Source organism: Cryptomeria japonica, chromosome 9, assembly GCF_030272615.1.
Source record: "Cryptomeria japonica chromosome 9, Sugi_1.0, whole genome shotgun sequence".
Classification (NCBI taxonomy): domain Eukaryota; kingdom Viridiplantae; phylum Streptophyta; class Pinopsida; order Cupressales; family Cupressaceae; genus Cryptomeria; species Cryptomeria japonica.
The window spans coordinates 465995225-466139403 of NC_081413.1; the positions used below are offsets into that span (position 1 = coordinate 465995225).

A 144179-nucleotide genomic window follows, 5' to 3' on the forward strand; every position below is an offset into this window, starting at 1 on the left:
CATGAGCTGATACATGAGTCATGAACCAAGAAACACCAGTGAAGTCGATCCTCGCATGAAGGTATGAACAAAAATATCCGATGGGAAGTGGCACTACCACCCGACCATGTGATCCCAAAGTGGAACCACCCCACCATGCTGGGAGATAGCAGAAGACCCTCAAGCAAGAAAAACAAGACAAGTACAATAGTATAACATGACTCCACAAATCCCATGTGACTCAACTCATAAATACTAGTGACTCTAAGGAGAGAGTGTCATTGCATGGCTTAAGGTGGTTACCCTGGGTAGGCCTCCATAGGTCTCAGCCCCCATCCTGGGTTATCCTGAGTTATCCTGGTAACCTCTTCCGAACCCCCAGCTCCATCTAAGCATCATGTGGACCCTACCAATCCCTTCGTGAAGACAAGGTGGTAGGTTTGCCATTCCAGGCCTTCTCACCACATCCTGAGCCTATACAAGCGCTCAACCATCTACAAGGCACATTATCTTAGTTTAATATTTTAGCTACCCACCCCCTAATCAATTATTAGGTTATTACTTCTTAATTGACTTTTGAGGGGTTATCTTGCCATCCACTTTGGGTGCGGCCCCCGCTCAAAAGCCACTCTCTCTCATAGGACACTAACATGAATGGTCTCTCTACGAGAACTCTATGGCGAAAATGACAACCATGTCTAATCCTGACAACCTACAGGTGAAGGAATCAAGGATACACAAATCATAAACCCAAGATTGACCATTTGGAATAAAACACAAAATGGCTCACATCAATAGGTTTACACAACAACACCTGACCAAGGGGTATAAACAACCTTTACAACATGACAACCACTCGAAAACCAATTTACAACAAAACATGCTTTTACCAGAACATACCATTTATTGTAAAGATCCTATAACAGACAATCTTTTTAAAATAGTAAAAGCATTTATTACTTGCAAATACGGATATTTTAGACAAATAGAAAATACATTTTTATTGATAAAAGAATAGCAGAGTTGTCATTTGCTCAATAAGGCTAAATTTAAACACATAAAAATTAATCCCCTAACATATTTCCATGATTTAATAAAGAACCTAAATGTATGTTTTTTCGAAAATAACTAAATTCTGAATTAATTATATAAATATAATAATATAATATATGTATATGAAAATATATATTCACTAAATATACATCATAACATTCTCCTATTAATTAAATAAATTATTCAATTTATTTTAATTAATTCATTAAACCAAATTCACAATCAATTAAATGAATAAATCCTATTTATTCAATTTAATCCTCTTTCATCTTTTAAATAAATTAAATAAAACATTTATTTAAATCATTAAATCCCCCCACTTGCATTCTCCTAAAAATGCAACTTGCACTTATTTGTTGAAATAAATGAATTTCGTTTTAATAAAAATCTTATTTTCCCTCACCCACCAAACCCACTTGCAATCCTAATCCCCTTCTAGATTCTTCTAAACCCCTTCCTAATTAGCATAATCCATCCCCTAATTATTGTCACATTCCTAAGCAACTTGGAGTCACTTCTCAAAGACTCTAAATGCTTTATGTGTCCAACAAGCTAACCTCTAAAGTCTTCCAAACCACTAATGGCTCTTACATGACCATTTATGGTTAAATCCACTTGCACCCATGGTTAGAGACTTTGACCCCTAACTCAACCCTCACGTGACCCATGTGTCTTCTCAAGCATTTATTGTTTTGACCATGGTTATCCTCACTAACTCTTGCACAAGAGTTTATCCATTGGATAAAAACATTAATCTTTGAATAGTGAATTTATTCACTCAACTCAACATTAACCTTACCTCCCAAGTTAACCCTCAGGTCATGTCAAGCATTTAATGCTTCTTCCCTCTCCTCTCAACCCATCTCATGTTGACATTTGTCATCCTGAGATTGGGTTGAAAGTCCTCACATGGATCTTAAACCCTTCAATCCTGACCCTTGTTAAGATTACTCAATCTCAACCATCCATTGCTCCATTTTTCCTATAAATAGAGCTCACATTCCTCATTTTCAAATCCTCAAGCATCCTCAAGCATCCTCAAGCATTCTCAAGCATTCTCAAGCATCTAGCCTTTTTAGCTATCATCCTGAAAACTTGTATGCATTTACATTATAGTCATTTTCAGAGAAAGCATTTAGTATAAATGAATCATATTCACTTTTTTGGTTTAAAATCAACACTAGCTAATTAGATAATCTCTTATTTTAGCTTTTGTTCACATTTGCATAGCATTTAGTTAATCATCTTTATCTTGAACCTCCATAAGGCATCCATAGTGCAAAAAGCTGCTGAGAGCTACACTAATTTGGAACTTGGAGAGGAGAGGAACAAGGGAGGAGGAGCTACAAGCATGGTGGAAGGCATTTGGAGATGCCTTCTTGCATTTATTTTCATAGTTAAATGCTTCATTATGTTTTTAGTGTCTCTCTTGGTATGTCTGCTTAGATTAGTCTTTGGTTGATTAACACTAGCATTTCTCTTTGTTTCTTGTGCTTCTTATGTGTTATACGACCACAAGTTTTGTCTAACAAGATCTCCCATTTTGCAGAGCATCATATATATATATAAACATAAAATAATAAAATCCGAATTCAACATTAATACTGAGCATGAAACTCGAAACTCATAATATACTGGAAACACACAAAAAACCCAGGGAAGACAAAATATATATATATATATATATTTCCTTGGCAGCCTTTTCTACCCTATGGTAGCATGCTACCCTACGATAGCATTGCTACCTTACGGTAGCATGCTACCCTACCCTACGATAGCATTGCTACCTTACGGTAGCAGGTACTACCACAGGTAGTACTGCTACCTTACAGTAGCAGGTACTACCACAGGTAGTACTGCTACCTTACAGTAGCAGGTACTACCACAGGTAGTACTGCTACCTTACGGTAGCACTACTACCTTACGGTAGCAGCTGCTACCGCCGGTAGTATTGCTACCATTCAGTATCTTTGCTACCATCGGTAGCAATCTACCTACCCCCTCCCCATTGTTATTTATTTATTTTTACATTTTTTTTTTAAATTTAAATTTGCACAGAAAATAAAACTTCTATACTCCTTCCCCCCCCCCTCTTTTTTTTAAATAGAAAGAAAGAAACGAAAATATCAACAAGAGATTTTAAAATCTCCACATCCCAGACAATGGAGTCAAAACCCAGCATAATAATAATTTTTTTTTTAAAGAATAAAACTAAATTTACACAATATAATTTATTGGTAAAGAACTTCATAAAAACACTCAAACTTTGTGACAAAATAGAGAGGCATAACCCCATTTCTTTACAAAAATTTCCCCATAGGCCCAAATTTTTCTTTTAACCCAAAAATTATAAAGATTTTCCTCAACCAGGATGAAATACAAAATCGCATAACACACAAAGAAAATCTATTTGGAACAAAGGAGGGTAAATCTGACAAAATTTTGCCAGTATAACCCCCTATAATTTCACAATATCAAACTAAATAATATAGAATATTTAAACATAAACAACAACAAGACTCAACCAGAAATATTTTTCTTTTACAATACACACCAGAAAACTACAGAGAAAGGGAAATACTTGAGCTAATATATATAAAAAAAAATTAATCCAGGCAGAAGCTATCCAACCTTGGAAAGCTTTCCTGGTGATCTTGAGGAAGAGCTCATGCAATCAGATATCCATGCCAATCCTCACTTCTCCAACATGCATCCAAGAAAATTTTAAATTTCTTCCCATAGACTCCCGCCTTCTTCCCGTGAACTCCCAAAAATCCTTTTTCAAAAATATGTTTAACCTAAACCTTTCTAGGTTGAAAATATTTTCCTTTCCAAAATATAATATTCCATTTTGAAAACTAAAAGATTTTATTTTATTTCCTAATTCCCACAAAAAGTAAATGGAATTGCAATTTCCCAAAAATCATTACTTTCTCTCTTTTTTTTTTTTCTTTTCTCATTCCCATTTAATTAACTTTCTAAAAAAATGACTAAGGAAAGTAAATCTACTTGATTTTATTTATTTCTAATTTATTTTCAAAATCTAGAGAACAACAAATGTATTTAATTTTATTTATTTTCCCACTAAGGTTTAAATAAAATTATATTTCTACAATCATGAAATTTGCAAACTAATAAAGGAAGGAAATTTTATTTTTAAATTCTAGAGAATAATAAATGCAACCAATTTATTTCCTACTAATTTTTAAATAAAATTATATTTCTAATATAATGCAATTTGCAACTAAATTTAATCACTTCACTTAATTAATTAAATTCATAATCACTAAAGCATTAATTCATAAATTAAATATGCTAACTATAAAGTGATGCCATAAACTCAATTATTTAATTCAATCTACTAGGACACACAAACTGAGAAAACCCAAACAAAGATTCTGAAAAAGTCAAACAAACTGACTTGACGACTGAACAAAACCAAAAGGGATGACCGAGTGACAACACTCACAAGAGTGTAACTGAGGTACAATTAGGGTCAACCACTATCTCCTCCACTCCCATCGGACAAGTAAGGCACGCTCATACCTGTGGAGCCAGGTGGAGGCCATACCCCGTACCTACTCGGTACTTGTACCCGTAATGACCTGCATCATCAAACCACATATGCATATATACAAATATAGAATACACGACACACACACCGATAAAGGAGAATCACGGCGTTCCCTATCTCACCGGAGTGAGTGAAGGAAAATCATCCCCTCACATCCAATATACTCGTAGACACGCAACATGTAATTACACATTGCATAGATAAAGTGAAGTGTCAGTACATAATACTAATCCATAAAATACCACAAATCACAAGTACTGAAATACTATAAATAAATTATGCATCTCATATCTAGATAAAGCATGAAATAATGTCATATATGTCTGAATAACACATAATGGTAATGTATCCATAGAAAGTAACAATAGTAAAATATGATTCTAATAAGTTCAACCAAGGAGGCGTACTACATTCTCCCCCCCCCAAACTAGGCTTACTCCTAGAAGCCTAAAACAGATAAGAATAAAGCTCTCCCATCTTTGCTGCATCCTCCCAAGTCGCCGAGGTCTCATCATTTGGGTCCCATAGGACCCTTACCTGGTCAATGGTACGACCCGTGAGGATCAAATCCTGATGTTGAAGAATGTGCACGGGCACCATGGAAAGCTTCCCGTCCTTGACCTGCAAAGAGTTCCAATCAAGAACATGTGTCACATCAGGATGATAAGGTCGAAGAACTGAAACTTGAAAGACATCGTGGATGTGGGATAGACTCAGTGGCAAGGCAAGACGGTAGGCAACAAGTCCTATCCTCTCAAGGATCTCAAAAGGGACAACAAACCGAGGTGCCAACTTAGAACCCTTTCCATAATGGATCGGACTCTTCCACGGACACACTCTCAAGAACACACGGTTGCCAACAGAAAACTAATGATCTATCCTATGAGCATTTGCATACTTTTTTCTGCATATCCTGTGCAACTACCAAATGCTCACGAATCTGCTCAACCCGTTGCTCCATCTCTCGAAGAATATCCGGTCCTATAAGCACCATGTCCTCTAGCCGATCCCAACTCAAAGGAGTACGGAAAGGATGACCATACAATGCCTAGAAGGGGGACATACCTATGGAGCTATGATATCCATTGTTATAAGAAAACTCCACTAGATAAATATAATCCTCCCAATGCGATTGTTGGTCCATAACATACATGCGAAGCATGTCCTCCAAAACCCAATTCACTCGCTCGGTCTGACCATCTGTCTCTAGGTGATAAGTTGAACTAAAGTTCAATTGAGTCCCCAAAGCATGTTGAAGTGAGGTCCACAATGCTGAGGTAAAGACAAGATCTCTATCAGAGATGATCCACCTTAGAATCCCATGCAATCTCACCACATCTTCCAAGAAGACTCTTGCCACCATTGCTGTTGTATAAGAAGCTTGAATAGGAACAAAGTGAGCAACCTTTGTCAATCTGTCAATAATGACCATGATGGAATCATGACGACATGAAAAGATAGGAAAACCAACAATAAAATCCATGGAAATGATATCCCATTTCCAATCCGGTACCAAATTAGGCTGTAAAAGCCCTGTCGGGTGCTGATGCTCTGCCTTCACCTGCTGACACTCTAAACACTTCGACACAAAATAAAAAATGTTGCATTTCATACCTGCCCAATGATAAATCTGTCTAAGATTTGCGTGCATCTTCTTGACACCTGGATGTGTCGAATAAGGTGTACGATGGGCCTCAGCCATGATCAAAACGTGAAGACCCTCTAAAGGAGGTACATAGATCCGTCCAAGGTGATGAAGAAGTCCATTTGCCTCAAGGTTATATCCAGAAAATCTACCCTCTAAAGGTCTTATGGACTCCATCACGACTCTAACATCTTGATACCAAGAATCCTGAGGAAGAACTCCAAGAATTCTCCCTCTCAAGTCTACTCCAAGGGACAATGCTGAAACTTCATGTCTCCTATGACTCAAAGCATCTGCCACCACGTTCTCTTTCCCCTGAATATAATGAACTTCAAAATCATACTCATAGAGGAATTCCATCCATCTTTGCTATTGAGCATTCAAGTTTGGCTGCGTGAAGATATACTACAAACTGCAGTGATCACTATGCAGCTCAAACCGATGCACTAACAAAAAATGTCACCATCTAACCAAAGCATGCACTACAGCTGCCAACTCCAAATCATGAACTGGATAGTTCAACTCATGGTTCTTGAGTTTGCGAGACTCATAGGCAACCACATGTCCATCCTGCATAAGCACTGTACCCATACCTTCTAAAGAGGCATCGGTGCATACCATAAAATCTCTAGAGGATCAGAAACTGCCAAAATCGGAGCACTGACAAAGAGTTCCTTCAAGGTATGAAACTCTGACTCACACTGCTCTGACCAAAAAAACTTCTTCCGTTTCCTCTGAAGAGAAGTAATCGGGTGACCTATCCGGGAAAAGCCCTAAACAAAATGATGGTAATATCCAGCCAAACCCATAAAACTCCGAACTTCTAAAACATTGGTCGGTGCTGGCCAATCAACAATGGCTTGGATCTTTGAAGGATCCATGGATACACCCTCTCCCAAAACCACATGACCAAGATAGTTCACCTTTGACTGGAAGAAGTCACACTTCGCCAAGTTGGCATAAAGCTGATTTTCTCTCAAGCATTGTAACACCTGATGCAAGTGATCCTCATGATCTTCCACAGATCTAGAATAAATCAGAATCTCATCCAAGAACACAAGGATAAAATGATCAAGGTAGGTGCGAAAAACCCCATTCATGAGGCTCATGAAAACTGAAGGCGCGTTCGTCAACCCAAATGGCACCACTGTGAACTCATAGTGTCCATAATGAGTATGAAACGATGTCTTATGAATATCTGCATCCTGAATGCGCAACTGATGGTACCTAGATTTCAGATCAATCTTAGAGAACACCTTGGCTCCCTTTATGTGATCAAAGAGATCATCTATACAAGGCAATGGATATCGATTCTGGATGGTTACCTTATTTAGCTGTCGGTAATCAATGCATAACTGAAGAGAACCATCCTTCTTCTTAATGAAGATAACAAGCGCACCCCAAGGGGAAACACTAGGATGAATGAACCCCTGGGCCAACAATTCTTCTATCTGCAACTTCAACTCACTCAACTCCTGAGTATTCATCCAATATGGAGCTCTCGAAATAGGTTCTGCACCAGGAATCAAGTCAATGCGAAAGTCTATGTCTCGCTTTGGAGGCATACCAAAGAATATCCAACGGAAACACATCAGCATATTCTTGAAGAATAGGGTGACCATCAAGAGTGATTTCTTGACTCTCTTTTTCATCCACATCCTCAAGAGTAACTGCAAAAAGCTGACACATCTACGCATGCATCGCTTAAGTTGCATAGCAGAAATCATACGTAGGGATATCGGTCTCTGAACTCCAACAATCTCCACTTCCCTGCCAAGGTCATCTAAACACTCCACTGTCTTCTTGCGGAAGTCTACACAAGCACTGTGAGATGAAAGACAATCCATACCCAACACAACTCCATAAGAACCCAAAGGAATGGCCCGAAGGTCAACTGAGGTAACTACGGTTCCTAGGTCCAACTCACAACTGGGAATAAAGGCATCTACAGAAACATGCACACCTGTAGCCAACTCTAGTTTCCACCTATCCGCCTGCTTAGCAAATGTGAGTCCACACTGCTCCACAATGGATGAAGAAATGAAAGAATCTGAAGCATCGGAATCAAAGAGTACAGAGATAGGAATTCCACACAACACACCTACTGCCTCAATAACTATACCCTAATGATCAGCCTGGCGGTCATCAACCGCTGCAAACACTCTATGTGATCTACCTGCATCCCCTACTGTAGGTTTTGATGTTGCTGGCCTCTGACTACCTGTCTGGTGAGAACGCTAAGGGAACTATGTGATTATGTGACCAAACTTCCCACAAGAGAAGCAAGCTCCCCTACCTAGTCCTCTACTTCTTGTCATCCCACTGGACTGCTGGAAGCTTCCCCTATTAGGGGCGTGAGATGCACTCTATGAGGACTTCCCTGAAGGACCCTATCTACTCCTCTCCCAATTCATGTTCTTCCTATACTGAGAATTGCCACCCTGCTGGCCCTGGAATTGTTTCGGTCTCGGCAGCTAATGTTGTTGTTGTTATTGTCCACCCTTAGTGGGTGCCTGATTTTGCCATGGCTACCTCAACTGAAGCTGGCTCAAACACTCTCACTCCTCCACTGATGCGGTCATTTAGACCCCTCAAGAAGTGTTGAACAAGCATTGCATCATCATTACCAATCCTAACATACTATTTAAGCTCATAGAACCTATGCTCAAACTGGTCTACTGACAACCCATACTGACACAGAGCGTAGAACTCATCTGCCCGAGTCTGCCTCCACTGGGGTGAGAGAAATCATGCCCTGAATCTCTCCAAAAATATCTCCCATGATATGGTGTTAATGCACACACCGATCCTCTCCTCCTCTAATCTCGACCAGATCAAAGCAAAACTATCGAGGTGCATAATAACACATCTCGCCTTGGTGTTGCAACTGTATTAGAACATAGCGAAACATCGACCCAGGCTGATAAGCCAGGTCTCTAACTCGAGACCGGTACCCTTACCATCAAAGAAGGGAGGGTTGGACCTCATCAAGTCCTTTATGTGACCCAAGGAATCTGGATCTCGGTTAGCTGGGATCTCCCTCCTCCTGGGTGATCTCTCTCTATCTTTCTCTCTCATCTGGAACCTGCTGATGTGACTCCTCAACCTGAGCATGAATATGCTGATCAACCTCAAGCCTGGGGCCTAACCTAGCTAGAACCTCTTGAAACATCTATCTCAGCTTTTCCCTTTCGAGAACCTGCTCTTCTGCATACTATGAATCCTGATGAACAGACTATTTTGGCTCAACACTCACATGAGTGGGTGGTGGTGAAGGACTGTGATGGTTAGAACCACGGCCCCATCCTCCACCTCTGCCTCTATTGCGACCACCCGTACGGCCACCTCCCTTGGCTTTCCTAGCCATGACCTAGCACTACAAAAGAGAAAATGGTTCAGGTCTATGGCAAGGATAAAACAAGGGAAACACAAACATTAAGACCTAAGCAAAAAGGTCAAGTTGAATGGGCTCACTACAAACCCAGAGTACCCAGTGTTGAAACATGGGCTATGATACCAAATGTAATGCTCCACCAGGAACCCTATAGGGAAACAACATATCTAGGCAACTAAAAGGTGAAATAAATTTTTTTTTAAAGATTAAGTGCATTAATTATAACATTGCACGTTTATTAACACAACGGAAGTCTAACGCATGCTATCCTAAAGGGTTACCAACGAAGATTACTTCGAAACTAAACAACTACAAAAAGGTTAATCCAATTATCTATCTAATTAGGAAATTCAATTGCAATTAATAAAACCATTCTTATAAAACTGAATTCCATGTTGAAAAATGTAAAGTGTAACAATACATTTATTTTCAATGATTCATTTACACATAAGAAGAAAGATAACTGAAATAACATACATTCCAATGAATTAAGATTACAATATTCAATAATTATATGACTTCCAAAAATACAAATGAAATACATAGGTTACAATGCCAAGGTTACATAGATTACTGATACAATGACCACATGGTCTCAAATATACAATAATCTCGAACATGAGCTGATATATGAGTCACGAACCAAGAAACACTAGCAGAGCCAATCCTCGCATGAAGGTATGAACAAAAATATCCAATAGGAAGTGGCACTACCACCTGACCATGTGATCCCAAAGTGGAACCACCCCACCGTGCTGGGAGATAGCAGAAGACCCTCAAGCAAGCAAAACAAGACAAGTACAATAGTATAACATGACTCCACAAATCCATGTGACTCAACTCCTAAACACTTGTGATTCTAAGGAGAGAGTGTCATCGCATGGCTTAAGGTGGTTACCCTAGGTAGGCCTCCATAGGTCCCGACCCCCATCCTAGGTTATCCTGGTAACCTCTCCTGAAACCCCGGCTCCATCTAAGAATCATGTGGACCCTACCAATCCCTTCGTGAAGATAAGGTGGTAGGTTTGCCATTCCAGGCCTTCTCACCACATCGTGAGCCTATACAAGCACTCAACCATGTGTGAGGCACATTATCTTAGTTTAATATTTTAAGCACCCACCCCCTAATCAATTATTAGGTTATCACTTCTTAACTGACTTTCGAGGGGTTATCCTGCCATCCACTTTGGGCATGGCCCCTGCTCGAAAGCCACTCTCTCTCATAGGACACTAACAAGAATGGTCTCTCTACGAGAACTCTATGGCAAAACTGACAGCCATATCTAATCCAGACAACCTATGGGTGAAGGATACACAAATCATAAACCCAAGATTGACCATTTGGAATAAAACACACAATGGCTCACATCAACAGGTTTACACAACAACACCTAACCAAGGGGTATAAACAACCTTTACAACATGACAACCACTCGAAAATCTATTTACAACGAAACATGCTTTTACTAGAACATACCATTTATTTTAAAGATTCTATGTCAGGCAATCTTTTTAAAATAGTAAAAAGCATTAATTACTTGCAAATACGGATATTTCAGACAAATAGAAAATACATCTTTATTGATAAAAGAATAGCAGAGTTGTCATTTGCTCAATAAGGCTAAATTTAAACACATAAAAATTAATCCCCTAACATATTTCCATGATTTAATAAAGAACCTAAATATATGCTTTTCTGAAAATAACTAAATTCTGAATTAATTATATAAATACAATAATATAATATATGTATATGAAAATATATATTCACCAAATATACATCATACACATATATTCATATTAAACTATATATATATATATATATATATATATATATATATATATATATATATATATATATATATATATATATATATATATATATATATATATATATATATATATATATATATATATATATATATATATATATATATATATATATATTAAACGTAAAATAATAAAATCCGAATTCAACATTAATACTGAGCACGAAATCCGAAACTCATCATATATTGAAAACACACAAAAAACCCAAGGAAGATGAAATATATATATATATATATATATATATATATATATATATATATATATATATATATTCCTTGGCAGCCTTTTTCTACCCTACGGTAGCACTGCTACTGCCGGTAGTATTGCTACCTTTAAAATCTCCACATCCCAGACAATGGAGTCAAAACCTAGCATAATAATAATTGTTTTTTTAAAGAATAAAACTAAATTTACACAATATAATTTACTGGTAAAGAGCTTCATAAAAACACTCAAACTTTGTGACAAAATAGAGAGGCATAACCCCATTTCTTTACAAAAATTTCCCCATAAGCCCAAATTTTTCTTTTAACCCAAAAATTATAAAGATTTTCCTCAACCAAGAAGAAATACAAAATCCCATAACACAGAGAAAATATATTTGGAACAAAGGAGGGTAAATATGGCAAAATTTTGCCAGCATAACCCCCTATAATTTATCAATATCAAACTAAATAATACAGAATATTTAAACATAAACAACAACAAGACTCAACCAGAAATATTTTTCTTTTACAATACACACCAGAAAACTACAGAGAAAGGGAAATACTTGAGCTAATATATATATATAAATAATTAATCCAGACATAAGCTATCCAACCTTGGAAAGCTTTCCTGGTGATCTTGAGGAAGAGCTCCTGCAATCAGATATCCACGCCAATCCTCACTTCTCCAACATGCATCCACGAAAATTTGAAATTTCTTCCCACAGACTCCTGCCTTCTTCCCTTGAACTCCCAAAAATCATTTTTCAAAAATATGTTTAACCTAAACCTTTCTAGGTTGAAAATATTTTCCTTTCCAAAATATAATATTCTATTTTAAAAACTAAAAGATTTTATTTTATTTCCTAATTCCCACAAAAAGTAAATGGAATTGCAATTTCTCAAAAATCATTACTTTCCCTTTTTTTTTTTTTCTCATTCCCATTTAATTAACTTTCTAAAAAAATGATTAAGGAAAGTAAATATACTTGATTTTATTTATTTCTAATTTATTTTCAAACTCTAGAGAACAACAAATGTATTTAATTTTATTTATTTTCCCACTAAAGTTTAAATAAAGTTATATTTCTACAATCATGAAATTTGCAAACTAATAAAGGAAGGAAATTTTATTTTTAAAATCTAGAGAACAATAAATGCAACTAATTTATTTTCTACTAAATTTAAATAAAATTATATTTCTAATATAATGCAATTTGTAACTAAATTTAATCACTTCACTTAATTAATTAAATTCATAATCACTAAAGCATTATAATTCATAAATTAAATATGCTAACTATAAAGTGATGTCATAAACTCAATTATTTAATTCAATCTACTAGGGAACACAAACTGAGAAGACCCAAACAAAGATTCTGAAAAAGTCAAGCAAACTGACTCGACGGTCGAACAAAACCAAAAGGGACGACCGACTGACGACACTCACAAGAGTGTAACTAAGGTACAATTAGGGTCAACCACTATCTCCTCCACTCCCATCGGACAAGGCATGCTTAGATCTATGGAGCCAAGTGGAGACGATACCCCGTACCTACCTAGTACTTGTACCTGTAATGACCTACATCATCAAACCACATATGCATATATACAAATATAGAATACACGACACACACACACACCGATGAAGGAGAATCGCGACGTTCCCTGTCTCACTGGAGTGAGTGAAGGAAAAATGTCCCCTCACATCCAATACACTCGCTGACACATAACATATAATTACACATTGCATAGATAATGTAAAGTGTCAATACATAACACTAATCCATAAAATACCACAAATCACAAGTACTAAAATATTGTAAATAAATTGTGCATCTCATATCCAGATAAAGCATGAAATAATGTCATATAAGTCTGAATAACACATAATGGTAATGTATCCACTGAAAGTAACAATAGTAAAATATGAGTCTAATAAGTTCAACTGAGGAGGGGTACTACACGCCTCCTTAAGTCTCTCAAGTGTTTATAGTTTGCTTTCGACCTAGAATAGTCAATAATTTTTGAGACATATGACTGTTAAGGAAGATATTTTACTCTGAACTATAGTTCTGCTTCTTTGTCCTTTATCTGGATCATTCCTTCATAAGTCGGACTTAGTATTTTGAAAATGTTTATGATTAAGTTTATCATTTTTACTCTGGCAGTATTTACTTATCCTGGATGAATTGTTGGCTCTTAATGTCTAATAGCTCGTTTCAGCTCGTTCCAAGCTTTTAATCAGTTGATAAATTTAAATTGATTTTGATATATGTATATGTGTGTGTGTGTGTGTACACATATATATATGTATATATATACATATGTATATGTATATGTATATATATACATATATCTATATATATGTGTGTGTGTGTGTGTGTGTGTGTGTGTGTGTGTAAAGTGGAAAAATCGCGATTGAACCCTAGTTGTTCTCCCCTCTTCCAACTCCGAGGAGAGAGAAGGGAGGTTTGCTAGGATTCGATGGTTTTTCACTTAGGGGAGAGCCTTTACATTCAAAAGAGGGGTTGAAACTCATAAGATCCAATCCCACGCAATGCAAGATTGGATGCTAAATGAATTTCAAGGGTTAGGAAAGCAAGGCTACCCTCTTTTGTAAAGAATGTTGTTAAGGAAATTAAGCTAAGCATGCATAGAAAGTCATAAAGATTTGCTTATAAAATGAGTTCGGGTTATAGGATGAAGCTGCGGACCTGGAATTAGCAGTAAAATGTCGATACGGTGCTGTCCTGCAAATTTGAGCAAAAGTTGTCGGGACGATGGCGCCCGGCGCCACGGTCCTCCGAAAAATCCGCGAAACGAAGGGGGATCTGTTCGTCTCTGCACAAGGATTCCAGATCTTCAATTTCAGCCGCGTACCTGCAACCTAAACACAGAAAAGCGAAGACGATTGGGGGGTTAGGGATTGGGGGTTTGCCTTTAGGTCAAACCCCGGTTTTGGAATTAACCAAGAAATGAGCAAGAGCTGTAAATGTAAATGACTGTAAAACAAGTACTAATACCTTGTTCTAAGGATGTTTGTATCCTTATGTGCGAAGGTTTAGATGTTGTATGTTGTAGCATGTAGTATGTGATCTCCTCTTCAATGGTTGAATCCTTGTCTTGAATGCAACACTTAGCCTTGAATGGAGACTTGAAATGATCAATTGCTTGAAGGAATGCTTGAATGCTTGAATGCTTGAGTATGATTTCCACGCCTTTTCCCTCATGTATGTGTTATCTCCAAATGAGAGAGAAAAATGTAGTTTATATACTTGTCATTTAGGGCTGATAGACTAATTTTCCTGACCTTAGGCCGACCAGGGAAAGTTCATTTCCAAATTTTAAACAAAAAGACCCGAGCCCCTTAGGAGACCGGGCCCAAAATAGGACCCAGGGACCAGGGCGCTGGGCGCCCTGGTCCTAAGGGACCAGGGCGCTGGGTGCTCTGGTCCCACCTCCCGGGACAGCAGGGTGCAAGGAGGTTCAGGCCAGGGTGCTTGAAAAATGCAGTTTTCAGTGTCGTGAGCAAGTTTCAGGGTCTCCATTCAGGTTGCGTGTTGCATCGCCATCGTGAAGACCAAAATGCAGTCGAAATTGCAAGTGTCGCAATTTTAGGACGCTACATTTAGCCCCCACTTTAGCGGGAGTATGTATGCTCATACTTCCGGTAAAGTACAAGGAAACAACATTGAAAGACTTTCACCACGTCAAGGAGGCAAGATACACCAAGCCCCCAGTGGACTAAGGATCTTACGACTTCGATTGACAAAGTAAAAGGGAAGATCACGAGGGAGAACCATGACTGTCAGTAGTAAGGTTCCCTCACTATGAGTCATGCAAGAAAGATATCAAAAATTTTCAAGGCAAGGCTAAATTTACCAAGAAATTTTCAAGTATCTTGAAAAGATATGAACGGGATGTATGCCCCCCTACGTTAAAGCGATCGCACACGCCTCACCGGGGGTGATTGTTTTAACGTAGTGATACACATAAGAAATGAGAAAGGAAAGGAGCACGTTATCGCAAGGATTTAGCCCCCAAGTGTGAGATAAAACCAAGGATAATAGACACAAAACACAAAGCACGAGGTGACTTCGCTTTCCTCGGGGTCAGTATGCTGTATGATAATTCATGTATATATATCATATGTATGTATGCATAATTGTTCTTCATTCCCCAATCAAGGAAGGTCACCTAGAAGAAGGGAACACACGTGTCTTTTGAGTCAACATGAGAGAGATCGAGAGATCTCAATGCTTTGCATCGTCCTCAAGTAGACAACACCAAGGACAACAAATAGAAGAATGAGAATAACATATAGAAAAAGTAACAAAAGAGAGGGGGAGAGAGTCTACTATGCTAATGTAACTAGTCTAGCACGTCATCTACCCCCCGATCTTGCTGATCAATGTTTCGGGAAGGCAGGGAACACGCTAGAGGAGGAACATCCAACACAGCAGATGGAGCTATCACAAGATCCAAACAAGGGCTATGTTCATGTTCCGAGCCACATTGTTCTTGTCTAGGAGCTAGGATAAGTGCTTTAGAAAATTCGTTAGATAAATGGTTATCAACATCAACAAGTTCATATTCACTATCAGAAGCAAGAGGAGTAACATTTTCATCTATATCATCATCAAGATTTATAAAAATAGGATCTTTAACTCGCACAGGATCAAGATCATCATGCATCTTATGTTTAGGAGATTTAGGCTCAATGTCTGGCTGAGGAGAAAATGGAATAATGCTTGTTGAAGGTGTTTTTGGAGATTGCAAAGTTTGAGAAACAGCTGCCTGAGCTCTAAGACGACGCTTTCATCGGCGTTCACATGCAGAACGATTTCATCTAGTCTTAGTAGGAAGTTGCGAAGACTGAGGAGGAGGAATGTTCTCATCCTTAGCACTTGGGTGTTTAGGTTGTGGTCTCTTAGGCTGGATAATAGGAGAAGAAGAAGGTCTCTTCTCTCTATAAAAAGAAGGAGGAGGAACTGCTCCATACAAAGGAGGAATTTTTGGTTTAGGGAGAAGACCAAGTCCATCATGATGAGGAGGTATAGGTCTACTCTTAGGAAGTTTATTAGGTATAGACATAGTCACATCCATAGGGATGGGTTGGGAATCTTCTTGAGGAAAGACATTAGTTTTATCTTTCAAAGGAAGAACTTCCTTCTCAAGAATGATAGGAATGTCAAGTTTAGGTGTTCTAGGTTCACTTAGAGATAGGATCATATCTGTTTTCCACTTTTGATAAGATTTGAAAAGATGATCACTTCGTGGAGGAAGAGATTGGAATTGTTTAGGCCAAAAGTAATCAAGAGGAACACTAGAGGTTCTTTCAGCTGGTTTAAAGAGACTATGATTGACAGTAACAACTTCACCATTGTGGGGAAATTTCAAACACTTATGAATAGGAGAAGCAATAGCTTTCATGGAAGATAGCCAAGGATAGCCAAGCTTCACACGAAATTGTTCGGAAGATGGAATAATAGCAAAGTTCACATCAAGAGATTTGTTATGGACCTCAATAGGCAATGTAATAGAACCAATTGCAGGAGAAGAAAATGCATCAAATAATTTCACAATCACATCTGTTTTGTCATAGATCACTTGATTCAATTGCAAAGTAAAAAGAAATTCTTCAGTAATAACATTAATCATGCACGAAGGATCAATAAGCACTCCACGACAAGGTGTATTCTTAACTTTTGCAACTATGTATAAAGGACCATCAAGTGCCCTAATGGTTTCGCTAGAATCAAATGTGATGGAAGGTTCTTCAGGGATTTCTTGCTGCTCTACAAAGTTAATCACATTCGGGGTCATAGACACAAGACCATCAGATGAGAGAGAGGAATCATTAGTCTCAATCGCATTAGAGGTATGAGAAGGCAATGGATCAGTGAAAATCTGAAGATTTTGGTTAGGAGGAGCTACAGATGTGTTGCCTTTATCATTCACTCCAGAAACAGAAATAGTATTATTATCAATCAAATCTTGAATTTTACCCTTTAAAGAAAAACATTTTTCAGTATCATGCCCAGGCTGACGATGAAATTGACAAAAGGCTTTGTTATCAAAATAAGGTGAAGTAATCTTTGCAGGATCAATTTGTCTTATAGGAGGAAGAGTAAGCACATTTTGTTCCAATAACTTATTCATAATACTATGCAATGATTCATTCAAAGGAGTATACTTTCTTTCTTTCTTGAAAAATTTAGAAATAGGAGGCACACCTGATGCTGCATTCACATTGTTGTTGATGATGTTTTCATTGAATTTGATGGAATCTCTGTTCGGTTTAAACTTTCCAAATGGTTGTTGACTGCTATCACCCTTATCACTCGGAGCCATAGGATGTGATTGTTCCATTTGACTCACAGTCAGTTGATAATTGTGAAGAGTGGCGCACAACTGTTGGAAAGAAGTAAACTCAGAAAACAGAAGTTTGTCTCAAATATCTTTTTGTAAATTAGAAATAAAGATTCTTTGAATATCATTGTCAGGCACTGGAAAAGAAATTTGAGCATACAAATGCTTGTATCTACCAATGAAATCAGTCACTTTTTCTTTAACACCTTGTTTACAATGCATTAAATCAGTCAAAGTAACTTTAGGACTTATATTGTTTTGAAATTGTTGAATGAAAGCATTTGCAAGTTGTTCGAAAGAAGTAATAGAATAAGAAGGCAACCAGCAATACCATTGTAGGGCTTTGTCTCTTAATGTTCTAGTAAACAGTTTTGCAAGCAACCTTTGGTCATAAGCAAAATCAGTACAAATTGTTTGAAAAGTCTTAACATGTGTTAGAGGATCTCCTTTACCATTATAAAGCTCCAAATGCGGGATTTCAACATGTTTAGGAGGGATAGCTCAAACAATGTCAAGAGAAAGTGGGCTCGCAACATCAAATGTGGGCACACTAAACTTAGATTGATTCATAGAGGCAATTTGTTGCTGTAAAGAAGAGACAGTTTGTGCTAGATTGTTAATGGTCGCTTCAGTCGAAGAGTTCATATTGGATGTGTTAGATTGAGATGGAGGTGTTATGTTATTGAAAGAAGGTAGAGAGTAAGGTGGTGGGACCCTATGATAATTAGTCATAGGAGATGATTGGACAGGAGGAACACTACAAGGAGGAATGGATTGGTTAAACGAATTGCCCCCTTGCATCATGTTCATTTGCGGAGATGTAATAGGAACACTCATTGAAGGAACGAATGAAGAAATCGGATTGAATGAAGGAATAGGGTTAATTGAAGAAGAGGGATTGCCCCCATGACTGGTGATCACAGGAGGAATGTCTTGTATAGAGGTAGCCATGATGTTTGATGTAAAAGTAGGTATGCTAGCAATAGAAGTCGTCAAAGGAATAGAATGATTGTCTTGAGTAGGAGGTTGTGTATAACCTACGGTTTCGGCACAACTCTTCATAGGAATCACATTTGAATCCACAATGTGTGCAATACCACGCAAAATATCAATTCCATTCTTATCACTTTGAAGCATACGTTTTAGACCCTCAATTAAAGGAAGAGCTTGACTATCAGGGTATTCTTGAGACATCCATTGTCGAAAATCATCAAATTGGTTATCCAATTTTGAAAGTTGTTCTACAGAAACCTCATGGAGAGCTTCTTCATCATTAGGAGGATTAGAGGAATTACCCATGTCCTCGTTAAAAAGGCCATTCAAATTAGGTTCCATCTCCTCAGTAGTTAAACCTCGGAAAGACTTAATTCTACGGCTTAGTCTAACGGGAATAGTGTAAGTAGGGCTTATTGTTGTAAAACTCATGCACTAGAGAAGGAGAGAAAATTTTGAATTTAGAGGTAGCAATTTTCAGTAAGATCAACCAATTTTCTGGATTTAAGCTGTTAAATGCAATCACAACAGTCTCCCGAAATTTCGGAAAAAAAAGTCCAGGACCGTGGCGCCCGGAGTGCAACACGGTCCCTGCAACTTTTTTCGAAATTTGCAGGGATGAAAGGTATGATGATTTTAGAGCTAATCTGAAAAAATTGAGTGATTTTACGATCTGTAGATAGGCCAAATTAAAGTTGTAATCTCAAAATTGAACCCTATCAAGATTGTCAAAAAATGCAAAATTTGAATTTTGAAAAAGAGAGGGAAACTGAAATTTTGAATTTTATGATTTTAGAGGGAATGTCAAAAGCAATGCAAATTTTGAAATTCAAAAATTGACTCAATTTCACGCAAAATTCAATTTTGAAAGCGGAAATCAAAGTTGTTGTAATTAAGCACTTAATTTCAAAAGTCACAAAATGCAAGAATTTGAATAAAGCACTGAAATTTCGAATGACTGCAAACACAATTTTTAGATTTATGATAATAAAAATGCAATTTTGACACAAAATTTTAATTTCAATGACTTTTGAATGATTAGAAGCCTTAGACCAAGCAATCGCAAGACCAACTTTGACTGTAATTTTGAAAGTGTTATAATTGACAAAATCAGCCAAAATTCTGGATTTTAGCAGGAAAATACAGCAAGATCTCGCTCCTGAAATTTTGGAAAAAATGTCGGGGACGATGGCGCTCGGAGTGCAACACGTTCCTCGCAACTTTTTTCCAAATTTTCAGGGATGAAAGATATTGTGATTTTATTGCGGAATCCAAAGTTACAACTGATTTGGAGATGTTTTGATTGGTCAAATTGTCGGACAAAGGTTGAATTAAGAGGGTTTCAAAAATTAGGGTTTTGACATTTAACCACTTAATTTTCAGAATTAAAGCACAAATATGAATTGAAAATTTGTAATAGAAAGGCAGATCTGAAACAGGCATTAACATTTAGACATTTCGCAAGTTCAATTACCAAAAAGAAAATTTAGGGTTTTTATGCAATCACCTCTAAAATTTTGCAAAAGATCAAACATGGAAATGTAATCAATTTTTTCAGATCTAAGCATGAAAAATCAGAAAGGATGTTCACGTCGGGTTCACCAAAATGTAAAGCGGAAAAATCGCGATCGAACCCTAGTTGTTCTCCCCTCTTCCAACTCCGAGGAGAGAGAAGGGAGGTTTGCTAGGATTCGATGGTTTTTCACTTAGGGGAGAGACTTTACATTCAAAAGAGGGGTTGAAACTCATAAGATCCAATCCCACGCAATGCAAGATTGGATGCTAAATGAATTTCAAGGGTTAGGAAAGCAAGGCTACCCTCTTTTGTAAAGAATGTTGTTAAGGAAATTAAGCTAAGCATGCATAGAAAGTCATAAAGATTTGCTTATAAACTGAGTTTGGGTTATAGGATGAAGCTGCGGACCTGGAATTAGCAGTAAAATGTCGATACGGCGCTGTCCTGCAAATTTGAGCAAAAGTTGTCGGGACGATGGTGCCCGGCGCCACGGTCCTCCGAAAAATCCGCGAAACGAAGGGGGATCTGTTCGCCTCTGCACAAGGATTCCAGATCTTCAATTTCAGCCGCGTACCTGCAACCTACACACAGAAAAGCGAAGACGATTGGGGGGTTAGTGATTGGGGGTTTGCCTTTAGGTCAAACCCCGGTTTTGGAATTAACCAAGAAATGAGCAAGAGCTGTAAATGTAAATGACTGTAAAACAAGTACTAATACCTTTTTCTAAGGATGTTTGTATCCTTATGTGCGAAGGTTTAGATGTTGTATGTTGTAGCATGTAGTATGTGATCTCCTCTTCAATGGTTGAATCCTTGTCTTGAATGCAACACTTAGCCTTGAATGGAGACTTGAAATGATCAATTGCTTGAAGGAATGCTTGAATGCTTGAATGCTTGAGTATGATTTCCACGCCTTTTCCCTCATGTATGTGTTATCTCCAAATGAGAGAGAAAAATGTAGTTTATATACTTGTCATTTAGGGCTGATAGACTGATTTTCCCGACCTTAGGCCGACCAGGGAAAGTTAATTTCCAAATTGCAAACAAAAAGACCCGAGCCCCTTAGGAGACCGGGCCCAAAATAGGACCCAGGGACCAGGGCGCTGGGCACCCTGGTCCTGAGGGACCAGGGCGCTGGGCACTCTGGTCCCACCTCCCGGGACAGCAGGGTGCAAGGAGGTTCAGGCCAGGGTGCTTGAAAAATGCAGTTTTCAGTGTCGTGAGCAAGTTTCAGGGTCTCCATTCAGGTTGCGTGTTGCGTCGCCATCGTGAAGACCGAAATGCAGTCGAAATTGCAAGTGTCGCAATTTTAGGATCCTACAATATGTATATATATGTATGTATGTATGTATATATATATATTAGTATTTCTGAAGATGGGTTTATATAAGTAAAATTTCTTATATAAATGTAAAGAGGTTTTTGTTTGGTTTTGTTTCAATAGTGGTTGGCGTTTGCTTTCTTTTAAAAGTTACATAATGATTCAGTAAGGTGATTGTCCTTATCTGCCATTGTAAACTTCTATGGTGATTATGTGAGCTTCTTCCTGTAACTCGAATTAGGGTATTTCGCTTTTTATGACATGAGCTTTATTCTTAACATCTCCTATAGTCTCTGAGGATGTTGCAGATTAATTGTGAATGTTTGGCACCACTAGTTGTGTGGTTTTTCTGGGCTAACATCTCATTAAGTGCTTGTTGTAGGATTAGTCTGGAGGTTTTTATGCAGGTTTGGTCGTGATAAGCCTTGCAGGGCCTTCCCCTTGAGGTTTGGGGTGCTTCACTACTCATTCAGGGAGTTTCTTGACATTTGCTCTCTTATTTAAGCTCTGTAGTGTTTTCTCTGACTCTGATCTTGGCTGAAAGATCTTTTGCAGATCATTTGTAACCTACTTCTGAGGATTTGATCCAGGCTATCACGGGCAAAGCAGTTATCATTTTTTAGGCTGGAGCAGCTTTTTTAAAACTTCTAAATTTCTTGAATGATATCTCTCTGTCATATTACTTTGTCGGATGGGATTTTCCTAGGGGCTATTGTATCTGGTTCTCTTTCTTGTTTATGGGTATCATTAGATTCTGATCCTCTAAGGGATCTGGGTGAGACCGAAGGTTTTCTTCCTCCATTCTTTCCCACCAGTGCCCACACTGAATGGAGTTTGTAATCATTTTCTTTAATTAATAAAAATTTTCAAGCTTCGGCCTTTTACCGATAAAAATAAATAAATAAATAAATAATAAAAATATCAATATTATTATTTTAAAAAGTTATTCACATAGTAAAATTTTTCAGGCTTCGGACTTTGAAAGCACTTAATACATGCTTCATCCAAATTGTTTGAGTACAGCTCATAAATGCTGCTACATATTCTACTTCTGTTGTAGACTGGGAGATACAACTCTGTTTCTTGCTCATCCATGAGACTAGTCTGCCACCGAGAAAGAATGCACCACCAGTTGTGCTCTTCCGGTCGTCCACTTTACTAGCCCAATCGGCATCTATAAACACTTTGAGATTGAATTCATTACTGTATGGATACCACAATCCATAATCTATAGTTCCCTTCAGATATCTAAGAATCCACTTGACTGCTACCAAGTGGGATTCTCTTGGACTTTTCTAGAAACATGCAACAATGCCCACTGCATGTGCAATGTCTGGTCTACTCTGTACTACATAGTGCAACTTACCAATCATTGACCGGTATTCCTTCTCATTCACCAATGCTGAGTCATCTTCTTTTGACAATTTACAACCGATCATCATCGGTGTACCAACCGGTTTGCTGTCTTCCATGCCAGAGGTCTTCAAAACCTCTTTGACATACTTGGACTGAGTGATAAACATACCATCTTTCATTTGTTGAATTTGTAGTCCAATGAAGAACTTAATCTCTCTGATCAGTGACATCTTGAATTCCTTCTTCATTTCATCTGCAAATGCATGGCTCATCTTGTCATCTCCACCAAAAATTATGTCATCAACAAACACTTCACAGATCAGAATCTGATCTCCTTCTGACTTTAGATAGATATTTCTATCTTCACTTGTTCTTTAAAATCCAATCTTCACAAGATGGGAGTGTAAACGTTCATACCATGCTCTAGGTGCTTGCTTCAATCCATACAAGGCTTTATGTAGCCTACACACCATATCACTGTCTTCTGATAGGGAAAACCCATCTGGTTGCTCTATATACACTTCCTCTTCAAGTATTCCATTCAGGAATACAGATTTCACATCCATCTGATACACTTCGAATCCCTTGAAGGCTGCATATGCAAGTAGCATTTGAACTCCTTCCAATCTAGCTACTAGAGAAAAGGTTTCTCCATAGTCTTCTCCTTCTTCTTGAGCATATCCCTTACATACCAATATTGCTTTGTTTCTTACCACTGTGTCATCTTCATTCAGCTTGTTTCTAAAAACCCATTTGGTGCCAATAACATTTTTGTGCTCAGGTCTAGGTACCAAAGACCATATACCATTCTTTTCTATCTAGTCAAGTTCCTCTTCCATAGTCTTAATCCAGTCTTCATCTTTATGTGCCTCTTTAAATGTTTCAAATTCAAAAATCATGCAAGAATTCTCTTTGACCTTTCTTCTTGTAAGTATTCCTGCATCCCTATCCCCTATGATTTTCTTTGGATCATGATGTAGCTTTACATACCTAGGAATGATCTTAACTATTTCCTCTTGCTTTCCCTCTTCATCCTCATCTTCATCAGCATCTACTGGTGTAGAAGTACTATTATTTGTAATTTGTTGTTTTGCAACCGGTTCCCAGAAGGTTACATTTGGTTCATCTACCACTTTCTCTCTGTTGGTTTCCTCAGGTTTCTCAAAGGTTTCATCAACTCTAACATTGATACTTTCAACAATTCTCTGAGTCCTATTGTTAAAACACTTGAGAGCTTTGCTCTTGGTGGAATACCCTAGAAATATTCCCTCATCACATTTTGCATCAAACTTGCTCTGGTATTCACTTCTCTTGATATAACACTTGCTACCAAACACTCTAAAGTAGCTTACTATAGGAGTCTTACCGGTCCAATACTCATAAGGAGTTTTATCCTTACCTTTCTTGATGACTCGATTCATAGTGTAGACTGTAGTGCTCACCGCTTCTCTCCAAAAAGTGTAAGCAACCTTCCCTTGAATCAACATCATTCTGGTTGCTTCAACTACATTCCAGTTCTTCCTTTCTTCTAGGCCATTCTGTTGTGGAGTCTGGGGGGTAGACAGTTGCCCCTTGATGCCATTCTCTTCACAGTACTTATTGAATTCTCTAGAAGTGAACTCACCTCCTTGGTCGGTTCTAAGGCATTTGATTCTCTTATCGCTTTCCTTTTCAACTAGTGCTCTAAAGACTTTAAACTTTCCAAAAGCTTTAGACTTGTCTCTCAAGAATGTGACCCACATCATTCTTGAGAAATCATCAGTAAGAATCATAAAGTACCTATCTCCCTGAATACTCTTAGTTTTCATAGGACCACACAAATTAGTATGCACAAGATCAAGTAAATTATTTTCTATGAAAGATTTACCTTTGAAGGTTGAGGAAGACATTTTCCCTAGTTGACATTCTCTACACAAAGGATTCTCCAGTTTGTTCAACACAAACAATCCTCTAACTGCCTTGATCTTACTAGCCTTCACATTATTATCAAAATTTACATGGCAGAGTCTCCTATGCCATATCCAATTGTCATCAAACTTATCCATTAGACATTGACTGATATTTGTATTTAACTGAAATAAGTTACCTCTGGTCTGCATACCGGTGGCCATTAGTTCACCACTCTTTCCTTTTATTTTGCATACTCCATCTTTGAATTCCAGAGTGAGTCCTTTATCATTCAGCTGGGCAACACTTAGAAGGTTATGCCTAAGACCTTCTACCCAATACACATTATCAGCACTACTTTTTCCATTTAGAGAGATGGAACCTTTTCATTTTACCATAAATGGTGCATCATTACCAAATCGGACTACACCTCCATTATACTCTTCCAGAGACAGAAACTTTCTCCGGTCACTAGTCATGTGGTGAGAACAACCACTATCAATAATCCACTCATTAGAATTATCAAAATGGGAGACAAGAGCCTTCTTGTCTGACACATCTTCCTTAATGGCTACAAACACTATGTCTTCACTTTCTTCATCTTCTAATTCATCATCAGTGACACCTTCATCAACTGCAACAAGACAGTTTCTCCTATTTCCTCCTTTGAACTTTTTGAACTTCTCTGGTTTGTCCTTATTATCACTATTGAGACAGTTTACAGCAATTTGCCCTATCCTATTAAAAGAAAAATATTTCAAAGGGAGCTTACCTCTATATTTTCCAGTTCCCTTAGGAAGTCTCTTGGCCAGAAGAGCTTCAAATTCCATCAGAATCTCCTCATCATCCATATCTCTGCTTTGTCTAGGCTCACAACTGGTACCAACTTCTTTTCCCTTTGTAGATAGTGCAACAGATGCTCTAAAGGCTGATTCAGTCTTCTGAATACTGCCATCATAACTGTTTAGCTCATATGCAGTTAACTTAGCAATGATAGAATCTACGGATACCTTTGTCTTGTCAATAGATCTCAACTCCTGAATAGCGGCAACCCTTATTGCATAGACCGGTAATAAGGATCTTCTAACAATGGTGGAATCATCCATTGTACCTCTTGCACTCTTGATGTCTCCAACAGTAGTTTTAATCCTTATCCCATATTGTTGAATGGTCTCTCCTTCAACCATATGCATGTCTTCAAATTTTCCTCTAAGTCTTTTTTCCTTATCTTGCTTCACATGCTCATCACTGCCATAGATAGACTCCAGAGTATCCCATACATCTTTGGGATTGTCTTTATCCTGAACATCTATAAACTCAATATCAAATAGACTACTGATAAGAGCTTCCATGACTTGCCCATTCTCCTGAATTTCTCTTCTTTGATCATTGGTGAGAGTACCGATAGGGACAACATAAGTATTCTCAACATAGTTCCAGTGTTGAGCACCCATGCTTTTAATGTATATCTTCATTTTGTCCTTCCATATCTTAAAGTTATCTCTATTGAACTTAGGACCTTCCCTCTTCATCATTAGAATAGGATATTTTCCTCAAGCGGTTAAGCTTACAACATAGAGGACTTGGAGGACGCTCTGATACCAATTGATGAATAATGATGAACAATAAATACCCAACAGATACTGAGAGGGGGGGTGAATCAGTATAAACAAAAACTTCTTTAACAACTTAAACTACAAAGACTGCACTAACTGGTAAACAACATCATCGATCTAAATCAAGGTAATACTGGTAAAACACAGTGATTGTAAAAGGAAATACTGGTAAAACATAGTGATTGTAAAAGTCATAAACTGGTAACACTTAGATCTTCACAAAACCTAATATCTCATTTCCACTTCACCCATATGCTTAAGCAAGTAAAACATCAGAAATATAATGACCATTGCATCAACATGCTTTTACTGCTTAACAGAAAACACTAAATCATCACATGAAAATGCATCACACATAACACACTGATTTTTCACATGGAAACCCAACTGGGAAAAACCACAGTGGGGATAAATACCCACAAGTTTTTCTTGAACTCTTCTAAAGTTCGCTCTGTTAGGAGCCTAGTTTGGTTAAAGAGTTTACAACAGGTTCTGCTAGGAACCGATCCTAATAGGGATCACTAGATTAAGGGATGGCTAGATGCCCAGTTAGAGGTTAAAACCCTATTAAAGGTTACCTTGTCAGAGGATTTAAAGAACTCAAAGATTTTGAGTCACCTTGTTAAAGGATTTACAAAAATCCTGTTAAAGCTACCCGGTAAAGGGATTTTCCATCTATTGAAATGGTTAGAAGTCAACAGGTAATACACTAATTTGATAACAACACTTAATGCCAAGGTAGATCCGCTTCAGTTCCTTTACATCTACAATCACACTCTCCAGATCTCTACTCACTGCTCCGATCTAGCAAGAATCACTTCACACACATTCATTTGCCAACAACTTCAAATGAGAATCATCATCGACTTTATAGACAACAATTAGGTCGGTGGCAAAAACCTAAAACCCTAAGCATCTAGGTTAACAATACAGGTGTTCCAATCCTGACCATTTAAACACATTACATAGGGTAAAAAAATCTTGAACAAATCTCAAGACATTTTGCATTGTTCATTCTTTGCCGCTTCTGGAAGCTAATAACCCATCACACGCTCTCCACCATTTACTAGTATTTTGCACATTCCCAATGTAGATAGAATCAATCTTCTTCATGCAAGATCCTCAAGGAGATTCTTCACGTGCACAAAGCTGACGTGGTAACGAGATCTAATCTTCATCTCAATGCTAACTCATCACAAGATGTCGTCGGTCGAATCACACATACTTGGAATGCATCAACCAGAAACCCTGAAGCCAAGACTACCAGCCAGTAGTCATATCAAATGAAACCCCGATACAAGCTTTGCATATATTGGTTCACGTTCCAACATACTGGTTCACTTTTTTGCATATACAGGTTCACATCATCATATAGGTTATCTTGCTAGTTTGCTTTCTTCAATATACCGGTTCATACTTTAGCATATTGACATTAATGAAAACATACAATCCCATCATGTCATAAAACTTTGCACATATGCCAACACTACCCAAGTGAGAGAAATCTTGATAAATAGGGTACCTAGGCTCTGATACCAATTGTTAGACACAATGCACCAAAGAGAGGGGGGGGGGCATGAATCAATTGTTCTCAAAATTTTCCCTTTAACTACCCCTATGAAAGTATATCGATTAACAGATCTAGCTGAATGCAGACTTACCGATTCATGGGGAGACTAGACACAAATGCATTCACACAAAGGGAAATCACATAACACCAGTATGTACGAGGAAAACCCAAGATGGGAAAAACCTCCATGAGAAATGCTACTGGAGACTACTACTCCAATCCTGCCTCACAATGAAACTTTGTTACAATGTTTAGGGCACCAACCCCTAACTGATTTATGGGCTAAAACCCCTTCTAGTTTATGGGCAACAACCCAAAGGAGCTACAACCCATGCACTGAGCTACAACTCAGTGATCACAATGAAAACTTCAAATACAAAATTAGTCATATTGTTACAAGTGAATCTTGTAACCATTTCATATACCTCACTCTCCTGATGAGACACATTCTCTGCTGCACTGGTTCACTCTTCTGTTGCTTTCAACTAATGTTGCATTGCTGGTAAACTCTATAGGTTCACCTCTACTGTCCTTCTACTCTATTGGATCTCCTCCTCACTGTTCTTCTCTTCAATCCTCTCAACTATCTTCCTGCCGATACATGCACTTACTAGTTATCTCCTCATATGCACTCTAGCTTCTCTATCGGTTCCTCAAACCATACCAGTTAACCCTCTGTTAAACCCTATCACCAGTTCAACCTTCACTCCCTCAGCCACTGTTATCTTCATCTATTTTCACTCTGACTATTCTAACTCTCTCATGCAGCACTCAATCACTTCACATCAACTCTATCTTTTTTCATTCAACAACAACCTTCAATTATTTTGCTTCCTCATTTATAACTTGGTTTTCTCGCCAAAAGCCAATTCAAATCAAAGACGGTTAGGTTTTCCTCATCAACCTCGAGGCAAACCACATCCAATCAGATCTTATTCGATCTGATCTCCCAGATAGCTATTTTCACATCAGCTCCATTAACGTGCCTTCCAATACACATTTTCTAAATATAGAAAACATGACCTTGTATCTCGATCTTCATCTGTCAAAATGCCATTAATATCTATGATGTTTCCTTATCGAGGTCTTCTCACAATCTGATTTTCTTGCTTCGATTCAGGTGCCAACAACTCCCTGATTTTTCTCTGTCATTCATTCTTCCTCGAGTCGCACTCCTCTGATCTGATCCACAAATCATGGGATCCATATTAAATGTATTGTTATTTTGGATATGTTGATATGGTTTTGTCATTGATCTCAACACTTGGAGAGTCTTTATTATGATCACTGACAAGTCAGTGACTTATGCATAGTCACTGGTATTTGGTTCACCAGCAGGTTATATTGTTCACCAGCACTTGGAATGACTTGGAGACTACTTGGTTATGTTGAAGACATTGTTTGGACACTTTGTTATGGTGATTTGTTCATTGGTCTATTCGGGTTTGCATATTTGTTGTTACCGGCAAATAGGTCCAGGTTATGCACCGGCAAGCATATCTATTCCAGATTAGCATGACACGTTATGAATATGATTTGTTATTATTGTAAATGCATTGAGCCGACATGATGCATCAGATATTGATTCATTTGTAAATGATTCTATTGTAATATCTTTAGTGAGCTGACCTACTCAATTGGTCTTAGGTTATGGTATAAATATAATATCTCATTTGTGAGATTGATACATGGGATTGGAAAAAGGATTATAATAAGGTATATGTGGATATAAGCAGAGCTATACACGTAGACATCATTCAAGATTGAAGGAAGGTTTGAAGAAGGCATATCAGAGCTAAATCGGTACTGAATCCAACATATGAAGATGCTATTTTGAGAAGTACATTATCATTGGATTTAACCATCCAGTTGTAGTCAGTGTGACTCCCATTTTTTGATTGAGCAGTGAGCTCTAGGCAGCTGGCCTTTCTGCATGTGTAGACTCCATATTGTACACACATACTATCTGTAGTAGTATCATCTGATTGTGGGTAAGGCTTCCCGCCATGGTTTTCCCCTTACAGGGTTTCCACGTACAAATATCTATGTTATTTGTTGTGGATGCTATTGTCTTTCTATTTCATGCATTAATCTTTACCGGTACTGTAGTTAACTGATAAAACTGTCTACTGACATAAAGTTTGGTTTACCGGTATTAAGCATTAAGTTTTGGTTAAGTTAATTTTGGTTTGAATTTATTGGACAACTAATTCACCCCCCCTCTCAGTTGTCTCTAGGACCTAACAATTGGTATCAGAGCCTAGTCCTCTTTTTGCAGAAGTTTAATAGCTTGAGGAGATCCAATGTATTTCAAGAAAGACTCCTAAACTTGATGGAACCAACTATGGCATATGGAAGATCAGGATGGAGACACATTTGAATTGCATTGGAAAGGACATATGGGATGTTACAAAGAATAGTTATATTGATCCTACTCAAGGTCAACCTAATCCACCAACCTTGGCTAAAGATGAGGAAAATGATTGCAAAGCAAGAGAAGCACTTTTGAGCGCATTGTCAAATCAAGAAATCATGGGATTATCAGATAGATATATTGCTAAAGCCATTTGGGACAAATTGGAAACATTGAATGAAGGAGATTCCACAGTCAAAATTGCAAAACTTGAATACTTCTAGGTTAGGTATGAAAATTTGAAAATAAAAGATGAAAGGATTTCTGCTTTTATGGAAAGAGTAAATGAAATTGTTTTGGGTATACAATATTGTGGAGGAACCTTAAGTGAAGATGAAATTGTTTCTAAAGTTTTAAGAGCATTTCCACCAGCATATAAAATGAAAGGTACTGCTATAAATGAATTGAGAACAATGCCTAATAAATTAGTATCTAGAGACACTCTGGTTGGAAAACTTTCAGCTTTTGAACTTGAGGAATTTGGTCCTATTACTACAATAAAGACAGATCTTGTAATAACCCATCTAGCTTAACCCAACAAAATTTGACCACTTTTTTTTTGTTTACTTTAATCATTTGTGTCTAATTCAATCGCATACTCTGGGCATTCATCCATTAGGATTAGGAATTCATCCATCGGGGATGATTATCTAATCATACGAGTTAGGCATCTGTCCATACAAAGTAGGAGGTTTCATCTATCCAATACGGGATAGGCATCTACCCATACGGGGTAGGCATCTATCCAATTGGGATAGGAGGTGCTCTAGCTAGAGACTTAGACTCGTCGGGACCATTCGGGTCCTGAGTCACTCACTAAGTGTTGGCATATGGACACTCCAATGAGACATTATGTGTGATTGAAGGTTTTGTCATTGATGGCAACCTTGCAATCCTATGGCACCGACAAGACATTATACCAGCAAAGCATTACACATGCAACCTTGCAATCCTATGGCACCGGCAAGACATTATATCGGCAAAGCATTACACAGGCAACCTTGCAATCCTATGGCACCGGCAAGACATTCTACCGGCAAAGCATCATTCAAACAAGATAGTGCACCAGCATCAACAAGATCACTCTACACCGGCACCGGCACAGAAGAAAAGATGTATACCGGCACAGAGGCCGACAGGATTTTTGATATGTAATATTTTGTTTATTATTGTAAGCCGACTTGGAAAATTGTAAAATGACTCTTGTATATAAAAGAGATCATTGTAGACATTTGTAGGATATGGATAGGAAGCATAACGAAAATTATTAGGCAGACCTAATGTGCAAATTGTAGGTCAAGGGTATATGTAAAGAACAGAGCAAGAACTGGTACTAAATCTGGCATTGAAGATGCTATTGTAAAGCAGTACAGAATATTGGATTAACTTAATCCTTATTGTAAGTCAGTGTGACTTCTTATTGAGCAGTGTGCTCTAGGTAGTTGGCCTTCCTACATGTGCAGGCCCCTATTGTAAGTAATATTCTCTTATTGGCCAGTGAGTGAATATTGTGGGTCACAAATCCCACCGAGGTTTTTCCCACACCGGCTTTCCTCGTTAAACATCTTGTGTTATGGTGTTCTTTTCATGTGGATGTTTTTGGTTCTGTTAATCACATTAATTCTTGCATACTGGTATACTGTTACTTTATGTTTTGCATGTTCTGTTTTAAGAAAATCACATTACCAGTTAGATACTGATTCACCCCCCCCTCTCAGTATCTGTGGGAACCCTAACAATTGGTATCAGAGCCTGGTCCTCTATTTTCAGAAGCCTAACAACTTGAGGAAGATCTTGACACCGGTAAAGATGTAAAATCTGATGAAGCAACTTGAAGGAGCTCTTACTGACTATGACGCAGAGAAGTTGAAAAATATCAAATTAGAAGATGATTTAAAAGCAGCTCAGGATATTATTCAAGCACTTCAAGAAAATCTTACTGTTACAAGAAATAAGAGAAGAAAACTTTGTGAAAAATTGCAAAATGAGAATGATGAAAAGGAATCACTTAATGATATGATAAGCAAGTTGAAACAAGAGATCATGACAACAAAAAATGAAATGCAGGATATGACTATGAGATTTTGCAAAGAGATTGAGGACAGAAAGAAGAATGAAGAAGAGTTGACTAGAAGACTAAGTGATGTAGCAAATGAGAACACAAGACTTAGCTATGAGAATGACATGTTGAAGACAGATTTGATGCATACTCAGAATGACTCGAATGAACTAATGAGACAAAAAGAAATCTTGGAAAGGGAATTGGAAACTACAAATCAACACAAAGAAAAATTCAAGAAAAGCTCAGAAGAACTTGGTACCTTATTGAAGAATCAAAAACCCAAAGGTGACACTTCTGGAATTGGATTTGAAGTTGGAGAAAGTTCTAGTACTGCAAATATTTAGGATCACAACAAACCGGTAAGACCTCCTAATACTTAAAAATTCAATGGAAAATGCTTTAACTGTCATAAATATGGTCATAGGGCAAATGAATGTAGATCTAGGAATTATCAGATTATCAATCCTCCCACCGGTCAATGCTCCAAATGCAACAAAATTAGTCATAACTCTGAAAACTGTAGAATGAATGTAAGATGTTATGTTTGTGGAAGATTTGGACATTTATCAAATCAATGCAGAACACAAACCGGAATAGGTTATGGGAAAGCTATTCAGAAAAATAATGTTACTTGTTATGCATGTAACAATATTGGTCATATTGCTAAATTTTGTAGAAGTAAAGGTACACTGGTAGACAACAAAAGTACTATCTTGAAAGGTAAAGAAAAGGTTGAAGAGGTTAAGCAAGAATTCTCAAAGCAATGGATTAGAAAAGGTGATCTAAATATTGGGAATACTCCTCCACCGGTAGAACCAACAAATGCTCCACCGGCAGGACAATGTAATGCTCCACCAGCAGGATAGAGCAGTGCTCCACCGGTAGGAAGTTCTTCATCAAATTGAAGAAAATTATCTTGAGGGTTTGGCAATCTAATGACACATGTGCTATTATTCCCTCAGTTAGAGAAAAGAAGTTGAAAATCACTCATTACTGGCAAATAAAGATAAGCTAATACATTATCGTCAAGCAATTAATGTGGTAGGTAGCAGAAAAGACTTTATAAAATAAGGTTTTGGCTCCATTTCATTTCATCATGATTTCAAACTTTCAGAGAGCGCGAAGATTTCCGAGCTAAGGCTTTCTGAGCAAAGAGGCAAAGCACTTCAGTAATCAATCCATCCAAAGGTAGAAAAAGGTATTTATCATCATGGCACCTCCTCTGCACCTGAATTCATAGCAAACCCTATAGTAGTCGAGGTTATAAAATGCCCTAGGCCCATATTTCAGCTAGTTCCCGAGGTAGCTTAGAAAGATGACAATACAGGTGCTTTTTCCCAAATTCCAAAAGGTGTTGTTTATGCAGAAGATCCTAGAATGTATATTCATTGCAACATAGAGGAGTTAGGTGATGAAGAAATTAAAAACATGTATAGGACTGTTATATGTGACAATTCTGAAAATGTGAAACCTGAACATAAAGTTGTTGAAACCCTAGGATTCACTAAAATCCTTTGCATTCCTGAATTTCCTAAGGAAGTGATTAGGATAGTTTTAAGCAGGGTACATGGTTCATTCTTTTGGCTTGATTAAGTTCATAAAATCACTAAGGAAGTTGTGAAAGCAGTAACAGGGTTACCTTCCACCGGTAACAGACCTGACAAGACTAAGAAGGTCTCCAATGACCTAGTAATGAACTTAACTGGTGCAACATCAGACATAAGGTCTCTAAGGGTTAATGATGTGACCGATATACATGTTAGATTTGTTAGCATGATTTTAGGGTACAAAGCAACTCATGCAAACAGACTTAACTCAGTTTCTAGTTTATGCATTAAGAGTACTCATGATATGGTAAAAGAAAATGTGAAAATTGATGTATGTGAATGGTTAAAAGATGAGTTGATTGATAACTTAGCCAAAATCAAGAAGGATAAGAGAGGAAATTTTAGATTTGGAAATTTACTTGTATGCCTAATGCTACATATAACCAAACAGGTTCCCGGTATAGGCAACAAAGATTTTGGATTTGACATACCGGTAGGAAAACAATTATTAGACTTATTCAACAACATGGGTGAAAACAAGGAAAAGAATATCAATGAGTATTTTCAAGCACTAAAGGTCAGAATGAACAAAAGAATCAAACTATCACAGGAAATTGTCAACAAATACAAGGATGATATATGTTTTGTAATAAAAAAGGATGAAATATGGATGGAAGCAGTCATCCCTAAGACAATCTAGGTAACAGAGATGGGGTATGAAACAGATGACCACATAGTGGAAACTTATGCCAAAGCACTTCTGGAAGCCCCCAATGAACCTAAAGAAGAAGTATTTGGTAGTGCCGAGACCATAGAAAGTCAAATTCAGTCAAAGAAAAGAGTGAAAAAGGTTGAGGCATTTGTGAGAAAAGGATCCAGACAAGCAAAAGCCATAAAGGAACATGTATTAAAGAAAACCAGCATAACTGAAGATGAGTTGGCAACCCAACAACTTGAAGCTCATCTATCACCGGTAGGTACTTCCTCAGAAGGAGATATGCCAACAAATTTCAAAAGAGTTGTTAGGAAAAGAGACCCCTCACCGGCAACCACTCCTTCACCTAGAAGGACAAGGCAAAAGCAACAAGCTGTGAGATCTTTGGTCATAAAGGTCACACCTAAAAAGAAGCTGAACCCCAAGAAAAAGAAAAAGGCAACAACTGACTTGGCACCTCTAGAAATTTTGTTAAATGAAATCACAGAGGAAGGTAAACTGAAGAACATAGGGAAAATTTATGACACCCTATCGGATGATGAGAAAGGGCAAGTTGAGGAGAGTGTAATATTACACATGGACATGTATAAAAAAATTTTGATGCAAGTCTTAAATGAAATTCCTGATGAACTATACAAAAGACTTGAGGCCAGAAGGCAAGGAATAATTGAATTGGATAAGAAAATTAAAATAGAAAAACTACTTGTAGTATATTCGGTAAACTCACCTAAATAAATTGATGATCTGATAGCTCAGGCCAACCGGACAGTTTTTTCCACTGCACACCGGCAAATTTCACTGATGGTAGGTAGAGTTATAGAGGTTTTAGAAGAAATAGAAGATGGTTGGTATATATTGTTGGTTGAAAAAGAAAAACAAGAAGAATATAGGAATCCCAAGCCCATTAAGGTATATCAGAAGGACAAAGGGAAAGGTAAAGTTGGTGGACCACCAAGTATCAAGATTAGAGACAACTTACCCCCACCTCCTTTAAATACTCCACCGGTAAAAACAACAACTACTGAAGATCAACCGACAGCTGAGAGCATGGATACAGGGGATGACAATACTAATCCTGAAGTCCTATATACTGTGAATGTTGATACTTAGAAGATCAACAAAGTGGTAGATAAGGATACAACAGATAAATCAGGTATAGCCAAAGAGCCTCCGGTAATAGGGAATACAAAGCAACCAGCAACAGATACAGAGAAAAAGATGGAATATAGAACACAAACCGAGGAACCAACAGAGATAAAGGCTCCAGAACAGATGCCACCTGTAAGAATTGAAGCAGGAAAACTAGTGCTTAAAGAAATGTAGACACAAACAGACCTCCCAGAGGTCAATACAAGCTTGGTCACTTCCACCGGTACTCAGTTTGTTGGGTCACCATCAAAGTCACCATCAAATGTGGCTGAGGTATTACTTGAATCTATCAAGAAAATAACTAATTATAGCTCACAAGCTTATAAAGCAATAGATGATTCAATCCCATTTTTGAAATCAATAGCTCCTAATTGTAATATAGAAAATAAAGATTCTTTAGGACAGTTGGATACACTTTGTAAATACATTTCTGGAAATTTTGAGCAAACAAAGGTAGAATCTATAAAGGAAATTGTAGAAAAAGAGAAACATAAATTCTTTGAGGAAGGAATAAAGAAGTGTAACAGGGAGTTTGACACACTTCTACCGGAACTGGTAATTTGTTAAAAGAGTACAAAACCCTGCATAAAGATACATGTAAAATAAACTTTTTGACTGTAGATGTAGACAAAAAGATAAGCAAGGCACAGGATGAGATAAATAAACTTGCAGACAATTTTGTCAACTCACCTGATTCATTATCAGTTTTTGAAGAGAAGATAGAAAATTTTGAGAAAGAATAACTCAAATTGGAAAGAGAGAAAGAGGCAATAATAAACAAGGCAAAACTTTTGAGATCTAAACTAAGTCCAAGATTGGACTATTTAGCATCTCTGTGGAAGGAAATCTCAAAGGCATTAACACAAGGAAGCAAAATACTGGCAGAGCAATTGCAGTATCTCACCGGTACAGTAAACAGAACTGAGATAGCAATAAAAGACAGTAAGAAGTTTATGGATGGTATAAACTTAATTTTGGGAGGTCTTCTTCAGATAGTAACTACCCAACTACAAGGTTGAGGTTATGGATTGGTACAACTACAAACTCTACTAACCTTTGTCATTGATGCCAAAGGGGGAGTAGTAGGATGAGAAAATTCAAAACAAAGGGATCATATGCTCAGGGGGAGTTCTCAGATTTTTTGGTAACATTTTTGGTCTACACATTTTTGGATATCTTTTTGAAATTTCTCATGAGTGTTGCCATCAATGCCAAAGGGGGAGATTGTTGGCATATGGACACTCCAATGAGACATTGTGTGTGACTGAAGGTTTTGTCATTGATGGCAACCTTGAAATCCTATGGCACCGGCAAGACATTATACCAGCAAAGCATTACATAGGCAACCTTGCAATCCTATGGCACCGGCAAGACATTATACTGGCAAAGCATTACACAGGCAACCTTGCAATCCTATGGCACCGGCAAGACATTCTACCAGCAAAGCATTATTCAAACAAGACAGTGCACCGGCATTAGCAAGATCACTCTACACCGACACTGGCTCCAGCATAGAAGAAAAGATGTATACCGACACAGAGGCCAACAGGATTTTTGATATGTAATATTTTGTTTATTATTGTAAGCCGACTTGGCAAATTGTAAAATGATTCTTGTATATAAAAGAGATCATTGTAGACATTTGTAGGATATGGATAGGAAGCATAAAGAAAATTATTAGGCAGACCTAATGTGCAAATTGTAGGTCAAGGGTATATGTAAAGAACAGAGCAAGAAACGGTACTGAATCTGGCATTGAAGATGCTATTGTAAAGCAGTACATAATATTGGATTAACTTAATCCTCATTGTAAGTCAGTGTGACTTCTTATTGAGCAGTGTGCTCTAGGCAGTTGGCCTTCCTGTATGTGCAGGCCCCTATTGTAAGTAATATTCTCTTATTTGCCAGTGAGTGAATATTGTGGGTCACAAATCCCACTGAGGTTTTTCCCACACCGGGTTTCCTCATTAAACATCTTGTGTTATGGTGTTCTTTTCATATGGATGTTTTTGGTTCTGTTAATCACATTATTTCTTGCATACCGGTATACTGTTACTTTATGTTCTGCATGTTCTGTTTTAAGAAAATCACATTACCAGTCAGATACTGATTCAACCCCCCCTCTCAGTATTTGTGGGAACCCTAACACTAAGTACTACACTCCTCTAATAGGAGTGCACCGAGGTCACCGCCCCTAGGAGTAATCAAAATAACATAATATAAGCTTGAATTCTACCTCGAAATTTGGCTTAAAGCCTCGAGAAATCAAGTGAATCCATACGAGATTCCTTCCGAGTATGCATTGAATTACTTTTTCCTTTTTATTACACTTATCTTTCAAGTTAGGATTCTTCTCAATCCTTCATCTTACCAAAACCTAGACCCCATCTACGAACGCCTGAGTACTAAGGACAACTCCATCCCTAGACTACCTACATACCCGTTTCGACACGGGATCAAGGCGTAAAGTATGTAGTTCTATTTTCTACTCTATGTAGTTCTATTTTCTACTCTATGATTTGATGTAAACTGATTAGTGGGTACGCAACCCTTTCTAGGGTCAATGTCCCAGATAGTTTCTCTATGGTTGCTACCCATGGTGGTAGCACTTAAGCAAAGGCTCAAGATGGCCTATTGCTTGTGGCCTAAAAACAACTAGATCCTAATACCTATCATAAGCATCACCCTTGACCAAATCGTCAATAAATCTTCAAGATTAAATCAATTTCATAAAAGCATTTCACTCAATCAACCCTAAAAGGGGGTTTACTATGGTTTAACTCAGTGGATGAAAAATCATTTAAGGATTATCTTATTAGGTTATCAATCCAAGGGGGATTACCCGCCCCTTGGATTTTAACTTTCAAGTGTCCCTTATTACTCCCCAATGATTTATAGAGATGATGCCACAAACGTCGTTGATGCAACTTTATTAGGTGTTAAGTGCAGTAGTTCAACATGACTACATTACCCATAAGCGTGACCCAGAGGCACTATATATACCAAACGCTGCTAGGTTTTGGTTTTCTGACTTCCTTTATTTAGTTTTCTAACTAAGAAGCTATGAAAAACATCATGCTTGAAAACAATTATGAATTGAATGTACATAATTGGACATTGCAAAGTTTAATAAATCGAAATAACTACTTTGATGGCATTCAAGTACCACTTGATAAAATACCATTTTTCTACAACTAAACTATTTAATATATAATTGCATGATAATGACAATTATGAACTCACATATTAAGATGTGTAACTTGCATTAAGATGATGGAAATGTAACTTGCTCATCAATGAATGCAAATTAATATATAAGTAATTCGTATGATGCAAAAATAGTGTCATTTACATGCAAAATTAATCAACGTTTACTTCTATCACGAGAATAATTAATTATAGAGTTACTAGTTCAAAATGAGCAATTAGTTTGGATCAAATCATAATAATATGACTTAATTGTTTTAAATGAACCTAAAATTACCGACCAAGTAACCCAATAAATCTCAATTGGATTGAGAGATTCCAATTATATACATTAAATTAAAATTACAAATTTACTACACAATGATCCTAATTATTTTATAAGTTTTCCTAAGTTTAATTTAATAATTTAAAATTTAAACTAAAGCAATTATTAACAATTTTTAATTTGCAATTTAATATATATATAAAAAAATCTAAATAATAATAAAAAAATGAAACTTGTTTTTAAGAGTTAATGGGGCTGGGGGCCACGAGTCCCATCACCCCTGTGGACCTGCAGGTGCAGGCCCGCAGAGGTGAGGGGACATCGTGGGCCCCTCCACTCCCCCTATGGCCACTGCTATAATAGTGACCACAGGGGAAGTGGAGGGTACCACTTCCCCGACAGTTACATTTACGCCACCTCCCCCCTACACGCTGCCCGATAATACTTCGTGCATAAAGACTTTACTTTAACTCATTTGTTTATTACCTTTTTTTTTGTATAAATTAATTATATATATGGTTTTCATTCCAGTTTATTTAATGATATAAAAAGTTATTATAAAAATAAGAATCAGAATTTATTCACAAGATTGAAACGAAATAGGGAAATTTGTTTCAGCAATATAACAGATAACTAGATTATCACAGATATAGACAAATGTTTAAATTTTGATTTCATAGAGATCATATCCAACAATTTTTGCTATTATGTTGAGATAAACAACTTTCTTTGAGAGATTTTCAAGAGAATAATATTCACAAAGAGAGATTTCTGGAATAAATGAATAACAGAACAATAACAAGGAGAATTCATACTAGATATACTATTTCTCATAGTGAGATTCCTAAATACAAATGATTACATGCATAGAGAGAAAAAAATTACTTACAGAGATACCAAAAAAATTGAGTTTTTCAAAAGAAATAAATAGAGGTATTGAAAAGCATGATTTATCTTTATCTTTTTTTTTTATTCAAGATCTTCTCTAGATTAAAAAAAAAAACAGAAAAGCAGAATCTGATTTTTTTCTTTTAAATAGATTAAATAAATAGATTAACAAATAAAGAGAAAACTGCATTTGTATTTTAAAAGAAAAGAATTTTTTTTATCACTGCATTTCTTTAATGAAAAAAATAGATTTCCTTTCTATCTAACAATTACGAAATGATTTCTTTCAGAAAGCTATATTCAACTAAAGAATCTAGGAGGAGATATTTCCTTTGAAAATAATAAGAATTTACATAAGGAATTAACAAATTCAAAGAGGGAACCTGGAGAAGCCTTTTGATGTTGAATCCTCTCCAAATCTTCAAGCCTAGCCTTCCTTGATCCTTCCTTGCAAGCTTGGAACAAAATTCTTCCAAACAACCTTAACTATTCTTCCAAAATGAAAAAAAAATATGACTACTAAAAACAAACTAATTGAGAAAACTTTCTTCAAAGAATAACCAACTCCCTCTTTTGAATACTTTCATACAATATATAGGAAAAATCCCTTAATTCCACTATCTAGAGAAATTAATTAAGAATGAGATTATTTTTTCCAATATTGGACTCATGCAAAATTGATTAATATCCTAGTGGGGGAGTTACATGCAAGGTATTGAAGATTCCTCTAGAAGCTTCTAATTCCTTCTACAACATGTGCCATAATAGGGAATAAAAATAAATATAAATAATGCCTTTTGAGTTATATTCTCCAAGTGTGTATGTGGGTCCATTATTTATTCTTTTATAATATTCATTCAATTATTTTCAATAGCTCAACCAAAAATATAATAGAATTGTGTCAAATCAAAAAGTGATAAAGGAGGATTGTGACAGATCTAGCTTTTAAAGCATCAACATCATCTGCATCATCATCATTATCATTTAAAAAATCTGATTGGAAAGCCTTTTATGCAAGAGAACTTGAAGAAAGAAGAGAAAATGAAGAATTGGAAGAACTTGAAGCACTATTTGCAAGGAAAATTCCTAAAGGTCCAGTTGGAAGTAAGTATGAAGGTAAAGCACCCTTTAAATGTTTTAATTGCAATAAAGTTGGTCACATGGCATCTAGGTGTCTTGATAGATATGCAAGATTGAAAGAAGCTAAAAGAACATATAAGCCTAACCCTGAATATCAGAGATACAAGTTTAAGAAGAATAGAGACAAATCTTGTTACTATGCTGATGAAGGAGTTACTAATGATTCTGATGAGGATCCGACAGACAATGGATGAGATTTTGTTGCTATAATAGAAGATCAACTGGCACCTACTGTTCAACTGGTAGAGCAGGCCCTAGCAGCTAAAATTGAAGATAAGGATGAATGTATTATTGACTTGGGATGTTCACATCATATGACTAGTGATAGAAGTAAATTCTTAACCTTTTAGGAATACAATGGAGTTCTACTGAGATTTGGATATGATAAAGCTTGTTTGATCAAAGGAAAAGGCAATATATATTTTAATGGTAAGCATAATACTGATAATGTTTACTATGTTGAAGGTTTGAAGCATAATCTTTTGAGTGTTGGTCAATTAGTTGAAAAAGGATTTCAGTTACAATTCAAGAATTGTAAATGCACAATCATGAATAAAACTGGCTTAGAAATTGCAACCGGTAATCATACTATAGGTAATATATTTCATTTGAATAACTATGAGAAGGAATGTTTGATTGCTCATATTGATGAAAGTTGGTTATGGCATAAGAGACTTTCTCATGCAAATTTTGATTGCATTGTGAAAATCAGTACAACTAAGGCAGTAACAGATTTACCTAAGATTGTTAAACCTCACAATCTGGTATGTAAGGAATGTCAATTTGGAAAGCAAGTTAGAGCATCTTTTAAGAGTATACCAGATAAATCTAATAATTCTCTTGACTTAATTCATACTGATTTATGTGGTCCAACAAGAACTAGAAGTTTACAAGGAGATAGGTATTTTATGCTAATCATTGATGACTATTCTAGAAGGTGTTGGGTTACTTTTCTCAGGGAAAAATCAGAAGCTTTTAGGAAATTCAAACTATTCAAGGTGATGGTAGAGAATGAAACTGGTAAGAAAATAAAATGTTTGAGATCAGATCAATGAGGTGAATTCACATCTAAGGAATTTAATACATTCTGTGAAGTGAATGGGATCAGAAGACAGTTATCAACACCCCAGACACCCCAGTAGAATGGAGTTGTGGAAAGGAAAAACATAACTATCTTGGATGCTAGAAGCATGATATCAGAATCAAACCTACCTCATATATATTGGAGAGAAGTAGTGAATACAACAGTTTACACATTCAATAGAGTTCACATCAAAGGTGAAACCGGTAAGACCCCTCATGAACTATGGTTTGGTAATACTCCTAATCTTAAATATTTTAGAATATTTGGAAGTAAATGCTATATTAGAAGAGATGAGTATATTGGCAAATTTGATCCTAGAAGTGATGAAGAAATATTTCTTGGTTATTCATCTAAGAGCAAGGCATATAGATGTTTTAACAAGAGATTGCAGAAAATTGTTGAGAGTGCAAATGTGAAGATTGATGAATAGTTTAGAGGAAATTCAAGGTACATGGACTCTAAACCAGCAATAGAGATAATAACAAATGAACCTAAAATGAGTACACCGGTACAGAAGGTTGTTCCAGTTACACCAGCATCATCTGCAAATTCAACATTCACTAAAGAACAACAACAAGTAAAAACACTCTGGTATGTAAGATTGGACCACTCCGGAAGATCAGATAATTGGAAACAAATATCAAGGAGTTATGAATAGAGGAAGATTGGCAAATGAAGAGGTATGTCTTATTTCTTAAATTGAACCAACGTCAATTAATGAGGCATGTGAAGATAAATATTGGATTTTTTCTATGGAAGATGAATTGGAACAAATTGAAAAGAACAATACATGGACATTAGTTCCCCGACCTAAAGACAAAAATGTAATTGGTACTAAATGGGTATTCAGAAATAAACTTAATGAAGATGAAAACGTAATAAAAAACAAAGCAAGATTAGTGTGTAAGGGATATTCACAGAAAGAAGGAGTTGATTATAATGAAACCTTTGCACCGGTAACTAGAATTGAGGCAGTCGGATTATTCTTGGCTTTTGCAGCCCACAAGAACTATAAAGTACATCAAATGAATGTTAAATGTGTATTTCTGAATGGAGATCTTGAAGAAGAAGTTTATATTGAACAACCTAATGGATTTTCATTGATAGATGACAAAGATATGGTTTGCAGGTTAAGGAAAGCTTTGTATGGACTAAAGCAAGCTCCTAGAGCTTGGTATGCTAGATTGGATACACTAAAGATAATGCAAACAACAATCTATACTACAGAGTGACTAATGATGACATCTTGGTTATTGAAGTTTTTGTTGATGATATAATCTTTGGAGGAGAAGATGGATTATGTAAAGACTTTTCTAATAAAATGCAGCAAGAATTTGAAATGTCTATGATTGGGGAGATAAAATTATTTTTAGGATTGCAGATTTCATAGACTGATAATGGTATATTCTTATGTCAATCTAAGTACTTGAAGGAATTACTAAAGAAATTCAGCATGGAAAACTCTAAACCGGTAAGCACACCTATGACTACAACTGATAAATTATCATTGAAGGATGAATCAACACCTGTTAATCCGACTAGATACAAGTCTATGATAGGAGATGTATATGGTGTAAAAGTCCACCATAACATATGAAGATTACCTAAGACAATGAAAATCAAATGAAATCACAAAGATTATACCAATGTCCAATAGGGTTTGGATCTCCATTTTTCCTATCTCCATTGATCTTGCTTGATATATTTGCTCTCAGATTTTATGTGTGCACAAGAGCTCAACAAAGAACGGAAATGTGGTTGATAGCTGGATCGCATATGAAAGTTCAAATGCTAGAGTAGTCGGGTCAGGGTTTGATAATGGAGGAAGAATCTCCTTATATAGAAGACACTATAAGAAATGGAGGGATGAGATTGAGAGGTGTAAAAGATAAATGATCAGCTAGGATTAAAGGGTAGGTAGTGGAAATAAGAAAATAATGAGAGGGTAGGTAGTGTAGGAATTAAGAGATGAATGACATGTGTCATGGGTAGAAAAGGTTAATGAATTAATTAAACAAATAAAGATTTATTTAATTAATAGAGGAAGTGGGATCAATTAAATAAATAAACGTATTTATTTAATTTAGGAAAAGGGGAATTTAAATAAATAAATGTATTTATTTAAATGAGAAATAAGGCTAGAAGAGGATAAATGAACTAATTAAATAAATAAAGATATTTATTTAATTAGACATGACACTGTTAGGTGTCTACATTTTGCCCCTCTTTGAGACAATGCAGCTTGTCACGTTGTTTCAAAGAAGATAAGATAAACTAATACAAAGTTGCCCCAAGATGGGAATGATATTCCCCCTCGAGAGATTGGATGAAAATGTCTGAAAAGATTGCAGACAATCTCTCGATAAGAAAGAAAGGCTAGAATGGACTGACTGGATAGGATAGAGTGACAGAGTCACGGGATAAAGAAGACTGACTCAGGAGACTAGGGCTAGGGTACTCTATAAGATAGACCATGAGGGGAATACATCCTCATTGTCATCCACACATCCAAGAGATCAGAGTGTAGAGAGAGAATAGAGTAGCAATGATGGCATTGGTGCACAGATTCGATCACATTTGCCGATTTCAGAGGGCAGCAGATGTAGGAGAGCCGGTGAGTACCACAAAACCTCCTTGTACTTTGTCACAATAAATGTTGTCATAAATTAAGTATCATATTTAATTTATTTTAGGTATGTCAAGTAGGGTCAAAAAATGTTAAGGTGTGTATGTGCTGGTGTCAGGCGTGTCTGTGTTTGTGTAAGGCGTGTCTATGTATGCAAAGGCGTTTGTGTCAAATGTGAGTGTGTCTGTGTTGTGCAGACACGTTTATGCTATATGGGTGTGTCCGTGTAGAGCAGAGGCTTGTCTATGTATGTCAGACATGTCTATGCAGAGCAGACACATATGTGCAGTATGTAAGCATGTTTATGTCTTCTAGGTCAAATCGATAGTTTTGTGATGAACATACATTGTCAATTGGATAAGCTACTGACATGATACACTCAAGCAGGTCCTCTAGGAAAGACTGGGATAACAGATAGGGCTAGGATTGACAATTCTGTGATAGAACATACGTTGCCAATTAGGAAACTACTCAAGAGGATACACTCAAGCAGAGGCCCTAGGATAGGATAGATCGAGGCACTTTGTGACGAACAGGGAGTGCCACTAGGATAAAAAAATAACACTTTGTGATGAACAGGGAGTGTCACTAGGATAGAGTACCATAAGCACTGGGATAAAAAAGCAGCATTTTGTGATGAACGGGGAATGCCACTATGATTGACACAATTGATTTGCTTGACTACAACAGGACCTACCTATGTTGGAGTCATGAGAGAGATTCCTGTCGATTCAAAGTTTGCAAGCAGAGCTGATAGTCAGGGAGAGAGCAGCGGTTTAGGTTGTGGGCCTGCGATATATTTTGGGTGAACTTGGGGTTGCTGACTACGCTGGCTAAGAGATGGCACTCAGAGACTTGTACTTTTCATTTGCCGATGGGTGAGATGATAGTCACCTTGGAGGATGTTGTAGCATCCTAAAATTGTGACACTTGCAATTTCGACTGCATTTCGGTCTTCACGATGGTGACGCAACATGCAACCTGAATGGAGACCCCAAAACTTGCTCACGACACTGAAAACTGCATTTTTCAAGCACCCTGGCCTGAACCTCCTTGCACCCTGCTGTCCCGGGAGGTGGGACCAGAGCGCCCAGCGCCCTGGTCCCTGGGTCCTATTTTGGGCCCGGTCTCCTAAGGGGCTCGGGTCTTTTTGTTTGCAATTTGGAAATTAACTTTCCCTGGCCGGCCTAAGGTCGGGAAAATCAGTCTATCAGCCCTAAATGACAAGTATATAAACTACATTTTTCTCTCTCATTTGGGATATGAAGAGGATATGTGTACAAGGCGTGGAAATTATACTCAAGGATTCAAGCATTCAAGCATTCCTTCAAGCAATTGATCATCTCAAGTCTCCCTTCAAGGCTAAGTATTGCATTCAAGACAAGGATTCAACCATTGAAGAGGAGATCACATACTACATGCTACAACATACAACATACAACATACAACATCTAAACCTTCGCACATAAGGATACAAACATCCTTAGAACAAGGTATTAGTACTTGTTTTACAGTCATTTACATTTACAGCTCTTGCTCATTTCTTGGTTAATTCCAAAACTGGGGTTTGACCTAAAGGCAAACCCCCAATCCCTAACCCCCCAATCGTCTTCGCTTTTCTGTGTGTAGGTTGCAGGTACGCGGCTGAAATTGAAGATCTGGAATCCTTGTGCAGAGACGAACAGATCCCCCTTCGTTTCACGGATTTTTCGGAGGACCATGGCGCCGGGCGCCATCGTCCCGACAACTTTTGTTCAAATTTGTAGGACAGCGCCGTATCGACATTTTACTGCTAATTCCAGGTCCGCAGCTTCATCCTATAACCCGAACTCAGTTTATAAGTGAATCTTTATGACTTTCTATGCATGCTTAGCTTAATTTCCTTAACAACATTCTTTACAAAAGAGGGTAGCCTTGCTTTCCTAACCCTTGAAATTCATTTAGCATCCAATCTTGCATTGCGTGGGATTGGATCTTATGAGTTTCAACCCCTCTTTTGAATGTAAAGTCTCTCCCCTAAGTGAAAAACCATCGAATCCTAGCGAACCTCCCTTCTCTCTCCTCGGAGTCGGAAGAGGGGAGAACAACTAGGGTTCGATCGCGATTTTTCCGCTTTACATTTTGGTGAACCCGACGAGAACATCCTTTCTGATTTTTCATGCTTAGATCTGAAAAAATTGATTACATTTCCATGTTTGATCTTTTGCAAAATTTTAGAGGTGATTGCATAAAAACCCTAAATTTTCTTTTTGGTAATTGAACTTGCGAAATGTCTAAATGTTAATGCCTGTTTCAGATCTGCCTTTCTATTACAAATTTTCAATTCATATTTGTGCTTTAATTCTAAAAATTAAGTGGTTAAATGTCAAAACCCTAATTTTTGAAACCCTCTTAATTCAACCTTTGTCTGACAATTTGACCAATCAAAACATCTCCAAATCAGCTGTAACTTTGGATTCCACAATAAAATCACAATATCTTTCATCCCTGGAAATTTAGAAAAAAGTTGCGAGGACGGTGTTGCACTCCGAGCGCCATCGTCCCTGACATTTTTTCCAAAATTTCGGGAGCGAGATCTTGCTGTATTTTCCTGCTAAAATCCAGAATTTTGGCTGATTTTGTCAATTTTAACACCTTCAAAATTACAGTCAAAGTTGGTCTTGCGATTGCTTGGTCTAAGGCTTCTAATCATTCAAAAGTCATTGAAATTAAAATTTTGTGTCAAAATTGCGTTTTTATTATCATAAATCTGAAAATTGTGTTTGCAGTCATTAAAAATTTCAGTGCTTTATTCAAATTCTTGCATTTTGTGACTTTTGAAATTAAGTGCTTAATTACAACAACTTCGATTTCCGCTTCCAAAATTGAATTTTGCGTGAAATTGAGTCAATTTTTGAATTTCAAAATTTGCATTGCTTTTGACATTCCCTCTAAAATCATAAAATTCAAAATTTCAGTCTCCTTCTCTTTTTCAAAATTCAAATTTTGCATTTTTCGACAATCTTGATAGGGTTCAATTTTGAATTTGCAACTTTAATTTGGCCTATCTACAGATCGTAAAATCACTCAATTTTTTCAGATTAGCTCTAAAATCATCATACCTTTCATCCCTGCAAATTTCGAAAAAAGTTGCAGGGACCGTGTTGCACTCCGGGCGCCACGGTCCCGGACATTTTTTCCGAAATTTCGGGAGACTGTTGTGATTGCATTTAACAGCTTAAATCCAGAAAATTGGTTGATCTTACTGAAAATTGCTACCTCTAAATTCAAAATTTTCTCTCCTTCTCTAGTGCATGAGTTTTACAACAATAAGCCCTACTTACACTATTCCCATTAGACGAAGCCTTAGAATTAAGTCCTTCCAAGGTTTAATTACTGAGGAGATGGAACCTAATTTGAATAGCCTTTTTAACGAGGACATGGGTAATTCCTCTAATCCTCCTAATGATGAAGAAGCTCTCCATGAGGTTTCTGTAGAACAACTTTCAAAATTGGATAACCAATTTGACGATTTTCGACAATGGATGTCTCAAGAATATCCTGATAGTCAAGCTCTTCCTTTAATTGAGGGTCTAAAACGTATGCTTCAAAGTGATAAGAATGGAATTCATATTTTGTGTGGTATTGCACACATTGTGGATTCAAATGTGATGCCTATGAAGAGTTGTGCCGAAACCTTAGGTTATACACAACCTCCTACTCAAGACAATCATTCTATTGCTTTGACGACTTCTATTGCTAGCATACCTACTTTTACATCAAACATAATGGCTACTTCTACACAAGACATTCCTCCTGTGATCACCAGTCATGGGGGCAATCCCTCTTCTTCAATTAACCCTATTCCTTCATTCAATCTGATTTCTTCATTCGTCCCTTCAATGAGTGTGCCTATTATATCATCACAAATGAACATGACGCAAGGGGGCAATTCATTTAATCATTCTATTCCTCCTTGTAGTGTTCCTCCTGTCCAATCATCTCCTATGACTAATTATCATAGGGTCCCACCACCTTACTCTCTACCTTCTTTCAATAACATAACACCTCCATCTCAATCTAACACATCCAATATGAATTCTTCGACTGAAGCGACCATTAACAATCTTGCACAAACTGTCTCTTCTTTACAGCAACAAATTGCCTCTATGACTCAATCTAAGTTTAGTGTGCCCACATTTGATGTTGCGAGTCCACTTTCTCTTGACATTGTCCGAGCTATTCCTCCTAAACATGTTGAAATCCCGCATTTGGAACTTTATAATGGTAAAGGAGATCCTCTAACACATGTTAAGACTTTTCAAACAATTTGTACCGATTTTGCTTATGACCAAAGGTTGCTTGCAAAACTATTTACTAGAACATTAAGAGACAAAGCCCTACAATGGTATTGCTCGTTGCCTTCTTATTCTATTACTTCTTTCGAACAACTTGCAAATGCTTTCATTCAACAATTTCAAAACAATATAAGTCCTAAAGTTACTTTGATTGATTTAATGCATTGTAAACAAGGTGTTAAAGAAAAAGTGACTGATTTCATTGGTAGATATAAGCATTTGTATGCTCAAATTTCTTTTCCAGTGCCTGACAATGATATTCAAAGAATCTTTATTTCTAATTTGCAAAAAGATATTCGAGACAAACTTCTATTTTCTGAGTTTACTTCTTTCCAACAGTTGTGCGCCACTCTTCACAATTATCAACTGACTGTGAGTCAAATGGAACAATCACATCCTATGGCTCCGAGTGATAAGGGTGATAGTAGTCAACAACCATTTGGGAAGTTTAAACCGAACAGAGATTCCATCAAATTCAATGAAAACATCATCAACAACAATGTGAATGCAGCATCAGGTGTGCCTCCTATTTCTAAATTTTTCAAGAAAGAAAGAAAGTATACTCCTTTGAATGAATCATTGCATAGTATTATAAATAAGTTATTGGAACAAAATGTGCTTACTCTTCCTCCTATAAGACAAATTGATCCTACAAAGATTACTTCACCTTATTTTGATAACAAAGCCTTTTGTCAATTTCATCGTCAACCTGGGCATGATACTGAAAAATGTTTTTCTTTAAAGGGTAAAATTCAAGATTTGATTGATAATAATACTATCTCTGTTTCTGGAGTGAATGATAAAGGCAACACATCTGTAGCTCCTCCTAACCAAAATCTTCAGATTTTCACTGATCCATTGCCTTCTCATACCTCTAATGCAATTGAGACTAATGATTCCTCTCTCTCATCTGATGGTCTTGTGTCTATGACTCCGAATGTGATTAACTTTGTAGAGCAACGAGAAATCCCTGAAGAACCTTCCATCACATTTGATTCTAGCGAAACCATTAGGGCACCTGATGGTCCTTTATACATAGTTGCAAAAGTTAAGAATACACCTTGCCATGGAGTGCTTATTGATCCTTCGTGCATGGTTAACGTTATTACTGAAGAATTTATTTTTACTTTGCAATTGAATCAAGTGATCTATGACAAAACAGATGTGATTGTGAAATTATTTGATGCATTTTCTTCTCCTGCAATTGGTTCTATTACATTGCCTATTGAGGTCCATAACAAATCTCTTGATGTGAACTTTGCTATTATTCCATCTTCCGAACAATTTCGTGTGAAGCTTGGCTATCCTTGGCTATCTTCCATGAAAGCTATTGCTTCTCCTATTCATAAGTGTTTGAAATTTCCCCACAATGGTGAAGTTGTTACTGTCAATCATAGTCTCTTTAAACCAGCTGAAAGAACTTCTAGTGTTCCTATAGACTACTTTTGGCCTAAACAATTCCAATCTCTTCCTCCGCAAAGTGATCATCTTTTCAAATCTTATCAAAAGTGGAAAACAGATATGATCCTATCTCTAAGTGAACCTAGAACACCTAAACTTGACATTCCTATCATTCTTGAGAAGGAAGTTCTTCCTTTGAAAGATAAAACTAATGTCTTTCCTCAAGAAGATTCCCAACCCATCCCTATGGATGTGACTATGTCTATACCTAATAAATTTCCTAAGAGTAGACCTATACCTCCTCGTCATGATGGACTTGGTCTTCTCCCTAAACCAAAAATTCCTCCTTTGTATGGAGCATTTCCTCCTCCTTCTTTTTATAGAGAGAAGAGACCTTCTTCTTCTTCTATTATCCAGCCTAAGAGACCACAACCTAAACACCCAAGTGCTAAGGATGAGAACATTCCTCCTCCTCAGTCTTCTCCACTTCCTACTAAGACTAGACGAAATCGGTCTGCACGTGAACGCCGACGAAAGCATCGTCTTAGAGCTCAGGCAGCTGTTTCTCAAACTTTGCAATCTCCAAAAACACCTTCAACAAGCATTATTCCATTTTCTCCTCAGCCGGACATTGAGCCTAAATCTCCTAAACATAAGATGCATGATGGTCTTGATCCTGTGCGAGTTAAAGATCCTATTTTTATAAATCTTGATGATGATATAGATGAAAATGTTACTCCTCTTGCTTCTGATAGTGAATATGAACTTGTTGATGTTGATAACCATTTATCTAATGAATTTTCTAAAGCACTTATCCTAGCTCCTAGACAAGAACAATGTGGCTCGGAACATGAACATAGCCCTTGTTTGGATCTTGTGATAGCTCCATCTGCTGTGTTGGATGTTCCTCCTCTAGCGTGTTCCCTGCCTTCCCGAAACATTGATCAGCAAGATCGGGGGGTAGATGACGTGCTAGACTAGTTACATTAGCATAGTAAACTCTCTCCCCCTCTCTTTTGTTACTTCTTCTATATGTTATTCTCATTCTTCTATTTGTTGTCCTTGGTGTTGTCTACTTGAGGACGATGCAAAGAATTGAGATCTCTTTTGGTCTCTCTCATGTTGACTCAAAAGACACATGTGTTCCCTTCTTCTAGGTGACCTTCCTTGATTGGGGAATGAAGAACAATTATGCATACATACATATGATATATATACATGAATTATCATACAGCATACTGACCCCAAGGAAAGCGAAGTCACCTTGTGCTTAGTGTTTTGTGTCTATTATCCTTGGGTTTATCTCACACTTGGGGGCTAAATCCTTGCGATAACGTGCTCCTTTCTCATTTCTTATATGTATCACTACGTTAAAACAATCACCCCCAGTGAGGCGTGTGCGATCGCTTTAACGTAGGGGGGCATACATCCCGTTCATATCTTTTCAAGATACTTGAAAATTTCTTGGTAAATTTAACCTTGCCTTGAAAATTTTTGATATCTTTCTTGCATGACTCATAGTGAGGGAACCTTACTACTGACAGTCATGATTCTCCCTCGTGATCTTCCCTTTTACTTTGTCAATCGAAGTCGTAAGATCCTTAGTCCACTGGGGGCTTGGTGTATCTTGCCTCCTTGACATGGTGAAAATCTTTCAATGTTGTTTCCTTGTACTTTACTGGAAGTATGAGTATACATACTCCCGCTAAAGTGGGGGCTAAATGTAGCATCCTAAAATTGCGACACTTGCAATTTCGACTGCATTTCGGTCTTCATGATGGCGACGCAACATGCAACCTGAATGGAGACCCCAAAACTTGCTCACGACACTGAAAACTGCATTTTTCAAGCACCCTGGCCTGAACCTCCTTGCACCCTGCTGTCCCGGGAGGTGGGACCAGAGCGCCCAGCGCCCTGGTCCCTGGGTCCTATTTTGGGCCCGGTCTCCTAAGGGGCTCAGGTCTTTTTGTTTGCAATTTGGAAATTAACTTTCCCTGGTCGGCCTAAGGTTGGGAAAATCAGTCTATCAGCCCTAAATGACAAGTATATAAACTACATTTTTCTCTCTCATTTGGGATATGAAGAGGATATGTGTACAAGGCGTGGAAATTATACTCAAGCATTCAAGCATTCAAGCATTCCTTCAAGCAATTGATCATCTCAAGTCTCCCTTCAAGGCTAAGTGTTGCATTCAAGACAAGGATTCAACCATTGAAGAGGAGATCACATACTACATGCTACAACATACAACATCTAAACCTTCGCACATAAGGATACAAACATCCTTAGAACAAGGTATTAGTACTTGTTTTACAGTCATTTACATTTACAGCTCTTGCTCATTTCTTGGTTAATTCCAAAACTGGGGTTTGACCTAAAGGCAAACCCCCAATCCCTAACCCCCCAATCGTCTTCGCTTTTCTGTGTGTAGGTTGCAGGTACGCGGCTGAAATTGAAGATCTGGAATCCTTGTGCAGAGACGAACAGATCCCCCTTCGTTTCACGGATTTTTCGGAGGACCATGGCGTCGGGCGCCATCGTCCCGACAACTTTTGTTCAAATTTGTAGGACAGCGCTGTATCGACATTTTACTGCTAATTCCAGGTCCGCAGCTTCATCCTATAACCCGAACTCAGTTTATAAGCGAATCTTTATGACTTTCTATGCATGCTTAGCTTAATTTCCTTAACAACATTCTTTACAAAAGAGGGTAGCCTTGCTTTCCTAACCCTTGAAATTCATTTAGCATCCAATCTTGCATTGCGTGGGATTGGATCTTATGAGTTTCAACCCCTCTTTTGAATGTAAAGTCTCTCCCCTAAGTGAAAAACCATCGAATCCTAGCGAACCTCCCTTCTCTCTCCTCGGAGTCGGAAGAGGGGAGAACAACTAGGGTTCGATTGCGATTTTTCCGCTTTACAGATGTATACGGGATTCTGAGGATACCGATCGATGGGGAGTTAGTACCATACGATCGAGATGAAGACAAGGATGCACTGAGATGAGTGTTTCAGGATCCAGGACTGGAGATGAGGGCAGGACATGTGGCTTGGGATACCATGACATGGACAGGATTAGCACTACTGACAGTGTTGTTAGGAGTGATCAGTGTGTTCCTATGTCCGGATAGAGCGACCTAAGGATTGGCTGTGGACTGGGGTGGTACACTGGAGACATTAGTGACATGAGAGAACACCAGGTTTGCATGGGGACCATGTCTGTTGGCACACTTGTACTATGAGTTACATCAGTTTGTATACCAAGGATCAGTAGGATTGGGTTGTGGAGTGACATTATTGCAGGTGTGGGCATATGAGCATCTATCGATGACACGACCGATTCATTTCAGAGGCAGGGGCTATGGGTGTAGTTTTGTACATCTATATGATATGATTACATCTCAACTATAGATTGGGAGATTAGAGTACTAGTGCATGGTCATTGATGAGATTTCCACTATAGTATGGAGGCCATACCAAGAGTGTGAGGAGTGGGAGGATGACGCAGTGGAGCTTCCATATGTGTTTAGGAGCAGGTATCTGAACGGGCGGATGCCATATGTTCTTGAGAGGTAGTTGGTGGATAGGGTGGGGAGGCAGGATACAATGGATGCCACGGGGTTTCGAGATGTATGCGTGGATAGTGAGAGATCAGGCACACTTCAGGCCATTATTGTCTTATGATCAAGCAATGACGCAATTGGTAGAGATGATTTCCTCGCCTTGGGATATGTGGCCAGACATAGAGGATGTAGGGATAGATGTAGAGTATACTGCATATTGGGCAAAGCATCTATTTCCATGGTTGATGGATCCGGGGGAGCTGATAGACAGAGATGGCGGAGGTGATGGAGATGATGATGGAGATGGCGGGGGTAGAGGCTGACAGAGGAGGTGGGGTGCAGTAGGAGAGAGGAGAGTGGCTCCACGGAGAGAGGATGGAAAGGAGAGGCAGGCTCGATAGGGTCACATAGTGAGGGGCAGAGGTGGATTGCCTTTACAAGTGCCAGAAGCACAGGTTCCTAGATAGGTACATGTAGGTCCCAGGGACAACTGAGAGGGGGGGGTGAATCAATTATCTAATAAATTCAAACCAAAATCTTATTAACCAACTTAATGCTTAGTACCCGTAAGACAGTTAATTGTGCCGATAAACAGTGTTAACAGGAAATGTTGTACCGGTAAGAATTAATGCATGAAACATAAGCACAAAGTCAACCACAACACATGACACAAATATTTGTACATGGAAACCCTGTAAGGGGAAAAACCATTGTGGGAAACCTTACCCATAATCAGATGATACTACTACAGATAGTAAGTGTACAAAGAGGGGTCTGCACATGCAGAAAGGCCAATAGCCTAGAGCTCACTGCTCAAACACAAATGGGAGTCACACTAACTACAGTTGGATGGTTAAATCCAATGAGAATGTACTGCACAAAATAGCATCTTCATATGCTGGATTCAGTACCGGTGTAATGCTGATATGCTTCTACAAAAACCTAGCTTCACCTTCAAATGATGTCTTCGTGTATATCTCTTCTTGATCTCACATATATCCTTCCTTAAATCTTTTTCACATTCCACATTTGATCTTACAAATAAGATCTTACATTTATACCATACCCTAAGACCAATTTTAGTAGGTTGGCTCTACAAGATATTACAATAAAACATTTTACAAATAATACAATATCCGATGCAATAACCGATTGAACATGTCGGCTTAATGCTTTTATAACAATAATAAATCATCTCCATAGCGTGCCATGCTGATCTAGAAAAGATAAACCTGCCGGTGTAACCCTAGATAACCTAGACCTATTTGCCGGTAAAAGCAAATATGCAAATAAGAATATACCAATGATATTACTTCAAGGAAAAGTGTCCACATGATGTCTTCGACATTACCAAGTGTCTTCCATGTCATTGCAGGTATCGGTGAACATTATATCCTGCCGGTTAACCATATACCGGTGATTGTTTGAATAGTTTACTGATTGCCGGTGAATATTGTTGGATCTCCAAAGTAGGCGTATTTAGCAGGTGTTGACATCAATGACAAAACCATACCAAAATAGCAACAATCTCCCCCTTTGGCATTGATGGCAAAACAAGATGGAAAAACCATCAAAGTGCCAAAATAGAAATGCCAAGTACAAAAACCAATTCTCCCCCTGGGAGTAATATGTGTTTATACAAAGATTTATTTACAATAACATTTTCTCCTCAAAAAGATAATGCATTTTTCCATATATTTTTCCTTAATGTTTTTCCATATATCTCTCCCCCTTTGACATCAAATGCCAAATTCACAAAAAGGTCAAGTTCATACAAAATACCAACCAATTCAATATACCAACTACTCCCCCTGAGAAGTAGCTTCCTCATCAAATACCGAAATAAAAGATTTGTCCATTTAATCCTGTCGGTTGATGACAATCATCAACTATCTAAGTCTCTACCGGTGGAGGTAAGACTCTGAGTTGATCTCTGAGATACTCGAAAGTTTCCTTAGGCAAAGGTTTTGTAAAAATATCTGCAAGCTGTTCTTTAGTATTCACATAAACCAGTTTTATTTCCTTTTCTTCAACTTTTTCCCTTAGAAAATTCAATTTGATAGAAACATGTTTTGTTTTAGAATGTAATACTGGATTCTTAGATATATCAACTGTTGCAGTGTTATCACAATATATAGTAATAGGTTCCTTGCATTTTACCTTTATGTCTTTCAACATTTGCTTAAGCCAAAGTACCTGTGTACAGTTTGTTGCTGCTGCAACATATTCTGATTCTGCTGTTGATAAAGATGTACAATTTTGTTTCTTACTTAACCAAGAAACTAATCTCTTTCCAAGAAAGAATGCTCCTCCAGTGGTGCTCTTTCTATCATCCACATCTCCTGCCCAATTTGCATCTGTGTATGCATATAGATCAAAATTTTCATCTTTAGGATACCATAATCCAAGATTTGCTATGCCTTGTAAGTACCGGAAAATCCTTTTTACTGCTAATTCATGATTTTCCTTGGGATTACTTTGAAATCTAGAAACTATACATACTGCATTCATAATATCAGGTCTGGTTTGTGTCAAATACAGTAAACCTCCTATCATAGATTTGTATCTAGTTGGATTAATAGGTGTAGATTCATCCCTTTGAGATAATTTTTCATTTGTAGTCATAGGTGTGCTTACCGGTTTAGAGTTCTCCATCCCAAATTTCTTGAGTATTTCTTTCAAGTACTTAGATTGACTCAAAAATATGCCTTTATCAGCCTGTAAAATCTGCAATCCTAAAAAGAATTTTATTTCTCCAATCATAGACATTTCAAATTCATGCTGCATTTTAAGAGAAAATTCTTTGCATAATCCATCTTCTCCTCCAAAGATTATATCATCAACAAATACTTCCATAATCAAAATGTCATCATTAGTTACTTTGTAATATAAATTGCTATCTGCATTTCCTTTAGTAAAACCAATTTTTAAAAGATACTTATCCAATCTTGCATACCAGGCTCTTGGAGCTTGTTTTAGTCCATACAGAACTTTTCTTAATCTGCAAACCATATCATTGTTATCTGTTAAAGAAAATCCATCAGGTTGTTCAATATAGACTTCCTCTTCAAGATCTCCATTCAAAAATGCACATTTAATATCAATTTGATAAACTTTGTAATCCTTGTGAGCTGCAAAGGCCAAGAATAATCTAACTACCTCAATTCTGGCTACCGATGCAAAGGTTTCATTGTAATCAACTCCTTCTTTCTGAGAATATCCCTTACACACTAGTCTTGCTTTATTCCTAACAACCTTACCATCTTCATTGAGTTTGTTTCTAAATACCCATTTGGTTCCAATTACATTTTTATTTTCAGGTCGGGGAACTAATGTCCAAGTATTATTTTTCTCAATTTGTCCTAATTCTTCTTCCATGGCTTTAATCCAAAATTTATCTTCACATGCCTCATTGATAGATAATGGTTCAATTTGAGAAATAAGACATACTTCTTCATTTTCCAATCTTCCTCTTGTCATGACTCCTTTAAATTTGCTTCCAATTATCTGATCTTCAGAATGATTCAGTCTTACATACCGAGGTGTCTTATTCTGTTGTTGTTCTTCAATTACTATGGTATCCTCTGATGATACCGGAGTAACTGGATCATCATTCTGTACTGGTGGATTTACTATTGGTTCATTTGTCATAATTTCTGTTACCAGTTTAGAGTCTATATACCTTGAAGTTCCTCTGAATTGTTCATCAATCTTTACATTTGTACTCTCAACAATTTTCTGTAATATTTTATTAAAGCATCTATAAGCTTTACTCTTAGATGAATAACCAAGAAATATTCCTTCATCACTTCTAGGATCAAACTTGCCAATATACTCATCTCTTCTAATATAACATTTACTTCCAAAAATTCTGAAATACTTAAGAGTAGGAGTATTACCAAACCAAAGTTCATGAGAGGTCTTACTGGTTTCACCTTTGATGTGAACTTTGTTGAATGTATAGATAGCAGTGCTTACTGCCTCTCTCCAGTACACATGTGGTAGATTTGCTTCTGATAACATACTTCTTGCTGCATCCAAAATAGTTCTATTTTTCCTTTCAACAACTCCATTCTGTTGTGGTGTTTGAGGTGCTGAGAACTGTCTTTTGATTCCATTTACTTCACAGAATGTATTAAAATCTCTAGATGTGAATTCTCCTCCTTGATCTGATCTTAAACATTTAATTTTCTTACCGGTTTCATTTTCAACCATTGCTTTGAATAGTTTGAACTTCCCAAGTGCTTCTGATTTTTCCCTAAGAAAAGTAACCCAACACATTCTAGAATAATCATCAATAATTAGCATGAAATATCTATCACCTTGTAAGCTTTTAGTTCTAGCCAGACCACATAAATCAGTGTGAATTAAATAAAGAGCATTATTGGATTTTTTTGGAATACTTTTGAAACTAGTTCTAACTTGTTTTCCAAATTGACATTCCTTGCAAATTGTATTCTGAGGTTTCATAATTTTAGGTAGATCTCTAACTGCCTTAGAAGTACTGATTTTTACCATGCAATCAAAATTTACATGACATAGTCTTTTATGCCATAGCCAACTTTCATCTATATGTGAAATTAAGCATGCCTTTTCATTGTTATTCAAATGAAAGATATTACCTCTAGTCTGATTACTGGTTGCAATTTCCAAACCAGTTCTATTCATGATTTTGCATTTTCCATTTTTAAATTGTAACTGAAAACCTTTCTCAACTAATTGACCAACACTTAAAAGATTATGTTTTAATCCTTCAACATAGTAAACATTGTCAGTGTTATGTTTACCATCAAGAGATATTGAACCCTTACCTTTGATTGAACAGGCTTTGTCATCTCTGAATCTTACTAAACCTCCATTGTATTCTTGAAAGTTCAAGAATTTGTCTTTGTCTCTAGTAATGTGATGTGAGCATCCTGAGTCAATAATCCATTCATCCTTTGATTCAACTTTAGCTGCTAGGGCTTGTTCTACCGGTTGAGTAATAGGTACTAGTTGATCTTCTGTTATAGCAACAAAGACCCATTCATTGTCTGCTGGATCCTCATCAGAATCATCAGTCACACCTTCATCAACAATGTAACAAGATTTATCTTTGTTTTTCTTAAATCTGTATCTCTAATATTCAGGATTAGGTTTGTATGTCCTTCTAGCTTCTTCTCTTAGTCTAGCATGTCTATCAGGGCATCTTGAAGCCATATGACCAATCTTATTGCAATTGAAACATTTAAAGGGTGCTTTACCTTCACACTTACTTCCAATTGGACCTTTTGGCATTTTTCTTGCAAATAGTGCTTCAAGTTCTTCAAGCTCTTCATTCTCCTTCCTGGTTTCTTCAAGTTCTCTTGCATAAAAGCCTCTCCAGTCTGATTTGTCAAAAGATGGAGCAGATGATGTTGATGCTTTGAAGGCCAAATCAGTTTTTATAGTAGCAACAGGACCAAATTCCTCAATTTCAAAAGCTGAAAGTTTTCCAATCAATGTATCCCTAGTTACTGATGTATTAGGCATTGTTCTCAACTCATTAATAGCAGTAACCTTCATTTTATATGTTGGTGGCAAACCTCTTAAGATTTTTGAAACAATCTCATCTTCACTCAAGGTTCCTCCACAACATTTGATACCTAAAACAATTTCATTTACTCTTTCCATAAAGCAGAAATTCTTTCATCTTCTTCCATTTTCAGATGTTCATACCTGACTCAGAAGCTTTCAAGTTTTGCAATTTTGACTGTGGAATCCCCTTCATTCAGTGTTTCCAAATGATCCCAAATAGATTTTGCAATAGATCTATCTGATAATCCCATGATTTGTTGATCTAATAATGCACTCAAAAGTGCTTCTCTTGCTTTGCAATCATTTTCTTCATCTTTAGCTAAAGTAATAGGAGCAGGCTGACCAGCTACGACAGTAGTATAACCATTCTTAGTAACTTCCCAGATGTCTTTACCAATGCAATTCAGATGTGTCTCCATTCTGATTTTCCATATTCCATAGTTGGTTCCATCAAGTTTAGGACTATCCTTTCTGAAATAATTAGTAGACATTGGATCTCCTCAAGTTGTTAAACTTCTGCAAAAAAAGAGGACTAGGCTCTGATACCAATTGTAGGTCCCAGGGACAACTGAGAGGGGGGGGTGAATCAATTGTCTAATAAATTCAAACCAAAATCTTATTAACCAACTTAATGCTTAATACCGGTAAGACAGTTAATTGTGTCGGTAAACAGTGTTAACAGGAAATGCTGTACCGGTAAGAATTAATGCATGAAACATAAGCACAAAGTCAACCACAACACATGACACAAATATTTGTACGTGGAAACCCTGTAAGGGGAAAAACCACAGTGGGAAACCTTACCCACAATCAGATGATACTACTGTAGATAGTAAGTGTACAAAGAGGGGTCTGCACATGCAGAAAGGCCAACAGCCTAGAGCTCACTTTTCAAACACAAATGGGAGTCACACTGACTACAGTTGGATGGTTAAATCCAATGACAATGTACTGCACAAAATAGCATCTTCATATGTTGGATTCAGTACTGGTGTAATGCTGATATGCTTCTACAAAAACCTAACTTCACCTTCAAATGATGTCTTCATGTATATCTCTACTTGATCTCACATATATCCTTCCTTAAATATTTTTTGCATTCCACATTTGATCTTACAAATAAGATCTTACATTTATACCATACTCTAAGACCAATTTTAGTAGGTCAGCTCTACAAGATATTACAATAAAACATTTTACAAATAATACAATATCTGATGCAATAACCAATTGAACATGTCCGCTTAATGCTTTTATAACAATAATAAATCATCTCCATAGTGTGCCATACTGATCTGGAAAAGATAAACCTACCGATGTAACCCTAGATAACCTGGACCTATTTGTCGGTAAAAGCAAATATGCAAATAAGAATATACCAATGATATTACTTCAAGGAAAAGTGTCCACATGATGTCTTCGACATTACCAAGTGTCTTCCATGTCATTGCAGGTACCGGTGAACATTATATCCTGCCGGTTAACCATATACCGGTGATTGTTTGAACGGTTTACTGATTGTCGGTGAATGTTGTTGGATCTCCAAAGTAGGTGTATTTAGCAGGTGTTGACATCAATGACAAAACCATACCAAAATACCAACAGTACAGGGATAGGGACAGGAGCAACCATAGGTACAGGGACTGGGTGAGGAGGGAGAGGAGGAGGATGAGTTACTGGCTTTGAGGGAGATCTACCAGGGATAGGCAGATGAGATCTAGGATCTTGAGCGAGATAGGGATAGGCTCAGGAGACAACTGAGGGATACTGAGTGGGAGAGGGATCAGGCTATCCAACGTTATACAGAGGCTAAGACAGCACTGAGGGCAAGGAGACAAGAAGAAGAGGACACAGGAGATGTATACACCTATGTTCTATGAGCTGGGGAGGAGATAGGCTGCTGGAGAGACCTATACTATGGAATAGTGCCACTAGATCAGTGGGCTAGGAGCTTCCGTAGACCATCATGGACAACGACGACCACTGGAGGGAGGGACAAGAGATAGGCATCGAGCGGTGGGATCATGGGTCCTCCACTACCACCAGATAGAGGGGATAGGAGAGATGATCCTGGGGTGGGTCCTTCTAGGGCTCAGACTCCATCAAGGCCAGTCGAATCTGAGGGAGGGAGTTCATCATAGCCTTATAGGGCTCCCTATCTATCAGTTTTGTACCATTTTGTATGATGACACCTTTGGGTGATTGTAGCCATATATATTTTGACATCATTATATCATGACACTTATGATTTTGATATATGTATGAGATGATTTATCCTTGCGGCAGCTATATGCATGTGTACCTATGTGATGAGATGTTTCATGATGTATGTTTCTATGTGTTGGTTATGATACGGATGCAAATATGTACATAATGAAATGCAATATTTTTTATTTTATATGTTTTATATGTTATACCAATGCAAATGTGAATGTATGAAATGCAGATGAATATGATAATGCAAATAACTATTTACATTATAAAAATGTAAGATGTGCTAACATGTGTTGTGTATAGGATATGATGCAATTGTGATATTTGTATGTATGTATGTATGGAATGCTAACATGTGATAATGCAGGTGCAAGCTACATGAAATGCTGATATTTTTGGCGTGTCATTATACTCAGTCATGTGATAGGAGGCTACGTAGACTCAAGAAGGACAATGGAGGTCAATCAAGAAAGGGGGATGGAAGATAGAAGATATGGAAGTGAATGAGCTTCTTGTGCGTTATCATCATTGAGCTTTATTATGGAAAGTAGGTTATGACAATCTAGGCATATGTTCAACCCAGAAAGTCATTGTACCTATTTGCATGGAGATCAAACAATTGCAAACAAGGAATGCCCCAGTTCAGACTAGACTCATAGTGTCCTCATATCCTTGGACAAGTCATAGCATTACTAAGAGACAACCCCCAGACAACAAAGAAAAATAAATAGGTGACGATACCCCATCCTCGCTTTTCTAGTCAAAGACATCCTGGAGATAAAATCTCTAGTCAGAGACATACCAGAAAAGCTAAAAGACGTGTCACTAGAAAGATAAAATCAAAAGAAAACCAAGACTCGATACCAACATCCACTGTAGTCCTCAAGTTTTCATGTCTCTTGTCACTTGTATAAGTCTTATTTGATTGTGGTCACAATGTTTACTTTCACAAAAGGATAGATAGCACTGAACCATAATGTTGTTTGAGTCTGTTGAAAGATTTGATTTAGTCGAAGCCCATTGTTGTTGTTGTGTCTCATCTAAAACTGACTGGATCCATGAAACTGATACTTTATTATGGAGAAGACAGAACTTTATTGCAGATTGGCAATGCAAGTGTTGTTTTATTGTGGATTGTGCATGGATAGACTGAAGAAAACTAGAAGAAACTATACTCCTCAGAATGTGTGATGCTCTTAGTTCCACACCCATCACTAGACGTAGGATTTGCTTTAGCCATAGATAGGAGCTGATTTATTATGGATGGAAAGGGGTGAAAAGGAAGGATTATTATGGATGGCTAACCAATCTTAGGTAGATCAATGACAAGCCATGATGGGAATGTGTAAAGTTTATTGTGAATGGATAGGTTGTGAGTGTGTGCGAAGTGAAAGGATGAAATGGAATCCCGAAGGAGGGAGGAGCAATGTCTCTACGCATGGCGTCGGTGACCCAATTTTCACCATGGTACTTGCCCAGGGCGCCACTGAAGTGGTTTTCACCGTTGGACGAAATGCTTTTCTGTTTTCCAATTTTTTTTTCTTTTTTACTTTTTTTTTTCTTTTTTTTCTTTTTTTGTGTCACAAGGTGCTTGTTTGCCAGGTTTTCACCAAGTAATGATTTTTTTTATTTTTATGATTTTTTTGTATTTTTGAATTAGGGTACTCTAAAGAGCTATGTGCAAAACCTGCGAAGGTGCATGTTGTTGATAGGATCCTCCAAAGGTTCGCCCTCTGGAGTTGAGAGCTGATATGCACTAGATCCATAGGTTGTTGTAATGATGTAAGGACCAAGCCAATTTGGTTCGAATTTGCCCTTCTTCTCTCTGTCTTGTTGATTCTTAGTATTTTCTTTTAGAACTAAGTCACTTACCTCAAATGTGTGAGGCTTCACCTTATGATTGTAACTGCATTGTTCCTTGACTGAATGATGTGTAGCTTGAGTGACTGTCTTCCTTGATAAAGGAAGTGAGATAGAATTAGTAGTGTGTGGACTACACAAGCCCATATGCATGTTACATAAAGAAGTTTGGGCATCCTTGATTAAAAAGTCCTTCGAGGAAGCTCCATTAAAGGTCCATGATGTACCACCAGAAGCAAAAGGATGTATGGAACAAGTGGATGAGTTATGAAGGCTTATGATTGCAAAAAGAAGTGAAAGTAGGATAGCATGATGGAGACTTAGGATCAACAAGTATGCTTTTTTACTTAAAATTTTAGAAGTTTTTCCCCAGTTATTTTGGTATTAGGGGAGATCAACTCTTGTTCTTTTTGCTTCATAGGATTTTTATCTTTGACCTTGATTTTTGCAAATTCCAATAGCTTTTGATTTTGATTTGGACTAAAGGCCTTTTCTTTATTTTTGACTTTTAGATTTTTCTTTTCAAAGCTTGATTTTTGATCCCCAATGAGTAAGGGCTTTTGTAATTCTTGTTGATCCAAGTTTGGAAGTGGAGTGGAAATGGAATGAGTGGATGATATGGTAAATCTATGTGAGTTCTCAAGAGGGCTGGCGATACGCTCAATAGATTCTTCATTGGAACCACTCTTAGGACTATTGATATCAAGAGATGCTTGTACCACTAGAGGAGATTTGCATTCAAACTTAGTAGCCACAACACTAGGTGCTTCGTACCCAGTTCCTTGGCATTGCAAATTGTTTGTAGGTTGTTCTTGTCGACTAAATGTGTTAGGAGAAAGTGGGAGTTGATCAACATGAAAGATATACTCACCACATCCCATGTCTTTAAACTTGAACTTTTCTTTGAGCTCTGCTTGCTTTTATGTAGAAGGTTTCAAGGATTCTGGATCCACATATGCTGATGAAGGAATAGCTTCTCGATTGACTGGGATTGTTATTTCTGATCGAGGTCACATATTCTTGCAATATATGAATGGATTTGGATCCGCTTTAATGGTCACTTCAACTCCATTATGTGGAAACTTGATACATCGATGATATGTTGAGGGTATTGTGCTCATCTCATGAATCCATGAACGTCCCAAGAGTATATTGTATGTGAGATCTAAATCAAGGACTTGACAAACCACATCCTTTGTAACTGGCCCAACTCTGAGAGGTAAGGTGACTGTTCCTTTGGATGAACGCTCTTCGTCATCATATGCCTTGGTGGTAATTTTGTTTGTAGCATTCACAACTTTATCTGAATATACCAATTGTATTATTGTGTCCAAAGTACATATATTGAGACCAGCTCCTCCATCTATCAGGACTTGTTTTATTTGATGTTTGTGTAGGAAGGCTTCAATGTGTAAAGGTGCATTATGTGGTTGGCTCACGGAGGTGTCATCAGCTTCTGTGAATGTAAGGGAGTGTGGAATGGAAAGGTATCCCACCATGGCTTGAAACTGGTCCATGTTCAGATCAGTAGGGATGGAAGTGTCTCTCAAAGTTTTGTCAAGAATGGCTTTATATGTAGGGGATATGCGTAAGAGCTCGAGGATGGAGATAAGAGCGGGTGTCTTCCCTAACTGTTCTACAAGGCCATACTCAGGTTTGGTTGATGAGGAAGCAGTGTTTTTAGTTGGAGCACCTTGCAAAGTGAATTTACCTCTATGATTTGTAACATTGCATTCAGAGGTGGGTTCAGAAGAAGGTCCAATGCCTTTTAGGACAATTTTAGGTCTTTGGGAAAAATTTTCAAGCATTTTGTCCTTTATGATAATGGTAGAGACATAATTGTCCATCGAAATGTGATTAATAGTTGAATCATAGTTATAGGATGCTCTGGTATAGTTGGTCTAGTCATCTATGGCTTTGGCTTTTCCCTTGTCATGTTTTGGGAATGGTTCTTTAAACATTTCATGTTCTTGATTAGATGAGTGTCCTTCGATCTCAATGTCTCCTCTATCAATAAAATCTTGTATGATGTTCTTCAGTCGATGCCAATTTCTGATTTTATGTCCTTTGCTCTTGTGATATTCACAGTATTCATCATCATTCCACAAATTTGGTTTGACCTTTGGCTCATATGGAGGCAAATCTAGAATTGTGATTATCTTGTTTGCTACTAGCTTCTTTTAAGCTGATTCAAGTGGTTCTCCCAATGGGGTGTATTTCCTTCATGGTTTGGAAATTGTTTGAGTATTCACTTGATTGTTTGTAGAGCTTGATCTAGAAAAAATGATTTTGGGTCGTCCTGTATTGGCATCAACAACACCATCATTGATTGTGTTCTTGTTTTTATTCCAAAATCTTGGCTTGTCTTTTCCTTTATAGTCCTCTTTGTTTTTTTCAATATTTTGATGATGCCTTGCTTAATTAGGACCTTCTCTATTCCTAAGCCTTTTTCAATGATGTCCTTGAAATTGGACAAGCAAGCTTTTCTCAGGTCATAACCAATTTCTCTGTGGACATTCTGGGTGAACATCTCTACCATTTGTTTTTGTAGAATTTCACAAGAGCATTTGCTGGCTAGATTTCTCCATCTTTGTAAAAATGATGAAAAAGATTCTCCATCCTTTTGCTTGGTGTTGCACAAAGTGGTGACTGATATGTCTGTCTCTATGTTATATGAGAAATGTTGGATAAATGCCTCTACTAAGTCACCCCATGACTTAATTCCAGGTGGGAGTTAGGAGAACCATTCCATAGCTTGATCACCTAAGCTTTGTGGGAATAATCTCATCAAATATGTCTCTTCTACTACTACCTTAATGCAAGCTGTGAAAAATTGTCTTATATGTGCCTTAGGATCCCCTTTTCCTCTGTACTTATCAAACTTAGGTGTCACAAAGTGTGTAGGAAATGGAGGCATTGGAATGCTTTTTGTCAAATGGATAGGGACATATGTCTCTCATTGTGTAAGTTGGCTTCGGTGTATTTATGTCCTCCATTTTATTTTGTAAGTCCTTTATTTTTTATTCCAAATTATTCTTAGGTGGAGATCGATTTCTTAGACCATACCCCATGCCTAAACCATTGGGTGGAGGAGGAGCATGTTGCATATATGGATGGTATTGATCATACACATGTTCATATGGAGGAGGTCTATAGTGATGTTGCGTATAGGGACCACTTGGTATAGAGTCATGACGAGGAATGGAATATTTGTTTTGTCAATGTATACCATACTCTACAGGCATGTCATGAGTTTGTTCTAGTACGTTTCCCCCAAATTTGACGTGGGGTTTCCTTGTGTCCAAATTTTGAGCATGCCTTTGAATATCCAATTGCTTTGGTGGTTGGTCCTTACCATTGGCATGTGATTGAGTATATTTTTCTGCATAAGACTTCCATAATGGTCTGCAAATGTGAGTATCATATGCTTGACCATGTGTATGTGGGACCTCAGGTTTTTGAAACAAAGGTGATGGTGATTCAGGCACAAGATGTGGTCCTCTATTGCCTCCACTATTAGGCCTCCTTTGATCCATGTTGAGGGGAGGTTGTTGCAAAGGTCAATTTTCCATTATTTGAGACATGTCAAAATCATGAGGAATCTTGGCTCCACTTTGTGCCATCACTTGTAAGAAATATTGTCTATCTCTTCTCATTATTTCCTCAACCAATCAATTAAAACAAGGATCCATAATGGAGTCTTCCACTTCTGCTGAATTTACTGAAATGTTGTCCATGTTGTCATTGTGTGTATCATTGTTGTTTATAGTGTCCATGTTCTCAACATTTGGAATGTTTCTATAGGCATCCATGTTAGGTAATGTAGTATGATCAAAATTGAAAAAGACATCATTGTCATACTCTCAGGCACTCATGTTTGTAGAATCTTGAGCCTCTTTAGCTTCTCTCCTGGATTTTTGGGAACGGGTTTCAACCATGAACTAGGTATTGACTAAGATGTGTGAGACTAGATGAAAATGGAAAGAGTATGGAGGACCAAGAGTTGGATGGAATGTAAATGAATCTGAGGTGTACTTGCAATGTCCAAAGTGCAAGACCAAGTATGTATGTAGTAGAGTAGGTGTGTCTTCCAAAGAGATGATAGTTTCTCTTGATGAGGTAAGTTGACCTTGACTCTAAGTAAGATCAAATGAGACCCAAAGGTGATAGACCTTGATGAGGGACCACTTAGAAAAATGTTGTTGTATGTAGTGTGTTGACAAAGCAAGATGAGGACAAGAAAGTGACCTTTTGACTCAAGTTTAGGGAAATGTGAATGTAATGCAAGATGTAAAGTAATGATGAACTTTGTGAGACCTAGAAATAAGTCGAATGCTAGATGAAAACCCGGAGAGATAACCTAGGAAGCTCAATAAGTCTGAAACTGATTGTTCTTTTTTGCTGGATTGTAAATTTTTTCAATTCTGAACACAAATGTGCTTGTATACTTCACAGATGCGATTAAATGACACAGACATTGTTATGGCAGACACAGACTCATTTTTGAGGTTTTGTAAATGAATGTTACTCAAGAGAACACAGACGCGTTTCTGCCCTTCACAGACATGGTTAGATGACATAGACATGGTTCTGTCAGACACAGACATGTTTCTGAAAACTGGGTGCAATTTTTCCAATGTTTGAAGTTGCTTGTTGTGACCCAATCTGAATTTTTGACTGTATTTCTGTGACAAGAGGACACAATGTTGATGAAGACTCAATGTTTGCAAGTGTTTAGACTCAAAATGACTCAAAGAAAAGTGTGTTGTTTGATGTAAAAATGTTTTGCATACACTTGAAGACATAAAAGACACAATGTTTTGATGTTTTGTCTTGAATGTTTGATTGTTCAAAAGAAGACAAACACAATTCTTATGGCTGGCCAAGACAATAGTTGTTGATCCCACATGGGGTTTCCCCTGAGGCTACATTATTCAGAGCGGATACTTAGATGCTTGACCCCACTGGCTCCACCCTCGGCACTCACTTCTTCAAGGCAGCCAAGCATCAGTCCCCACGAAAAACTCCCCGTGGCAAACTTTGTATCTCTACTAAGAACCGTATGTGTGTGGGTCGCTACAAAGGTTTGACCTCCTGACCCAACAACTAGAAGGATTTTGGCTTTCTAAAAGAAAAAGGTGCTAGTAAGGGCATCCACTCGTGTGGCCATACATGCGGCACTTTCAGCTCTGTAAATACAAAAGGCTCCCAGCCGGTAGGGGTTATGCCCTACAACTGATCAAATAAATTTGATCAAACGGGTTTATGGGGAGACATAGTGTCGGTATGAACTAATCAGCACACGTTACCCATGGTTTTCACCATAGATACAGTTGTTTATAGTCATTTGAAAGAGGATGACTTTTCCTCACTACCACTTGGGTCGTTCTCTCCTCACTAGTAGTCCTAATAACCACACGGGGAGACAGAATCCTTGTCAAGGACCTACAACAAAGATTTGTTAGTAGTTTGGATTGTTTCAAATGATCACCCCTTCCTGCAAGCACACAAGTTAGGTAAATTTTTAGATCCAAAAGACTTCGTGAAATAGGGACCTTCGACAAAATGATTTTTCTTTCAAGACAAGTTGCACCAATTTCATTAGCTAGATCAGAAAATGTTAGCTCAAAATAAACCAGATCTGAAATCTGAATGACAAAATAAAACCCCAAAACTAGATAACAAACTGAAATGCAAAAGTTGAAACACAAACACAATTAAACCTAACACAAATGCTACAGAAAAACACAGACGTGTCTAGATTTGACACAGACGCATCTTCCGAACATAGATGTGACTCGTGAACATAGACATGTTTGAATGCTTCACAGACGCAATTTTGGAACAGAAATGCGACCCTGTAATCTACAAAAAAAAAAGAAAAAAAAATTAGTGTCGAAGATGCAGACGCGAGTCCAGAGATCACAAACGCGAACTCATAATGCGCCAACACAAAAATGTTGAAATGTTGTCAGAAATGTCAGATCTGCAACTTCAAAACCACAAAATCTGCAACAAAAGATGTTAAATGCAAAAGGGACAAGAGTCCCACCGGGCGTGCCAAAATGTATATGGTGAAAATGGATACAACAATAATATTGAAAGACTAAATGAATTCAACCACAAAACCCTAGCCTAACAACAACAAAGATCCACCATAACATATGAAGATTACCTAAGATAATGCAAATCAAATGAAATCACAAAGATTATACCATCACATGTCCAATAGGGTTTGGATCTCCATTTTTCCTATCTCCATTGATCTTGCTTGATATATTTTCTCTCAGATTTTATGTGTGTACAAGAGCTCAACAAAGAATGGAAATGTGGTCGATAGCTAAATCGCATATGAAAATTCGAATGCTAGAGTAGTCAGGTCGGGGTTTGATAATGGAGGAAGCATCTCCTTATATAGAAGACACTATAAGAAATGGAGGGATAAGATTGAGAGGTGTAAAAAATAAATGGTCGGCTAGGATTAAAGGGTAGGTAGTGGAAATAAGAAAATAATGAGAGGGTAGGTAGTGTAGGAATTAAGAGATGAATGACATGTGTCATGGGTAGAAAAGGTTAATGAATTAATTAAATAAATAAATATTTATTTAATTAATAGAGGAAGTAGGATCTATTAAATAAATAAAAGTATTTATTTAATTTAGGAAAAGGGGAATTTAAATAAGTAAATGTATTTATTTAAATGAGAAATAAGGCTAGAAGAGGATAAATGAATTAATTAAATAAATAAAGATTTATTCAATTAATAGAAGATTTAGGCTTAAATAAATAAAGATATTTATTTAATTAGGCATGACATTTTTAGGTGTCTACATTTTGCCGCTCTTTGAGACAATGCAGCTTGTCGCTTTGTTTCAAAGAAGATAAGATAAACTGATACAAAGTTGCCCCAAGATGGGAATGATATGCCCCCTCGAGAGATTGGATGAAAATGTCTAACACAAACAAGACCTGATATTATGAATGCAGTATGTATCGTCTCAAGATTTTAGAGTAATCCTAAAGAAAATCATGAATCAACAGTAAAAAGGATTTTTTGATACCTACAAGGCACTACAAATCTTGGCTTATGGTATCCTAGAGATGAAACATTTGATTTATGTGCATACACAGATGCAAATTGGGCAGGAGATGTAGATGACAGAAAAAGTACCATTGGTGGAGCATTTTTTCTTGGTAGCAGATTAATTTCTTGGTTGAGAAAGAAACAAAGTTGCACATGTTTATCAACAACTGAATCAAAATATGTTGCAGCAGCAACTGATTGCACACAGGTATTATGGATTAAACAAATGTTGAAGGACATAAAGGTAAAATGCAAAGAACCTATAACTATTTACTCTGATAATATGGCATCAATTGATATATCTAAAAAACTAGTATTTCACTCAAAGACTAAACATGTTTCTATCAAATTAAATTTTCTGAAAGAGAACGTTGAAGCAAGAGAAGTAAAATTGGTTTATGTGAATACTAAAGAGCAGATTGTAGATATTTTTACTATGAATACTAAAGAGCAGATTGTAGATATTTTTACTAAGCCTTTGCCTAAGGAGACTTTTGAATATCTCAGAGAGTAGCTTGGGGTTCTACCCCCACTGGTAGAGACTTAGACAGTTGATGTTTGTCATCAACTAGCAAAATTAATAGAGAAATCTTTTATTCTGGCTTTGATAAGGAGAGCTACTTCTCAGGGGGAGTAGTTGGTATTTTGTATTTGAATCTGGTTTTTATATTGCTTTGACATTTGATGTCAAAGGGGGAGAGATGTCTATGGAAAAACACATTATCCCTTGGGGGAGAGACTGTTACTTTGGAGAGAAATTTTTGGAGAGATTATTACTCTATGTATCTGTATTTTGGTTTTTGGTTAATGATCTCTTTGGGAGATTGTTGGTTTTTTATTTTTGGCACTTTGATGGTTTTTCCATCTTGTGTTGCCATCAATGCCAAAGGGGGAGATTGTTGGTATTTTTGATATGTTGATATGGTTTTGTCATTGATGTCAACACTTGTCAACATTTATCAACACTTGGAGACTCTTGCTTATGTTCAGCGGCAAGTCAGTGACTTATGCACAGTCACCGGTATTTGGTTCACTGACAACTTATATTGTTCACCGACACTTGGAATGACTTGGAGACTACTTTGTTATGTTGAAGACATTGTTTGGACACTTTGTTATAATGATTTGTTCATTGGTCTATTCAAGTTTGCATATTTGATGTTACCGGTAAATAGGTCCAAGTTATGCACTGACAAACATATCTATTCCTAATCAGCATGACATGTTATGAAGATGATTTGTTATTATTGTAAATGCATTGAGCTGACATGATGCATCAGATATTGATTCATTTTTAAATGATTTTATTGTAATATCTTTAGTGAGTCGACCTACTCAATTGGTCTTAGGTTATGGTATAAATGTAAGATCTCATTTGTGAGATTGATATGGGATTGGAAAAAGGATTGTAAAAAGGTATATGCAAATATAAGCAGAGCTATAAATGTAGACATCATTCAAGATTGAAGGAAGGTTGAAGAAGGCATATCAGAGCTAAACTGGTACTGAATCCAGCATATGAAGATGCTATTTTGAGCAGTACATTATCATTGGATTTAACCATCCAATTGTAGTCAGTGTGACTCCCATTTTGTGATTGAGCAGTGAGTTCTAGGCAACTGGCCTTTCTGCATGTGTAGACTCCATATTGTACACATATACTATCTACAATAGTATCATCTGATTGTGGGTAAGGCTTCCCCCATGGTTTTTCCCCTTACAGGGTTTCCACGTACAAATATCTGTATTATATTTTGTGGATGCCATTGTCTTTTTGTTTCATGCATTAATCTTTATCGGTACTGCAATTAATTGATAAAACTGTCTACTGGCATAAATTTTGGTTTATCGGTATTAAGCATTAAGTTTTGGTTAAGTTAATTTTGGTTTGAATTTATTGGACAACTGATTCACCCCCCCATCTCAGTTGTCTAAAAGGGACCTAACAAAATGCACACTTGTAGAAACACCTATCCCTACATGACACTTTACCAACCTCTGCGAGCTTGCCCCTTCATATCTATGTGGCATCCACGTCGACCTCCACCTCTGCTAGATCATCTATGTTGGTATGACTAGGATCATCAGCCTACCACACAACCAGTTCTTCTTTTCTACCAGTTTACTAACCCTGTCGGTATCTCACACTTTACCGGTTAACTTTCATGTATGTTCTTTGTTGAATTATCGATGGAACTCCTTAACCGGTCACCAGACATGTCAATCCATATCATTCTCATTCTCAGTAGATGGGAAGTCTTTTGCATCTATATTAACGGTGGACATACATATCGATGAACACCTTGATGACACCATGTCATCATCCTTCAACTATTTTCATCTGAGGCATTTGCATGTCAGTTGCACTCTTTATCTACAGTTTCTCATCCTTGCCTTCTTCATCATCAGATTAGACAACATTTTTGTTGATTTGTCAAAGTGACAAACCCATCACTCTTCATTTGTTCTAGCATATCAACATGCCTTCTCTGTTGGTCCAGTGCATATCCCTGATTTCATGCACTTGAGGCATTCCTTTGATTCACTGGTAGATTTGGTGTCAGCCTTCAAACATCTGCCTTTACCTCTTCTTCCTTATCTCACAAAACTATGATGCACACTATGCATAATAGGAGATAAGCTCCACTTATCGGTGGAGTGACACCTTGTCATCTACTTCCTACAATGCACTCATGTGACTTCCCTATTTGTGCAACATATCTTCAAAGAGGCACATGTGATCCGATGTGATCACATTCATTCTCAGTCATCTCTTCACATGGTCACTGCATCTCTATCTGGTGGAAATCATGTTGTTCTACAACCTCATGGCATACTGGTGACTTGTTCATTCTTCTCCTCAAGTGTTGATGTGATTTACGTAACATTCTGCCTGTTCATCACAAACACCATCCAAGCGTCCTGCTCATTGTCAATGCTTCACTTACTAGTTGACATACTCTCCTTACTGGTGGTCTACAACACAAGGTGATATCAAAGATATCTCATCTTGTACTCCTCCAAGACAGTGTTGCACAAATATCTCTTATACTGGTAGTCATCCCATACCGGTTGACATCAATGACAACACAATGCCAATAGTTACACCTTCAGGCTGACATGATGTATGACCTATTTTGTATTTGTCAGTATATAAGTTTGGTGTATGTGATCTTGTTGATGGATGATGTGAATGTATGCAAGCGAGAAGTGATCGAGAATCTATTTTGGCACAGTTTCACTTGCACATTCTTGATCTGTTAGCTAACTGTGACAATGAACAAGACAAACAGATCAGAACAGGGAAGGTGTTCCATTTAGTATTTTAACACTCAGCCAAAAGTCATCCAAGCATAGTAGATACTATTTCAGAGTTCATACTTTGTAATTAATCACTATAATTGTCTTGTAAGTTAGTGAGACCTCCCTGAGGGTTGTAGCCTTCCGAGTTATTGTAATTGAGCAGTGAGCTCTAAGCAGTGTGCCTGAATGCCTGTGCATTCCTAATTTTATAATATTGTTTTGCTACTAGCCATAGTGGAATAATATTGTGCGTTCAAATCCCACCATGGTTTTTCTCGTTTGGGTTTCATGTAAAAATACCGGTGTTATGATCTTGTGGTTATTTGTTTCATGTTTCTGCGTTTCAGTTTTAAGTTTTTTCTTCCAATGGTTAAAAGTTAAGTTTGAAAATCTATTAACTGATAGATCACTGTTTCATGTTTTTGCGTTTCAATTTTAAGTTTTTTCTTCCAATGGTTAAAAGTTAAGTTTGAAAATCTATTAACTGATAGATCGCTGATTCACCCCCCCCCTCTTAGTGATTTTTGATTCCAACAATTGGTATCAGAGTCTAGTTCCTCTAAGGAAGCTTAACCACTTGAGGAAGGTCAAGGAGATTGATTCAATGGATTCCAGTTTTTAGAGACAACTCAGTGTGGCACTTGAAGATCTTGATGCAGCTAGAAATGAGATCTATACCTTGAAGAAGAACCTGAATACTGCTAATGATTTCATTAATGACTTGAAGGACCAAGCAAACATATTTAGAGAGAAGAGGAAGGAATTGATGGAAAAGTTGAAGTAAAAATAAGATCAGATTATGGAATACGAGGATAAAGCTGATGAAGTTAGCAAGCTTGAGAGAGAAATTGTTGCTTTGAAGAATGAGATACAATCCATTGTGATGAGGTTGACTAAAGAGATTGAGGACCAGAAGAAAAATGAAGAAAATATGGCACAATCATTGAAGGAAAGAGAAGATGAATTATTCAAGCTTACCTATGAGAATGATCAATTGAATCTTGAGTTGACACAATCAAGGAATAATGGTCAAGAACTTGAAAGACAGATTGCTACCTTAAGGGATGAACTTGCTACTGAAAATGAATACAAAGACAAATTCAAGGATAGCTCAGCAAGGCTCGATGAGATGCAAAAGAGTCAGAGACAAGGAAAGGACATGCGAGGACTTGGATTTGAGAAATGTGAATCCTCCGGATCTGGACAAGGCAATGCAAAACTTAATCATAAGAAAAATAATAATCCTCTGGTAAGACAACCTAATTCTCATAAATTCAATGGTAGATGCTTTACCTACAATAAATTTGGTCATATGGTGAATCAATGCAGAAGTAAGATTAATAATGGAATGAACAACATGTAATGTTCCTACCTTTACCATTCAATGCTTCATATGCAATAATTTTGGTCACAATTTAAATATATGTAGAGCAATAATGAATAATTTCCAAAACAAAAGATGTTATGCTTGTGGGAGGTTTGGACACATCTTTAATTAGTGCAGTTTAAGACCAAATCAGATGAACTTCAGACCTATACAAAACAATGTTTTTTGTTCAGCATGTAATAAAACTGGTCACATTGCAAAGTATTGCAGAAGCAAGAACAATGTTCTATTTGATAGACGTATAAAGCACTGAGAGGGAGGGTGAATCAGTGACACCAAAAATAATTCTACTTTAAACACTGACCAATAGATATACTTAACAAGTTTACCAAACACTATGCATGCAATCCAAAATGACATTAAAGCATCCACAATAAGTAAAACATCCACCATAACACAAGTGTTTATATGTGGAAAACCCAAATGGGAAAAACCATGGTGAGATGGGACTCACAAGTTAACTATCTGCAGTAAAAGGTAACTGACCAGTTAAGGTCTACATAAGTGCTTTTCTAGGAGCGAATCCTGTTAAAGATCCCAAAGCTCTGTTAGGAGCTATATCCTATTAAAGGTAGTACCCTATTAGGAGTAACCTCAGTAGAGGATTTCATAATCCAAACTAATGGATCACCTTGTTAAAGGATTTGTACATTGAATCTTGTTAGAGCTTACCCAGTTAGGGGATTTGACTATTGTAGTGATTAGAAAATAATAGGTGGTGTGATCTAGAAGTAGCACAACTTGCTTGAATAGATCCTCTTCTATGCACTCAAAACTGCATCACCAACATATTCTGCAATGCCTTCAACAACTTAACACTTCTATCTTCGCATCAAATCATCTTATATAAAATAGTTCATCATAATGTCATTATATAGACATTTATATTTCATGTTGACTTAGAAATCATATCACAATTTCCTAGGTGGGGTGTATCTGGACAATTAAACATAACTCATCACAAATTACCACCAAAATTTGTCGGTTAGGTTAACTCATCATGACCAGTGATAACTCATCACATAATCAATGAATACTAGTTGGAACACTGATACTGGTTAGAGTTAACCATTTAAACATGTAAACCAATTGTCCTCCATTTGCTTCTTTGATGGTCTCCGCTGAATATTCAGGTAAGTGCCAAGTCATTCCTGCATCTAGTGGTTGTCTCCATGTACCGGTTTGACACTCTCTAAACCATCATAAACTAAACTTCCAATACGGGTTGCAATACAAGTAAATTTTAGAAGTAATACCAGTAGACAATGTGAACATATGTGTGTGTACATGTTCCATCAATGACAACATATGAAGTCATTCATTACAATCATCATCAAGCCAACAATCTCTCCCTTTGGTATTGATGGCAACACTTAGAAAATTTTACAACTTTACAACTAAGTGTACTTACAAAAATTGTACACATATTTTAGCTCCCCCTTAACAACACATACAAAATTTTCACAACACACATACATATTTCTACTCCTCCTTTGACAACAATGCCAAATTGAAAAGTAAAATACATATATATAGCAAAATTTGCATCAAAATTTTACATATACAAAAACTTAAAATTCTGTATTAAGGAGTGTTCAGTTCAATTTCCAAGAAAATATTACTAAAAGTAATCTTCATTTGAGAAAAATCATTTTCCCATGTTTCCAGCAAAGTGTCAGAAATCTCTCTAGTAGTCATAATCTGTGCAGAAAATTCTTCCATTGCATCAATTGTACTCATCTCTGGAGTAGCTAAAATCGCTTCTGCATTCATATAAGCTCACTGCAAGATCTCCACCTTCAGTCTCAATAAGTTCTTTAACTCCTTTAGGGATCAAAGTCTCTTTGCCTATTCAAAATCATACAAATCTAGCCGATTTTGCAAATCATCAACATATTTGCCAAAAGCTAAGACTGAGTCCTGTAAAGGTATGTAGGCATTACATATCTTTTCCAGTTCCAGTTTTGTCTTTGTTCGCTACTTAACTAAATTAGCATAGAAAAATGAAACATTAGATGTGTAGGCTAGAATTTTGCCTCCTGTCTCAATAGCTTTTCTCAAAAGATCTTTTTCAAGGATAAAGCAATCTTCCTTGTATCAATATCTTTCATTATTTGTTCTCCTCTTTTCTTCCTATAGTTTTTCTCAGCCATAGTCTGAGTTGTTTCCTCAAGGGGCTTGAGTTGGTCAGAAGCATCAGCAACCAACTGGCCAAGATTGTCAATGGGAGTTGACAAGTTCCCTATAGAAGTCTCTGGTAGAAGACTTGACCAAATCTCCACAACATTTTGGATGGTTTTTGCTTCCTTCCTCTGTTCCTTAAGCCTCTTCTTCTGTGCTCTGGATTGCATCACAATTGCAATCTCCAATAATTCTGATGTATTTATATTGTCAACATCTATAGGCCCTTTGATGCCAAATGAGTCATCATCATCATCATTCTGCTGCTTGACTAATGCCTTTTCTGGTTCAACAAATTTCTCCTTCTCATTTTTCTCTTCCTCTTGTTCTTTCTCCTTGTCTTGTTCAAAGGACTTGTTTACAACTTTTACAACGGGTTTCTCTTGAGTAGCCTGTGAAACCGGTGGGATTTGTGATTTCACTGGTTGATCTTTTACTGGTGGGGGTGGAATATCCACACTTGGTTGAGTTGTCGATATATTCACTGCATTAACTTGTGAATCAGTAATAATAGGTGGCTACATATCTAGTTCAATAATGTTCCCAGATAGATCAATGATATCCTGTATGTCATCAACAAAGATAACCAGTTGGGAAGTAGTGTCACTCTATTTATTATCAATCTCTGGTGAAACAATTTCTTCTTCAATTGACTTTGGTTTTCCTCCAGTCTCTGTTTGATCATCATAATGAGACTTTGAATGCTCATGCATCTATTGAACATTTTTGGCTATCTGATGAGTTCCTACTTCAACAGATTACACCTTTTCATTCATTAACATCAATCTTCTTGTCTTAAAATGAAATTTTCCTTTATAATTATCAAGCAATGGTGCTAATTCATCTTTAGACAAATCAGGAAAATATTGAATAAAAGTACTATCAATAATTTCTTGATCTTTCTTCACAACTTCTTCCCATTTATTCAAAAGAATAGAATATAAAGAATCAGCAATATCCTTCTTAAGATCCTCAGGTAATCGATTGTATTGACATAAGTAGCTAATTACCTATTGAACAATTTGTTCCTTATGATCTTCATTAAATGAATTAAAACATTCTTTAACAGTATAAAATCTATTCCTTCCCAATGTCTTTACCATTCTCTCAAAATCAGTCATAGGCTTATAAGACAAAGCTCTAATGGGAATACTCTACTGAGAGGTGGCTTCAACTAGTTTGGCCTTCTTACTAGTTGCCTTTGCCTTCTTTGGCTCCTCCTCAGTGTCAGTATCATCAGATTCTGCTTGAAGAATCAGTTGCCAACCTCTCTTCTTTGTTGCAGTCTGCTTCTTTATGTATACCTTAGGTGTTGGTTCCTTTTTAACTTGGACACTTCATGTCACTCTAGTAATTGTTGACACCGGAGGCACTTTCTCAACCTTATTCTTCTTCCCTTTACCACTATTGGTTGGAGCACTACTGATTTCAGCTTTTGCAGTTCGCTCCTCAACAATATCCAGTCTTTTCTTCTTCTTGTCCACTGGATATGCCAACAAGTTATTGGCATAACCAATCAATAAGTCATAATTGACTTCATAGCTCAAGTCTTCCATTTCATCTTCTCTTGGTTCAATAGCTTCCATCGGACTATTTTTAGTGGTGACTGTGAAAATGATGTTCTTAGCAAATTTTTTAACCACATCTTCAGGTAGCCTTACCCTCATACTCATTTTCTTCTAAAAATCATTAAAATACTTGTTCTTTGCAGCAGAGAAAGTGTTATTAACAACCTTAATTTTGTTCTTGATTCAAGCAGTTACCGATAGGTCTTTAGACCATTCAATATCACCAATTCCCGGTAGGAAATTTTGAAAGTAAAAGAATAAACCAATCAATAATTGACCAAATTTGAACTTATGATTGCTATCCTTATTAATTAACTATAGAGTCAACATCAATTGACTCCTTATGGCCTCACATAGTTCATAATCTGCGTTCTCAGCAATCATTTTATAGGTTGTGTGCACTGCTGCAGATGGCAAACTATTCATTCTACTAGAATAGAATATCATGTAGCCTATAACTATAGTAGATAGTTTAACCATTGGGTCCTTAATGTTATTAACAAAAAATTCACACCCATCAGAGGCAAAAGAGGTTAAAGTGGTTGCAGTCTCTTTATAAATTGACCTTAGCTTGGGAACTTCACTGGTTGACCAAAAACTAGTCACAACATGGATAGCTTCCTTGGTTATAGTGTGTGTCCTTTCCAGATACATGTTTTCACCATGAACACGACTAAGAATGATTCTGATGTGTTCCTCTTTAAAATCCTCAAGAAAATAAGCTGCATTGTGAAAACCCTTCTCATAAACCCCAATATACTCGGGTTGAATCTTTTCGCTCTTATCGCAAAGGGATTTGAATTGAGAATAAATTGATAATGATCCTAAATCTTTGATTTTACAATCAATATAGCTAGACAAATCACCTTTTACAATGACACCCTCAGAAACTTGAGATAAAGCATTGTAAGACACTATTCATTTCAATTCCACAACCTCCATAGGTTCTGATGTGATCATTAGTCTCTCTACTTGCTTAGATGATGAACCCATTCAGATAAACTTGATTCGAAAAGGGATTTACAAAGAAATACCTTAATTCTCGCACACTGCCTCAGTTACCAGTTGATTAATCAAATACACACCAGTTCCACCTTCACTAATCTTTGAATTAGCTTCAATCACACAGTTCACAACACAAATTCATCTAAGACCAGCTAGCAAAACTCTCTTCACTCTGAAAGTGCTCAAGAATTCTCTTTTGAATACAATTAGGGTAAAAAAAACATAGTAAAACTTTCTTTTATCCTTTTTACCTACTGCATTAATTGCTCGACCAGTAGGGTTACAAACCCTAATATACCGCTTGACGATACATTCAATATTGACAGGTATAAAAAAATGATAAAATTTCAAAAAATGATTGACAAAGATATCAGGATTTCACACATAATAACTTAAAATGCAAATTCTCTTACCACTCATCTTTCAAGGGGTCCGGAAGTAGATTTACCGCTATGTTCCCCTTAGCCATGTTGAAAGGCTCAATTCACCAGTGTAGGATTCTCCACACTGGGTGAAGGATTAGATTCTTCTACAGGTATATCATCACTCTTCTTTTTCCAAATTTGGTTCATCTCTTCTCTGGTTTCCTCAACATTTACCTTCTACTTACCTTTCTGATCTTTACAATGATTAACTGATTTGTTCTTCCTGGTTCTACAGAACTTCGCCATGTGTCCCAGTTTATGACAATGATAGCAGGCCATTCTAGATGATCTCCAAGGTCCTGCATTGCCTCTTCCAGTTCTCCTTCTGCAATTCATAGCCACATGACCATAATTGTTACAAATGGTACAGATGACATTAGTTACCTTTTCCATCTCAAATGGACTAAATCGGTTGACATAGGGTTTTTGCTAGTTCATGTTACCCCGGTTGTCATAAGTTCTTCTCTAGTTACCATTAGGTCTTGGATTCATGTGAGGTATTGGATTATTTTATCCATATCTGCATTCAATTGATCTATGTCCATAAATGTTGCATGTAAAACAATGACCTTCAAATCTCTTAGATGCATACCTAGTATTTGCATTGTAGCCTGTATTCTTATTGGGTATGTTTCTACACACATTTTCAGTATGTCCAGGTTTTTGACAAACAAATAAAATTGGTTTAAAAACTTTCTTATCGGTAGGTTTGTTAGCCTTAGGAGAAGTTTTGTCCTTGTGAATGTTGCTCTTTGTTCCAGAAGACTCTCCTTTCTCAGATGTGTTGGAGCCATGTCCAGATGTATCACCTTTCATCCTCCATGATTGGATATGCTCATCCAGCATGGTAGAACTCTTATTGAACTTTTCCAGCTTTCCATTAGCCTCAGTGATTTCTCTAGTAAGATCTTCATTGTGTTTTATAAGAGTCTCTCTTAGGGATGATGTTATTTCAAGATCTAGCTGCAAGCCTCTTTTTCTTCTTTTTTCTGCATGCCAATGCTCATGTAAAGTTGCATTCTCTTATTTGATCTTAGCAATCTCATGATCTCTTTCTTTGACAAGGTCTTCAGCTGCCCTCCTAGCTTCGAGCTCTTGACTCATGCAGATAGTTAGGGCTTCTAACTCTCTTCTTAGATTTAACTTTTCACCGTTCAGTTTTTCAACTTCTTCAGCTAATGCATCAATATTAGTTTCATCTAAAGAACTATTATCAGATATTTCCAATAGTTGTTCATTCAACTCTCTCCTTTTGACTTGTGAAGCTTTAAATTTGACCCTTAGGGTTTCAAGCTCTTCCTTGGTAGCTTCAAGCACTCTAGCCATCTCAAAGTAGCTCAGATCCCCCATGGTGGCTTTAGGGTTTTCTTCCAAGCGATTAAGCCTTAAGGAAGTTGGGCTTTGATACCAATTGATAGACTTATAAAGCACTAAGAGGGGGGGGGGGGGGGTTAATCAGTGACACCAAAAATAATACTACTTTAAACACTGACTGGTAGATATAGTTAACAAGTTTACCAAACACTATGCATGCAATCCAAAATGATATGAAAGCATCCACAATAAATAAAAAATCCACCATAATAGAAGTGTTTATACGTGGAAAAACCAAATGGGAAAAACCATAGTGATATGAGACTCACAAGTTAACTATCTGCAGTAATAGGTAACCGACCGGTTAAGGTCTACAAAAGTGCTCTGCTAGGAGCAAATCTTGTTTAAGATCCCAAATCTCTGTTAGGAGTTATACCCTGTTAAAGGTAGTACCCTGTTAGGAGTAACCTTAGTAGAGGATTTCAGAATCCAAACTAATGGATCACCTTGTTAAAGGATTTTTATAATGAATCTTGGTAGAGCTTACCCAGTTAGGGGATTTTAATATTGTAGTGATTAAAAAAAAATAGGTGGTGTGATCTAGAAGTAGCACAACTTGCTTGAATAGATCCTCTTCTATGCACTCAAAACTACATCACCAACATATTATGCAATGCCTTCAACAACTAAACACTTCTATCTTCACATCAAATCATCTCATATAAAATAGTTCATCATAATGTCATTATATAGACATTTATATTTAATGTCGGCTTATAAATCAGATCACAATTTCCTAGGTGTAGTGTATCTGGACAATCAAATATAACTTATCACAAATTACCGCCCAAATTTGTCGGTTAGTGTAACTCATCACAACCGGTGATAAATCATCACACAATCAATGAATATCGGTTGGAACACTGATATCCGTTAGAGTTAACCATTTAAACATGTAAACTGATTGTCCTCCATTTTCTTCTTTGATAGTCTCCATTGAATCTTCAGGTAAGTGCCAAGTCATTCATGCATATATCGGTTGTCTCCATGTACCGGTTTGACACTCTCGAAATCATCATAAAATAAACTTCCAATACCAGTTGTAATACAAGTAACTTTTAGAAGTAATATCGGTAGACAATGTGAACATATGTGTGTGTACATGTTCCATCTATTGGGCTTTTTAATTGCAATCGAGGTTGGAATACTAATTCAACAACCCTTCATAAACTAGAAGCTACATTTAATTATCAACCCAGGGACGTGAACTTGAAATGAGACAACATTGTATATGCACTATGGAAGCTTTCTAAGATATTATTTCAGTTGTGTATAGCAAAAAAAATCAGAATAATAAACTGAATTGAAAACATGACAATGCTGGAAATAAAACTAACTACACAACAGTGGTTGCAGGAAGACTGGTTATTTGCAACAGCAGTGGCTGGAGGATGACTGGTTATTTGCAACAACAGTGGCTGCAGGATGACTATTCTAAAACTAGTGAAATCAAATATGCTGAAAACAAAACCTATCATAACCAACTCACTAATTAAAGTAAATCATAATGAATAAAAATCCTAACTATGATGAAATCATAGTTCCTCAAGTGGCTCTTGCTTGAGTTGCTTCAATCTGTCATTAGCATTCCATCTTCAATGGACAAGTTTCAATGCTAAAATAATCTTCTTATTGCAAATAAAATATTACATGGACATGTATCAGACTTGCTGATTGAAATTGGACACCATTAACAAGACTCAACACTAACTGGATACTCTCTATACTATTCTCAACACTGTTATCAACACTACTTACTCACAACTCAACAAAATCTCAGATTTATGCTTGAGGCTTGAGAGTTGAAGTAATTAAAAACTCAAAAACTTATTAAAAATGCCATTTCTCTTGTGACAACAAGGAAATGACTTATTCTACACATGACTGATAATAAAGATTAAACTAACAAGAGTTTAGAGAGTTCTAATCCTCTTCGAACTCTACAACTATAAAGTACAGTCATGGTTGAACATGTGTACAAAAAAGTTATAATTATTTATGAATCATCAAATATTGTTTCCAAAATATTCTCCAATGTTTCTTCACTTTAATAACTCCAAATACATGAACTCATGAAGAGGTAGAAGAATTCAAGTTGAACTAGAACTCAATCCTTAACTGCTGCCTGAAAATCTGCTAGTTTGTCTCAGTCAACTTCTGGTGAATTATTCTCATTACATATTGCAAATCAGCTCAAAAATTTTAAACTCATTTTAGGTATTCTTTTAATATTTCCAAATCATTTTGAAAATATTAATTTTGTTAAGAAACGAGTGAGATATTCCCATTTTACTGAAACTGGTATTTTGACTTTTTCTGTACTTTCAGTCAACTGCTACATCTATCAATTGCCAACTTGCTCCTCCTTTCTTATAGTTGTATGAACGACTCTAATAACTCAAAAACAACATGTTAATCCTTATTAAGTAATTTACATTCAATAATAACCATTTATTATAATACTTTATCATCATTTAGCATCAACTAGCTAGACACTTATATGCATATCAAACATCATTAATCCTAGTTATTGCTTCACAAAACCAAGGTAATGTTTAGAAATGACTTGGAAGGACATTATAAACATGAGGTAAAACATTAAACAATATGGTCAATTTATAGGCTCATCACCATCAATGACAACATATGAAGTCATTCATTACAATCATCATCAAGCCAACACCTGTAGACAAGAGTAACTCAAATGAGAAGGAAAAAGTGAAAGTAGAAGAGATCAAGTACAAGCATGAGAGGATGTGGGTAACTAGGGATTTATGCCTTAGGGGGATATTTTCATGCAAATTATAAGAACCCCTCTTTGGTGGTCGGCAATCGATTCTGGAAGGTTGTAGAAGGCTTTAACCATGAGTGTAGATGATATTCATAAGTTTTCGATATGTGATTTCATGAAAATCATGATAACCGGTTGTTACATTTATTAAAGTGGAAAATTAGATTTTCAAAGGATAAAAGTGCTTTTTGAAGTTTAATTTGTCACAATGTAATCAAGCAAATAGAATAGAGAAGAGAGCAATGTGATTTGGCAATTTCAACAGCGATTTCAGTGACTCCAAAGCAAATTTCAGTGCTCAGATGTGAAGCAAGGTATGTAGCTGTTCGGGCTTTTAGTTTTTGAAAACCCTAGCTTTTGAAATGGCTTCAACTTCTAGTGTTGGTGTCTCTACCCCATTGGTGGTTGAGATTAAGGACAGGGCCTGACTAGTTTTCAAGAAACACCCTTTCAAGTTGGTTGAAGATGATCTAGAAGGTGCATTCTCATCCGTGCTCTACGAAGTACTTCATAACGAAGATATCAAGGCTTATAACCATTATACCTTGAAGAGATTAGAAAAGTGGACATGTTGGACATATACAACAAGCATTTGGCTTATGGTTTGAGCAATCTCAAACCCGAATACAAGGTGCTTCAGGATAAGGGGTTTTCGTAGTTCGTTCACTTTTCATTGTTCAATGAAGCAGAATGGATCTAGTAGATTATTATTCATGTTCATGATGAGTTTATATGGATTGATAGGCCACATAAAATTGCCAAGCAGGCGATATGTGTCATGACAGGCCTAGCAGAAATTGGTGATGTGCCCAGTCTGAGGAAAGTATCGAATGACACCGTGATAGCCACCACAAGTTCCAAGTTTGAAAACAGAGCCATGACTATTAATAACATTTATGAGAATTATGTAAAATTTGCATCGATGGTAGTCGGCTACAAGATTTACCAATCCAACAGGTAAAACTTTGTCTTTGGTACTGCTATTTACTCTGCATACCAGATGCATAAGGATGACAAAAGGTATGACCTGTGCACTGCCCTTCTAAATGATCTATTAAGAAATTTGAAGAAGATCAAGAAGGATAAAAATAACACATTTAAATATGGTACACTTCTTATTTGCTTGTCTTTATTCTTCGTAAATTAGATACTCGATATAAAAGGTAAGGTCCAATGGGTCTATGATAGACTAGTAGCCATGCAGATCAAAGAAGGATTATGGGGAGTCAAAGATGCAACAATGAGGATATCTTCTCTCTGGGAATACTTCAAAACCTTCCAAGTAGCAATGAAGAGCAGGGAAAGGATCCCTAAAGAGGTTGTTGAAAAGTATGAACAAACTATTTGCTTCATGGGCGACAAGGATCAGTGCCTGATGGAAACAGTGGAGCCTTAAATAGTGGGGATCATGCCCATGTGGTATAAAGTTGACTCTGCTACACTTGAGGCATATGCCCAACACCTTATGAGTCAACCAGTGGATCCCAAGGAAGGGAGATTTGGGACTTTCAAGGGGAAGGACCTTAGCTTGCACATTCAATTCACTGCACCAGCCTGGACAATAAAATTACCAAGATGGCTGAGGAGGTGGTAGTTCAGATGGGTTTCACTCGGGAAGCGATGAATAAAGAAAGGAAAAATCATGTGTAGAAAGAGGCCAAAGAGGAAACCAAGAAACCCAAGGTTGATCTAGTTCCCTCCAAGGTCAAACCAAAAGAGACCAAGTCGGCTCCTAATATGGTGGCACAATATGCAAAACCTATCCCATCTAGGAAAGGTGTGTTGAAGCAGAAGGAGAAGCCTAAGAGGACCTATGTTGTAGTATCTCTGGTAGCTTCAAAAACATAGTCTGGGGAGGAAGTAGTAAAGGTGAAAAAGAAAGGAGAGTTTGTAAGAGTGGTAACGAAGCTGCAGTCCTATGGAGCCCAACAATCCAAGAAGGAAAAATTTGATCCTGCTCCTACCAGAAGATCCAAAAGAGGTAGACAGGTCAAAATTCAAATTGACAAAGACCTTGAGTCTGGTGACTTACAAGGTAGGTACACAATTGTTCCTCCACTACCAGCAGATCAATTGATAGATGAAATAATAGTTGATGGCAATTTGAAGAATATTGGAGTTTACTATGAGAATTTTGATGAAGTTGATCAAAGGAAGTTTGAAGAAGCAGTTGTACTATATCTACATAATTTTAGTAAGATATTAATTGAATTAGAAAAGACCATTCCAAACGATTTGTATAGTCTTACTGATGCAAGAAGGATTACTGCAAGCAAGACTGACAGTGAAATGAAAGGGAGAGTTAATAAATGTTTGCACCTATGTTTCACAAAAAAGAAGCAAAGAGATTGATTGAAGAGGCAAACAAGAAGGAATTCAGAAGTAAGAACAGGATTAATATATGAATGATTAAAAATGTAGAGGAGGTGAGGAAAGAAACATAGGAGATATGGAGAAAGATAATTTAGAGTGACCCTCTATACAAGGATGCATTCAAGTCATCTCAACCATAACAGAAGTAAGGTGTTTCTGGAAGTCAAAAGGTTGAAACTCAGTATGAGGATCATCCGAAAGACCAAGATAACACTACACTTGATGTTGAGACTGGTGATGCTCCTCTAGTGTTAGATAGCTCTACAGCTCCTAAGATCCAATAGGTTGATACTACACCAAGTGGCAACACCGATGCAATAGATAAATGGGATAAGGGAGAGAAGAAGAATGTTGAGACAACAGAGGCTAAGGTTCTTGAGGTTGACAAAGGCAAAGGTATAGCTGATCTGACAATTGTCACTCCTCTGGTTATAGGGACCCTATTGTAGATTCATATTAATCTTGATGGTTCTATTAATCTTGGGGGAAGATATCTCCTGCAGAAAAGCTCATGCTCATAGTTGTCGTGCAATCTCAGGCCAGCCAAGATTTGGTAGTCTGAGTCAGAGGATAAAAAGCTAATTTTGATGTCTATAGATGTTTTGCAGAAGGTGGCTTCTAATGTACAGATAGATTCAAATAAAAGCCCCTCCAGTAAATTGTTCAAACATTCCCAGAAGATGATTGAAGATGATAGAGTGAGATTAAATAAGAGATTGCAGATTATTTCTGACACATTGTCAGAAGGCAGTAAATTGTATAAATCTTGCCTAATTTTTCCCAAATTCACTATAGATATTGATAAGAAGATCGGTGTTTGCTAGGGTAAGCTTGATGGAATTTCTCAATCCTTTGATCCAAATGTAACATTAACCATAAGTGTTGAAGGGTAGATTATAGCCCTGCATGATCAGATCTCAAGCCTTCAAGCGAACTAGGAGAAATTTTTGAGAAAAGTAGGTGAACTCCAGAACCTGATTGCCACCCGGTTGGACACCATATTAAGTAATAAGGTGGATTTTATGAAGGAGATGGCTAGACCTGTATCATCTGATCTGATGAGAGTTAGAAATTCATGCCACTGTATTCAGTGCATTCATCACAGTTTTGGACAATTTGAAGAGTGGGTGGTATACTCACTTAGGATTTTGAAGACTACTTATGTAGATATCTTCAAGTATTTATAAGTATCTCTATATACAAATTTTGGGTAGCACCCCATCTTTGGCATTGTTGTCAAAGGGGGAAAGGAACGGTGAAAAATGTACAGTATTGGAGAGTGAAATTCTTTATCTAAGGGGGAGCCTTAGAGATTCTTTTGATTCTTTGGAACTAGTGTACATTTCTCAACACTTAGCCATTTTTTATAAGTGTTCCCATCAATGCCAAAGGGGGAGATTGTTAGCAATTAACACTCATCTGGTGACTCCTGGTGGTTTCCGATGGATGATTACTAGTTTAGGGTTGTCAGTGATGGCAAGTCTTCATGGAGATCTGATCTAGCGGTCACAATTCTTCTTATCCGGAAGCATGTTTTAACTGATAGCTTGTTAACCGATGTTTCAAGTAGAACAAAGCATTTTTGGGTCTGAAAGATTTTTGATGATTGCGGTGCATTGAATCGTGTTCTTATTGATCGGGCTGACTTAGAAACATCATTTTGCTATTTTTTTTGGTGATCCACTTTTATCCTTTTGGATCCGATCAAGCCGACATGTAACTACACGTTACACCTTCAAGTGAACATGATGTATGACCTATTTTGTGGTTGTTGGTATATAAGTTTGGTGTGTGTGATCTTGTTAATGGATGATGAAAATGTATGTGAGGGAGAAGTGATCGAGAATCCATTTTGGCATAGTTTCACATGTGCATTCTTGATTTGGTAGTTGACTATGACAGTGAACATGATAGAACAGAGAAGGTGATCCAGTCAGTGTTTTAACACTCAACCGAAATGCATCCAAGTATAGTAGATGTGATTTCAAAGTTAATCCATTTTAATTTATCACTGTAATTGTCTTGTAAGTCAATGAGACTTCCATGAGGGTTGTAGCCTTCTGGGTTATTATAATTGAACAGTGAGCTCTAGGTAGTGTGCCTAAATGCCTATGCATTCCCAATTTTGTAATATTGTTTTGCTACTGTCATAGGAATAATATTGTGGGTTCAAATCCCATCATGGTTTTTCCCATTTGGGTTTCCATGTAAAATTACTAGTGTTATGATCTTGTGTTTATTTGTTTCATGTTTCTGCATTTCATTTTTAAGTTTTTGCTTTCGGTGGTTAAAAGTTAAGTTTGAAAATCTATTAACCGGTAGATCACTGATTCGCCCCCCTCTCAATGATCCCTGATTCCAACAAGAATTTGTGTCTAAATCTACAGTTTTATTTCACAAATATCTACCAAGTATTTAATTCTTCCAAAGAGGTCTGAGGAGGGCATTATTTTGTCTCCTCCAAGAAGGAATTGTAGTATAATAAACTCACTTTCTGGTTTAGACTATGTAGTAGTTTTCTATATCAATGTTTTGGATCACACTCTATGATCCATCATCGGGATACTAGAGAGCTAAGCACATGAAATGATAAGTTGCAAACCAGGCCCAAGCTAAAAAGAAGAAGAGAGGCTAGGTAAGGAGGCACAAGGTCCAAAGCAAAATTAAAGAGATTAAAAATTGGGAAAAATTAAAAAATAATGATAATATTAATGGTAATAAGAGGAGAAAATGAATGAAAGAGATAAAAATAAAATAATAACAAAGAGAGAAAGTTAATAGAAAGGAATAAGTACAAAGAGAAATATTTAAAAAATGGATCACTAACTATTACAAAAGAAGAAACCCAAAATATAATATAACCTAAAAAATTAAAATGAAAGAATAAAATGCACAATGGATATGAAATTAGAAAAATAAACAAAATAATAAAAGGGGGGAGATAAAGAAAACAAAGAAGAGAAAAGAATGAAAACAAAAACAAGAGAGAAAATAATAATTATTATTATTTTTATTATTATTAAAAAGAAAATAAAACTAAAAAATAAAGATAAAAGCGGGAGGGAGGGAGGGAAAACTAGAACCAAAATAAATAAGAAATTAAATAGACAAGTGAGAATAATAATAATAATATTATCTATAACAAAATTATAACTACTAAAATGGCTCGCAACTTGCGAAAAAATGCAGCCAACGACTTTAGGGCTTTCATTCTAGTTCAGTCGCAAGATCCTGCTCAAGAAGGAAAGAGGCTTACTGCAAAAATATTTGTAGTCCCGGGTCATCATCATCCCTTAGCCTCTGAGGATTTCACTCCAAAACAAGACAACAAGCATTTCCGTTTTGTGAGAAACTCCCATGGGAGGGAACGGTGATCTCAGGACTTGCTCCCTAATTTCATATTGGAAGGGAAAACTACCCACAGATGGCAGGAGGTTAGAGGCAAGAGATCCCAAAGGGTAATAAATGCGCAATCCAAGATTGAGCAAGTTGGCAAGGCAAAAAATTGTATTAGACAAAACCTTGGTGACCGAATATGGATTGCTTTAGTTACCTCCATAGCTCCTGGTTATGCCTCAAGAGCCAACTTGATTCCTCTAGTTGAGAAGGGCCTCTAACCTTCTACCCTTGATTTAAGTGAATCAAATTTAGGGTTTGGCCCTAAACCCTCCATCTTTCATAAATCTATGCCCCACCAATTTCAAGTTGATCCTATTAGGGGTATGGTAATTCCCAAATTCATGGGGAACCATAAGGATCTTGAGCCCAAATATTTTTATAACCAATGAGCGAAGAGTTTAATGGGGAATCTGGAACTAAAGCACACGTTTGGTAGAATAGCTCACAGGGAGATAATCCTAGTCCAATGAGAATTGATGACCCTAATCTGGAGGTTAGAGAAGAAATATTCACCAAAAGATTAAGGGTTCATTGTAGAAAATTCGGTCTTTTTGCTAAGTGGTGTAGGAAAGGGCAACCTATTGAAAAAATTGCTAGCTGGTGGGAGATAGAATACGTGGGATAGGTAAGTATTATTTCTCTCCAATTATTTTTTGTTCATTGACTGCAAAAAGGTAGCATTAAAACATGAGTTATTATCTAGGGATCTCGTGTTTTTATCAAGGCTACAATTTCATATTTATTGATTTGCAACCAAACTTTAATCCTAGCTCTTATAAATTCAACAAGATATCGAAATGGATTATTTTTATAAATATTCCTATTGAACTTATGCACTCTCCGATCCTTTTTAAACTAGAAGAAAAATTAGGAGGTTTTATAGGTTTGGAAGAGACTTGGTCTCTCTCTGCTGATCTTAAAATGTTAGTAAATTTGGATACCAATATAACTAAACTAAGAAGCATAGAATTCATTGTTGGCATTATGTGAACCGGTATGAGGACATAATGACATTGTATGTTGTCACTGATGTCAATATGCTGAAGAGGTGAGAACCGACATATGAGAGAATCGGTATAACACTATGAACCGACATGTGTGCCAAAGTGAAGCAGTGTGCTTGTTCAAAGGTGAACCAACATATGGTTATGGGAACCGGCACATGGAAGCATTGTATGACTACTGGTTGGTAGTCTCAACTTTAGGGTTTCCAGTTGAAGTGCTTCAAGCCTGTGTGGCTCAACCAGTGACTTTGTGTGATGAGTTAGTATGATAGCAAAGAACAGATCAAGTTGTCACGTAAGCCTTGTGTGCATGAAGGATCTTGCATGAATAAGATTGTTTCTATCTACCCGAGAATGTGCGAAGTCTGTAAAATTGTGATAATGTGTGATGGGTTATCAGCCACCATGAAATCGGTGGAAAACGAACGATGGAGATTAATGCAGTGTGCTCAATAGTCAGGATTGAACCGTTTGAATTCCTTAACCTAAAAGGTTTAGGGTGTAGGGTTTATGCTACTGACCTAACTATTTTCCTATAAGGTCGATGTTGTGACTCTTTCTAGGGTTGTTGGCAAAAGTTGTGTGTGAGTATCCAAGAGAAGGGATACGTGATTCTTATCAGACCAAAAGGAGAGAAGTGATACCTGCAGAGTGTAAGTGTAGAAGGTGAAGAGGAGCTTAAGTGGATCTACATTGGCATTGAGTGTTGTTACCAGATCATTGTAATACCTATTGATCTCTAACCACCTCAACAGTTGGAAAATCCCTTAACAGGGTAGCCTTAACCGACTTGCTGTAAATCCTTTAATAGGGTAATTCAAAGCTACTGAGTTCGAAGTCCTTTAGCTATTGAGTTCTTGAAATCCTCTAACAAGGTAACCTTTAACAGGGTTTAACCCTTAACCAGGTATTGTAGCCATCCCTTAACCGGGTGATCTCTAACAGGATCGGTTCCTAGCAGAACCTATTGTAATGTCTCTAACCGGACAAGGCTCCTAACAGAGCGGACTTCTAAAGAGTTCAAAATAGCTTGTGGGTATTCATCCCCACCATGGTTTTTCCCAGTTGGGTATCCACATGAAAAATATGTGTCATGTGTGATGCTTTTATCTTGTGATGCTTTGATATTGTCTGTTAAGGATATGATGGTTCTGTGTTTTATGCCTGTCAATAAAACATGTTGAACTAGCTGTTATTATGATCTGATGATAGATTACCTATTTATGCATAAGGGTGAAATGGTAGTGTAGTCTCGAGTTGAGTGAAAAGCTAAGTGAGTAACTGGTTAATGCTTGTCTCAGACATTCTTAGCTTTACTAGTTGCACTCTGTTTCAAACCGGTGTCACTATCTGCCAGTCATTTGAAGTGTCTGTTGTCAAACCGGTTTAGGACTGTATTTTTGTATGTACTGATTCACCTCCCCCCCTCTCAGTACCGGTTTGGTACTATTTCCTCATCGTTGAGTTATCATTCATCATAGCTAATGTTAAATAATTCATCAAACCTAAATTTTATAAGGGGCCAGTATTTGATAATATTGCCTATAGGCTCAAGGATCCCCCTATTAAGAAGAACCCTCCATAGGCTTCTCCCTTTAGGAGTAATGATATCAACATTTCCTTCAATAATGACAGAGGTGGATTCATTGTTAGTGTTTCCCATTTTGAGCAGGTAAACGCTGACAAACAATAAGGCAGGGGAGAATAAGGTAGTCTTGCAAGAAGATGCATCTAATAAAGTAATTATAGACTTCCCATGTGCCTCTCAGGTAAATGCCTTTCTTGACAACCCTAGTCAAAACCAATCCCCTGAGATGGCTTTCCCTTGTTATTTGGTACCCAGAAGGAGATTTCACGAAGCCCTTCTTAGGGTTCTGATCCTGATCACAATGCACTTATGTCCATTCAAACAGTATTAGGGAATGACATGACTCAAATAGTTTGCGGGACCAAAGATGATAATCTAAATGGTCTCATTGAAAGGATAGAGAGTAAGAGGGAGGATGAGGTGATTTTTGAAGAGGTGATTCCAAGGCCTCTCCCCTTGAAATCCATGGAGGAAGTCAGGCAGGGTAATGGAGTAGGATTAGAATTTATTGCAAGACATTTGGCAGAGGATCGTCCTAGGACACAAGATAGTAGAGACAAGGTGCCTTCACCTGAGAAGGACAAGGCAATTGAGAACAATACTGAGGTATCAATCAACCAAGTTTTGAATGAAGTCATAAGAGATCTCAAGGATAGGTTTGTAGAGGAAATTGTTGATGAAGACGAATTAGCCTTGCAGAAACATTCTCTAATTGCAAAAATTATGGATTTAGGGAATGGGGAAGAGGATTTGATTGAGGAGGCTGAGCTGGTGGTGGAATTGAGAAGCAAAGATAATGATGATAGGGAGGAAGTCCTTGGGATTTCTCAAAATGAATTTGGAAAGGAGACCCCAGACTTTGCTAAGCAGAGCAAAAGAAGAGGCAAAAAATCTCTGTCAGAACTAAGAAATATGGATGGGTCTGCAGAGGGCTAGATCAAATTAACCTCTATGTTTGATGCAGGGAAGGGGAAGTACCTTCCCAAGGAGCCATGAAACTCCTTTCATGGAACTTTATGGGCATGAATTCCCCTAACAAGCAACAGATCACAAAATGTTGCATTACAACAACTAACTCTGAGATAATAATGATTCAGGAAACTAAACTAAATTCAGAAGAAACTGAGATTTTCAGGAAAAAAATAGGCATTAAAGAGATGATTGGTCACCTAGCTAATGGGGCCTCTAGGGGTTTAGTGGTAATTTGGGATCCAAGATTAGTTTCCTTTGAAATAGAAAGGAGTCAAGAAAACTAGATGAGTGGATGGGTAAAATACTTTAAAAACAACCTTTGTTTCCTTCTAATAAATGTATATGGCCCAACACAAAATAGGGATAAAAGAAGGATTTGGAGTGAAATGGAACTATATCTGTGAGCAATCCCTAACTAGATTTACATCATAGGTAGAGACTTTAATGCCAAATTGGATCATAATGAGAAAAGGGGAGGGAGTAGAACAATTGCACAGTTTGAAAAAGATTTTTGCGATTGGGTTCATAAAACCAACCTCATGGAGATAAAAACTACTAAGGACTCATACACATGGAATAATATGAGGATAGGTTTCAGCTACATAGCAGAAAAACTAGATAGGTTTTTTCTTATAGGTAGTTTGATTGACCTCCCTAACTCCTTATCTGTGGAAATCCTTCCTATTTCAAGTTTTGATCATTATCCAGTACAGTTATTTATTACTAAAGAATTTAGACCCAAAAGGTGCCCTTTTAAGTTTGAACAGATGTGTCTAAAAGATGATAATGTAATGGGGTTGATTGAGCGATGGTGGAAAGGGACAAAAGTCTCTAGATCCAAGCTATTTGGAGTTGTTAGTAAATTGAAAGTGGTAAAGAACAATCTGCTGAGGTGGAATAAAACTCACTTTGGCAACATTTTTTAGGCGAAGGTTAAATTAGAAGAAGAAATGAGTGTGGTTAACAAGATGGTGATTGAAAAGGGAATGGATGGGGCTGTTTACCTAAAAGAAAAACACTTATTAGCAGATTATGAGGATATCCTGGCTAAGGAAGAAGTTTTCTTGCGCCAAAAGTCTAGAGAGATGTGGTTAAGTGATGGAGATAAGAACACAAAATTCTTCCACAACAGTTCTAGACAAAGGAGAATGGTAAATAGAATAACCAAAATCAAAACTAGTGAAAAATCAATTACTGAAGATCCTAACCAAATTGCAACTGAGGCAGTGAATTATTATGAGAGAATCTTTAATAATTGGGAAGGTTCCAACTTAGGCTCTAGGGATGAAATCCTAGCAATCATCCCTAAAATCATCACAAAAGAGAAGAATAAGAGTTTGGGAGATAGATTATCAAAAGTAGAGGTGGAAACAACATTAATGCAGATGAATCTAGACAAGGCACTGGGCCTGATGGGTTCCCAACAACCTTCTTTCAGAAATGCTGGTATTTTATTGGGGTTTTTTATGCCCTGCATACCTAACCCCACAAGTTTCCTTGTCTTGAAAACATGGGTCCCCTCTATTTTTCTTTTTGTAGTATTTCTTTTCTTAGTTTTTTCCTTTTGCACCCCAGAACCCCAGAGTTCTAAGGTGTTCTTTTCTTGGTTTTGAGTTATACCCCGAAGTTTTGAGTTGGGCTCTTTGTTTCTTGTCTTTTGTCTAGACTCGGAATTCTAGAACCCTAGGATCCCAAGGTCCGACCTTATTCTTTTTCGTTGAAGCCTCAGAATCTTGGAATCCTGAAATTATGAGTTCTTCATGTTTTGTTGCTTGATTGTTTGTGAACTTCGAAACTCTAGGTCCCCGAAATCCTGAAGTTGTTTTGTGTTTCATCTCGGGACTCTAGAGTTTCGGAATCCGAAAGTGCCCTTATTGATGTTAAGAAACACCTCGGAACCCCAGAGTCTCGAGGTGTGTTCGTGTTTCTTTTGTTTGTCATCTTGGAAGTCCAAAACCTCGGACTCCTGAGGTTGTGTTCAAGGCAATTGTACGGATGACTTATCAGGGGGGTTAAATAGGGAAAATAAAAATTTCAAAGTTCATTTGTGCATTCAAGATTTCCAGATTTTAGCTCTGGCCTCCTGAGTTCATGCCTACGTGCTACTGAGTTTTGTGTGTTTTCTTTCACCAAGTTGGTCAATTTTCTCCATCTTGTGTTTTCTTGTTTAGATTTTCTAGTTTTTCTAGTTTAGGATTTTCTTTTTCTTTTATGTTCTCTTTCTTTCTTGTTTTTCATTTTGCGTGTTGGTGTTTCTTTTGTGTGTTCCCTACCCTCAATCTCGGAACCCTGGAAGACCAGAGTTTTGAAGTTCTTCATTCCTTAGGCCACTTTTTCAACTCAGAACCTCGGGATCGTGGAGTTCTAGACCATCTTTTGGGCCTTCAACTAGGTCCACTACAGAACCTCGAAACCCTAGAGTTCTGGGCTCTGTTGTTTTTGTTCCACCCCGGAACCCCATAGTTCTGAGATTTGTTTTTTAGCCTATCCTAACCTCAGAACCTCGGAGTTTCAAAGTTAGTTGTTTTGAAGGAGTTTTCCACCTCAGAACCTCGTAGTCTTGAAGTGGGTGATAAAATTGATGTTTTGACTATGTGATAGGCTATTTTTTTGTTCTTTCTTGCAGATTAGAGTAATTAAATGGACCCAACCTCAAACAAGAAGGTTAAAGATCTGGATAAGCTACCTATAACGATGAAGTACCATTACCAAGGCCAGACATATGCTTCTAAATTGGAAGACTGGATCAAATGGGTGACTGATACCAAAGTAAGACATATTAAACTGGAATGTATTAGAACACAGTTGGGCAAACCAAGGTTGGATGTTCCTTATAGGAGGATCAAGAGGTCAAGGCTAGTGGAGGCAACAATTTTTCCACAATCTGTACAAGCCCCATAATTTATTATGACTATTGCACAATTCTATAATGCAGACACCAGGAAATGCATAGATGATAAAGGTAGAACAGTGATAGATTTATCAGCAGACATGTTAGGTTTTGTATTTGGTATTCCTTCAAGTGATGAAGTGTTGTTGAATATTGAGGAGGAGGCTACAGAAGTTTGGGATAAGGATACTACTTCCTATAAGAGACATATGAATGAACATTGGATCAAAGAAGAGAGAAAGATGGGTTTAAAGGAAAATGATATTTTGAGAGCTGATTTCAAGGAGCCACAACGGGATCTGATAATCATGTTGAGCAAGGTCTTCGGTAAACCAGATTGCCAATATTTTCACCCTTGGATGTTCTAGTTTATGACCACTATCTTGATTGGGAAACAATATTATGATTGGGCCCAAATATTATCAGATAACATACATAAATAATTGATTGATGTGCTTAAAATGAAGAAGTTATTCTTTATTTCTTATGTTATCAAGGTAGTTGCTCAGGTAGGCAAGTTTCTAGGGCTACAAATAGAAGGGCAACTCGGGGATGAAGAAGGGTAGAAGAAGGTATGGGAGTATTATACTCAACTCCTTATGAGAATTGCAAAAGTATATTTCAAGAGGATAAATGATGCCTTCCTCTTCCCTGTTATCATAAAGCTCACATGCGATGAAGGGTACAGAATAAGCTCGGAGGCAATGGCAGTTTTAAAGGAATGGGGATGTCAGTTCCTCTAGAATCAATGCTCCACATATATTAGAGTTAGTGGCTTCACAATAAATCCCATGCTTCTTCCCAGGTATTGTAATAATAGGGTGACACTCTTGGTCGGATTACAATCATTACTATCTTCAAAACACAAAACAGGTGTTAATTTCTCTGTAACAATTCGTTATTTTTCTTGTTCAAAAATTCAAGTGGCTAAGGCAACCGAGCAAGAGTTACAGGACTTGCATTTGAAAGAATTCAATTATGCTCAGGAATATTATGATCCTTATGGTAAAATGAAGCAAATGATGTCAAAAGCATATGATGGACACAAACCTAAGTTGGAAGACTTCTGGCCAAACCTTCAGGACAGTTTTGAAGTTAGGGAGAAGAGTTATTCTAGGCTCTCAGTTCCACAAATAAGAAATTTTTAAATAGAGACGAATCTTCCTACAGAATTGAGGGATGACGATGAGTTATTAGACCAAACATACAAGGAGCAAGGAATTGATAAGAAGACCCTTTCCCCAATAAGATGGTCGGTACAAGAAGAAGTAGATATAGATTCAATAACTCAAAATGCTATAAAAAGAACTAAACAATGGTTGAGTTTGAGGATTCGGCCTAGTGCTTCAAAAGGAAAACCAAATGAATCAGCCACTAATAATCCTTAGTCAAAGGTACATAGGGAATACACCCGGAGAACAAAGTCTGGTTCTAGAAAGAACACATCCACAAACCCCTAATGAAGTTGTTGAACCTGTGCCAATCATGGAGGAGCTTATGGGAAAAGTCAAGAAACATATGCAAAAAGTTGAGTTATTGAAGAAAGCATCAGATTTTGGAATAAGGGAGGGATTAGGAGTCGTGCCACTTATGGAAATACATCCTGTTAGGGTTCCTATTGGGAAAACACCAGGAGAAAGATGAGCAAGGAAAGACTGATGAAATAACATCTACATCAGCTCAACCTCCTCCTGACACAACAACAACATCAACTCAACCTCCACTTACTGCAACAACACAAGCTCCTATTTTCACGTCATCAACTACTACAATTCCTATAATAGCGTCGGTGTCTACACCGACTGATACTTTTGCTACAACATCAATAACTTCACCCCCATTAATATAAATAATAACTCCTATTACTGAAAAGGTGACCATTCATAATATTGAGTCCAATTTTGATCAGGAAGATGAACAACCGATTATACAATTGGCATGAAGGAAAGCTGAGAAAAAGAAAAGAAGGAAATCTATTCGACTTGGGAAACACTCATAGGCACTTGAACAAGAATAGGTGGATCTCATGGATGTGGATGAGCAGAATCAACTAGACAAGTAGTTGGATGAAGGGGAGAGAGAACAAGATGAGCCCGAGGATGAACATGATGAAATATTGGTTTAACTCCTAAGGACCAAGAAAATTTGCTAAAGGCAATAGCAGTTGAAGGAGGATTGAAAGAAACAAATAAAGTTGATAAAGAGTTTGAAGAAGAAGTGAGTGATAAGTTAGGAGAATTGCATAAATAGCAATAGTTGAATATTGATATTGCTCTCCAAACAAACCAAGCTCAACAAGATACTTCAACCCAAGATGTTCAAATTCCCGAGCAAGAAGAAGAGGATAAAGGTAAGAATCAAGAAGAAGAGAAAGATGAAGTAGAAGAGAAATTACGAAAGGTACACAAGGCAACTGTGGAGATCGTAGCACATGAAGGTGATAAGGATGAAGACACACCATAGTGGTTAAGCTTCACTTTTGAGAAGAAGAAGAAAGTAATATTGCCAAAAATCACCTTGCAACAAGCAATCACTGAAGAGCCAAGGAAAACAAAGAAGGCGAATACCATACATAATTTGTCTAGAACCGATTCTAGTGAGGTGATTGCTGATATTGTAGCTCCTATACAAGTTGAAGGAGAAAGCTCCCTGAAATACCAAATTTAACAAGTCAGATTGGGTAAACAGAACAAGTGGGAGAGTTAGATACTTTGGAATTTTCCACCAGTGTAGTAAGGAGCGGGATGGAGAAAGAACATAGTTCTCAGGCAGAAGTTAAAGCACAGCTAGAACAATATAAGCAGTTGCTTGTAGAAATTGGCAAGCCACTGGATGTATGTGTAGATGACAATTTGCCTTCAACTTCATTGCTTCCGGAAGGTGATGTGAGAACACTCATTGAAGTGAGAAAGGTGGTCGCAACAACAAAAACATGGGCACAAAATAATTCTTCTAAACTTAGATTGTTTTTGCAGAATACTAATGAGGTATATAGGAAATCATCACGGATAGGAGGAGCTTTGGCCTCATGTTCTCAACAATGGGAGCGAAAGCTCAACATTTTCACTAAACAATATGAGATATTGAATAAGATTTTGAATCTTGGGGAGGATATCATAATGAAGGAAGATCTCTTGGGGGGAGATAGTATTGAGAATTTGCAGTCTTATATATACATTTTAGAATTAAAGATTGAGATGCTTCAATAGTATGGGAAGGGCATAACAGATATCCATCTTCCTCTTCTTCGTTCTATAACGAAATATGAAAAGTTTGTAAAAATGTTGCTAGGTATTTTTGGACTTGATATTCATAGTGTTGAACATTTGGAGGAGGACAATGTACTCTGTCAGTGAGACTCATATGCAACACGCTATTTCACACTTTTTGTTGAGTTTAGTGTTGAGTTAATGGACAGATATACATACTTGGTAACTCAATGTCAAAAGGTTACAGATATAATAGAGAAGTTAGAGGATAAAGGTAAGAATGCAGAGGAGATTTTGAAGAAGTTCAAGTTCAGAATCAAATATGTTGTTGATCCTCTTGCAGAGGTAGTTGCATGCTTCATTAGTAACTACAAGAGCTATAAAAGAAGTAAAAGATAAACATATAGTTGCTAATGATAGCATGATATTTTTGAAGAATTTTGCATGTCACTAGTACTGGGACTTCAATAGCTGCTCCAACATGTACCTTAATTATTGAGCAGGTTTTGCATGATTATGAAGTGTTAGCTCATGCAACACCATTTTTGTAATGCTCACCCAATCATAATTTCATAGTAATTAAGTGGAGTTCAAGGCAAAAACTTGCATGTCAACTATGACTCCTTTCTTTTTTAGTGCTTAATTTAGATAGGTTTATTTCCTAGAAAGTAGGACAAGAAACTCTATAAATTGGAGAAGTTATGTCATTGGAAGGGTCTGCAAATTGATGATTTGAGGCCCAATTAGAAATTATTTAAGATATTTTTATGAGTTTGAGTAGATGTTATGATACATTCTTTGGAGTTAATACAAGAATCAACTTATATATTTCTTGATCTATGCGTATGTTCTATGAATTTGTTCTTTGCAATCTGATAATGTCTATTATTTGAAGTCAACAACTTGTTTTCATCTTATATTTTATTGCTTTATAAATCATATTGTGCATGCAAGTGGTGTATGAGAATTGATGTGATAGAGCAATATTGTGGTGATATTCATTTTCATGAATTTGTAAGGTTGCATGACTTTGCATGTTTATTGGAGGTTCGTTATTGAATGCTAGTTTGAATGATATTGATGATACTTAGATTGCAGGGTGCTAATTACGTAGTTCATTAAGTTGTTATTGTATTGGTTTCATTGTTATTTTCATGTTTCCCTGATCTATCTTTTGCTGTTTATTTTGAAAGAAAATCTAAATCATAAAATACAAAAGAAAATAAGTTAAGTTATTGGAAGTTGTTTCAACCAGTAGGCCCCTTGACAGGTACAATCACATGAACCATTGAGTTGTCCATCACCGTCGAGACCCGACTATAGAGACCTTAGAGTAGTTAGTTTCCCAAAACTTATTGCTTTTCAAGAGAGGTGGTGAGTGTTCACATAAATTACGTAACTATTGGTGAGTGTGTCAAAACACCCAACAAGTATGAAGTTACAGAGGCATTGGAGGGGGTAACAAATTTAGGTAATATTCTTAAAGAAATCAACAACACTTTCAATACCCTTATACCTAAGAAGGATAAGGTAGAAAACTTTGTAGACTTTAGACACTTTCATCCCCCTCTTAATTAGTGAATATCAAAAAGGCTTTGTCCCAGGCAGGTCTATATATGATGGTGTCATCATTGCCCAAGAAGCCATCCACACAATCCAACAGAAAAGGGAACCAAGCATGATAATTAAGTTAGACATTAAAAAGGCTTATGATAAGGTGGAGTGGCACTTCCTTGGCAAATGTCTAGAATCCTTTGGCTTTGCCAAGCCTTGGATCAGCCTTATCTATGAATGCATCTCTTCCCCCAAGATTTCCATCCTTGTAAATGGAACCCCAGAGGGTTTTTTTAGCATCTCTAGAGGATTTAGACAGGGGGGGCCATATCCCCCTTCCTTTTTATCATCATGGCAGAATCTCTAGGAAGATCCATCTCCAAGGCCAGGGAAAAGGATTCCCTTAAAGGTATTAAAATAACTAGTGGATTGGATCCCATTACTCATCATCAATTTGTTGATGATACAATGTTGTATGGCCAAGGTAATAGGCATGAGGCACGATCTTTTAAAGAAATACTTAACTCCTATACTGAAGCCTCGAGACAAGAAATTAGCAAGGAGAAGTCTGAAATCTTCTTCTTTAATACTAACAAGGACATGGAAAATGCAATCTGTAATATTCTAAAATTCAAAATGGGGGAGCTTTCATGCAAATACCTTGGATTAACCTTAGATAAAGGTTGTAGATCTTCAAAAATTTGGGATCATATAGTGACCAAAATAAAGAACAAATTGGAAACTTGGAAGGATAAATGGCTCTCCTCGGCTGGAAGGGCAATCATGATAAAATTGGTTCATTTTTCTATGGCAATTTACAAAATTTCATGTATTGATCTCCCGGTAGCTAAAATAGAAGAAGTGAACAAATACCTAAGGAATTTCTTTTGGCAAGGAACAGGGTAAAAAGAGAAATTGTTTCTATTGGCTTGGGATAAAGTATGTAGGCCTAAGATGGATGGAGGGGCTAGAATTAAGAATATTAGAAAACAAAGTAAGGCTTTAGGAGAAAATTTAATATGAAGAATGCACAAATTCCCTCACCTAAAATGAGCCAAAATCCTCTACCATAAATACTTAAATAGCAACAACTCTACAAGTATTTTTAGGACTATTAATCCCAAAGAGGATCACACATTTTGGAACTTCATGTTAGATAGTAAAAGTATTATTACATGGAATCTTGAGAATGGAGACCAGACCCTATTTTGGTCAGATTCTTGGGGGGATATCTTGCAATTGACAAGGCTACCAACCTTAAATATTCTAAGACCCTCTTGGAAGAAAGGTGGGGAAAATATCTTTATAATTACATTGAAGTTGTGGAGGGTGACATTGCTAAATGTTGGAAGTGGAAATCCTTTGACAATATCAATATCACAATCAGTGAAAAGGAGGAGCTGATCAGAATTGTAGGGTCTAGAGTTGTCACTTTTTAGCCCAGACAAGATAAATTGGTATGGGATGGCTCAAAAATAGGGGACTATAACATTGAGGAGAGTAATAATCTCCTAATTGGAAAATAGCTAAGACCAAAAAGTAACATTCCATTGAGACTATGTTGGGATAAAAATTGCTTATCTAAGGCCAGATTGTTCTCATGGTTAGCACTACAGAATAGGATCCTCACTACTGACATGTTTAGAAAAATGAGATATGTGGACCCAAGTAGGTGCCCTCTTTGTGAAAAGGATGAAAAGAATGTGGATCACATATTATTATCCTGTAAATTCTCTCATGAGTGTTTGAATTGGCCACATAATAAACTTGGATGGATCTCAGCAATACCAAGTTCTATTCTGAGCATGTTTCAAGTTTGGCCTATTAGAAACATGAATTGCTTATATGGAGTTCTTTCTATTGTTGCTCCATCTATTGTTATATGGTAATTGTGGAAAGAGGAATAGACACATCTTTAAAGAGAAAAGGTAGGGATGGGAATAACTAACCAATACGATGGAAGCTTCCATTATTGAGATTATGAATAATAAAATCATGAAGAGACAATATATGGAGGCAAATATGACCTTTTGGGATAAAAAGATGAGGGGTTGGTGGATTGGGCTGAAGATTCCTCCTTTTATTGGGCCAGGGGCTAAGGAGGGAAAGCGCAAACAAGATAAGTGTGTGTGGTAGCCACCCATGAGTGGGTGGCTCAAGCTCAACTTTAATGGAGCTTCCAAAGGTAACCCACATCAGGAGGACATTGGTTGTTGTCTTCACAACTCTAAAGGGAGGGAGATGGTGCGGTTGGAAAAACCAATAGGTATAGAAACTAATAATATGGAAGAACTTACAACTCTTGTGGAAGGAATAGTAATGTGTATAGAGAAAGGGGTGGAGAAACTGGCTATCGAAGGGGACTCAACCATTGCGATCAATTCTCTGAGTAAGGGGTCCATGCCAAACTGGAGGTTGCATGTGATACTAAGGAACACGTTACACTTAGGCCAGTCCTTTAAGAAGATTGCATTCAATCACATCTTTAGAGAGGGCATTTCTAGAGCTGATGAATTAGCAACCATGGGAGCAGATGGGATCTCCATAGTATAAATAGGGGCTCTCTCGGAGTGTCATCTCACAGGAATGTTATGGAACACAAATAACATTTCATTGGTCTCTAGGTTTGGACCCTCATGGACACCTAGGGTGACAGAGCTCTAGTATTCTAGTTAACCGACCTAACTCCTTAATTTTAGGATCTTATAGTGTTTTCGGGTATATATAGATACACTCACATCCTGGTATAATGTATATAAATATTTAGGGTAGGATATAGTCTCATGTTCCTTTGGTCTCTTTATCCTTGTATTGTTTGATTTTCCTATTTATGTATACATATATATGTGTGCCTTTTATTTTTATGTATATATATAGACATATATGTAAATATATATATATACATACACACACACACACACACACACACACACACACACACACACACACACACACACACACACACACACACACACACACACACACACACACACACACACACACACACACACACACACACACACACACACACACACACACACACACACATATGCATACACACACATATATATATACATACGTATAAATACATACATACATACATACATACATACATACATATATATATATATACACACACACGCATATATATGTATGTATGTATATATATACATACATACATACATATGTATGTCTATGTGTGTGTGTGTGTGTGTGTGTGTGTGTGTGTGTGTATTTACACACACACACACACACACATATACATACATACATGTATGTGTGTATATATATATATACATACATATATATATGTATGTATGTATACATACATACATATATATATGTATATATATATATGTATGTATATATATATATATATACATACATACATACATATGTATGTATATGTGTGTGTGTGTGTAAATACATATATTCAAACTTATTTATATTCTAATTAGAAAGTCTAATTAGCCTCTTCTACCATCGTTGATATTTGGGGGCATGCATATATTATTTTAATTTCCCCTTCGGGGCATTAATCCCTCTGATGCAATCTACTCAGCATTCATTTGAGGTGTCTAATCATTGTTTAGTAGGGCTGCCTTTTGAAGGATCGAGGATAATCTGATGGTCTCCGATAGTGGCCTAGGGACAGGTATAAATCTCCATATGTGTTTGGATTCTACAAATTTATGTGCTTTTTGGCAGGCATAATATGTGACTTCATATGATTTTATGAGAATAGCGCCGACTTTTAGCATTTTGAAGGCTATGAGTGTTTAATGCATACTATTTTATGATGTCAAACCATTATGAAATAGATAACTTTTCTTAGGTGCGAGTCTATAATTGATTTGTGTGGTGTCCTCATTTAGGTTTTGTTCTTATCCCTGCTATCCCTAGGCTTGGCAAGAGCTTTACTACAAATGGTTACTCCAGTAAAACTATCTTGCAATAAGAGGCAGGTGGCAATTTCAAATGTGATCACACAGGATCGTCTGGTAGGGATTGTCAAATTCCCTCATGATCTAGTAATTGGTGTCATTCTAAAGATATTTGGAGAATAATATTCCCTTAATGAGGACAAAACTAGGGCTAAATCTGATATAGCATCTATGTTTTCAGCATTACTATGTACTTTGAAAAAGATAGAGAGATAGTTAAAGGTATCTGCAAGAGCTTATTCAAATATTTAATTTTCGTTAATCTAGATAGAATCCTAATTAACATCTGTGAGGACCTTACAATCCCCAAACCTAGGCATTATGATAGGTTAGTGTGGAAGGATAAACCAGTTTCAAAATATCCCATCTTGGATATTGAGGATTGGGATGGGTTTGAAATGAGAGTGCCTAAAATTACCTAGAATTTGAATTTCCAGTTATGGTTGTTTCACATTAAGAGGCCAAATTGCCACCAATGTTTTTCTTAATACCTCATAGAGGAAGGGATTTCTAGATATGGTGAAGTCCTAAACATATCCAATGCCTCCTTTCTGAACGATGATGAGGACACTACTGATATCATTGAAAAGAAAATGAGTACTTCCAAGTGAGAAGGTGGGGGTGACCGTAAGAGAAAGGCATTAGTTGATGGCACTGATGATCTAAGCGTTGGCTTATCTGATAAAGACAGTAAGGGTAAAATAAATATGTCGGACTAAGCCTTGCAGAGGAAGGGCATTTTTTCTATAGTTTACCTAGAGCTTAGTATCTGCTCTATTACAGTTTCATACTTATTGCTTTAGTTGCTTTAGTTATCTAGACTTTATAATTGATAGGATTTGGTTATATGATATTTTGATGGTTTCGATGGTGGTTAACTCTTACAATATATGGACATTTACCTGCTAATATTATTGTGAAATATTTAGTAGCATAATGTTATGTGGGTTGCTCTATTATTTCTAGGTTTTGCTTTCTTGGCTCCTACTGTTTTGGATTTCTGAACTTTGTTTTAGTAATTTCCTGTTCGGTGTGTTTGCTTGTTGAGTTCTTGTTTGGATTCTGTGGGGTTTCCATTTTATTTACTTAGATATATATACATATGTGTGTGTGTGCGTGTATGCGTGTATGTATGTATGTATGTATGTATGTATGTATGTATGTATGTATGTATGCATGTATGTATGTATGTATGTATGTATGCATGCATGCATGTATGTATGTATGTATGTATGTCTATGTATGTATGTATGTGTGTATCTATGTATGTCTATGTATGTCTATGTTTGTCTATGTATGTATGTATGTATGTATAGTTGTATAGTTGTATGTGTTCTACCATTTTCTTGTAAGTTGTTAGAGATGAGAATTGTCCAGAATGGATGTTTTTGGATTTTTTCTAATGGCTTATGTGGAGGATTCTGATCTTTTGGAGGCTTTATGATTCTGAATATGGTTGTCGAAAGGACTCTATATGTTTAATCGATATGGCTATCTGGACAAGTGTTTGCAGGGCATCGATAACTACCTTATGTTTTATGCTTAACAAAGATTATTAGAGGAAGGTGTCGATATGTTTTTTCAGGGGCTTGTAGGAGCAATGGAATTTACAGAAAGAAAGGAATGGACCTCCACTTAGAAGATAGTTGAATAAGAGTTCTAAAATGACAGGGTCTCCCTCTATAAGGGAGGATGATGTATCATCTGTAATAAGAAAGTTGTAATATGCCATGTTGTGGCGAGCCTTATATAATATTGCACTTAGAGCCATAAAATGAAATATGGCTAAGGATAAGAATAGGACTATCATTGTAATATTTAATTAGGCAAATGGGGATTAGACCTCATTTGTCACCAACCTGTTTGACTATAGCAGGGTTTGTAAACTAGATTTTGTGGACCTTACTGGTCCCGGGCAAGACCGAAGGTTTTCTTTACTCTGTTCTTTCCTACTGTTGCCTGTACTAAACGGAGATGTACTTTAAATATTTTTATTAATTATTATTTTTGGTTTCGGCCTATTACCCATTAAATAATAATAATAATAATAATATTAATAATTAAAAAGAAAATAATAACAGAATAAAAAAGATAAAAAAGAGGGGAGGGGGAAAAGAACCAAACATGGGGAAGAGGAGGCAAATGAGAGGAACAATAAAACAAAAACTTGAAAAGTCGAAAGACCAAATCAACAAGGAGGCACAAGGAGAAGATGAAAGGAGAGGGAAAAGTGGGGAAGCCAACAAAGTCATAAGGGGCCATGGGGGAAGGGGGTCAAGGTAGGAAGCGAGAATGACTGAGGTTGGATAGAAGAGGTTGTCAAATGGGATTGAAACTCCATCCTTCATCGCGATTGAGATTAGTGGGATGGTTATTAATAGCAATGGCTTCTTTGAGTTTTCTCTTGACGAAGTCCTCTTGTTTGGATAAGATTTGAATGTTTTCCAAACATATGTGGTGTTTGGTTGAAGAGGAATTGTAGTAGATAAAATTTAATTGGAAGTTTATGAAGACCATTAAATGGTGTCCAAAAATGAATTCCAAATGTACGTGATGTTGAGCTAGCTATCCATAAAGGTGTTTTGCCTTTCAAAAGTCAATCTTGAAGGTTGCATTTTGTATTTTTAGAAAGAAAGTTGTGTAACTAAATTCAATTTGAGATGAGTGTAAAATAATAAATGTTGATGTAATATTGAACTTTGGTACATGATTAATCCTCACCTTTGATTGTCAACTAAGTTTCCTTGCGTCTCCTAGAAAAGGAATGCATTTTTCTTCGTACAAAGTTAGATATTAGTAGAGGGTTAGTTAGAAGTTAGTAGTAGTAGTATTTTTTAGGAAGAGATCAAAAATTGTTGTATAGAGCTATTAAAAATTTAATACAAGCAAAAGAATTGATTTTTTGTTCTTTCTATTGTTTCAATGGCTTGTATGGCTCTTATTTGAATGTTAGATAAACTTTAGTTGCATCGATGATGATGCATTTGGATTTTTGATGGATCTTTGGTTCATACCATTTGTGTCTTGTTGATTGTAAGTTTCTTTTTATGGTCCAGGAACCTATTTCAAATTTAGTTCAATTGTGAAAATTTGCTTAGTTGCACTAGATTTAGGTACTTGAGTGAATGTTTGCAGTCTAAAAATATTTTATTTCCATAAAAAAATGCACGTTTTCAAAAGCGTTGTGAGTATTTCTTTGATTAAGTAGGATTTAGTTTTATGAAATATTTAGGATTTGGTTTTATGAAAGATTTATCTATCTAAGGTGTTGAGTTATTATTGTAATTGTTGGTAGTAATTTCCTATCATTTTCCTCTCTCACCCTATGTTTTGAAGTTTATTTTAAAATAAAAAATTTAGTATACAAAATGCATCACATTCATTGTTAAATCAAGAAATCATAAGAATTTCCAAATTTGAAGGGTTTCCATACTTCAAAATTTATCTAAAACCCTCATTAAGCTTCCAACTAGTAAATGTAAGGTTGTGAAAACAACAAATACACATTGAATACCAAGTTTTTTGTATTGTCAAGGCCTGACATCTCAAACCTTGGGTTAGTCTTTTTCCAATTCATCAAGATACAATTTCCTTTCAAGAGGGATACAATACTTAATATTTTTTCCATATTGTCTATGCAAAAATAAACATAAACAAGAACCTTGGGGATCCATCTAACAACCAATTTAATTCCTTGCATTTTGAGATCCTTAAAGAATATACCTCCCAAGTTTTTGGAAAGTCAACACCATCTCTAATTTGCTACATGTCTCGTCTTGCTAGCCTTCCCATTCAAGCATGATTATTTTTTACCATTCTAAAAAATGTATCAACCTATATACCTCCATATAACCTTATAGATGCATAATATATTCTAAAAGATAATACTTTTTGGCTTACCTAAGTTATCATAGCTAGAAAAAGAAAATATCCCTACCACTTATCATTCTCCTTTTAAATATTTCATAAGCCCAATCCCACATATATTTGAGATAAGGTTTAAAAATAGAGGGAATTCTAAATATTTTATAATTTATTAGGCCCTCCTATGTCCCACCCAACTTTAGAAATTATTTAAGTGGGTACACATTCTAGTTAGACATTTTAGATTTATTATAGGAGATATTGTACCTAGAGGTGATTCACTATACATCAAATATATTTAATAATTTGATAATATTATATTATATAAAGATAAAAACAAAGTCATAGTAGCTTACTACTATTTAGAAGGGTAAAACCCTTGACATGAGAACCAATCTAACAAATTCTAATAATATATTACAAGGATTTATAAGTAATCATAAATAAATAGTGGGGAAGGCCAACGGCCTAGAGCACACTGCTCATCACAAAAGGAGCCTCACTAACTACAAACACCAAATACTAGTTTACAAACAAAATTCTAAACTCAGAGAATGCATCTGCTATGTTAGATGAGTTCTGGGTCAAGCACTGTCTGTACCGGTATTCATTATGTCCTCCTTTACCGGTAACTTGCTCTGCAACCCAAACCTCTAAACCAATAACCAAGACTGACTACAAAATATTATATTTTGCATACAATCGATCAATATTGTTTGCACATTATCACATCACTATATCTTGCACCATGTGTGTATGTTTTCTATCTCATATCCAAAATATCCTAACCGGGCTGACTTAAATACTCTTCCCAAACATAAACATGAATTCCTTATGTCATCTTACAATGATATTACAATTTATTTACATGTCAGCCTAGACAAAAATAAATACATTAAAATTCATGACCGATGCCACTGATTGCTACCATGTAGACCTGTCGAATCAATCTCCTATGTCGACCTCATATATCGGTTCCTGGTTTGTCGGTTGCCGAATCATGAATACCAGTGAGTATCGGTTAAGTGTCCAACCCAAAATGATATGTGTTGCCATCAATGACAACACAACTAAACCAGATGAGTGTCAATTGCCAACAATTATATATTTCAAGATTAATGAGGTTATTTGAAATAATTTCTTCACACTCAATTATTCTCTCCTCATAATCAACACTCATATTCCTGTTGTCAAGAAACTTCTTATTCCCAGTAGTACAAAGAAACTTTTCTAGACTATTTATTAACTAATCCATAAATCAATAGTGTATTTGGAAGGTAAAACATATTTATTAATATAACTAATGGTATAAACTATATTACTATATTAACTATTATCAATTTGGATAAATTTAGTTAATAAACGATTTTCTGTGGTTTTCTCGTAAAGCGTAAATGACATCTATTTTTGGGATGATAGTGAGACAAATTTGACATAACTATTATCATACTCATTATAATATTGAAATAAATTCTTTTTTTACTAAAAGAGGGGTAAAAATTTATTCTATCACAAAAGAGATACAAATACAAAGATGAGAAGAAAGTACTAGAGAATCCTATCACTATCCACTAACTGGTCAAGCATAAGAGCCATATCAGGAGGCAATTTACCCTTATCCACTATATTCCAACCCAACATTTGATCTGAGGCCCATTTGACCAAATAGTTTGCAATGCCATTCCACTCTCTAGGAATGTGTGTGAAAGAAAATGAATCCAGGGAGCCTCACAACTAAAGAATCTATCTGATAATTGAAGTCAAGTGCCAACTAACATCTCCATGCTCCTACCAGGTTAGAAAATTCACCACAACCTAAGAATTAGATTCACAAATAATTTTACGCCAACGAAGAGCAGAACAATGTTGAACAACATACAAAATGGATAGATCCTCCATTAAGTTATTAGTATTAAAGCCCTTATAGATAGATAAAATAAACTAAACATCATCAGAACTATCCCGCCCAACTCCACCAATTCTTGCATGCCCAAGGTTCCTTTGAGATGAACCATCAATGTTAATTTTTAACACACCAAGGGAGGGGGTTTCCACCGACCATCCCAATTGACCCATTGTAAAGGATGTCTGCACCTACCTCTTCCACCCTTCCCACCAAACACCAAAGCTCCCCCTTGATGAGGAAGAGTAACATGAGTGAAAATAGCAACATCACTAGGATCCATGTCACCAGTCAAATCATACTTAGCCACAACAGTCTTTGAAAGAGAATGAATCATTTTTTGCCACAATTGTATAGCATCCATCCTTATATCTTGAAAGACTCGTTGACTCCTTTCTAGCCAAACATGCTAGATTATAAAAGAAGGACTAAGAGCCCAAGCAACATTAAGAAAATGGGTTCTAGCATGAGACTTACCACAACATGCCCAAAGCTCAGACAAAGAATAAACATGGAAGCAAGTATGACACCAAACACCCCACAAAAAGTGTCATATTTCCTTAACAAATACTGAAATAAAAGATGAGAGACAAATTCCTCACTATTGTAACACAAAACACACATCGAAGGGCCTTGAAAGCCCCACTTGCAAAGATTATCCTAGGTAAGACAATGGTTGTAAACCACAAGCCATAAGAAGACATCGCATTTGGGGCAAAAAAAATTATTCCAAACCTGCTTCCACCAATGCACTTCAATATCACCAAACAACTGTCGGTTAAGCTTCAATTACCCTACAGAAACAAAGTATCTACTAGATGGCTCACTACCCCAAGCTAGGACATCAAGTCCCCCCATGGAATTGCACACCCTAGAAGCCAGAATATGAGACAACTTAGTTCGATCCCTCTCTGACCCACTTGGTGGCTAATTAGAGGAATCCTTCCATCTGTAACCAAAATGTTGAGCATTCTTATAATTCACAACTTTATCCCTCCTAGCTGCAATAAAGCAGTCACAAAGAGACTGCAAATACAAATACATGGAAAGAATAGGGGGGTTACCATCCCAAGAATTTATCCATAAGAGATATTTAGAGCCTCTATTACAAATCCAAAAAAGACCCCTCTTAACCAGCTAGGCACCAGTCTTCAAAGTATTCCAAACCATAGACCCACTGTGCTACAAAGGACACCAACAAACATCCAAATAGTCAACTCCTAGTAAATACTTATGCATGAGAATACGAACCTAAAGCTAATGTTGACTAGTACACCAACACCAATAGAACTTAACTACAAGAGCCTACCCACTCAAGATAGCAGAACGGAGGCCAAGAACCCCCTCCTTCCTAGGCCAACAAACAAGTTCCCTCTTAACTAGGCTCCATTTGGAATTTTGCAAAGTACCACTCCAAAGAAATTGGCACGAGAGGGCATCAAATTTCTTAAGAAAATAAATAGGATTTGTGAGGACCATGTTTCTATAAATAGGAAGAGCTTGAATCACCAATTGAAGAAGGGTCACCCAAGTAGTAGTAGAAAGCCACCGATGGTTCCAATTATTAACCTTCTGATGCAGCTTATTTAGCAAGTCCTCCCAAAATAGCCTATGTTGTCTACCAATGATAATAGGAATGCCTAGATAATATCAGGGGAGAGATCCAATTTGAAATCGAAGGATGATAACAATCCTCATTTGAACAGGCTCTGGAGTATTAAAAAAATAGATTGAAGATTTATTCTCATTGACTTTCTAACCTAAAGAAACCAAATAAATATCCAACATTCTCTTGAAAGCCTTAGCTTCATGCAATCTCACAATCCCCATAAGAGCAGTATCATCCACAAACTGGAGATGAGAAAGCTTGGGCAACCCATTACTCCAACTCCAACCCTAAATTAGATCTCAAGAAACCTAAGATTTAATTAGTCTACCAAGGCCCTCAACCATAATAATAAACAAATAGGGAGAAAGGGGATCCCCTTGGCAAAGACCCCTAGAGGCTCCAAATAACTCAAAAGGCTCCCCATTTAGAATAACAGAGAGGAGGAAGATGTAACACAACTCATAGTCCAACTAACCCACTTTGGGTTGAAGCCAAAGGCAAGGAGAACCCTTTGCAAAAAGTGCCACTTAACTCTATCATAAGCTTTAGCCATATATAGTTTGATGAACATAGATCACACCTTAGAAGTCACCATAGAGTGAATGGCTTCAGAAGAAACAACCACCCCATCTAGAATTTGTCTTCTAGCAACAAAACCCCCTTGCTCATTTGAGATCACAATACCCAACCACATTTTAGGCCTCTCAACAATCAACTTAGTGATAATTTTGTAGACTACATTACACAGAGCTATAGACTGAAAGAAGTCCAACTGATTAGCCCCTTCTTTTTTAGGAATAAGAACAAGAAAAGTAGAATTGAGGGCCTCAAGAATTTGTTTGCTAACATAAGATTCATGAACCACCTCTAACAAATCTAAATTAACAATATCCCAAAATTCCTAAAAAAATTCCACTAGAAATTTGTCGGGGTCTGGAGCCTTACCCTTATGCATCCCAAAAACAACCTCCTCCAATTTAGACAAAGATATTGGACGCATAAGAGAAGCATTCATCACATTTGTAATAAGAGAGGGAATACAAGAAAGGATCATGTTCTCGTCATCCACAACAAGAGGTGAATCACCAGAAAAGAGAGCAGAATAGTACCAGGTAGCTTCATGAGACATAGCATGCAAAGAAGTCAGTTGAATTCCAGCTGAATCAACCAACATGGATATGTAACTTCTATTTTGACGGGATTGCACTGAGTTATGGAAAAAGGTAGTATTCATGTCTCCTTCCTGAAGCCAGTCAACCCTATCCTTCTGCTTCCAAAAAATCTCTTCCCTAGGTTCCCATTCCTCCAGTTCTCTAACTGCATGAGACTCCTCTCTACCCAAATCCTCAAAGAACCCAAGATCTCGAATTTGGTGAGTGACTACAGCTAAATGATCTTGATCCCTCCTTTTCATGGCATAAAGATTGCCAAAGCAAGATTTGTTCCATTGCTTAAGCTGCCATTTAACATATTGCAATTTCTTTACAAATGAAAACATATAAGTACCATAATTCATGCCACCATCTCTCCAAAACTAGGCCATTAAATCCTGGAGGGAAGAGACCCGAAGCCACATTAACTGGAACTTAAAGAGGGGATTCTTAGGAATTGCAACTGAAGTAGCTGAAAATTTAATAGGCCAATGATATGTACCCCTCCAATTGAGAATTTCATAAGCAGGACACAAGCAACCTCCCACCCAAAAACTGGAGATAAGAAATCGATCCAAGCATTCTAAGATAGCATCTTCTCCCCTCCTTCTATTATTCCATGTAAAAATCCCATTAGCTGCCTTGATATCAATTAAATGCAGGAAGTCCACATTCTCTTGGAAAATCTCAAAAGAAAGACACAAACAAGCAAGCCCATCCCTTTTCTCCTCCAAGCTTAACACTAAATTAAAATCACCCACTATAACCCAAGGAAGGAAAGGAGCACCTGCTCTAATAGAATGAATATGAGACTAGAGCCTGATTTTGCCATGAAAATCAATCGAAGCATACACATAAGTAACCAGAATCATTTCTCCAGTCTCCAAGATAGAGGTGGCCATGGAGAGAGCAGAAGGGCTAGAAATATACCAAAGAGGATCAATCTTCCTCAGATCCCAAAAGAGAGCCAAACCTCTAGAGCTTCCCAAAGAACCAATACACTCACATTGTCCATGATGCCAAATACTAGAAGCACAAAGAAACATAAAATCAACTAAGAGATTAGTCTCTTGAATACAAAAGATAGATGAAGAATGAATTGTCACCAACTCATGAATAGCCTTTTGTCTAGGGGTGCTATTCAATCTCCTAACATTCCATGAGAGAATGATCATTGAGAAGAGTGGGAGAAGTGAGCCTCAGTGGGTTTAATAGACCCAAAATCCACCAACAACTCCTTAGCTAATTTAATCTTCTCTTGATCTTTTTGTGACCCCCTTTGGAGGAAGTATCAAAAGAGACTTTCTTCAAGGACCTTTGTTGTAAACCCAAAGTTTGAGAAGACACTTTACCTCTTCCAAATTCTTGCACTTCCTTAACCAAATCTGCCAAAACAATATCATCCTGTGAATTTGTGGACTGACTTGAAGCCCCTAAGACAAGACCTGTAGGAGACTCACCATGTTGTTGCCCAACACCCTGACTTGAGCCAGAAAGTTCCTGTTGCATAACCTCCCCATCCATACCAATCACACTAGAGGAGACCTCACTCAGAATCCCTTCCTTTAAGACCATAGTATCCAATACCTAAAATCAGTTAAAACCCTCATTGACATGCTTGTCCTTGTAGGGCCTCTTCTATCCCCGACCCTTACCTCGAGGTCTAATAGGAAAAAAACCACCCTTATCAAGGCCATTTTCTTGCATTGGGGAAGAGGAAGAAGGAAATCCACCTTTTCTCACATTATCCATCTTCGGGGAAGAGGAAGAAGGAGATCCACCATGATCACCTACAGAGCATCCAGTCCCCTTATTAACTTGAGGGCACTGGCGTTGAAGATGCTCATACTCATGACATATCCGACAATGAAAAGAGAGAGATTCATAATCCAATTTTTGCACCCACTTAGAAGAACCAAAACAGATTTCCAAAGAATTTGGCAACGAATTATTTAAATCAACTTCAACACAAATTCGAGCAAAGGAAAATACCTTCTTATCAAGGGATTGCTAAGCAATCATTGTTGGCTTCCCAAGCAAAGCTGCAGTGTGCAAGATATATTCCCTCCAAAACTCTAAAGGGATCCTTGACAAGTGAACCCAAACAAGAACCTTTGAGGGTAATTCCTCAACATAATTGAAACCTCCATGCCAGGGTTTAACAAACAAGCCCACATGATTATAAAAATAAGGTCCCCCATCAAAAACCTGGCTACGGTCAGACATACAAGGGAACACCACCAAGAAGTAGTTGTTTGCAACAAGCATGATCTCTATGTCACCCTCCACCTACCATGAACAATGAATCCAAGCTTCCAAAGCCGACAAAGAAATGTGAATCCCAAGAACTTATAAGTCACAGCATGTTTACTCCAATACTCAATTATTGGGAACCAAGTTGGTGAGCTCATTGTCAATCTTGTAACCTCTAATTTCATCAACTTGACCATACAATTTTTGAAATATATCCCAAGACTCTTTGATTGTAGTACACTTCTCAATGTGAAAAATCCCCAATGAGGTCTAGGTGGAGGTGGAGAACAAGGCTCCTCAACTACAAGTGGACCCTACAGAGGTGTAACCCTGTGAGTCAGAGTTGAAGGAGTCTCATCATCTAAATCACTAGTATCACTATCCAGAATGGAGGAAAGTGGAGGAGGTAGAGAGGCTAAGCTAGGAGAGATTTCCTCAAAATGAACACTCCTTTCAATGAACACCTCATGTGTCTTAGGATCAATCAATCTATATGCCTTAACACCCTCAGGATATCCAACAAATATGCAAGGCCGACTTTGAGGTTCCAATGGATTGCATTTCTGCGAAGGTATGTGAGCCCATGCCGGACACCCAAAGACTCTTAAATGTCTCACAATCGGTTTCCTACTAGCCCAAGCCTCAAAAGGAGTAATACCTTGCAAAGCTTTGTGAGGAACCCAAATTTGGATGTGTTTGGCACAACTGATAGCCTCTGCCCAAAAGGCGGGATCAAGAGAACGTGCATGTATCATACAACTAGCCATTTCTTTGAGAGTTCTATTCTTTCTCTCTGCAACTCCGTTCTATTATGGAGTGTATGCAACAAAATGTTGAAGATCAATCCCCTCAAATGTACAAAAATCCTTGAGTCTTTTGTTCACATATTCCCTTCCATTATCTGTGCGAAAAATCTTGACCACTTTCCTAGATTGCTTCTCCACACAAGTCTTGAAGTCCTGAAATTTGTCAAATACTTCACTCTTATGAATAAGAAAGTAGACCCAAGTGAAGCGGGAGTAGTAATCAATGAAGGTGAGGACATAGCGGGCCTTACTAAATGAAGGTGTTGGAAATGGACCTGCTACATCGATGTGAACAAGTTGAAGAACTTCCAACGCTCTCCAAGCTTTCCCCTTATCAAATTTCTCCTCGCGATGCTTGCCCATGGAATAACCTAAACATACACCCTCTGAAAAACTAATTTGAGATAGACCTATGACCATGTCTTTAGTATTGAGTTGTTGAAGATAGCGGTAGTTGAGGTGACCAAACCACTCATGCCATAGCTTACTTTCTGAATTTGAATGAGTAAGCAAGGCCCTAGAAGGAGAACTTGGCACAAAGTGGGAGAATGAATAAAGCCTTGAATTGTCATTGACTTGCCCCACTGCTACCAAGGCATCATCATCAAGTTCCTTTACCACAACTAAATCTGGTGTAAACTCAACCTTTTTCCCATTCCCATAGTGAGTGATTTGGTAGATAGAGAGAAGGTTGGTAGACAAGTTAGGAACAAAGAGAACGCTCTCAAATGTTCCATCATCCATGTCAATTGAACCATTCCCTTCAACCTCAACTTGTGTATCATCACCTATGTAAATGTGAGGTACCTTTGATGGCTCCAATGAAGAAAACTGCTCCTTTGTAGAACCCATGTGATAAGAGGCACCTAAGTCAAGTATCCACTGCTGTGAAGAACCTATTGTAGCCACAAATACTTGCCCTTTTGCCTTAGACTATGAGGAAGAGGAAGGAGATGAATCCTTCTTTGTGTAGGCGAATGGAAAGTTGATGTTGTTTTTCTTAAGTAGATTTCTCAGCTCATCAACTTGCTTGGTGTGGCATCGATGCTCATCATGACCATACTTCTTGCAATATTCACAAGTTGGTTTATCCTTCTTAGGTGGAGTCCCCTTCTTGGAAGAGGATGAAAAATTGCCTTGTGATGGAGAGGATGGTTTCCCTTTTTCCTGATTTGGCTTTGACTTAGATTGCTTCCTCTTCTTGTTGGAATCTTTGCCTTGACTCCCTTGATTAGCCACCAAAGCCTTGGACTTTGAAGACTTGAGAAGCCCCATGTTCAACAACTTAGATTGTTCCAATATCGACATTTCTGTGAAGGCATCAAATGAAGGCATAGTGTAGGAACTCCCCACTATCAAATGATGAGTTTGGAAGCTTGAAACAAATGTTGCATATTCTGGTGCAAGCTTGTCCAACAAGTTGAATATCAACTGAGCATCCTTTTTGTCAATTCCACAATCCTTAAGCTTCACTCTTAGCTCATCTACTTTGGTGACATAATCTTGGATTGTATCAAAACTCTTGGGATCCAATTTGGTGAGTTCATTGTCAATCCTTTAACCTCTAATTTCATCAACTTGACCATACAATTTCTAAAACATATCCCAAGCCTCTTTGATTGTACTACACTTCTCAATGTGAAAAATGAGGTCATCTGATACATACTTACGCAAATTTCCAAGAGCCATGCAATTTTTAGTGAGCCATTCTAACTGAGCATTAGGACCAGCCTTAGGATCAGGTGGTGCTGCTATTGTTCCATCTATGTAATGCGTGAGACCTTTCCATTAATTTGCTCCATACTTTAATTTTCCAAGATGCATAATTATGTGGAGTTAAAGGTGGAAATTTATGAGGACTCATTGCAACAAAAATGAAAGAGAACAAGGAAAGAGAGGCACAATCAGACAAGACACCCCCCCAAATTCACTCAATCAAAGAACACCCCCCCCCCCAAAAAAAAATAAATGATGAGTTGGCATTTTATACTTAGTGCATGTACAATGGGCCACTTGCAAAAAATGACAAAGTGGACTTCTGATTTCAACTTTACAACTGCCTTAATAAGGCCAAAGGAGACTCAAACTAATAATGCAAGTAATCTAAACTAAGATCCAAGCAAATTACAAGTACCAAATAGGCCAAAAAAGACCAATATATGAAAGTACAATATCCATTCAAAATCTCTAAACAATGATCATAGATTATGAAAGTAGATAAAAAAATATGCACTTTCAAAAAAATGGCACCTGAAAAGGAGGTCGTATGAGCCCAAACGAAGCCTTTGAAGTTGCAAAATTGAGGATTGGACAGGCACAACTGAGAGAATCCAAAATTTTTGAAAAATCTATGCACCAAAATCATAAAATAACCATACCATTCTGAAGAGCACAAAAAATTATCCCAAATCAAAAAAAGTTACACCCAAAAAGGAGCAAAATTGATAAAATTATGAGCCTCCAAAGTTGACCAAAAAATCCAAACTGCTCAACGGAGAGGGGTCTAAAATTTTCAAAAAACGTTGACCTCAGCAAAACACTATGCTAAATTTGACGGTCATCTGATTGTCAAAATGACCATTGCACCCTGGGCCAGGCTGACTGGGCGCTGACTGTGCGCTGCTGATTGGGCAAAAGGTACAGACCCCCAGAAAAAAAAATTAAAATTTATTTTTTTTTTTTTAATTTTTCAAAAAGTCCAAAAATTTTGTACCATATCGCCCAAATTGGGCAAAAAATTTCTCCAACACCCAAAATTCGACTTTCGCCAAAATAGGTCGAGTTTATACTTGGTTTTTATGGAAATGGCCTCCCGGATGGAATGGTGAGGTCGAAAACGCTCTAGGATGCCTCCAAAATGCGCAATACCTCATATCCAAAAATAGAAGCCTTCCAAGATGTTTCCCGAAACCAATCAATGAAGCCCTAATAGCTCTGATACCAAATTATTCATCATGGATATTATCACACTTTACTTAAGTTAACTTAGGATAATGCATCTCATGTAATTTGCATATGAGACACTTATGGAAGTGTGCACATAGGGATGTAGCTTGTAGGAGAAATTCCACCTTTTGTGGTCTTATCTTATTGTTACACTCCACATTCGGTGGGTCATCCACCTCTTGTGGAATATTATATTATTTCTCCTACCTACCCCTACTTTTTCTTACCTACCCTTGTTTATCATTGAGCCACATGTCATGATTGTGTGCTCACATATCCATATGGCCTTGCCTATATAAGTAGGCCCATATTCATCGTATTGGTAAATTCAATTGATCATTTGCATATTGATGAGAATACAGTTTGTTCTTGTCATCATTTTGTCTCTCTTTTATGCTTTTCATTGTGCCCTTGGTCTTGGCAAAATCTCACATGGTATCAGAGCTATTGGGGCTTCATTGATTGGTTTTGGGAGACATCTTGGAAGGCTTCAATTTTTGGATCTAAGGTATTGTGCATTTTGGAGGCATCCTAGAGAATTTTTGACCTCACCATTGTGTTCGAAAGGTTGTTTCCATAAAAATCGAGTATAAACTCAACCTATTTTGGCGAAAGTCGGATTTTGGGTGTGGAGAAATTTTTTGCCCAATTTGGGCGGTACGGTAAGGATTTTTCGAAAAAAAAAATTAAAAAATATTTTGATGGTCATACGGCAGTCAAATTTAACACATTTCTGACATCAGCATCTTTTTGAAAATTTTGGACCCCTCTCCGTTGAGCAGTTTGGTTTTTTGGGTCAACTTTGGAGGCTCATAACTTGCTCAATTTTGCTCCTTTTTGGGTGCAATTTTTTTTTATTTGGGATAATTTTTTGTGCTCTCCGCACTAGCATGATTATTTTATGATTTTGGTGCACATTTATTTCATAATTTTTGGATTCTCTCAACTATACCTGTCCATTCCTCTATTTTGCAACTTCAAAGGTTTCGTTTGGGCTCATACGACCTCCTTTTCAGGTGCCATTTTTTTGAAAGTGCATAATTTTTTTGTCTAATTTCATAATATCTTATCAGTTTGCAAATATTTTGAGTGGATATTGTGGTTTCATATATTGGTCTTTTTTGGCCTACTTGGTACTTGTAATTTGCTTGGATCTTAGTTTAGATCTCTTGCATTATCAGTTTGAGTCTCCTTTGGCCTCATTGAGGAAGTTGTAAAGTTGAAATCAGAAGTCCACTTTGCCATTTTTTGCAAGTGGCCCATTGTACACGCACTAAGTATAAAGTGTCTAATCATTTTTTTATTTTTATTTTTTTTTGGGGGGGGGGGTTCTTTGATTGAGTGAATTTGGGGGGGTTTCTTATGTGATTGTGCCTCTCTTTCCTTGTGCTATTTCATTTATTGTTGCAATGAGTCCTCATAAATCTCCACCTTTAACTCCACATAATTATGCATCTTGGAAAATTAAAGCATGGAGCAAATTAATGGAAAAGGGACTCACGCATTACATAGATGGAACAATAGAAGCACCACTAGATCCTAAGATTGATCCTAATACTTAGTTGGAATGGCTCACTAAAAATTGCATGGCTCTTGGAACTTTGCGTAAGTATGTATCAGATGACCTCATTTTTCACATTGAGAAGTGTAGTACAATCAAAGAGGCTTGGGATATGTTTCAGAAATTGTATGGTCAAGTTGATGAAATCAGAGGTTACAGGATTGACAATGAACTCACCAACTTGGAGCCCAAGAGTTTTGATACAATCCAATATTATGTCACCAAAGCAAATGAGCTAAGAGCGAAGCTTAAGGATTGTGGAATTGACAAAAAGGATGCTCAGTTGATATTCAACTTGTTGGACAAGCTTGCACCAGAATATGCAGCATTTGTTTCAAGCTTCCAAACTCATCGTTTGACAGTGGAGAATTCTTACACTATGCCTTCATTTGATGCCTTCACAGAAAAGTTGATATTGGAACAATCTAAGTTGTTGAACATGGGGCTTCTCAAGTCTTCATAGTCCAAGGCTTTGGTGGCTAATCAAGGGAGTCAAAGAAGTCAAGGCAAAGATTCCAACAAGAAGAAGAAGCAATCTAAGTCAAAGCCATAGTAGGAAAAAGGACAATCATCCTCTCCATCACAAGGCGATTTTTCATCCTCTTCCAAGAAGGGGACTCCACTTAAGAAGGCTAAACCAAGTTGTGCTTATTGCAAGAAGTATGGTCATGGTGAGCATCGATGCCACACCAAGCAAGTTGATGAGTTGACAAATCTTCTTAAGAAAAATAACATCAACTTGCCATTTGCCTACACAAAGAAGGAATCATCTCATTCCTCTTCCTCACAGTCTAAGGGAAAATGGCAATCATTTGTGGCTACAATAAGTTCTTCACAGCAGTGGATACTTGACTCAGGTGCCTCTTATCACATGGGTTCTACAAAGGAGCAGTTTTCTTCATTGGAGCCATCAAAGGTACCTCACATTTACATAGGTGATGATACACAAGTTGAGGTTGAAAGGAAAGGTTCAGTTAAGATGGATGATGGAACATTTAAGAATGTTCTCTATGTTCCTAACTTGTCTACCAATCTACTCTCTATCTACCAAATCACTCACTATGGGAATGGGAAAAAGGTTGAGTTTACACCTGATTCAGTTGCGGTAAAGGAACTTGATAATGATGCCTTGGCAGCAGTGGGACAAGTAAATGCCAAATCAAGACTTTACTCATTCTCCCATTTTGTGCCAAATTCTCCTTCTAGGGCCTTGCTTACTTATTCAAATTCAAAAAGTAAGCTATGGCATTAGCAGTTTGATCACCTAACCTACCGCTATCTTTAGTAGCTCAACACTAAAGACATGGTCAGAGGTCTACCTCGAATTAGTTTTTCAGAGGGTGTATGTTCAGGATGTTCCATGGGCAAGCATCCCAAAGAGAAGTTTGATAAGGGGGAAGCTTGGAGAGATTTGCAAGTTCTTCAACTTGTTCACAACGATGTAGCAGGTCCATTTCCATCACCTTCATTTAGTAAGGCCTGTTATGTCCTCACCTTCATTGATGACTACTCCAGCTTCACTTGGGTCTACTTTCTTATTCATAAGAGTGAAGTGTTTGCCAGATTTCAAGACTTCAAGACTCGTGTGGAGAAGCAATTCGGGAGAGTGGTCAAGATTCTTCGCACAGATAATGGAAGGGAATATGTGAACAAAAGACTTGAGGATTTTTGTACATTTGAGGGGCTTGATCTTCAGCATTTTGTTGCTTACACTCCACAGGAGAACAGAGTTGCAGAGCACAAGAATAGAACTCTCAAAAAAATTGCTAGTTGTATGATGCATGCACGTTCTCTTGATCCCGCCTTTTGGGCAAAGGCTATCAGTTGTGCCACACACATCCAAAATTGGGTTCCTCACAAAGCTTTGACAGGTATTACTCTTTTTGAGGCTTGGGCTAGTAGGAAACTGATTGTGAGACATTTTAGAGTCTTTGGGTGTCTAGCATGGGCTCGCATTCCTCCGCAGAAATGCAAGGCATTGGAACCTCAGAGTCAACCTTGTCTTTTTGTTGGATATCCTGAGGGTGTTAAGGCATATCCATTGATGGATACTGAGACACATGAGGTGTTCATTGATAGGAGTGTTCATTTTGAGGAAAGATCTCCTAGCTTAGCCTCTCTACCTCCTCCACCTTCCTCCTTTATGGATAGTGATGGCAGTGATTCAGATGATGAGACTTCTTCAACTCCAACTCGCAGGGTTACACCTCTACAGTGTCCACTTGCAGTTGAGGAGCCTCATTCTCCACCTCCACCTATACCTTGTTGGGCTTGACAAACACTTGAGTTTGCAGGTTCTCTTATTGGGGATCCTTCAGATACATGGAGGATTCGATCACAACATCAGGACCTTCCACATGCATTCATTGCTACTACTTTTGATCCACAAACATTTCAGGAAGCATCAGGGTTTCCTGAGTGGGACCACACTACGGAGGAAGAATACAGTTCCTTGATGAGGAACAACACATGGGAGTTAGTCCCTCTCCCTAAGGGGAGAAAGATGGTTCGATGTAAGTGGATCTGTCGGACCAAGTTTGTCATGGATGGTAGTGTGGATAAGTATAAGGCTCAGCTTGTTGTGAAAGGTTTCTCTCAGGTTCCAGGTGTTGACTATACTAAGACCTTTGTGCCCAGAGCCAAGATGAACTCCATTCGCTTGACACTTGCTATTGATGCAGCTCATGGTTGGGCTATACATCATATGGATGTGAAGAGTGCTTTTCTTCATGGGAATCTTGATGAGGATATTTATATGGAGCAACCACAGGGTTTCATCCAGGATTCTTCCTTGGTTTGTAGACTAAGGAAATCTCTCTATGGCCTCAAGTAGGCCCCTAGGGCTTGGTACACCAAGATGGATTCCTTTCTTCTCTTAGCAGGGCTCACCAAGTGTCATTCTGATCCGAATGTCTACATTTTGTGACAGGATGGCTCACACTTGATACTTGTGCTCTATGTTGATGATTTGATCATTATAGGGAGCACCGCATCCATCATTAGTAGTGTCAAATTTGCTTTGCATGACAGATTTGCTATGACTGACTTGGGTCTTTTGCACTACTTTCTCGGGATAGAGATTTCACAGTCATCTTCTGGGATTACTCTTTCGCAGCCCAAGTATGCTCTTGATCTTCTTGCACACTTTCATATGGCTGATTGTAAGCTTGCTCTGATTCCCTTTCTTTCAGGAGTCAAGCTTGAGGTGAGGTGTTCTTCTCCACTGGTTGATGCCACATTGTATTGTCAGCTTGTGGGTAGTCTCATCTACTTGACTCACACACGCCTTGATATTTCATTTGCGGTTGGCATTGTTTCCTGCTTCATGCAGGAACCACATGAGCTTCATTGGAAAACTGCCAAACACATCCTTCACTACATCCAGGGTACGCATCACTATGGGATTCACTATGCAGCAGGCACAGGACTTCACTTGGTTGGTTACACAGACTTCGATTGGGCTAGCGATCTTGATGATCGTAAGTCTACTTCAGGTTACAATTTCCACCTTGGTTTAGGTCCCATTTGTTGGCAGAGAAAGAAGTAGCATGCTATTGCTCTCTCTTTGACTGAGGCTGAGTATTGAGGAGTTGTTAACGCAACAAATGAGATCATTTGGCTTAAGCAGATTCTCACAGAGTTTGGGTTCATCACTCCACAGCCGACAGTTCTACATTTTGATAATCAGAGTGCTATTACAATCTCGAAGAACCCGGTCTAGTATCAGCAGACCAAACACATTGAGATCCATATGCACTACATCCGAGAGCTGATTCAGGAGCAGGTCATTGATTTGTAGTATTATCCTACAGCGGAGCAGGTTATAGACATATTCACCAAACCTTTCACCAAGAGTAAGTTCCAGCAGTTGTGATCTCTCTTGGGGGTGTGGGATGTGTCATTAGGGGGGGTCAGCTGACTTCTCCTTCCTCTCTTATGGGGGGTACTTTTTCCTCTTTGAGGTTTTGTCCTTCTTCTTTGAGAGTCTTTTGTACATTCATCTCTCTTTTGGGGGGAAGTTTTTTTCCCACGGGGTTTTCTCCCTTTCTCCATTTGTGAGAGATTGCATTGCATAGGTTTGCTTGCATTTGCATATTGTACATGGGTACCTATCATGGCCTAGTAGTCAGGACCCATCTTGCATTGTTGACTTGATTCTTCATTCCCCTAAGTTGCACTAAAGGGGGGGTGTTGGTGTAAATAATTATTCATCATGGATATTAACACACTTTACTTAAGTTAACTTAGGATAATGTATCTCATCGTAGTTTGGATATGAGACACTTAGGGAAGTGTGCACATAGGGATGTAGCTTGTAGGAGAAATTCCACCTTTTGTTGTCTTATCTTGTTGTTACACTCCACATTCGGTGGGTCATTTACCTCTTGTGGAATATTATATTATTTCTCCTACCTACCCCTACTTTTTCTTACCTACCCTTGTTTCTCATTGAGCCACATGTCATGATTGTGTGCTCACATATCCATATGGCCTTGCCTATATAAGAAGGCCCATATTCATTATATGGGTAAATCCAGTTGATCATTTGCATGTTGATGAGAATACAGTCTATTCTTGTCATAATTTTGTCTCTCTTTTATGTTTTTCATTGTGCATGTGAGATTTTGCCAAGATCAAGGGCACAATGAAAAGCATAAAGAGAGACAAAAGAATGACAAGAACAAACTGTATTCTCATCAATATACAAATGATCAACTAGATTCAGTTGCATATACTCCACAACAGAACAGAGTTGTAGAGCGCAAGAATAGAACTCTCAAAGAAATGGCTAGTTGTATGATACATGAACATTCTCTTGATCATGCCTTTTACGCAGAGGATATCAGTTGTGCCACACACATACAGAATCGGGTTCCTCACAAAACTTTGCAAGGTATTACTCCTTTTGAGGCTTGGGCTAGTAGGAAACCGATTGTGAGACATTTCAAAGTCTTTGGGTGTCCAACATGGGCTTGCATACCTCCGCAAAAATGCAAGGCATTGTAACCTCAGAGTAGGCCTTGCATATTTGTTGGATATCTTGAGGGTGTTGAGGCATATAGATTGATGGATCCTGAGACACATGAGGTTTGCATTGAGAGGAGTGTTCATTTTGAGGAAAGCTCTCCTAGCTTAGCCTCTCTAACTCCTCCACCTTCCTTCTTTGTGGATAGTGATGCCACTGATTCAGATGATGAGACTCCTTTAACTCTGACTCGCAGGGTTACACCTCCATTGGGTCTACTTGTAGTTGAGGAGCCTCATTCTCCACCTCCACCTAGACCTTGTTGAGCTTGATAGAAACTTGAGTCAGCAGGTTGTCTTGTTGGGGATCCTTCAGATACACGGAGGACTTGATCACAACATCAAGACCTTCCACTTGCATTCATTGCTACCGCTTCCAATCTACATACATTTCGGGAAGCATCAAGGGTTCCTGAGTGGGACCACGCTATGGAGGAAGAGTATAGTTCCTTGATGAGGAACAACACATGGGAGTTAGTCCCTCTCTCTAAGGGGAGAAAGATGGTTCGATGTAAGTGGATCTATTGGACCAAGTTTGCATCGGATGGTAGTGTGGATAAGTATAAGGCTTGGCTTGTTGCGAAAGGTTTCTCTCAGGTTCCAAGTGTTGACTATACTGAGACCTTTGTGCCTATAGCCAAGATGAACTCCATTCGCTTGACACTTGCTATTGCCACAACTCATGGTTGGGTTGTACATCAGATAGATATGAAGAGTGCTTTTCTTCATGGGGATCTTGATGAGGAGTTTTATATGGAGTAGCCACAGGGTTTCATCCAAGATTCTTCCTTGGTTTGCAAACTAAAGAAATCTCTCTATGGCCTTAAGTAGGCCCCCAAGGCTTGGTACGCCAAGATGGATTCCTTTCTTCTCTCAACAGGGCTCACTAGGTGTCATTTTAATCTGAATGTCTATATTTTGCGACAGGATGATTCTCACTTGATACTTGTGCTCTATGTTGATGATTTGATCATTACAGGGAACACTGTATCCATCATTAGCAGGGTCAAATCTGCTTTGCATGACAGATTTGCTATGATTGACTTGGGTCTTTTGCACTACTTTCTTGTGATAGAGATTTCCCAGTCACTTTCTGAGATTACACTATCGTAGCCCAAGTATGCTCTTGATCTACTTGCACACTTTCATATGGCTGATTGTAAGCCTGCACCGACTCCCTTTCTTTCAGGAGTCAAGCTTGAGGCTCAATGCTCTTCTCCACTAGTTGATGCCACATTGTATCATAAGCTTGTGGTTAGTCTTATCTACTTGACTCACACATGCCCTGATATTTCATTTGCGGTTGGCATGGTTTCCCGCTTCATGTAGGAACCACATGAGCTTCATTGGAAAGTTTCCAAACACATCCTTCATTACATCCAAGGTACACATCATTATGGGATCCACTACTCAACAAACACATGAATTTGCTTGGTTGGTTACACAGACTCCGATTGGGCTGGCAATCTTGATGATCGTAAGTCTACTTCAGGTTACAGTTTGCACCTTGGTTCAGGCCCCATTTGTTGGCAGAGCAAGAAGCAACATGCTATTTCTCTCTCTTCGACTGAGGCTGTGTATCAAGGATCTATTAACACAACAACTGAGACCATTTGGCTTTAGCAGATTCTCATAGAGTTTGGGTTCACCACTCCACGGTCGACACTTCTACATTGTGACAATCAGAGTGCCATTGCAATCTCGAAGAACCCAGTCCATCATCAACAAACCAAACACATCGAGATCCATATGCACTATATCCAAGAGTTGATTCTGGAGAAGGTCATTGATTTGTAGTATTGTCCTATAGCAGAGCAGGTTGCCAACATCTTTACCAAACCTTTCATTGAGAGTAAGTTCCAATAGTTGCGAGCTCTCTTGGGGGTGTGGGATGTCTCATTAGGGGGGGTCAACTAACTTCTCCTTCCTCTCTTATGGGGGGGACTTTTTCCTCTTTGAGGTTTTGTCCTTCTTCTTTGAGAGTCTTTTGTACATTCATCTCTCTTTTAGGGGGGAGTTTTTTCCCATTGGGTTTTCTCCCTTTCTCCATTTGTGAGAGATTGCATTGCATAGTTTTTCTTGCATTTGCATATTGTACATGGGTACCTATCATGGCCAAGTAGTTGGAACCCATCTCGCATTGTTGACTTGAGTCTTCATTCCCCTAAGTTGCACTTAAGGGGGGGTGCTAGTGTAAATAAATATTCATCATGGATATTATTACACTTTACTTAAGTTAACTTAGGATAATGCATCTATTTGTAGTTTGGATATGAGACACTTAGGAAAGTGTGCACATAGGGATATAGCTTGTAGGAGAAATTCCACCTTTTGTGGTCTTATCTTGTTGTTACACTCCACATTCGGTGGGTCATCCACCTCTTGTGGAATATTATATTATTTCTCCTACCTACCCCTAGTATTTCTTACCTATCCTTGTTTCTCATTGAGCCACATGTCATGATTGTATCCTCATATATCCATATGGCCTTGCCTATATAAACAGGCTCATATTCATTGTATTGGGGAATCCAGTTGATCATTTTGTATATTGATGAGAATATAGTTTGTTCTTGTCATTCTATTGTCTCTCTTTATGCTTTTCATTGTGCCGTTGATCTTGGCAAAATCTCACAAGGAGGAATGATAAAGATGAGACGATCTTGAGTCCTTGAATGACAACCATTCACTTTATTTAACTTAGAGCTCATCCCCACATAAAAAGAGTCAGAGCTCAAAGCATGCAAGCCTGCAGAAGATCCACGGGGTGGAGCAGCACCAACAACCACCAAAGAATTATATACCTCCATCTCCACCATCTAGACATAAAAGAAAAGAGAAGATTTTCCATTCCCCAATATTGAAATAAATTCTTGTTCATGTAAAATATATATAATATAGAGTAGGAAATTCTCACGGTTAGATTATAATTTAGGAGTTATTTATCATTCTATATTAAGTTATTACCACCTAATTTATCTTCCTTACACTCCACGATGTTGAAGTCACCCTAAGTAATCTAGGGAATATTAGGGATATAATCTATTATGAAATATTTATAACTCTCTTCTCTAAAATAATTAGATGAATGTATAGAGGCAATCCCGAAAAAATCTTATTATCAACAATACGGGTAATCAATTCTAATATAAGAGAATCATTTAACAATAAAATGATATATGATTATTTTCAACAAAAATGGAATCCTCACCCTTCCCAATGAAAAAAAAGTTATTGAATCTTTTCAAGTAAAATTCAAACAATAAATTAAATTGAACCAAATTTCCTTATTTTTTGGTGTACAAGATATTCAAGACCACTTTTATAATTAAAAATAGTCTAAGAACATACATTTCATTAAAAGAATCAAGGCCTCTAACATTACAACATATAAAACTTATCTAAATTTAAAGGATGAAGAGGATGAGAGCTTTGGTCCTTTGTATACATTTCATTAGAGGAATCAAGGCCTCTACCATTACAACATATAAAACTTATCTAAATTTAAAGGATGAAGAGGATGAGACCTTTGGTCCTTTGTATAGCCTCTCAAAATAATGGGATCTTTTATTTTTTCCCTTTTATAAGCTTGCTATGAGATTTTTTCATTTTTTTAATCCAATTCTTTAAGTTGACTATAAATTTTCTTTCTAAATCTTGCATCAAATTCCCAACAAGGAACTTTTCCTCTTTACACCTCCCACAAAAACTATTTTGTATTTCACAAACTACATGATAGGATTAGGTTCATGTATTATTTTGGGTCTTTGATTCTTGGTTTTTGTTTCTCCTTCATCTTATTTCCTACCTCAACTAACCCGCTAACCCACTAACCCATTTAGAGAATTAATCCCCATTTTCATAATATATCCCTTTACATGGGCTTTATTCCATTTCCATAACTCCTCCGTGTTATTTATTTTCTTTCTTGATTCATGAACATTAACATTTCCCTTAGGTGAAGGGGGACTCTGACATACATACGAATCTAATTTTGGAGTAATATCTCTTTCAATGTTCCTAGCATTTTTACATAAAAATAATCATTTATCCCTCAAGCCATCATCAAGATATTTTTAAGTATGGGTTTTAGAGTCCATAGTTGAAGTAGGATATTTTTTTTGTTTCCATTCATCTAGATACAAACCTCACAATAATATCACAAGGAGTGAATTAAATATTACATGAAATCAACTTAAAAATTAAATTCCCTATATTCAATAAGAATTTATTTAAAACCTTTTTTTTTTAATGTTTAAACTTTTAGAAAACATAATAAACCTATTTTGCACAATTATAATTATATATATAATTTTTTTTTTTTAAACTAGAAAATCCTTATCTAAACATAAGGAATATAGCGGTGCACTTAAGAGATTCATCTTCCTTCTTGACTACTTTCATGATAGGATTTTGTTTAAAGAAAATAATTCTAGAGAAAGAGTATTTTTACCAAGTTCATTTTTCTATTGCTGGGTTTCTTTTTTCGTTTCTTTTTTTTCCCTCTCTTACATGGTAGTATGTTGCTTTGAATTTATTTGTCTTAGGTACTATTAATTTATTTGCTTTTACATGTAGATTATTTTTTAATATTTTTTTTTTCTAGTTTTCATATTATAACGATTTTGTTGATTAATTTCACCATCAATATTAACATGGATTTATACGTTATTACTTCTATTGATATCATTTCTAAAATTTTCTATTCAAACCTTCATATCATATCTTTTAGATACATAATTTTTTCATATGTAATTACTCTTAATTAATTTGGTTCAAGTGATGGGTAGATAGCGAGGAAGTGGTACCACCAAAACAACTACATAACCCTTAAAGTTTGTGTTCATAATATGCCTTATCAGGGGCAATTGTTTTAAGGTAGCATGCATCCAAAAGACAAGCATGTTACCGCAATGTGATGCCCCCAAGAAAGGACAAATCAAAGGATAATGATCACAAAACATAAAGCACATAAGGGATCCACTAACTCTGGGGTCACTTGCTCTTATGATAAATAATGTATATCATGAATATTTGTATTGAAATGACCTCATCCTCCAAAGGTAGTGGAACTACAAACACAATGGAAGAAGAGAAAATGTATCTTTTGAGTCAACATGGAAGAGACCAAAAGAGATCTCAAGGCTTTGTATCGTCCCTAGGTAGACGACACAAGGGACAATATATAGAAGAATTGAGATACAAATAGAAGAATGTCACAAGAGATTCAACCTCTTTATTACCTTGCACCAACAGAGTGACAAGGGTCATCTAGAACCTAACATAACACAAAAACACATAATGGGGAAACAGATTATGAACAAGCAAACATACAAGAGAGGATTTATGACATAGATGAAGCTAATCAAGCAAATCATCTGCCTCCCAATCTTGCTAAACATTATTTTGGGAAGGTACGAGATGCAAGAGGAGCTACTTTGAGCACAGTATATGGAGCTACCACAAGTTCCAAACAAGGACCATGCTCTAATGATGAGCCATTTTGTTTGTCACTAGGAGCTAGGGTTAATGCTTTTGAAAAATGTGAAGATAGATCATGATTAACATCAACAAAGATGACAAATTGATATGGAGGGAAACCCCAGATGGGAAATACTCTGTTTCCTCGGCTGTGGCTATCCATAATGAATATGTGGAAGAAATTCCTATTTGGGCTAAAGTCTGGAACAAGAAGTTAGTGCCTAAGGTTAATATCTTTTTTTGGATTTTCATCCAAAACAAGGTTTTAACCCTAGACAACCTTCAAAAGAGAGGTTTTGTTTTTCCTAACATGTGTTCTCTTTGTTTCAGGGAAGAAGAGACTGCCTTCCATATTCTTAATCGGTGTACTTTTAGTCAGGAAATTTGTAAAATCATCTTAAGCAGGTGGAACTTGAGCTGGGTTTTTCCGAACTCCCTAGGAGAATCCTGGCAACAATGGCACTACCCCAATTCTAATCCTAAGATTGTGGAGACTTGGAGACTTACTCTTCCAAATGTTATCTAGAATATTTGGAAAGAGCGCAACAATAGAATTTTTAGGGATAAAAGAGCTATTCCTGAAGTGGTGGCGATTAAAATTTACAAGAGTATATTTGAATGTATCTATGGTACTGATTATGGACCAGCTGCTAAAGAAGACTTCAAAGAGAGGTGGAACTTCCCTACTACTACTACTAGCAAGGAGAAGGGAAGAGAAGGTCTCGTTTGGTGTTTTCCTCCCCAGTGGTGGATTAAGGCTAACTTTGATGGGGCCTCTAAGGGGAATCCAAGTAAAGCTGGATATGGGGGCATTGTCAGGAATTTTGTTGGAAGTTGCTTAGTGGTGGTGGCTGGTCCTTTGGGGAGTCAAACAAGTCATTTTGTCGAAGCCTCAGCTGCCCTGAACACCTTAATTATAGCCAAGAATCTTAATCATGATAAATTATGGCTCGAGGGAAACTCGCTTAATATTATTAATTGTTTGAAGGGGGAGTCAGAGCCATCATGGTCAGTTGAAAATATTATCATGAAAGCTAGGGAAATTATTGCTAGTTTTAAAGATATTATAATTCAACATGCCTTTAGAGAAAAAAATATGGTGGCGGACTGTTTGGCGAACCTAGGTGTTAATTCTGATTCTCAAGTGATTTGGCATGGGGAAGATGTCAACATAAACATTACAGAGCTCCTTAGAAAGGACAGATATATGGGGAGGGAAGGACCGCATAATCATGACAGAGAATATGAGTAATTTATGCCTTGATGGAAAGGTAATTATTACCTGGCAAAGCAGCAGATCCCCAACCATTTCTTATAATACGCCACATGCTTTGTGGGTCACCCAGTTCAAAATCTTGAGTAACTACAGGAAAGAAGTGCTGAGTTTGCAGAGGAACAGAGCTGATAATCCGAATTCAAAGATGGGAGGAGATTTAAGGAGGGAGGAACCAGATAATACGTCAACATGGAAAGCGATGTCGAAAGTGTGGGTGAAGTTGGAAAAGGGGTCCCTCACAAGCTTTATGGAGAAGCTAGTGGATTATGACAAAGGTAGGGTAAATCTCGTTGTTTCCAAAATTTCTGAAAATTGGTGTAATGGATCCTTTAAACTCTATGGGGTTAAGTTCAAGTTAGATGTGGGCCTCATAGCTACTATGACTGGCATGCCCCATATTGGGCTTAATTTTTTTAAAGACCTTGAAGTCTCCAACAACGCGGTTAATCTATTCTCGTGGAAGGAAAAAGAGAGGGATAGAATTGGCAAAACCACAGGGGGTTACTATGAAGCTGTTAATATCAAGAAAATTTGGGGCTGGGTTTTGAATGCTATAATGGAATATATTATGGTTGAGGGCCGATTCTCCAGGGCCCACACCTACCACTTTGTTCTTTTAAACCATTTTAGACACGGCAAAAAGGTATCCCTGCCCTACTACCTTTTCAGGTCCCTTAATAAACACCATAAGAATCCCTCAAGTTCGGTTCTCCATTGCGAGCTTTTGCTGCTCATTTATGAGCACTATAAAACCCTCGCCCTGCTGGAAAACAAGAGGTTAGCTGCCTCTCCGGGGAAGAGAAAGATGGAGGGAGGCGATTCCGGCAAGGAGAAGGCATCTTCTAGCAAAAAAAGAAAGAGTGCCCCTGGGATGGAAACAGAGGAAATTGAAAAAGAAGGCAGTGAAATGGAGATGGATGATTCCGATGGTGAAGACAACTCGAAAGATGAGGAGGTGGGTATTGAGGAAGAAAGTGGTGATAATGAGTCTGAAAATGAAAGCCCTATCCACAGTGACTGCCCTGGCAAGGACAACAACCATCCTATGGAGGATGTGGATTACAAGGATAATGAGGAAATAGATGCGAATTCCGAGAAGGAAAGGAATAAGGAACCTAAGAAGGATATGACTAAGGACAGTTTAAGCGAGGACAAGGAAAGTGCGGATAAAGGGCTATTCATGGATAACCTTAAAAAACTCACTGAGGCGAGACTGGATTATGACAGATGGACCTATGAACTCTTGAAGAACCTGGAAAAAAAGGGGAAAAATACAGATGAGAAGAGGGAAAATAAAGACAGGGAGCACATAAAATGGAAGCAGGATATGGAGGAGAAGGTTAAATCACTGGAAGAAGGGAGAGAGGCCATGAAAAAATTGTTGGGCATTATCCCGAAGATCCTGTCAGCTGTCACTAAAAACTTGGAGGATATTGCTAAGGTCTTTGATCATACCAGCTCTCCTAAACCGGTGGTGGAACTTGACATGGATGATGAGACTATCTAGATTGGCAGTGGTGAAGCTAATTTGGTTGGTGGTGTTGCTAAGAGGACCAAGGCGAGTGTCAAGAAAGTTGTGGCTACTTCTGCTAAGGATCTCCCAAATCTTAGGGATAATATCAAAGATCTGCATGGGATTAGCAACACCCTGGCTAATGCCCTGAAAAAAATCAATTAGTTTCTCTTCTTGGGTCTAGCTGGTTTTGTTGGCTTTGTGGGGCTTTAGTCGGTTTTCTATGGTTTTCTGTTGGCTTTTCGTTGGCCTGTTCCTTTTTGTCTCTTGTTACTTTTTCTATTAAGCTTTGTTTGTAAAGGGTTTCAGGGCCCCTTCGAAACCTATTTTTACCTTAGTCAAAAACATCAACAAGCTCATACATATTATTAGAATGATTAGAATCAACATTGTTAGCATGAACAAAATCATTATCCATTTCATCATCTAGATTAATAAAAATAGGATCTCTAACATGAAAAGAACACAGACCATCATTTTTCTTAAGCATTTTTAATCTTAGTGATTTATGTTGAACTTCCACCCTAGGGTTAGGCTAAGGCTAGACAAATGGGACCAAGTCAACATTTGGTGTCTTTGGGGAGGAAATGACTTGGGAAGCAAGTTCATGAGCCTTAGCACGATGTCTTTGTTGGCATTCTCTCGCACAATGATTCTTTTTAGTTTTAGCTGAGGATTGTGAAGGTTGAGGATCAATGGACATAGGCGTCTTGTATTCCTTTAAAGGAGGAGGAACTGGAGAAGACCTACTAGGTTGAGAAATAGGAGATGCCAAGCACTTTACTTTGTAATACATAGGAGTCAAGACTACAACATATATGAGAGGAATAGAAGGTGTACGAAGGATACTAGGTCCATGATGAGGAGGAATAGGTCTAGGGTCTCTAGGATTACTCAAAGAAATGATCATCTCATTTTTCCACTTTTGATAAGATAGAAAAAGGGTGTCACTTCAAGCCTTAACAAGCTCAAGATGTTTAGGCCCAAAGGTAATCAAGGGTGAAATTTTCATGCTTCGCCATGGGTTGGTAAAGGCTATGATTAATTGTTATGATAGTGCCATTATGAGAGAATTTTAAACATTTATGAATGGTAGAAGGGATAACTTTCATGGAAGAGAGCCAATGATGTCCCAACTTCACATGAAATTGATCCGATGTAGATTGCAAAATTCACATCTAAGCACTTAGTACCAACCTTGATGAGAAGGGTAATAGAACCAATAATAGGGAAAGAGAAACCATCATACACCTTGATGATAACATCAGATTTATCATATGTTACTTGATGCAATTATAAAATTTAAAAATATTCTTTACTGATCACATTCACCATACACACTAGATCAATGAGCATGCCTCATGAGGATTTGTCTTTGATCTTTGTAGTGACATACAATGGGTCATTAGGTGCAACAATAGTCTCACTAGGATTAAAAGTAATGCATAGGTCCTTAGGAGGTGTAGGTTTGTCAACAAGATTCACAACATTATTAGATTCTACACCAAGGTCATTGAGAGAAAAGGCAAGAGACTCTGTCTCAACAACATTAGTATAATGAGAAGGCAAAGGATTGGTGAAGATTTGGAGATTTTGATTAGGAGGTGCTATAGATTTTCTTTGTTTTTCATTCACACTAGCTACAGATATAGTATTATTATCAATGAAGTCTTGAATCTTACTCCTCAAAGTATAACACTTCTTAGTATCATGGCCAAGTTGACGACGATATTGACAAAAGGCTTGGGATCATGATAGGGTGGCAATGGTTTAGAAGAGTCAATTGGTCTAGTTAGAGGCAGTTTCAACACATTAGCATTTATCAATCTTGACATTATACTATGCAAAGGCTCAGAAAGAGGAGTTAACTCTTTTCTAAAGTATTTGGACAAAGGGGCCACACCTAATGTCGTGGTTGCCACTTGAGTATTGATGTTGCCATTTAACTTGATGTATCCTTTGTCAAGTTTAAACTTTGCAAAATATTGTTAAGCACTTTCATTCTTATCAATTAGAGCCATTGAAGAAGATGATTCAAATTGACTCACTTGAAGCTCATAGTTATGAAGCACTCCACACAATTATGTAAAGGAAGTAAACTCAGAAAATAGAAGCTTATCTCTAATATATTTTTGTAAATTAGCAATAAAAATCATTTGAACATGATGATAAGGCATAGGATAAGCAATTTGAGAATACAAATATTTATATCTACCAATAAAATCAATCACTTTTTGTTTAACTCCTTGTTTACAATGAATCAAATCAGTCAAAGTAATCTTGGGACCAATATTTATTTTAAATTGTTGAATAAAAGCATTAGTGAATTGTTGAAAATAAGTAATAGAATAAGGAGACAAAGAACAATACCATTGCAAAGTTTTATCCCTAAGGGCTCTAGTAAACAATTTAGCCATAAGTCTTTGGTTAGAAGCAAAATCACTACACAAAGTTTGAAATGTTTTCATATGAGTCAAGGGGTCACCTTTTCCACTATACAACTCTAATTGAGAGACTTCCATATGCCTATGAGAGGAAACATGGACAATGTCATCGGATAATGGGCTTGCTACATCAAAGATACCTGAACATTGAGCTTGGATTTAGTGATGGAAGCCAATTGTTGTTGTAGGGATGTAATAGTTTGGGATAAGTTATTGATGGTTTCTTCGGTAGAAGGATTGACATTGGACATATTAGATTGTGATGGAGAAGTAATGTTGTTGTATGTGGGTGGAGGTTGAGAATAAGGAGGTGGAACACTATGATATGTGGGTATGGGAGATGACTGGGATACAAATGGAAGACTAACAAAAGGAGTGATATAAGAATATTGAATAATAAGATTGCCCCCATGACTAACATGTGTAGGATTAACATTTTGTGTGGAAGTAGTCATGATAGAAGATGTAAATGTAGGTGCACTAGACAAGGATGTAGACATATGAATAGAATGATTGACTTGACTAGTGGGTTGAGAGTAACCAAGGACTTCGACACAACTTTTGATTGGCATGATATAAGTGTCAACAATATGAGAAAGACCGTGCAACAAATCAACATCAATCTTATCACTTTGCACCATTCTTTTTTATCCTTCAATCAATGGGATTGCCTCACTTTTTGATGATTGTTGACTCATCCATTGTTGAATATTTTCAAATGCACTGTCAATCTTCTCCAATTGGTCAATGGTACCTCTAGTTAATGAGTCATCCACATCATGAGAATTAAGAGGAGAATAGGGATAAATGAGGTCATTTTTTGAATTGGAGGAAGCACCAACATTCTCATGAAACAATTTATTCAAATTAGGCTCTGTATCTTTAGTAATTAAACCTTGGGAAGCCTTAATTCTATAACTTATTCTCATGAGAATGTTGTATGTAGGACTAATAGTTGTGTGCAAAATAATTGTGATTAATCCATTAATAAAGATTCAAAACACACATACACAATGAAACATTAAATTGAGGAAACAAAATAAAAGAATTAAAATACTCCCCAATGTCGCCTCATTGCTCCCTAGTCTTGAGAACTTTGTCGATTCATTTGGTGGATCTCAGATGCATGATTCGAGCAAAGTGACAACTCAAAAAATGGGAATTGATATGATATGATGACCTACAACTAATTATATTTAATGCAAATTCTACATTATGATGATTAAGCTACTATGAAAGCCATTATTACAATGATACTATGCTATTGTTATGATGCTAATGTTATGATTGCTAAAAATGCTGATAGAATACTGATAGAATGTTAATAATGATGCTAAGGTTCCTCTCATAGCCAAAAGAGGGGGTATTTATAGGATTTTCATGACCAGAGGTGAGGTGGAAAGAATCAACGATGCAGATTCAGTCTAGATAAATTGACGGTCGAGATTGAAGAATTTGGAAGGAGGTTGAGGAGATGGACACTTGTCATTCCTAAGGAGACAATTGGCAAAGAATCTCCAACCATATGCCAACAAAGGGGCAAGTGGCATGGAGACGAGAGACATGTGGCATAAGTGCCACGTGTCTCCAAGAAAGGGTGGACACTCCAAAGATGGTTAGGATAAGAGGTTAGAGGGGATTAGATTAGTTAACCTGTGGTTGGACTAGGGGTTGGTTAGAAGAAGGTTAGGTTAGGGAGTGGTTAGGAGTTAGGACACATGTGCTTAAATTTGAATTTAAAATTCAAATTTAATGGGGAGGGAATAATTAAATAAGCAAATTAACTAAATTCATTTATTTAATTAGGAAATAGAAGAAATTGATTTTGGTGGGATGAATTAAGAAAATGAACCATATAAAAAAATTATTTAATTCATTTATACAGTAGAATAATAAAAATCATTAATTAAATATTTTTGTATTTAATTAATTCAATTTTCTAGACTGATTTTTAGTGTATACAATAGTAACAAAACTCATGCACAAAGGAGGGAAATTTGAATGAAAAAATTTAAAATTATGATTAAGCAATGCAATTTAATGTAAAAATAATTGATTAACCAATTAATTAAACAATTTGAATGATAAATGCCTCTAAATCATAGCATAACATGATGTAAAGATTAAATTTGAAAAAAAAAACTTCAAAAATTATACAGCCCACAAGTTAATTTTAGAATTACAAATTAGGGTTTTTGTGAATTTAATTTCTAATTTAATGTAATTCAATTGAAAATGAGATCTCTATGAGTGTGAATTTGAATTTTAACATGCATAAACAATCATATCTAAGATCATAAATCAAAATTATGGAACCCACAAGTTTAATTTTAGAATTATAAATTATGGGTTTAGTGAATATAACCTCGAAATTTATATAATTCAAATAAAAATAAAACTTATGAGTGTAATTTTGAATTTGGAAATGCATGCAAATAAGATCTGAGATCACAAATCAGATATTAGGGTGCAAGAAGTCGGGTTCACCAAAATGTAATGGTGGATAATTAGGCTTAGTGTTAAATTAAGATAATAAAACCACTAAATTACCTAATTACTATAGCATTTGGAAGGAGAGAGAATCTAATAAATCTAGCCTCAAAGAACTAAGATTATGATTAAATTCTAGGCTCTTTTAAGAGGGCCTTCTCCTTCCTATAATTGAATTGATTTGATTATTGATGATTAGGGCAAAATAGGTGACAACTAAATAGTTATGACAAAAATAGTAAGCTAAAGATGTCACACAAAGCCACTGACCAGAATCTGGGCAAAATAAGTTGTTTGTAATATGCTCTCAAAAGTTCGGCTTGATTTTTCGGGACCGGGTAGTAACAATTCGCCATACCCTCTGAATTTTTTGTTGTCAAAAGCTGAACTTGTTCATCTCTATGAACTCTATCGATCCTCTTGAATACAACTATGTACCTATTCTTGCACGCAGAGAGAAGGGAAAAATTGTTGGGAATAGGGGTTTGCCTTAGGTCAAAACCCAATTTTGGAATTAACTATGAAATTGAATTGATAAATGTAATGAACAAGTGCAGTAAAATACTTTTCTTTTAAGGGAAAGGCTAAAAATGCTTGAAACACTAATGATATACCTTAATGAATTTTTGTTTGACCTTCACAAAGGAATCAATGTTTCATGTATGTCATCTTCATAAAACATAGATCATCGATGTCATCTTCAATGTTTGAAAGTTGACTTTACTTCTGTTCCAATGCTTGATGAAACACAGCTTGCTTGTTCACTTGAATTTGCTAGAGTGTAATTGAAATCTTGAATGAGATTAGGTTTAACATGAGAGGGGTAGACCTCCTTTTATACTTTCTTTCCAAAAAACATTAAATTTTCAACACAAGCCAACATGAGATCTAGGTCCTTGTGCAAATTATGTGACCGTTATAAGGCTCCAAGTTTTGAGGGAGATTGAGGAGATAGTGAAAAAGCATGTTTGATAGGTTATGTGAGTAGAATCAACATTTCAGTTAGGCCTTGGAAATTGAAGCACCAAAGTAAGGTCCAAGTGAGGACAAAATTGTAGGTGAGTACAATTAAGGACACTACACTAAGATACACAATCTCAGGACAAGATACACAAGTCTACCAACAAACTCATTGTCCACCGATAGACAAGAGAAATGGTTGAAACTAAAATGAGTAGGATCTCATGATCATGAAATTGAACTTGAACCTTGGTGTCAAGAGACCAATATCATCACAGGCACATCTGATCACAAATATTGTTTTTGATCACTATTTCTATGAAGGTATTACTATCAAGGCACTTTTCAACTGACTTTTGCGCATCACCAACACAAAATCTACTTGAATATTATTCCCATCCACTTCAAAATGTATCACACTCATTTCGTGCCTCAACACATACAACCATACATTCTTGTATACAAAGTTCTTCATCAAAACCCTCAATTAGGTTGGCCAAAGATAGAAAAAGAAATATTACATAGATTAGGCCATCCAAACCTAAAACAATCACTTTGGTCCTCTCCAAGAGATAAAGGGGACCTAAACACATCATAATAAATTCATTTAGGTAGATTCCAATGAACCACACACGCTACCACAATCTCCAAGATTGATGCTAAATGAAACGCGTAGAAAGATAATGAAACAGATTAATTGGTTGGCCCAAAACATCTTCCAATGCACATTACTAAGTGTGGATAACCACATACCGTGGTGAGATCTATATCAACAATCTAACTCATCCTCCAAAGCATGTCCAAATTAGAAGAGCATAATTTAAACAAGATAGATCAACCAAAGCAACTGAGACTCAACACAATAGAGCATCCTGAGCACATACCAACATAATTAACTTGTGGAATAAAACCAACACTTGAAAGTTGAACTTGAATACTACACAAACCAAATAAACATGTCCTTCGAACAACAACCCTTGAATCCATACATCTAGAAGCCACCAGGTAATTTTTGGATTAGTCCGACAAACAACTTTACTATCAGAAAACAACAACTAACCTCATCATCTAAGCAATCAAAGTACTTGCACACCTAATAGTACATCATTCACAGAACATAACCATTATATCCAACTCAACACATCACAATCTTTTTAACTCGAAAGGATGCAAATCATTCTTCCACTAGAACATTAAATATTCTTTTCCTACATATTGAAACTTCATGTACTATAACCTTCTGAAACCAATTTATTTATTCAAAACATTAGTACTAGGTAACATGACAAGATTTGAGGGACCAACAACACCAACATTTTTGAAATGACTGCCACTCAGAACTCCCACCCGATTGCCTCTGGCCGTTGCTCCCCTGGTCATTTGGATGCCCCCACCTACTCATATGGCGATGGTCCTCCTGCGACTAATGTTCATGTGGTTCACAAACGAGCTCTTGTTGTGACGTGGTTGGATGCCTCTGTTGTGGATGGTGGTTTTGCTTCAGGGGTTTCGAGAGAAGATTGCTCCACTTTCGAGGCTTCTAGGGCTTCTTATGTAGGTCGTCTGGCTTGTGGAGGGGGTAAGGTCTCCGCTTATGCTGACTCTAATCCTTTTCCTGTTTTTCAGTTTATTGCTATTAATCTGGAAGATGAGACGGTTAAAGAGATTGACTAGATTGTCTCTGATCTTTCTTCTCTTGTGGTTATATGCCAGTTTAGGGGTTTTTGGCCCAGTCTTTCGGACTCCATGACTGGATCTCTAAGCATTGGGAACCCCTCATTTCAGATTCGGTTCAAATATTTCCTTTGGCCAAAGGTTTTTTTATTGCTAAGTTTGAAAAACTGGAGGATAGAAAGATTATTCTATGTGAACATTTTTTACTTGGGAGAATCGCTTCCCGCTGATGATTAAACCCTAGCATGAGGATTTCAACCCCTCATCTGAACCCTTCTGTAAAATGCTGATTTGGGTTAGACTCCCCAACCTCCCACTTCATTTTTGGGTGGACCAGCTCCTTGAGGAAGTGGGTGAGGCTTTTGGAGATTTTCTTATGGTGGATATAGAGTCATTTGATATCCTTCATTCCACCTACGCACGTATTTTGGTAGATATTGATGCTTCTAAGAGGCTGCCAACATAGATCAAACTTTCGAACCCCAAGGGTTTCTGGATTCAACCTTCAGATGTAGAAGACGCTTCAAGACTGGGCATGTCATGGCTAAATGTGATTTAGAGAAAGCTAAAGTGAAGAAGCCCTCTTTAGGGTGGAAAGGTGCCTCTTCTCAACATTATACGGTATTCAAGAGCTCTTCTTAGGCGGTTGGGAAAGATTTTCCCATTAATGGCTCTAAAGTGTTTGTGGTAGTTTATGCTAGATCTTCCCCCATGGTCCTTGTTGATGGTGTTGTCCCTTTAGCTGATGTTTCAAATGGTGTTCCTGCTTCGATTCCTTCTGAGCCAACTGGTGGTTATGATATGTCTGTTGGATCTACCCCTGTTGCTAGAT

The 144179-nt window shown here is 37.2% G+C and overlaps 1 protein-coding gene across 1 annotated transcript; it reads right to left on the reverse strand.

The window, feature by feature from the left end:
* Positions 1–114668: 114668 nt before the first annotated feature.
* LOC131858440 (uncharacterized) lies at positions 114669–116493 on the reverse strand. The gene is made up of 3 exons (XM_059211679.1): positions 116271–116493; positions 115892–115944; positions 114669–115223 (listed from the first exon to the last, which is right to left on the reverse strand). The coding sequence occupies exons 1-3, from the start codon at positions 116491–116493 to the stop codon at positions 114669–114671; spliced, it is 831 nt and encodes a 276-aa protein (XP_059067662.1).
* Between the last annotated feature and the right edge of the window lie 27686 nt (positions 116494–144179).

Bases quoted from the DNA above. Each gene is read 5' to 3' on its own strand.
- LOC131858440 (XM_059211679.1), bottom strand. From the start codon at position 116,493: ATGGTCTTAAAGGAAGGGATTCTGAGTGAGGTCTCCTCTAGTGTGATT. The intron at 115,945-116,270 runs GTAAAGTGTCTT...TTGTGCTTCTAG, and splicing joins AGTGCAAGAATTTGGAAGAG to TATTTGGCATCATGGACAAT. The intron at 115,224-115,891 runs GTTTGGCTCTCT...GTTAAATGGCAG, and splicing joins TTCTTTGGGAAGCTCTAGAG to CTTAAGCAATGGAACAAATC.